The sequence below is a fragment of the Equus przewalskii genome, chromosome 13 (genome assembly GCF_037783145.1).
Source record: "Equus przewalskii isolate Varuska chromosome 13, EquPr2, whole genome shotgun sequence".
Classification (NCBI taxonomy): domain Eukaryota; kingdom Metazoa; phylum Chordata; class Mammalia; order Perissodactyla; family Equidae; genus Equus; species Equus przewalskii.
The window spans coordinates 23,578,246-23,721,779 of NC_091843.1; the positions used below are offsets into that span (position 1 = coordinate 23,578,246).

Consider the following 143,534-nt stretch of genomic DNA (forward strand, 5'->3'; position numbering starts at 1 on the left):
ACATTCTGTGGGTTTTGACAAATGTATAATGACATGTATCCACCAACTCAGTATCAAAAAGGATAGTTTTACTGCCCTAAAAATCTCATGTGCTCCACCTTTTCATCCCTCCCCCTAACTCTACGTAACCACTGATCATTTTACTGTCTCCAACTCCAGACTCAGCTGCCTAGAGGCCATCAGTACTTTCTAGCTTCTTCCACTCCCTGGAAGAATAACGCAGGGTGGGATTCAACAAAGCCAGACCCATCCCCTCCCTGAAGTGGGGCAGCTACCACCACCACCATTGGTGGGAAGGGGTTTCGTCCACTGATTTGGCCTGGTTCTATTGGCTTGTGGCTGCCTAAAAACTCATCATCTGTTTGCCTGGCTCCACAGATTTGGCAGGTGGCTGGGGGTGGAGAGATGGGACTGAGAAGCATCATCAGCACAGTCAGAGAATTCAACACAGGGAGCAGGTGATGGGATATGGTAGCAAAGAGCTATTGAGTCAGAGTCACTCAGGCTGTGATGGGCTAGCTAATGCTCATTGCACCCGCCTTTGATAAACATACCCATAGCATGCCTTTCAGAAGAGTGCCCTCCTCCCCAAATATGTAGCGCAGAACTTCTGAAACTTTAATATGCCTATGGATTTCCTGGGCATCTTGTTAAAATGCAGATTCTAATTCAGTAGGTCTGGGGCAAGGCCCGATATTCTGCATTTCTACCAAGCTCTCAGGTGATGTTAGAGTAGCAAGGATGTAGGAAACAGGAAATGAATTTATCTCGGGTGCATTGCCTGTTTTGTCATTGGTCTTGCTGCCTAATTTCCTTAAAAGCTCTGATTGTTTCTTATGCTGCAGAGAAATACTTGCACCTGGCTGAGTTCAATTCTAAGTTCCACCATTGAATAGGGATGTTTTTAACCTGTAATCTGCTCAGATGAAAGCACCTGGGATGGATAATGAGGCCAATTATTCGGTAACAAATTTAGTCTTTCAATAAATATCTGCCAAGCTCCTATGGTGTGCCAGACACTGTTCTCTTGGGACTTCTGGTCTAGCATCCGAAGGGACCAAAACTAAGCAAACAATCGAAGTAAGTTCAAGATGTGTTAAGTGCATGGAAGGATCCTAACAAAGGGCTAAGCTGGAGACTACTGAGGGGGAAGGGAGTAGTTTGGAATAAGTGGTTGTATTAGTTTCCTACTGCTGCTATAACAAATCAACACAAACTTAGTGGCTGAAAACAACACAAATGTGTTCTGTTATAGTTATAGAGGTCAAAAGTTCAAAATCAGTCTCACTGAGCTAAGGTCAAGGTGTCTTGGGGCTGCTTTCCTTCTGGAAATTTTAGGGGAAAATCTGATTCCTTGCCTTTGCCAGCTTCTAGAGGTCACCCATGTTCCTTGGCTCATGACCTCTTCCTCAAATCACACCAACCTCTGTATCTACTGTCACATCTCCCCTCTAACTCTGGTCCTCCCACCTCCCTCTTATAAGGACCCTTGTGATTATACTGGACCTACCAGGATCATCTCCAAATCTCAAGATGCTCAATCACACCTGCACAGTCTCTTTCGCCATGTAAGGGAACATAGTTACAGGTTCTGGGCATTAGGATGTGGACCTCTTTGGGGGTGGGGGTGAGTAGGCATTATTCTACCTACTGCAGGGGTCAAGGCCTCTCTGCGAAAGTAATCTTTAAGCTAAAGACTCAGCACAAGTCAAACATTGGAAGAGTAGAAGAAAGAGCTTTCTCAGTGGAAGAAACAGCAAGGGCAAAGACCCTGAGAAGGACAGAGCTCTTTGAGGCCTAGCACTGGAGAGAACCCCAGTGTGGTGGAGCACAGGAGTAGACGAGAGTGGAGCCGATGGTGGGGGCAGGCCTGTGGGCCTGTGGGCCTCTGGGCTATGGTGAGGACTTGGGATTTTACTCCAAGTGATCAGGAGTCCCTGGAAAGCTGAAGCCAGTTACTGATATGATCTGATTTGCGTCTGAAGGGGTGACCGTTACTCAGCTCCCGCCCATACTTGCCATGTAGAAATGTGCATACAGCCCTATGTGGCCAGGTCTTCTGACTTCTCAGGGGAAACTGGAAATTTTTAATGTCTATCTCCCGATTTTAAATTACTGACAATATATTGACAAATTTAAAAGCATACATATAAGTAAGATTTGGCCAAGAGCTGCCCGGCCACCATCTACGAAGTAGTTCTGCTACCTACTCGCTGCATGACCTGGGGTGAATGATGGAAACTTCTGGGCCTCAGGTTCCTGGTCTGTACAGCAGAGAGAACAATGGTGGCTACTGCAGAGGGCTGTTATGAGGATTCAGTCTATTAATGAGAGAATCCATACAAAATACTTAGTGCGGTGCCCGGAAGCATTCAATATGCACTATCCAGGTATATATGTTTTTTAATTTGAGGAGATTAGATGAAGGTTTGAAATAGATGACCTTTAAAATTGCTTCTGGCTCTGAGATTGTAAGATGATAAAAGATTTCTCATTAATCAGACCATATATTTAATAGCAGGAGACCTGACTTGTCTTCCCTCGCCTGGATTTAATTTCCTTACTCAGTGTGCATCACACAGGATATTTGTTTGGTCAGATGACACCAGGCTCCAAGACAACTATGCTTGATGGCCAAAACCATTGTGGTAAGGAACAAGGCATTCTGTTGCTGATTATACACAACATCAAGCAGTTAAAGCCCCAGCAATCAAGTGGTTAGAGATCCTGTATCTGCTCGATTTGCCCTTTTCCTCAAAAGTTGTGGAATTAACATCTCCTTGGCTCCTGAAAATTCCCATGTGGTTCCTTCATTCTTTCTACCCAATGGAGTAAAATTTGGGGAGGGGAGGGGCATGCACAGCTCGTTGCCTCTAGGCGGGTGAGCCTGAAGATTCAAGGCTTCTGCTCGAGAGGGCCTCCTCCCAGGGCCACGATAGGTATCTCCCCACCTCCAGAACCCTACTCAGAAAAGCACAGAGAAGTCAGAACAAGCCTGATCCCAGGCAGAGCTCCAGGGAGGAGTGGTTGTCCCCAGGCTCCAGAGGATGTGAATTTGAATTTGAATTTTGTCAACAAGAGCAATGCTTGCAAAGGACAATGACAAACAAATTGCATGGCTTCTTGGAATACCATCCAAGGACACTTTGGTATACAAATGCACTCATGTACACGCAGACGTTTGATTTCTTTATCAAGCTTCAGAGCCAGCTTGGAGCTGGGAAGATAGAGAGCCATCCCTGATCACCAACACACCTCTCTCTCTAATTGAAGATCCCCAACAGGAGACTGAGGTCACAATAGTAGGCTGGGAGGTCCCCAATTCTCTGAATTTCAAGTTTCAGTTTGTTTAGGATAGGTAAAATGCTCCAGCTTGGCCACTCTAGGGGAATGTGTGAGGGAAGTCCCCGGAACCGTGCAGACAGAAGTCATGGGCTCTGATGCTATTCAGGCCCTGGGCTGTCATTCTGTTGCCTCAGCCTGGCGCTCAGGGCTGTCTGTTGAGGTTCTTTGTTTGCAAGCCACCAGACTGACTCAGGCTAACTCAGGCCCAAAGAGGGCCTAATAGAAGGCTGTGGGGCTAACAGAATCAAGAGAAAGGCTGAGGCCTTGGACAGAGCCCACAGAGGCAGCTCTGGGATCCAGGGCAGAAACAGACTCACTCCCCTGGGACTCCATCTGATGAGTTTGTGCCATGGTTTTCAGTCTCTGTGTCATTCTGCTCAGGATTTAAATCCCTGAGAGATTCTTATGGTGCAGATCTGCTCTCTCCTGGCCAGTGCGTGGCCAGGACTGACAAGCCCACCAGACTGCATGCTATGGGGAAGCGGGTTTCCCCAAAGAAACATTGATGTACTGCTGCCAGAAAAAAGGGAAGAAGGCAGGCAGAAACAGCAGCTTTCTACCACAAAGACCTTCCGTGAAGAGGTTCCAGCCACCCCTGCCAGCCTGCTTCCCATGACTCCCAGCACACACTGTCCCCTCTTCTTCACTGTATTCGCCATTTCGTCCAGCGCGTGCCCCGCTCACTCTGGGACACCCTTCCTGCCTCTCTGCTTGTCCCCCAAGCCTATGTCATGTGAGCTGGACCTCTTCCTGGTCTCTGCCTGTCAGGAATCAGGATTTGTGTTGAATTGCACATGGATTAAGGAATAGGCTTTACTGGGGAAAGGGAAAACTTACAAGCTGGTGCTTCCATACTGGGCCCATTGCTTCCATTGCTGGGCCCACAGTGAGGGTCTGATTTCCAGCAGGGACCCATTAGCCCCTGCTCTTCTCCCATGTATGGGACAAAAGTGAGAAAACAGCCTTGGTAGAGAAACACACAGGCAACTTGGTGCCATTAGTTCAAACTTGGGGTACCAACCACTCATAGGAATATCTGGGGATACCAGCTGCCCCACTCTTGAACTTGGGGTCCATAGAAAGTTAGAGTCCCCCCTACTAGATGAAGGAAGCCCTCAATCCTATGGAAAGCTGAGTTTTGGTGCAGCCCCTCTGGTTGGGTGAATGGGGAGAGATCCTTGTTCTAGATAACTTATTTCGAGGCAACCCACATACCCAACTCCAAAGCCACTCTTTTTATAGTTCTTTCACTGGTCCACACTCTTAACCCTCAAACCCTACAAAATAGACATCTTTCATTTTTCTGAACTCTTTGATGAGCTGTCTTGAGAATTTGAACTCTTTTTCCTGTTTCCATCTTTACTCACCTCTGCCCAGGCTCGTACCCTTGTTTTTAGATGTCCACATCCCTGTCTCCTCTACTAGACTGCCATCTCTTAGAGGGCCTCTCCCATATGTCTCTTATCTTTGCATTCCTGTCACCACTTGGAAGCTTGGCCCAAATAAGCCCTCCATGCAATTACAGGATTTACAAATGAATGAATAGTTTCAGCTGAAAGATGGAAATCTACTCAGAAATGAAATCAAGATGGATCAACCAAAGTGGCTCCCTAGAAACCTGAGGAGGTAGCGTGGATGACAACAAAACCTGAAATAGACTAATGGGAGAAAGCTTGTATGGTGTGGGGGTGAGGGTGGTAGAGATGATGTTGGTTGAAACATTGATTCCTTCAACAAATGTTCTTGAGCATGTACTACACATCTACCACACCCATCAGGCACTGGGTAAATCTGCGGAATACACCAGTGAATAAGCCGTTTAGGGTCCCTGCCTTGATAGAGGTAACTGAATATTCTTTAATTTACTCTAAATCCTGCAAGTGAATTTTCTTTGCTTCACTAAATCCTTAATACTTTAAGATAAACTAGGCCTTCCTTAGATCCTGATTTACTGGTGCACGGCACAGATTCAGAGGGAAAACTGGACCAAAAGGTCCCTGAATTTATTAAGAATTAAAAACAAAAACACTCTCTTCTTTAATCCCCACACATTCACATTGTCACATGGAAGCTGAGTTAAGATTTGCCCTGCTCGAGCCTGTTATTATGCCAGAGACACAGCAGGGGGTGGCATTGTTTTGACAAACTTAAAAGGCTTCAAAACCCAAATGACTTTAATGTAACATGCTGTCTCTGTGCGCTGTCACTCAGAAATTGCTCCAACCATTGATGTGGTGAGAGTGAGGACGGATCAATGCTTGGGTAGGGAGAGGTCTGGGTTTCGAGTCCACGCTCCTCCTACTCACTGGCTCTGGCCTTGGAGAGAGACGGGGGAGAGAAGGCATTGCATTATTTTGAAAACGTTGGCTTAATCACAAGGAATAAACCTTAGAGGCTGTAAAGCATGGGACCTTCATTCTACAGATGTTACGAGTGAGGAAACTTCTAAGTGCTTCCCTAATGTCTTTCCTCGTTCGGCTCCCCACTCGCCTCCACTTATTCACTCACTGGATATAGGGAGCCCCAAAGGAGAGGAAGCTTCTTTTCCTACTGGGTATCTGACATATAGAAAGAAAACTGAGGCTTATATATATGTCAAATACAACTCAATTAGTTAGTTTAGAAATATTGGTTCCTGTTTGACAAATACATGTCTAAGTCGCAGCTATTTGAATGAAGACCAAGAACTACATTTGATTAAATGATTAGACTCTTTAAAAATCTAGACTTATTCCTCAAGTCCAGCATCTGCTCTTCTGGAATAGCTTTCTCTGTCCCACGCAGCCAGAATTTGGCATTTCCTGTATACACCCACCCATGTATACTTCTGGAGAAGCACTTGCTGAAGCAATTGCAGTTGTTCAGAAGCATTGTCCATTGTTTGTTAGTCCATCTCCCTGAGAACAAAGAGACTATCTTCTTTTTTCTAGATCCTTAGCACCTAGTAAGTATTCAGTAAATGTGTCACAAATGGAGGAAAATACCCAATTATTACATGCACTCTATATATGGCCATTATGACAGAAACAGATGGAAGAGAGGGGGTGGGGGTGGGGTTGTGAGAGTCAGAAGGGAACAGGAAGATAGAAAAAGAGAAAAAGAAAAAGGAAGAGACAACAAAAGAGAGGGACAGACAGTAACGCTCCAGGAGGGAGACACAAACTTAGAAGACAGATCAGTGGCTTTGAGTAGGATTCCAGGAAAACACTGATCAGATCCGTGGTCCCCAGAGCTTACTGCGGAGAGTGAATGCCTGTTATCACTTCTCTGAAGTGCTAATTAGAAGATTAGCCATTGTTCAGAGCTCTTTAGCCACTCTTTATCTTCCTCAGCTCCACTCTGAAGAGGACTGACTTCAGGGGAACTAATTTTCTGTACCGCAGCCTAAAAGCCAAAATACTACTATGAGAGCTGGATGAAACCAGATTTGGCTCCTTGAGCTGACTCACGGGGGTCTTCTTTTTCTCTCTGGTTGAAAAGCAAGGTTTTTGCATCTACTCTGATCATCAATAGAACTGGATTTCATTCTCCCTTCTCAACCACATCTGTCACAAAAAAAGAGAAATATAGAGAAAAGCAGAGGAAGAGAAAGGGAGTTTTGGCATCCCTCTCTCCCATGTGTTGGACTCTGATTGTGCGCCCAGCACCACCCTTGGCAAGTTACTTGCATTACTGATTTAATCCTCACCTTTGAAGTAGGCATTTTTGTTATTCTCACTTACAGATGAGGGAACTGAAGGTGAGAATAAATAACTTGCCCAAGGTGAGATAACTGGTGCCCATTACAGCCCACATTTGAGACCAGGATGGTCCAACTCCAGAACCCATTCCCTTCACCATGATGTTGCTGAACTACCACCCAATAGGAGGCACATGCTCACTGGTGGGTATGGCGTGATGATGATGGTGATGATGATGATGATACATGGTCGCTAAATTGTTATGACGGAGCATTTATTTTATGCTCAACACTGTACTAAGTGATTCATATACGTTGTTCTACCAAAATCTCCCAACAAACCAATGAGGCAGATTTTTTTTTAAAGATTTTATTTTTCCTTTTTCTCCCAAAGCCCCCCAGTACATAGTTGTATAGTTTTAGTTGTGGGTCCTTCTAGTTGTGGCATGTGGGACACCGCCTCAGCATGGCTTGATGAGTGGTGCCATGTCTACGCCCAGGATTCGAACCAGTGAAACCCTGGGCTGCTGAGTCAGAGCGCGCGAACTTAACCACTCGGCCACGGGGCTGGCCCCTTATGATTTATCTGTGGATGAGAAACTGAAGGCCCAGAGAGATTTGGGAACTCATCAAGGTTTCCCAGGTGGATGTGAGTGGCAGAGCTTAGAACAGAGACAAAGTATGCCTGGCTCTAAAGATGATGCTAAGGCTCGGAAGGGTTAAGCCAGAGGATTTCTTCACTGGCTGGAGTTCACTCTGATTCACAGAACCTTGCTGGAGAAAGGGATCTCCTGGGATCTTTTAGCTCACCCCTCTGCCTTTGGGTAGGTAAGTCATCATTATCTGCTTTTGACAGTTGCAATGGGGTCAGAGATTTTTAAGGGGATCATTCAAGGTCACAAAGCTTGTATAGTCAGAAATGTATTTGACATCTTCTCAAGTCTGCCTAAGATTGTTGGGTGATTAAGAGCTGTTTGCTTCCCCTCCCCGTGTTCTCTTGGCTTCTCTCCATTTCATCCCTCTACCCGCTGCCCAAAGTACCTTTGATGTTCTTGGGGTCCTGGGCCCCTTATTACTCCTGCCTTTGCTGCCTTTTTTGAATCCCTTTCTCTCACTAGAATTTATCTCTCTGTGTCCCTCCTGACCCTGTCAGGTGGCTAAAGTCAATGTGATCAATCTCATTTGCACTAAAGCATTAATGGCTTATTATAGCAATCTTTCTGGGTAAGTGCTGCATTTTAAAACACCCCATCTAAATCCTGGACCCATGCTGTACACTGCAGCATAGTGGCAGGCAGCCTGAGAGATGTTTTGGTGAGGTTTTTTTTTCTGGCTAGGCAAATCACTTGACCTACACATGAAGGCAAGTCTCCCCAGCGTTTCCCAGTTCAGAGAGGTCTTTCCTGGCAGAGCTTCAGTTGCCTTAATCTACAAAATGGGGATGGGGATTTTTGCCTGGAAAGAGGAGTTTGGGCCTGCTGCTCTCTTGCAGCATTAAGATCAGTCAAATTCCAGAAATCTAATCTGGGGAGGCAGAGGCTGTCAGGTAGCCAGCAAAATTAATGAGAAAATTGGAGTAAACACAATGTGTGTCTCATCGACTCGGGTTGGGAGAAGGTGACTTGTTGCCCGTCTGCAGAGTTGGGCTCTCTGGAGTGTGTGTGTGTGGTGTACGTGCTTCTTTGGAGGTGCTGTGTTCTCTGAGCTAATGAATTCAAAGGCACGGATGAGAGCTTAGAGAAGAATGCTTATACCTGGATAGCTTCTGGAGAACCTTTCATTTACTTGAATCACATCTTAGATCTACCCTCTGTGATCAAATTAATGAGGAGTAGCAGACACACAAAGCCCCTTGGTGTGGGATAAAAAAAGACATCATGCGCAATAGGAATGGCAAGAGGGGAAAAGCAATAAGCGATTGAAGAGCTTCTGTGATTCACTGCCTGAGCACAAGCTACACAAAGTGGGGTTTCTCCTTTTCTCTGCACAGGGAGATGCAAACATCAGGAAGGAGAGAAAGTTGCCATTTGATTGAGTCCCCTGTAATGGGGAGATTCTTATACAAAGGATGTACACAGGAGGAGCTGCCATTTCTTGATGACCCATTTGCTTTAATCGAGGAAATATTTTTATTCCTGGCTCATTCCTTTCAGGAGAAATTTGCTTGGCAGAAAACAGTACAAGATGGGTTTTGAAGACCTAATCCATGGGCTTGTGCTCAGAAAGCAGGAGGGGAGAGTCAGGGACACTGAGAGTGGTCAGATTGTCTTAATGACTCTAGGATTTCTGGTGACCTGAAAAATGAATTAAAAGGACATGAATTACCCTTTTAATCTTTATTGTAGAGGAACTATAGCATAGAGCAAGGTTGTAGACGCAATGTCTACAGGTGGAAAACGGGTAATATAAGTAAATTGGACTGTGTGTAGGATAGTCAACTGGACAAGTCCAAAGACAAACAGTACTTACCCTCAGTGTCTGGGATTAACAGGGAGCGGTGGGGACTGTGGTGAACTGTAAAGCAGTTGGACTATCAGGGATCAACCTTTGGAGAATAGTTGAAAGCACAGTCTATTGAACCAGAAAAACCTGGATTAGAATTCCAGCTCTCTCTCTTATTGGTTTTGTGAACATGGGCAAGTTATTTAACATCATAAAGTGAAAATGGGAGGTTAAAAAGCAGCATGAGAAGGATGATCCATGCATTGGTCAGTTTAGGCTAAGATATGCTGTTGTAACAAACATCCACTGTTATGGATTGAATTATGCTCCACCCCCCCCAAATCCATGTGTTGAAGTCCTAATTCCTAGTACCTCAGAGTATAACCTTGTTTGGAAGTAGGGTCATTACATATATAATTAGTTAAGATGGGGTAACTAGGGTGGGCCCTAATCAAATATGACTGGTGTTTTAATTAAAAGGGGGAACTTTGGACACAGACATGCACACCAAAAGGATGCCAGGTGAAGATGAAGGCAGAAGCCAGGGTGATGCTTCTACAAGCCAAGGAATGCCAAAGACTGGTAGTAAACCACCAGTCTAGCCGAGAGGCCTGGAACAGATTCTCCTTCACAGCCCTCAGAAGGGACCAAGCTATACTGACATCTTGATCTTGGACCTCGAACCTCCAGAACTGTGAGACAATAAATTTCTGGTGTTAAGCCCCCTAGTTTGTGGTACTTTTTTACAGCAGCCCTAGCAAACTAATACATCTGCTGAATTCCAATGGCTTAAAACAACAGTTTATTTCTTGCACATGCTGCATGCCCATTTTGAGTTGGCAGGGGGCTCTGGTATCACAGTCTTTCAGGTACCCAGGCTGATGGAATAGCCACCATTTCAACTTGAAGCATGAAGATTCACTTAGCCTGGGAAGAGGCCATGGAGAATGGCACATCAGCTCTTAAATACACTGCTCACATTTCATTGACCAAGTCAAGTCATGTGACCATGCCTAATATCAAGGGAGAAAGGAAGTATAATTATCCCATATATCTGGAAGGAGAAGAGAACCATGTGATGGGTACAAGTGATGTCTTCACTATTATTTAAGAATATCTGCATATTAAAAAATGATGGGGTAGAAATTTACTGAAAAGCATAGGTTGATGTTAGGGTGATTGGATTACTATTCTTTTAAAAATTATTATTGAGGATGTAGTTTACAACATTGTGAAATTTCCATTATACATTATTATTTGGGCATTATTTGTTCTTCTTTTTCTAATTCTGTTAAGTGTAGTTTGAGATTGCTTATTTGAGATTTTTCTTGTTTGTTAAGGTAAGCCTGTATTGCAATAAATTTCCCTCTTAGGATCACTTCTGCCACATCCCATATTTATTGCGGCTTGCCTTGTTTCCATTCACACTTGAGAAGAATGTATAATCTGCTGTTTTTGGATGGAGTGTTCTATATATATCTATTAAGTCAATCTGGTCTTGTTTTTCATTTAATACCACAATTTCCTTGTTGACTTTCTGTCTGGATGATCTATCAATTGGTGTAAGTGGAGTGTTGAGGTCCCCTACTATTATAGTGTTGTTGTTAATATCTCCTTTAGGGTTTGTTAATAGATGCTTTATGTACTTTGTTGCTCCTGTGTTGGGTGCATAAATATTTACAAGTGTTGTGTTCTTGGTGGAGTGTCCTTTTATCATTATATACTCCCCCTCTTTGTCTCTCTTTACTTGTTTTGTCTTGAAGTCTACTTTGTTTGATATAAGCATGGCAACACTTGCTTTCTTTTGTTTGCCATTAGCTTGGAGTATCCTCTTCCCTCCCTTCAGTCTGAGTCTGTGTTTGACTTTGGAGCTGAGATGTGTTTCCTGGAGGCAGCATATTGTTGGGTCTTATTTTTCAATCCATCCTGACACTCTGTGTCTTTTGATTGGAGAATTCAATCCATTTACATTTAGAATGATTATTGATATATGAGGGCCTAATACTGCCATTTTATCACTCATTTTCTAGTTCTTCTGCATTTCTTTGTTTCTCGTCCTGAGTATTTCAGACTACCAGTTCAGTTAGGTGGTTTTCTATGCTGGTTTTCTTCCTATTTATCATTAGTGTCTCTATTCTAATTATTTGTTTAGTGGTTACCATGAGGTTTGTATAAAAAATCTTGGATTACTATGCTTTTCTAAACTTTCTAAATTTTTTCACAAAGGATAAAAAACCCTTTACTTTTTAAAATAAAATAAAGGTGTATTACTTACCAAAGGTTAATAAGTGGATGGACTAGTTAGTAAGTGGATGGACCAGAAGAAATTCAACTCTAAACTTCTTACTTTTGTCTTTCTATTAAAGGAATGGGATGAGGTCACCATTATGTGTAGTGAAATTCCCTTATCCAAAAGGCTTCACAATAAGATGGATATGGACACCACCAGGTTGAGTTTCTTATTGCCTAGAAACCTGCTGATACAGCAGATAACTTTGAACAGTGAAATTTCCATTTACCATGTTTATATCCATAAGACAAACTTCCATAAGCGAGTCTGATTCAGGACATGATGGAGATAGGATGTTTCTTCAAGGGAAGATAGTCTTTGGACATGGAGGAAAAGCAGGTAGACGATATATGATGGTGTCTTAGGACAGGCTCCCCAGAAGGAGACCATGAGATGATAGTGCATTTGCATGTGATTTATTAAGGGAGTGCTCCAAGGAGAAACTGATGAGGCAGGGTGGGTAGCAGAACATGATGGGGAAGAGGCCAAGCAAAGGTGTGACTTCAGGCTCAATTCCAGCCTGAGCTCAGAGGGAACTCTGGAGTGTAAATTACCCCTTAGAGTTGGCCCTGACTTGAGGCAAGAGAGTTGGGTTTTCCTATTCCTGCCCCAGTTGGTCATTGTCTACCAGGCTTTCTGAAAATAAGGGCAGAGAAGATCCAGCAGCAACAGGGCAGGCCTCTGAAGAGAGTCACAGGTGTGAGTCCTTAGAAGCAAAGCACAGAGAAGGTGGCCAAGGACCGCAGAAATAGTAAAGGGATGTGAAGGGCTCTGGCAGTGCCCACTACAGAGAGAGACTCCCTGAACACAGAGGTTCTGGCCCTTCAGATAACTTGGGCCTCACAGACTGTGTTCAGAGCCTAAGTAAGAGCCTGGAGGAAAGAATTTTAATCAAGACAGACAGCATGGCTTGTAACCTGCTCCTTACAGGCTGTGGTGGAAGGACCCACGTGGCTTTTGGCCACAGATACCTCCATCAACTGTCACTGGGAAGGACTGACAGATGGTTTCAAGTCTACATGAATGCTTAGAGGAAATGTGCATCGTATTGCCCACGTAGAAATTTTTGACACACAGTGAGGAATGAAAAATGATAATGTTGTTGAGTGGGGTTGGTGCCCTTCTGAAGATGTGACAGTATGGGGAAATGCCTCTTGCCTCTTACTAACATCTCCACTGCTTCTGCCTGCTTCTCTCCCACACTCCTTCTTTCCTGCTATGTGCTAGAAGGCAGTAGGTCACAGTTTTCTGAGAACCGCATGAGAGGAAGCACAGGGAAGTGACTTCCAGGGGGCCAGACCTGGGTTCAAATTCTGACTCTATGACTTACCAGCTGAGTGAATTAACCTCCTTGAATCTCAAGGTCTTTACATAGAAAATAAAAAGGGAGTGATAACACCTACACCTTTTGGAACTGTATTGAATTTAGAGGGGACTGCAAACTTTTTGAGTCTCAATTTCTTCATTGAAACAATAAAGCGTGATAAAATTAATGATAAATGATGATGATGTAGATAACTCCTCCCTCTCAGGATTGATGTGGGAGTATAAGAACAGAATATGGCAGTGTGCTGTAAATAGGTTACTGTCGCTGGCCCATCTTATCTACCCTTCCAGCCCCAAGCCTCCTTCAAGGTAAGAAGAATGGATCTTTCCACTTCCACCACTACTGATCAGGTTGTTTTTCCTAAAGGTTTGGAACCCATTTGAAGTGCTGCATCTTGTGTTTTTTAATAAAAATCCTTCTCTTTTCCTTCCAGCCATCATGAGCCTATGACCACAGTTGTCTCCAGCTGAACAGACAGAAAGGCCTCCATAGGGAGACAAATACCATCAGGCCAGGCCTGCTGGGCCCAGGGGGAAAACTTTGAATGAGGAAATGTCAAGGACATTTTCTTACTCCGGGTAAATGCCCTGGACCACCCTGGACCTGTTTAATTTCTAGGCCAGAAGCACAAACAGAAACCTGCACCATATGCATTTGTTTCCTCACCTGTTTCTGCAGGAGTCTAGGTGGGGATTAATAGGCTCACTCTAAGAGGGAAAGATGCAGGAGAGCCCCTGACTCCTTTGTTTACAGGGCTTGAAAGGATGGACCTCCAACAAGTCTAATTTAATCTTGGCTCAGGTGAAACTATGTGAATTCCAGGCCAGGAAGAATAAACTGGGGTGCCATAGGATGTTAGAGATCATTTAATTCAGCTCCCTCACTCAGTGGATAAGGAACCTGAGGCTTGGGGTGGGGTGGGGCTGGTACATCCGCAGCCACATAACAGACTGCTGCCGCCTGGAAATAGGGCCAGGTTGCCTGAGTCCCGGGCCAGGCTCTGGCATTCATCTCTGTGCCGTTGTCATGATTTTTCGTCATATTTACACACCATCTGTACCTTTATTAACATGGTTTCTTTATTACTTGAATTGACTCTATTTTTTATTCCTAAATAAATTTATTTTGAAGGGAAACTGCTGTAAAGGGAAAGCAAGGATCGTTTGCCACAAATGGAAGGCAACCATAGAAATAAATGCGACAAAACGAAGCAATCCAGTTAAATTTTAGCAAAGTCGTGCTGTAAATGAAGAGACCACTCACTCTCTCTGTTAAAAGGGAAATTTGTAATGTTAAAGAGAATTAAAAGGGAATAGCTTTCTTAACATAGAGAAGTGTTTGTGGACCACCTACGATCATCTATTATATGAGGGGCTAACTTGACGAGGAAAGAAAATGGATGTGAAAGTTTCTAAGGAAGTCTAGTACTTTACATGTCCTGGGTTAGAACCCCAATGGTGCCACTTACCAGCTACAGGACCTTAATTATCCCTGAAATGGCCATGGACTGAACAGCTCCTGACCTTGAGGTAAAATCAAGGTTAAAAGCCTGGGCTGGGGAGTCAGAAAGATTTGGGTTTGCCACTCACCCTTCAAGGGGTATCCTTTTTTTACACATGAGGAAATTACAGCTCAGCCAGTGGAGTAATCCGCCCAATGTCACACTACCAAAAAATTGACATCAATTCCACAAACGTAAAATTTGGTTCTAATCCAGAAATCCCAGGGCCAGCTGCATGTCATCATGGTACTACATTTTCCTGTTTCTAATCTCCACGATAAAGGAGGGGAGAGCTTGAGAAGGACTGATACAGAGTTGGGAAGGATGCTGAGGGGTGAGGGCATGATTGCGACCCAACAAGGAAGGAGAATGTGGTCCTCGGAGACCAGAAGAGAGAGTGGAAAGTGCCCGGGGCCAGACCAGCTCTGTCTTTCACTGGTGAACCCTAGTAGTGTACCTGGGCATGTTTGCTCTCCTCTCCATGCCTCACTTTCCCCAAATGCAATAATAAGCAGCAGCATTTATTGAGTTTGCACACAGGGCACAGGGCTTTCCAATACCTTTATCTCATTTTCTCCACATGCAGCCCTGAGATTTTCATCCCTCTTGCACAGATGAGTAAGGTGAGGCTCAAAAAGTTCATTTAAACTGCCCGGGGTCACAGAGCTAGAAATGGTATAGCTGGGATTTGAGTGCCAATCTGTCTGATTACAAGTCTTTCCAGTGCAAAATATTCCTATAAGGAGTCTGCATCCAAGGTGAGTCTACAAGTGAGGAGGACGTACACGCGTGTTCTATGACTCTAGAATCAGAGCTAACTCTGTTGAACTCTTACCACATGCTTGGCACTGTGCAAGCCTAGTCCTTCCAAACGACCCTGTGAACTGGGGGCTAACAGTATCCTCTTTCTGCAGATTTGGAAACTGAGGCTCATAGACCTTAAGGAAATTGTCCAAGGTCCCTCAGCTACTAAGAAGCAAGCCTAGGCTTTAAATCCAGGTCAAACACACTCCCAAGCTCATGCTCTTAATAGAGTTTATTGTCCATCCCAGGACACTTTTGAGAGTGAATGGCGTTATTAACACTTTTGCCAGGACAGCAGGTAGAAACAGGGACGTGCAGTTACCCCAGCTCTTGACCACTGGGTTCTCCCCATCCCTCAGCACCACTGTGAATCATGATGACATGGAGAGGAAATCTACTACAGCTGGCAGTGCCACCATTTTTCTTATTACAATGAACACATATTGATTTTAGGAAGCATTTGAGGAAAGAGGTAAAGTCCTGCGGAAACGAGGCATTTGGGATTTGCTGCTTGGGATTTTGAGGAAGGGGTGAATTTAATTGCCTCTGGATTGCTCCAAGAAGTAGTCAAAGAGCAGCCAGCACCCTCTCCCCACCAACCCCCACTTTCCTCACCCTCTGACTGCAGGCACTGGGTGAAAAGGAGGAAGGGATTAAAAGAGTGTTCTAAGGAAGTGGAGATAATGACTTTAGATCTGGTATGATAAGAAGACCAAGGAATATCTTAGATCCAGAAAAGAGATTAGATCATTACCAGGCTATGGCTTGAAACCACATGTATCTCTAACTCAAGATTAGCATCGCATGGGGGCAATGCTGGCGGCTCTTCCACTGGACACTTGGAGGCATGCTGGGAGAATTTTCTGCGCCAGAATTCTCAGTATTCTACCATGAGGGCCTTATCGCTTTGGGTGAAGGTTTTGTTTCTCTAGGAGACCAGTTTTAAAGATAAACAACCATAGAATCATTTGAGTTCATTATCCATTATAAACATGGTAAAATTTATTGCATATCAGATTTCCTTTTGAATTTGATAGCTGGCTGGGATGTAGGAAAGGTAAGTTGTAATAGAGAAATGAGCAGAGAGGAAGCTTCTGGACATGGCTTTTTGCCCAAGGAGCTTACCTTAGTGTGGGGTTTTGGGCAGCCCAGAGGCACCAGAAAAGGCTTTGGGGCCTAAGTGGTACCCAGTTGAGCAAGAATGCTGGGGAAGATGGCACTAGAGGGTGAAGTCCACCATTGCAGCCTTGACCATGCCAAGCTCCAGGGAAACAATCCTACAGACAATGGCAAGGTCACAGGAGTCAAAGTGGCACAAGGCAAAGAGGCGAGGGAGTCAGGATGCTGAGCTGCTGAGGTGGATTTGCTAACGTGAGACTCCAGGAAAATTAATCATCCAATGATGCTTCATCTACCAAGCATGAAGCTTGGCTGAAAATGAAATAATCTCAGAGGTCTTTTTCAGCTACCAAATGCGATTTGAGACTGTGTCACTGAGTGAATCTTGCTGTGCCTAAGCGGGTGGCTTAGAGCTAACAGGCTCTTGACAGGAGTGCAGGCATGACCCCACCACTGATCTCTCCCCTCCACATTATCCCGTCTCCTTGCCTTAATTCTCTTGATGACTAAGGGAGTTTGTCATCCTCTCCTTGTCCCATTTCTTCTTTTCCATCTATGGACAGGGGGCAGGGAAGAAGGGCCAGCAAGAGGGGATTGTGGCTGGCCAGAGGCTTGTGGTAGGCCCTACCTCCCAGGGTCCCACTTTGAAGGGATCAGGAATTGGCTAAAAGAGAACTGAGAAGAGAAAAAGTCAAGATCCTTGACTACCAACTACAGCAAAGATAAAATCTTATCTGAAGATGGCTCAAGGACTGGCCACAAGCTCTAAAGAAACATGCTGGGCACCGTCAGCGAGGACATTTAGCTTCTCAGAGCTTCAGTTTTTTCATCTTTAATGAGGAGTCAGGGGTGGACTAATGTTTAAGGGACATCTACTCTGCCAGGAGCTGGCTAGGTGCTCTGTGCTATCTCATTTAATCCTCACGACTCTTCAAGGGAAATAGTATCTTCTTTTTACAGAGGAAGAAAGAACGGCTTAGAGAAGATAAATCATTTGCCCAAGTTTGTACAGCTCAGAAGTAGCAAAGCTGGGATGCACACCAGGTCCGTCTGACCCTAAAGCCCAAGGCTGGTCCACTACATCGTGCTGCCATTTTACAAAGGGGCCAGATTTCACTGTCCCTCTAGCTCACCCAACAGGCTCTGGTGCGGGAGGAGGTGGAAGGGGCAGACAGCCTGGGTCCAAATCTCATTGATCAGCCTGTCACTTGGGGCAAGTTACTTAATCTCTCTGAACCTTAGTTTCCTTATCTATATAATGGAGGATTAGAATAGCTCTTATTTCATAGATTGATTGTAAAGGTTAAATGAAACTAAGTGTGTAATGGGTTTACTGGCCAGTAGCAAGGGCTCCATACTTTCCAGGTATTATTATTAATATTATTCTTAAATTGTGTGCAAACCACATGCAAATAAACCTGTGGCTCCCTTGAATTCCACAGCTGAGTGGGATCTTCTGACAAATCCCTGCTGGCTTCAAGTGTCATTTGTGAAAGCTAAGAAGTCATCCCCACCCTCATCAGAAAAACCACGCTGACATCTGGGTGGTTCACAGGAGCTGTCACAATATTTCATCATTTGATCAGCCCGACTAAGCTGTGAGGTAGGGAGCACAGATGAGTCACACAGCTGGACATGGGACAAAAGGCTTTTTTTTTTAAACTCCCAAGGCCAGACCTTTTATATACTGTGTCAGAATGGAAATTAGTTCGCCTGGAGCCTTCAGGTATGTGCGTGTATGTATTTATGTACGTACATGTGGATAGATAGATGGCTATATTAATGAGGAAAGAAGAAAGAGTGAGCCTTGGACTATCCCAGCTTCAGGAAGGGATATATTCAAGTTGGGCTGCTCATCCATCCCCTCTGGAATTCTTGGGAATTTGGTTTCTGGACTTGAACTTGGAGTGACTACCCCACTCTATCTAATTCCGACCCTGGACCGTGTCTACCTGGACCAGACCAAGTCCATTCCTTCCCCTTGGCCTTTCCCCAGGAGCTGGTGTCCATCAAACCCCATTGGGAACTTGTTCAAGTGACTTCACCGTGATGTGTTCCTTTCCAAAAGCGTAGTGGATGTGGGCTGCAGCTGATCACCAGGAGTGGCTTGGCTTGGTGTTGGGCACAGGCTTTAGGAGGCGATAACAAACATGTTTGCACCTCCCAGCTGGGCTTGCCTGGCTACCCAGGTGCCGGCCTGTTGTTTCTCACCCAGCATTCTACGGTAAGGGTGTTGGCTGTGGGAGGAATAGCAGCTGCGAGCCTTCCTGTCCATTCCGTGACGCAAGAGCGGCCTCTCGTGGTCCTCTGCAGAACTACATGGACTCCTGACTCGTCTCAGTTAAGTTTCCAGGTTTTCTTCGTTCTTTCCGTTTATATTTAAAGACCTACTGTGTGCCAGCCATGTTCTAACACTGGAGACACATCAGTGAACTAAACAAAGTCCTTTCCCTAATAAGGTTTACACTTTGGTGTGTGGTAGCGGGGCAGAAAATATACATACATTTATGTGTAAATACATGTCAGATGTTCAGAAGAACCATGGAAAAATTAAGCAGAGAAGAGTGGTAGGGAGGGGGAGGAGGGTAACACTTCTCAATAAGGTGGTCAGGAAAGCCTTGCCGACAAGGTTACATGTAAGAGGGACTTGAGAGAGATGAGGGCAGGATATACAGGTGGTGAAACAGCAAGGATTAAAGGCCTTGAAGTGAGAGGGCACTTGGCCTGCTTTAGGAAAAACAAGGAAGCCAGTGTGGCTGGAACAGTCTGAGTGAGGGAAGAGCACCATCCGAGGGGAACGACATGCTGTCTGAGAGGTTGTGGGGCCAGATCATGTAAGGCACTGGGCCTCGAAATGTGGTCCCCAGCCCAGCAGCAACAGCGTCACCTGGGACTTGTGAGAAGTGCAAATAGCTCCAGATTTCCTGAGTCAGAAGCTCTGGGAGTGGGTTCCAGCAGTCTGTTTCTCAAGAAGCCCTCCAGGTGAGTCTGACACTGCTGCAGTCTGAGAACCACTGTGAGATGTGACACCTCATAGGCCATTGTGGGGACTTGGACTTTTGTTCTGAGATGAGAAGCCACTGGAAGTTTTGGGGCAGAGGAGTGACATGATCTGATTAAAAAAAAAAACAACCATGCTTTTGCCCTGGTCCTACTCGCAGAGATTCTGATTTAATTAGTCTGAGATATGGGCTTGGCATTGGAAATTCTACAACTCTCCGGGTGATTCTAATGTGCAGCCAAGAGCGAAGTCACTCTGGCTCTGGGTTGAGAATAGACTGAAGGGGGTCACGGGAGGAAGCAGGGAGCTCAGGTGTGAGGCTACTGTGTAATACAGGCGAGGAACGATGGTGGCTTAGACCAGAGTGGTAGCAGTGGAGATGATGAGACACGGTCGGATTCTGGATTTGTTTTTTAAATGCCTTTTTTTGCATATGTGAGGAAGATTGGCCCTGAGCTATCATCTGTTGCCAATCTCCCTCTTTTTTTTCTTTTCTCCCCAAGCCCCAGTACATAGTTGTATATCCTAGTTGCAAGTCATTCTAGTTCTTCTATGTGGGATGCCGCCACAGCATGGCTTGATGAGCCATGTGTAGGTCCGTGCCGAGGATCTGAACTGGTGAATCCCAGGCTGCCAAAGCAGATTGTGTGAACTTAACCACTTGGCCACAGGGCTGGCCCCAGATTCTGGATATATTTGAGGGTAGAGCTATCAAGATTTTCTGATGGATTCAATGCAGAGTGTAAGAGAAAGTGAAAAGTCAGGATGACTCCCAGGTTTTTACCCTGAGCAATCAGAAGGATGCAGTTTCCATTTGTGATGGTGGGGAAGACTGTGAGAGGGGCAGGTTTCCCCAGGGAGGGGAATCAGGAGTTCGATTTTGAACATGCTAAGTTTGCAATGTCTATTTGAGATCCACATGGACATGCTGAATAGGCTCAGGGAGATGTCCAGGCTGGGCGTCTATGTTTGGAGCCATCAGTGATAGAGGATGTTTAAAGCCATAAGGCTGGATGAGATCACCCTTGGGAGGGAGTGTAGATAAAAAGAGAAGATGGAGGGAGTCCTAGCAGCCCTCCACTGTAGGAAGGAAGTAGGAAGAGAACCAAGACCCAGTGGTGTCCCAGGAACCCAAGTGAAAAAATATTTCAAGAAGGAGGAATGGTCAACAGTCGCAAGCTGCTGGCCAGTCAAGTAAGGTGAGAACTGAGAATTGACCACTGGATTTAGTGGCATCGAGGTCACGGGGGACCACAATGACTGAGAACAAGGTCAGTGGAGGGATTGGGAGAGGGGCAAAGGCCTGTTTGTAGAATGGGAAGAGAGGAATTGTCAACACAGAGGATAAACAATTGTTTTGCAAAATTTTGCTGTAAAGGGAGGGTGTTAGAGGAGGACAGAGTCAAGAAAGGTCCTTTTTTTTTCTTAAAGTATAAGAGAAATAACATGTTTCCATCTTTGTTGGGAAAAATTTTCCAGCACAGGGAAAAAATTAGTAGATAGTTTAATAACAACAAACACTTATTAAGCACATTTTTATGCTCCTGGCACTTTGTTTAACGTTGCCCATGAATTATTTTCCTCACAGCATTTCCTCCTTGCCACAATCCTATGTTGAGGTTCTATTATTATCTCCAATTTATAGATAAAGGAGCCTGAGCTGAGAAATGAGCTAATTTTTCCAAAGGCACACAGCCCATAAGATGGGAGAGCCTCCATGCTGGAAGTGCCTCCACTCAATGCCATCCTGGTATTGACCCCTGCTCTGCAAAGCCCAGCCGTCAGGTTTCCTGCCTGGAGGCGGGGGGTGCCTTTTTTAATGCGTGAATCTTTGGTGCTCAGCTGGAAGGGATGAAATGATTCAAAACGGTACCAAAGAAAACAACAATCAATTAAAAGTAATCCTGACTACAGCACTGTTATGAAGTCTCCCAGTTGAAACTGGGAGAAGAGCTTTCAGTTATCTCACTCTTTACTCTGTCACCCCCAAAATGATGTTGCTGCTGCACAGGACGGTTTACTGCCTGGAACATCCTGGGTGCTCAGCCTGGCCGTGTTCGTCCCATGGTACCTGTCTGCAAGGCACAGTCTCATGGATTCCAGCAAACACGTTTCCTTCTTTTGTTGCCAGCCTTGATGCTCAGACGTACTCCCGACCTCTTTCTCACAGAGTGTCCCTCTCTGCACTGGGCTGCATGACCCCTCCAGCTCAGTATCTGCTGATAGACACTGCTGTAACAGTCCGTATCCTTGGAAGAAGCAAAAGGAAATAGCATCTGTACTGGGTTGAATAGTGTCCCTCCAAACTTCATGTCCACTTGGAACCTCAGAATGTGACCTTATTTGGAAATGGGTCTTTGCAAGGTGTATCTGCAAATTTACAGATGAGTCACACTGGATTAGCGTGGGCCCTGCTCCAATGACTGCTGTCCTTATAAGAAGAGAAAACAGACAGACAGGCCCTCAGGGAGAATGCCATGTGACCACAGCATCAGAGATTGGAGTAATGCAGCTACAAAACCCAGGAACTCCAAGGATTGCTGGCAACACCCAGAAGAGGCAAGGAAGGATCCTTCTACAGAGCCTTCAGAGAAAACATGGCCCTGCTGACACTTTGATTTCAGACGTCCAGCTTCCAGAACTGTGAGAGAATAAATTCCTGTTGTTTTAAACCACCACATTTGTGGTAATTTCTTATAGCAGCCCAAGGAAACTAATACAGTGCCCATTGGTCAGAACTTGGCAGTACACCTGTGAAGGATTTTGTGGTACCCCCATGTGCCATGCACATTAATTAGTGAGGCACTGCATTGAGATCAACATTGAGAATGCATTAAGGAGAGGCACAGAATGATACATCTGGGAGGATCCTTGGAGATAATGTAGTTCAGCCAAAGATGTGGAAGGTCAAGTCCAAGACGGACAAGAAGCTTGTCCAAGGTCACATGGGTATTTAATTGCAGGCGCCGTATCTGTTTGGTTCACATTGCATCCTCTGTAACCTGGAACACGGCCTGGTACCTTGCAGTTGCTCAATGAACATTTGTTGAATGAATGAATAAAAGAGTGAATGGAACCCAAATGCCTGATCTCCTGCTCAGGGTTCCTTCAGATCGTGTTCTCACGGCTCGCTAAGATTAAAACCAACACTACTTTGTTTAAACTGGCAATTCCTTTTCTCCAAATGCCCAGACAAACACCTACCAGCTATGAGTTGATTTTTGTTGTTGAAAATGTCAAAGCTTCTTGGAGATTTAGCCAGAGAAAATTTCTAATATTGAAGCATAATGCTTTCTAGGTTTTCCTTTTCCACCTATATAGGACTTTCCTTTTCTATTGGACATTCCTTTCAAATCAATGACTGAGTATCCTAAAAATAGTGCCACCTACAATTTACTAATATTATACCAACCCATTGACTCTCGTTATATTTAGCCTCAGGCCTTGGGGATAAATTCTTGATTGGTTGCTCACAAGGATAAATGCAAAATGAATAATAGCCACCATGTATCAGGTAAATATGGTGTGTCAGATATTCATTAAGCACTTTGCTACATTATCACCTATCTTCACAATAGAGATTAATGATACCTTTCAAGGTATTCATTGTACCTATGTTGTCCAATAAGGCAGCCACTAGCCCTGGAAGGAGCTCTTTTTGGAAGTCTGACATGAGGAGTGATGGGCTGATGGCCTGGTGAACACATGGAAAGGTGCTATTTTAAAATTTCCAAGAGCTTATCTCACAGATAAAGTCCCTCAAGTATGCAAAGACATGTGTCCCGAGATATTTGTTACAGAAATGTTTTTTTTTTTTTTAATTTTTTTTATTAATGTTATGATAGATTACAACCTTGTGAGATTTCAGTTGTACATTTTTGTTAGTCATGTTGTGGGTACACCACTTCCCCCTCCGTACCCTCCCCCCACCCCCCCTTTTCCCTGGTAACCACCAATCAGATCTCCTTCTCAATATACTAATTTCCACCTATGAGTGGAGTCATATAGAGTTCGTCTTTCTCTGACTGACTTATTTCGCTTAACATAATACCCTCGAGGTCCATCCACATTGTTGTGAATGGGCCAATTTCATCTTTTTTTATGGCTGAGTAGTATTCCATTGTGTATATATACCACATCTTCTTTATCCAATCATTAGTTTCTGGGCATGTAGGCTGGTTCCACGTCTTGGCTATTGTAAATAATGCTGCAATGAACATAGGGGTGCAACGGACTCTTGAGATATCTGATATCAGGTTCTTAGGATAGATACCCAGTAATGGGATGGCTGGGTCATAGGGTATTTCTATTTTTAACTTTTTGAGAAATCTCCATACTGTTTTCCATAGTGGCTGTACCAGTTTGCATTCCCACCAACAGTGTATGAGGGTTCCTCTTTCTCCACAACCTCTCCAACATTTGTCGTTCTTGGTTTTGGATGTTTTTGCCAATCTAACGGGGGTAAGGTGATATCTTAGTGTAGTTTTGATTTGCATTTCCCTGATGATTAGCGGTGATGAACATCTTTTCATGTGTCTATTGGCCATATTCATATCTTCTTTTGAGAAGTGTCTGTTCATGTCCTCTGCCCATTTTTTGATCGGGTTGTTTGTTTTTTTGTTGTTAAGCAGTGTGAGTTCTTTGTATATTATGGAGATTAACCCTTTGTCGGATAAGTGGCTTGTAAATATTTTTTCCCAATTAGTGAGCTGTTTTTTTGTTTCAATCCTGTTTTCCCTTGCCTTGAAGAAGCTCTTTAGTCTGATGAAGTCCCATTTGTTTATTCTTTCTATTGTTTCCCTCAACTGAGGAGTTACAGTGTCCGAAAAGATTCTTTTGAAACTGATGTCAAAGAGTGTACTGCCTATATTCTCTTCCAAAAGACTTATTGTCTCAGGCCTAATCTTTAGGTCTTTGATCCATTTTGAGTTTATTTTGGTGTGTGGTGAAAAAGAATGGTCAATTTTCAATCTTTTGCATGTGGCTGTCCAGTTTTCCCAGCACCATTTGTTGAAGAGACTTTCTTTTCTCCATTGTAGGCCCTCTGCTCCTTTGTCGAAGATTAGCTGTCCATAGATGTGTGGTTTTATCTCTGGGCTTTCAATTCTGCTCCATTGATCTGTGGACCTGTTTTTGTACCAGTACCATGCTGTTTTGATCACTGTAGCTTTGTAGTATGTTTTGAAATCGGGGATTGTGATTCCGCCGGCTTTGTTTTTCTTGCTCAGGATTGCTTTAGCAATTCGCGGTCTTTTGTTGCCCCATATGAATTTTAGGATTGTTTGTTCAATTTCTGTGAAAAATGTTCTTGGGATTCTGATTGGGATAGCATTGAATCTGTATATTGCTTTAGGTAGTATGGACATTTTAACTATGTTTATTCTTCCAATCCATGTGCAAGGGATGTCTTTCCATCTCTTTATGTCATCACCTATTTCTTTCAAGAAAGTCTTGTAGTTTTCATTGTATAGATCCTTCACTTCCTTGGTTAAGTTTATCCCAAGGTATTTTATTCTTTTCGTTGCGATTGTGAATGGGATAGAGTTCTTGAGTTCTTTTTCTGTTAGTTTATTGTTAGTGTATAGAAATGCTACTGATTTATGCACGTTAATTTTATACCCTGCTACTTTGCTGTAGTTGTTGATTATTTCTAATAGTTTTTCTGTGGATTCTTTGGGGTTTTCTATGTATAAGATCATGTCGTCTGCAAACAACGAGAGTTTTACTTCTTCATTACCTATTTGGATTCCTTTTATTTCTTTTTCCTGCCGAATTGCTCTGGCCAGCACCTCCAGAACTATGTTGAATAGGAGTGGTGAAAGTGGGCACCCTTGTCTTGTTCCTGTCCTCAGAGGGATGGCTTTCAGCTTTTGTCCATTGAGTATGATGTTGGCTGTGGGTCTATCATATATGGCCTTTATTATGTTGAGGTACTTTCCTTCTATACCCATTTTACTGAGGGTTTTTATCATAAATGGGTGTTGGATCTTGTCGAATGCTTTCTCTGCATCTATTGAGATGATCATGTGGTTTTTGGTTTTCATTTTGTTAATGTAGTGTATCACGTTGATTGACTTGCGGATGTTGAACCATCCCTGTGTCCCTGGTATAAATCCCACTTGATCATGGTGTATAATCTTTTTGATGTATTGCTGTAATCGGTTTGCCAAAATTTTGTTGAGGATTTTTGCATCTATGTTCATCAGTGATATCGGCCTGTAGTTCTCCTTCTTTGTGTTGTCCTTGTCAGGTTTGGGGATCAGAGTGATGTTGGCTTCATAGAATGTGTTAGGGAGTTCTCCATCTTTCTCAATTTTCTGGAACAGTTTGAGGAGAATAGGTATTAAGTCTTCTTTGAATGTTTGGTAGAATTCTCCAGAGAAGCCGTCTGGTCCTGGACTCTTGTTTTTGGGGAGGTTTTTGATTACCGTTTCTATTTCCTTACTTGTGATTGGTCTATTCAGATTCTCCATTTCTTCCTGATTCAGTTTGGGGAGATTGTAGGAGTCTAGGAATTTGTCCATTTCTTCCAGGTTGTTCAATTTGTTGGCATATAGTTTTTCATAGTATTCTCTTATGATCTCTTGTATTTCATTGGTATCTGTTGTGATTTCTCCTCTGTCATTCCTGATTTTATTAATTTGCGATTTCTCTCTTCTTTTCTTGGTGAGTCTGGCTAGGGGTTTGTCAATTTTGTTAATTCTTTCGAAGAACCAACTCTTTGTTTCATTGATCCTTTCTATTGTCTTTTTTGTTTCAATATCGTTTATTTCTGCTCTTATTTTTATTATTTCCCTCCTTCTACTGACTCTGGGCCTTGTTTGTTCTTCTTTTTCTAGTTCTGTTAGGTGTCGTTTGAGGTTGCTTACGTGAGCTTTTTCTTGTTTAGTGAGGTGAGCCTGTATTGCGATGAATTTCCCTCTTAGGACTGCTTTTGCTGCATCCCAAATGATTTGGTATGTCGTGTTCTCATTTTCATTTGTCTCCAGATAATATTTGATTTCTTCTTTAATTTCTTCAATGATCCATTGTTTGTTGAGAAGCGTGTTGTTTAGTCTCCACATTTTTGCACCTTTCTCTGCTTTTTTCTTGTAGTTGATTTCTAGTTTAATAGCGTTATGATCAGAAAAGATGCTTGATATTATTTCAACTCTCTTGTATTTATTGATGTTTGCTTTGGTTCCCAAAATATGGTCAATCCTTGAGAATGTTCCATGTGCACTTGAGAAGAATGTGTAACCTGCTGTTTTTGGATGAAGTGTTCTATATATATCTATTAAGTCCATCTGGTCTAATTTTTCATTTAATTCTATTATTTCCTTGTTGATTTTCTGTCTGGATGTTCTGTCCATTGGTGTTAATGGTGTGTTGAGGTCCCCTACTATTATTGTATTGTTGTTGATGTCTTCTTTTAGTTCTATTAAGAGTTGCTTTACAAATTTTGGTGCTCCTGTGTTGGGTGCGTATATATTTATAAGTGTTATGTCTTCTTGGTGGAGAGTCCCTTTTATCATTATATACTGTCCCTCTTTGTCTTTCTTTATCTGTTTTGCTTTGAAATCTACCTTGTCTGATATTAGTATAGCGACACCTGCTTTCTTTTGTTCATTATTAGCTTGGAGTATTGTTCTCCATCCCTTCGCTCTGAGTCTGTGTTTGTCTTTGGGGCTGAGGTGTGTTTCCTGGAGGCAGCATATTGTTGGATCTTGTTCTTTGATCCATCCTGCCACTCTGTGTCTTTTGATTGGGGAGTTCAATCCGTTTACATTTAGAGTGATTATTGAGACGTGGGGACCTACCACTACCATTTTGTGTCTTGTTTTCCGGTTTTCTTCAGTTTCCTTTGTTTCTCGTCCCATGGTTTAATCTGTTCTGATGTAGAGCTGCTACTCTCTGTTGTTGTCCTTCTACTTATCTCCTCTGCTCTTGGTTTTGTAGCCCCTTTCCTTTTTTGGATTTTTCAGGAATGAGGGTTTTCCTGAGGATTTCCTGGAGAGGAGGTTTTGTGGCAATGAACTCCCTTAATTTTTGTTTATCTGGGAAAGTTTTTATTTCTCCATCGTATTTGAAGGATATTTTCGCTGGGTAGAGAATTCTCGGCTGTAGGTTTTTGTCCTTCAGATTTTTGAATATATCATTCCACTCTCTTCTAGCCTGTAGAGTTTCTGCTGAGAAATCTGCTGATAGCCTGATGGGGGTTCCTTTGTAGGTTAGTTTCTTTTGCCTGGCTGTCCTTAATATTTTCTCCTTGTCGTTGACTTTTGCTAGCTTCACTACTATATGCCGTGGAGTTGGTCTTCTTGCATTGATAAAGTTTGGAGATCTATTGGCTTCTGTCACCTGAAGATCCATCTCCCTCACCAGATTTGGGAAGTTCTCAGCCATTATTTCTTTGAATAGGTTTTCTGCCCCTTTCTCCTTCTCTTCTCCCTCTGGTATACCTATAATCCTTACGTTGCATCTCCTAATTGTGTCTGATAATTCTCGGAGAGTTTCTTCATTTCTTTTAAGTCTTGCTTCTCTCTCCTCCTCTGCCTGCAACAATTCTATATTGCCATCTTCCAAATTGCTAATTCTTTCCTCCATATTATCGGCCCTACTGTTCAGAGCATCTAGATTTTTCTTAATCTCCTCTATTGTGTTCTTCATTTCCAGTATTTCTGTTTGGTTCTTCTTTATCGTATCAAACTCTTTTGTGACATAGCTCCTGAACTCGTTGAGTTGTCGGTCAGAATTCTCTCTTAACTCAGTGAGTATTTTAATGATGGCTGTTTTGAAGTCATCATCATTTAGGTTATATATCTCATTTTCTTTGGGATTGTTTTCTGTGTATTTGTTACTTTCTTTCTGTTCTGGAGATTTAATGTATTTTTTCATATTGCTTGATGATGTTGATTTGTGCCTCCGCATGGAGATAGAGTTTAGTTGCTCCTTTCACTTGTTTCAGCTGCTGCAGTGGGGGGAGCAGCTGTTTATACTTCACCAACCAGGAACCCTGTCCGTAGTTGCTAACTGGGCCTGGGCCCCTCTTCGTAGCCACAGTGGCCCTTTGGATTCCCTCCTCTGCCGTGGGGGCCGTCACGGGGGGCTTCAGGCTGCAGGTGCCTACTGTTGTTGCCCACCTAGATGCGCTCTCTCCTTGGGGTCTGCAACGGTGTTATGGGCTTTTCCAGCGGCCAGGGGTGGGATCACTTTTATTTGTCGCTCGGTTGCTGTCGGCACCCACCAAATCTCACTTGTCCTCTATGGGTCGCAGGAGAGCTATTGGCATCTTCTACAGTCTGTGGTTAGTACACCTAGCTATGCTGCTTTTGCCCTGGGGTCTTCCAGCCTTGTGGCTGGCGGCTGGGTGCCTTCTACTGGTGCTGTGCAGAGGCTTTCCCTAAGGCTTCTGTGAGCCTGTAGGGTTTCCCCCTAGGCTACTAAGCTGGGTCTCTGGAACTCTCTCCAGCCCCAGTCCTCTCCGAGATCTCCGGCAATCCCTAGCCTCACCGGGTGGGCAACGGCAGCTGGGGGTCGCCCCGCCCTCTGGGCTTCTCTCCGGGCCTCTGCCGGGAGCTCTGAATGCTCAGCGTGGCCCCTCTGCTACCGGCAGACAGAGAGTTTTGTCTGCTGCCTGGCGGAGCTCCGGCGCTTCCCCTCCGGGTCGCCGGACCCGCCTTTGAAAGTTCCCCCGCCCCGGTCCTCTCCGAGATCTCCGGCAATCCCTAGTCCCACGGGGCGGGCAACAGCAGCTGGGGGACGCCCCGCCCTCTGGGCTTCTGTCCGAGCCTCTGCCGGGAGCCCTGAATGCTGGGCGTGGCCCCTCTGCTAATGGCAGACAGAGAGTTTTGTCTGCTGTCCGGGCGGAGCTCCGGCGCTTCTCCACCGGGTCGCCGGACCCGCCTTTGAAAGTTCCCCCGCCCCGGTCCTCTCTGAGATCTCCGGCAATCCCTAGTCCCCCGGGGCTGGCAACGGCAGCTGGGGGTCGCCCCGCCCTCTGGGCTTCTCTCCGGGCCTCTGCCGGGAGCCCTGAGTGCTCAGCGTGGCCCCTCTGCTACCGGCAGACAGAGAGTTTTGTCTGCTGCCTGGCGGAGCTCCGGCGCTTCCCCTCCGGGTCGCCGGACCCGCCTTTGAAAGTTCCCCCGCCCCGGTCCTCTCCGAGATCTCCGGCAATCCCTAGTCCCACGGGGCGGGCAACGGCAGCTGGGAGACCTCCGTGCCCTCCGTGTCTCTCTCTGGGACCCTCCGGGCGCCCCGAGCACCATGCCGGGTCTCCCCGCCAATGGCGGGGAGAGACTCTCCCCGCGGGCTCAGGTGTGCAACTCCAAAGTTTCCCTCTGCGTTTAGGAGTAATTGCAGGGGGTTTAGGTAGGGTTCTGGTCACCTGTTTCCACCGTCGCTCCTCTGTTGTGTTCTCGCTCCTGCCCTAGATGTGTGTGGATCCTCTGGGGGCGTCCGTTGGAAGAAAGCCGCTTGCGGGTACTAGGCTGCCCATCGGGGTCGGAGAGTTTTCACCTATTTCCACATCCTCCCGGAGGAAAGTCCGTCCGCCTTCCGATGTATAGTCGCGTGGGTGTCTCAGACGTCCTGAGATGCTGTCTGGATATCCTTTGTCAAGCGATAAGTGTCCAAATAATTGTAGACTCGAAGGGCGAGAGACAAAGAGGACTACTCACGGTGCCATCTTGGAATTCCTCCCAGAAATGTTTTTAATAGCAAAAATTGGAAACACCTAAAATGCCCATCAAAAGGGGTTGATTGAAGGGCACATTCCGATAATAGAATGCTGGTTAGAAAAGAATGTTGAGTGGCCAGAAAGCCACTCAAAATGATGAGGCAGATCTATAGGTATTCTTATGGAAAAACGTCCAAGATACAGGATCTGAACGGTACGGTCTCATTTGTGTAAAATAAATACAATGATATGAAATACATAAAGGAAGGAAGCAGGGAAAGAAGGATGATATAATCTTATTTGTGTAAAATAAAGACAATTATGTAGAATATGTATAGAAAGAAAGAAAGGGAGGGAGGGAAGACATTTCTGGAAGAATGTATAAAATACTGCTAATATATGGGGAGTATAATTAGAGAGCAAGGGTGGGAAGCAAAGAAGAGATTGTGTTTTTTTAACCTAAAAACCTTCTATACTGTTCATATTTTTAAACAAAGTGCACATATTAAACTTATTTAAAAACCAGTTATTTAAAAATAATAAGAAAAATAGAGGGTATGTGATTTGTTATTAACACCCTCAGGGGCTGCAAAGAGACCGCAAAGAAACCATGCAAGCTTATTTCTGCACCGATGCTCAGAAATTAAGAAAACATTGGCTCTTAGCAGAATTTATACTGATACTTGCAAGCTCAGGTTAATAACATGCTGAGAATAGATAGACCAGGGATAGCAGCATCAAACACATTCAAAACAGTTTGGCCAAGCTGTTAGAAGAAAGATATTCCAGAGCGCAAACGTTGGACAGATGGATGGTGCAAGATGCTTCCCAAAACGTTACTGAGTCTCAAAAGGATACAGAAAAATGTAATATGCAGCATGAATTCTTAATTCATAAGGGGCCTAGCTTCTTTTTTCCTGAAGGAAACATTTATTTCCAAATTCTTTCTCCTGCTATAGTGGGCTATTATGTGAGCCATCAGATGTTAAGCTATAAAATTGCTGAATGATCTAAATATTTACGGACTGCTTTCTCTGTGCCAGGCATTATTGTCCTCACCACCACCCGATGAGGCAGTGTTTTCACAAATAGGTAAACTGATGTTCAAAGAAGTTAAGTGAGCTGTCCAAGGTCACTTGGCGAGTAGGTGGTGGAGCCGCCTTTGAGACTCCTGCCTGCTAAGCTATCTGCATCTCAGCATTCCAGAGAGCGGAGGCCCCCTTAGGCGTCAGCCTTTCCTGGAGGAGAGGAAACTGAGGGCCATGCAGGAAGAGACTTCCCCAAGGCCAGGGTCCAGGGAGTGGGACTCAGGCATGGCTTCCCAGGACGTGTTCATCTGCCCTAACCAACTTCTCCCTAGGTCTTGGACATATAACAAATGTTTCAGAAAATGTTGGACTGAATTAAATTTGGCTCCTACAGGTACAATATTGTTAGAGGCCTCTGAAAATGAGGTTCCTTTCTGAAACCTGCACTTCCCAAGCCTGGATATCCACTTCTCCGATTTTCGCACTATCCCTATGCCCCTGAGCACCGCCTGTCAATTCTATAGTTAGCGAAAGGTGCATTACTGTGGCTCCACTTATTTTAATTTCATCCGAACCAAAAATATGTGTGAAAGCACAGGTTTCGTGGTTACTTAATTTTCTTCTAACACACACTTTGAAGTCTAATGCTGATCATGTTACTCCCCTCTTTAAAAGCATTTCATTTGTTTTTGGAATGAAGACTCAATTCCTAGCCTGGGCCTCTGAGAGGAGGGGTCTGCAATCTGGCTGCTCTGACCCCGCAGCGTCATCAGGAGCCAGGCTAGTCTTTTGTCTGCTCAAATGCACCCTGGCTCTCACCTCTCACAGCTTCTGCATGGGCTTTTCCATCTGCCTAGAATGTTCTTCCCCTGAGCAACTCTTGTAGGAATCAGCTTCAAGGCCATTTCTTCGGGGAGGCCTTTCCCAAGCCCTAGGACGGGGCTTTGAGAGGCTCATCACATCTGTACTTACGCCATCCCTGTAATCTTCGCCAGCAGATGTGGGCTCCAAGAGGGCAGGGACCACGTTCCTCTTGTTTCTCATTCTGGGTATGGTCCTCAGTAGCCAGCCTGCAGGTGCTAGGTGCCCTATCTGTCGATTAAATAAATGAGAAAAGAGAGAAAATCCCATGCAACACACATAAGAGATTCCAGCAGGCGTAACACTTCTACACATCTGTGACTTCAAAGTTTAGCACTATTTTATACTCAAACATAATGTAAGCTTATAGTGATGTCCCCAAGGTATTGACAAAAGGCTCTGTTCAGTTTTCTGCCAGAGAAAGTGGTGCTGAAATTCATTTGAGCACTATTTCCATTAGAATGGTCAAATTGAAAAAACTCATCTTACAAGGGGAATATTAACTATCTGAAACAACAAAATACGTAGCAAAATATCTATTGAAGCCAGATAAACAAAGTGTTACTCTACTTTGAATTCATGTAAGCTGTATTTATGAATTTTTGTATTACAAATGGGTACATTTCATTTTCCTCCATCTTACTCAGTCCCCAGGAGGTTCACGGGCAATAAAACAAATGAATTTCTTTCTCCATTAGCCTGTCATTGCCACTTTCAAATGGCTCCTCGCCCATATACTCCAATATTTTTCTCATAATAAGTGGTAAAGCCTTCAGCCTTCTTATTTATCTTAACCACCTCCTTCGTGTTCCAGAAGAGACAAGTAGTATATTACCTTCCATCTACATCAGGGAAGGAGGTAAATCTAGGCAAAGATGCTAAATGATCTCTTCAAGTTCTCACAATTAATCAGTATTTGCCCATCCATCTACATCAATGATGCAACAAATACTTAGTGATTGCCAACTTGGTCCCAAGGTCTGTTTTGTTTGTTGGGAATAGAAAAGGAAATAAGATAGTTATAGTCCCTGTTTTCAGGTGGCTAATGTTCTAGGTGGGAGAAATAGACAATAAATAAGTAAACTAAAAATTAACATCAAGAAGTGCTATAGACTATAGACTGAATGTTTGTGTGTCCCTACCGCGCCCCCCCCCCCCCCCCCGCATTCATATGTTGAAACCCAACGCCCCAGTATTAGGAAGTGGGGCCTTTGGGGGGTGATTAGACCACAAGGGTGGAGCCCTCATGAATGGGATTAGTGCCCTTATCAATGACACCCCAGACAGCTCCCCGACTCCCTTCTGCCATGTGAGGACACAGTGAGAAGACAGACATCTGTGAACCAGGAAGCAGGTTCTCACCAGACACCAAATCTGCTGGCTCTTTGATCTTGGCCTTCTCGGCCTCTAAAACTGTGAGAAATAAATTTGTGTTGTTTAAGCCATCCAGTCTATGGTATTGTGTTACAGCAGCCTGATTGGACTAAGACAAAGGGTGGCAAACACTATGCTGAAAATAAAAGTGAGAGTTATTCTTAGAGAGTTATCTAACCCTGACTCTCACCCCAACCCTGGGTGCTACTACTGTTGTGTGGTCAAGGAGGCCTCTGAAATGGTGACAAATGACAATCTGAGTGTGAAGAAGAAGCCAGTGAAGGGAACATCTAGGAGAATCTCACTCTAGGCAAAGGGAAGAACAAGACCAAAGGTTTTGAGGCGGGGGCAAGCTTGGTGTGTTTGAGGAACAGGAAGGAGGTCAGGGTGGCTGGGACATAACGAGTGAGGCAGAGAGTGATGGGTGATGAGCTCAGACACACAGGAAGGAGCCAGATCATACAGGGCCTGGGGCCATGGTAAGGAGGAAGGATTTTCTTATCAAATTTTCTTCTAGTCATGGTAAACACTGTAGAATATAAGCAGAGGATGACATGATGTGACTTATGCTTTTGAAAGTTCATTCTGGTTTCAGTGTGGAGAATGGACAACCTGGGGACAAAAGGGGAAGCAGGGAGCTCAGGGGGGCCATCAAATAGGACAGGCAAGAAATGATAGTGTCTTGGATTAGGATGGTGTCAATGGAAGTAGAGAGTAGAGGATGGATTAGATATATGTTATTTGAAGTGAGATAGCAACTTGCTCATCTATTGGACGTGGAGAGTAAGTCAAATTGAGTCAAGGATGACACAGGTTTTTGGCTTGAGCAAATGAGTAGATGGTGGTGACATTTATTAAGAGAAGATGCTGGGGGTAGAAATGGATGTATTCTTTTGTTATCAGGGCAGGGAATCAAAAATTCTGTTTTGGACATATTAATTTTGAAATGCCTTTTAGAGATGCCTGGCCAAGTAGAGATGCCAAGCAGGGAGGTGTTAGATCCACAAGTCTGGAAGAGAGCGTTTAGAGATGGAAATATCCATTTGGGAGTCACTAACATGAAGATGGTATTTAAAACTTTGAAAGTGGGTGATGTCACCAAGGAAAAGAGTGCTGTTGGAGAAGGGGCAGCCACACCTCCCAAGCCCTCATCCCTAAATCCTACATTGACCAATGGTGATGGTCATATGCCATAGCACAACAGTTTTACCCCTTCCATTGTTTATTATTATTATTTTTTTACTTTTATTTTTTTTGAGGAAGATTAGCCCTGAGCTAACTACTGCCAATCCTCCTCTTTTTGCTGAGGAAGACTGGCCCTGAGGTAACATCCATGCCCATCTTCCTCTACTTTATATGTGGAATGCCTACCACAGCACGGCTTTTGCCAAGCGGTGCCATGTCCGTACCCGGGATCCGAACCGGTGAACCCTGGGCCGCCGAGAAGCGGAAGGTGAGAACTTAACCGCAGCACCACCTGGCCGACCCCCCATTGTTTATTTTAATGATAAACATTCACTATCTCTGCCATGAAAAGTGTTACCCTAAGGAATAAGGGGCTACAAAGATAGGTGACAAATACATGATGCCATCTCTCAAGTTGCTCACAAACTGGTAAGGAAAATGTAACTATAATATAAAAGGGAGAATATGTTAGTGCATTTCCACGGGAGTGGAGGAGTCCTCAAAAGATAAACTTGGGAAGACAGGTTGGGAGCAGATCAGGGAGGATCAAGAAATTAGATTGTTTTTCTGCTTAGACAGCAGGACACCATTGAAGATTTCTGAGTTCCATGATCAGATTAACACCTTTCCTTCCTATCCATGGCTTATTCATCCTCCCATCTCTAGCTCAAATCTCACTCCATCCACAAGGTATTTCCCACCCTCCACTACCGCTCACTTTTCGTCTTAAAGTCCTTCTGCATTTATTATCTAGTGCTACTCCATTTAGCACCTGATGACACGCTGTCTCTATCAGACGGTTTATTGTAGGAACGTCTTACTTTTTCAACTGGTCTATAAGTTTCTTCTAATCAGGATCCATGACTTAAATCCATAGTCTGGCTCATGGCTAGGGACAGAATAAACCCTCAAGCAAGGCCTGTTGCTTCAAGTGTCACTTCTTCAGGGAATTCTCTGACCTCCTATTAGACCAGGCTCCTTTGTTCTAGGCTCTTGTGGAATCATTTCCTACCATGCTTCTCGGTTTTTAACTACATACCCTATGTGTGAATATCTGAATAGGGTCTATCTTCCCACAGTTTGTAAGTTCCCAAAGAGCAGGGACCACCTCTGGTTTTGCTTGTGGTAGCATCCCTAGTTTGTATGCAACAAACATTTCTTGAAAAATGGAATGAATAGGAATGGCCTTAGGTATTTAAGGGGTCAAGGGCTTGAGTGGAGTAGCCTTAGGCATGGTCCAACTGTCTGCCTGCAGTTTCTGAAAGAGCAATGAAGTTCACACAGCAGAACTACCCCACAGAGGGAGTTCCCCTGATGAACTTCCCTTTTGCTTAGGGACAAACTATTTCCCAGAGGGTGGCTCTTCTATCACAAAGAGGCCCCTTGAAGGCTGATTTATCATCACTTGGGACACTTGAGTCCTCTCTTTTGCACAGCTGAGCAGGAGGCAAAGCGGAGTGTTCCCAACTGTCAGGAAGAATAAGCGCACTGGCAGCAGCCGTGGATCTTCCAAGCAGATGGAGCGACATATGTATATTTACATATATATTTCCTAATCAATAGGTTCCAGCGAAAACATGAAAACTCAAGAACATGATTGGAATTTAAGGGGCTCTAAAGGAGCTTAATTCCTTAAAGAAAATTAGCACAACCGTTTTTTTAGCTGCAGACAGCTTCATGAAAAAATGAATAGTCCTATTGAATGATCAAACTTTCCTCTCTAAATATGTAAATCTCTTTTTCCAAATTAGGTACTTCTAGCATTTCTTCTAAGAAATGCATTTCTGGGGCCAGCCAAAAAGAGCTTTGAAATCTTTTAACCATATTGCTGGCCCCTGCCTGTTTCTCTGTCTCCCATCACCAGCCACACAAGCCTATTTGTTCTATTTCTCCAACAGGCCAAACTTGTTGTTCCCTAGGAACTTTGTCATTGCTTGTTCCTCTGCCTGAAGTGTCCCTCCCCCTAACCTTTGAATGTCTGAATCCTCATCATTTGAGTCTCACCACAATGCCTTCTTTGGAGAGGCTTCTGACCCTGACTAAAGATACCACCTGCCAGTCACTCTCTATCTCTGTGGAGTCTCTGGATCCTGGAAGCACCTGCCACACAGCAGGTGGTGTGTAAAGATCTGTTAATATTGTGCACCAGCAGAATCCCATAACTTATCTGTCTGCTGTATGAGCCATGTGTATTGGAGACAATATACGTGATGGCTTGAAGATTTAGCCTAAGATTTATTACTTCTGATCCTTGCTTTGTTCATGCATGTGAATATCTTCAAGGAAAATGGTTTGCAATTTTATCCACTACAGAACCACATTTTGCTCCTGTAATTCATGTGAAGACGACCTTATTGCACATTACCAGTTGCCTACAACTTCCATTCTTCCCCTCTTTCTTAGTAATAGAAACCTTTGGGGCAACGTGCCCGGTTAAAAGTACGCATACTCATCCCCCCAGGCTTTCTTAGAGCTACAGCAGGTAGCCATATAACCCAGTTCCGGCTGCTGAGTAGCAGAAGTCAGGTGAGGCTTTGGGAAAGCTATTGCTTTCTTATAAAAAGGTACAAATTCAGCTGCTATGTGTCTTTTGACCTTCTACCCTCCTCTCTTCTGGAATGTAGACATGATGCTGAAGGTGAAGGAGTTGTCCTGTGTATCAGGTGCTGTCAGTACTCTACCCATAACACTTTGACATTCACCATTCCTGTATCCACCACAGGCTTCCTACTAAAAGCTCCTGTGACTCTACTCTAGCCCTGCCAGGGCTCTTGCTGGCTACAGGCTCATGCTTAGCCTGTGAGTGGCAGGTTGGAAGTGTCAGTTAGTGACCCTGGGAGCAGGCCTCAATAATGACACACGGGAGGAGATGGGAGTTGGTACATAAATATCTGAGCTCCTAGGCCTTCAGGTGGGACAACTTTGAGGCATGAACTACATAAACTGGGGGCAGAGCCCCCGAGGTCCCAGTGGGACTGAACACCAGTTGCCCACAGCAGTAAACCACGCATTAATGCACCCTGTATTGGCTTTCTTTTCCCTGTCTCACTTCTCTACTCTCCTACCCTCCTGGGATCACCTTCCAAAGAAACTACTTGCACATGAATCCTCGTCTCAGGCACTCCTGGGGGAACCCAATCCAAGACAGCTTGTGACTACGTGGATGAAAGCCACATGCTAAGGGTAGAGAGGAATCTAGAAGGAGCCTGAGTCATTGACGCCAGACTTGAGTACCTACACCAGCCTTGGACTGACTTCATCTAGACTTGTTATTGGAGAAAAAAACCTCTTACTTGGGTAAGCCACCACAGTTGGGTTTCTATGGTGTAGGGGAGCAGAATTTGCCACTCCACAATGTGTCTCTTTGGCTTATATTTAAGAAGACAAGACTCAGGAAGGAACTTTGACATTCCCTTTAACTGCCTAGTAGAATTTAAGACAGAAGACCTGTTTGAGGAAGAAGCTATCACCACAGATAACTATAGTATAGTATGAACAAGGTGTGTTAGACAGGGAGCAACCAGGCAAGGCCCCTTTGACCAAAGTCCTCTCCATGTCCCATTGTCTCTGCAAGGTGTGGCACACATTTGTTTACCAAACACTTGCTTTTCCAAATCCATGTGAACAGCCTTCCTCCCCTTTGAAGTCCCAAACCACTACCCTCCAACATCCTTTTGTCTTTAGCTGAAGATGGTATGTAAGGTGGTGGCTTTGGCCATTTTGGCAAGTTACTCAGTTTTCCTGGGTTTCTCCCATGTTACTCAGTTTTCCTGGGTTTCTCTTACAATGGCATGCAGCCAAATGCAACTATAACTGAGAGAGATCTGGAAGAATTTTTAGTTGAGTCCAAATGCAACCAGTCATCAGCTGGACATGCCTGCTAACAAAGCTGACACTCTGGCTGTATGATTACCAGCCCCTTACATGCATGGCATGTTACAGCTAGCACAGCATTTACTTACATGTTGCTATAGTTAAGCCTCATGTTAATTTTGCAAGGTATTATCAACTCCATTTTCCTGAAGTCCAGAGAGGCCAAGTCCCATTGTTACATGGCTAGTGGTGGAATTAGAACTCCAAGTCTCATGATCTTTTGCCATAGGGAGATAGGGGCTAGGTTTTCATTCTAAGGAACCTGTGGCATTTAAGTAATGAGTCATCCCTCTACCTGTTGTCTTTGCCTGTCTCCTGAGATCCTGTGTTTTTCCACGCCTGCCTTCCCCCATGACCCTTCATTCCATGGGACTGCAGACGTTTGCTTCTACTGAAGCTACTGCTCCCACCTGTCAAATCTCATCATGAACACTACATACTAATCACGTTCTCCAAGACGTGTGCTAAACCCTCCTATCTCTAGGCCTTTGCTCAAGCTCTTGCCTTTGCCAGGAAGGCTTTACTTCAGAAGTGGGAAACTGCTGCACTTGGGCCCAGCGAGGAGGGTCTAGTAACGGCATCCTCATGGCAACTGTGGGCAGGACACCCATCTCAGCCTGGCTCACAGCAACAAAACATAAAGATGCTCAGTCAACATTTGTAAAATTGAAATGGGTAGCCATGGTGGAATCCAAGTTGAAGCCAAACTTACTCCTGTTTAAAATCATTAACATCAAATTCCATCACATATAAAAATGAACATATACTCTACAGAAGATTTCAGACAAATGAAATATACTCCATCGAACATTTAATAAATTACATTCGAGTACAATTTTTTTTTAAAAAAGGACAAAATTGTAACATAAGTATTCATTAAAATGGTGAACATTTAAACATTATCTGAACAGACCAAATAATACTCATTTACTTTTATGAAATGTGTGGAGAAGCTAGGAGTTTATGTATAAGGCTGAGCATTTTCAATATTCCCGGCCTAGATGAGAAAAGACTGTGTTCTCTTACTGGTGACTCAGGAAATACGATCTACTTGTGTTAGAACTGCTGGTGTGTGGAGACAAGGGTAGCACCTATGACTGGCTGGGCTCTGGAAAAGAAGCATGCTGTGCTCCCATGCTGCTCTTGGACACAGGAGTCAAAGTCTGATCTAGGGTGCAATTACATGCAGGGCGTAGAGAGGACTGCACCAAGGGGTTCACTGAGGCTGGAGGACCAAAGGGAAAGCAGTGTCCTTTGACTTTAAAATACAAATGCTTGCTGGGCCTGACTCAAGAATTAAACTATTATAACAGATCTAGTTTGGGGGACAGCTTATCAAACTGCCTATAAATTCAAGCAGGGTATCAGCTCAAAAGATGCCTGTCTGGTTTCAGTTGGTACGGAATCTATAAAAGTGTTTACATGTCTATTTTGGATAAATTTATTTCACAAAGCTACTATTTCATTTTATAAGGACAATAAGGTTCATTAACTCACAATATAAAACAAAATTTGTAAATGAGATGACAGAACTATTTCAAATACACTTTGTTGAGTAAAGGCATTTTCACTAACTATAAAATCTAGTGAGACAAAGGGTAATTACTCCACAATTATTGTCAAAAGACTTTTAGACTGTAGTTTAAGTTCAAAAGGTTAAGGATTTTACAAAAAGATAATATGAGACTATTAATTATATATGAAAGGTATTTGATTAGACACAGAAAATATTAGTAAGTTTAGTTTTCTTCCTTTTGAAAATTAGCTTCAGAAAGTAATAGCAACTTCACTTAAATTTTGACCTACTTTAATTCCTTATCAATGGCACCATAACTTGGAATATTCAAAGTAATCCAGTTACTTTGGCCACCAAATTAAGTCACCATTATGTTTCTAAAATAATCTATCCAGGATACACTGGAGTAGCCTATACTTGTTATATAGTATTGTATTAACTTATAGATTTTTTCCAATATTTCCTATGTTTTTCCAAAGTCCTGTTTCCCAGGACTTTGCTCATTAAATACATCTACCTTAAAGTTCTAAACACTCATGTCCATTATGAGAACATGGGGGGTAAATCTATTCTCTTTAATGTGACAAGCTACATTTGAAGAAATGACCTCAAACCTGCTATATTGGGACAGGGCTGGAGGTACTATCTGAAGATATGAGCGATGTTCAGGGGGCAGACTACAGACAAGGGATTTTTAAAATTTTTAATTTCTCAAGAGAAACATTCTGGGAAGGGAAAAAGTGTTCTAAATCTAGGGTATGTTCAAGAGCCCTTGCTCTCATAGCCAAATGTATGAGAACAGTTTTTCTTAAAGAAATATAGGTCTATGAGCCAAGACAAGCTTTGGCTAAATGATTGGTAGCTTTTGTTTGGCTCTGGAGGTTTCCATGGAAACAGCCTGAGAGACAGAAAAGGGAGCATTATCATCTTTATCCGTAATGCCATCTGATAAAACTGCACACTGATTCATTCATGCTATCCAGAGCAGATGTATTACTTTTGATAAGCCTGGGCAAAGGAAGGCACGAGCTCTATCTGACCACACTTTCAATTTCTTACCTTCCTCCATTTGAAACCTTAAATAAAAATCCCGATAGAACCTCCTCTGAACATTCCCCCCAGGAAGCTCCAGTTAAAGTAATGCTTCAATAATCAGAAGCCAAATGAAGACACGTGAAGCATCAAGTGGCGCTCCACTGCCAAGTTCTTAAAATTATATGACACCAAGCATCCTGGAGCTGAAGAAATTATTCTGAAGAGTGTTTACAATTCCATTATATCAGATCTCAGCCAGGCAAGAAATATTTTCTTAAGTGTTTATTACACACAGTTAAATCAGGTGGCATCACCCATAATTTTTCTCCCTCTTTACGACTAGATTTGTAAGTGTGTGTATATGCATCTATATATCTGTATCTATATCTATATATTTAATATAGTAACACACACCACACACCGTTATCTAATCTTATTTCAGGTAGTGCTTCTCAGAAATGACACAAAAGCAGCCCTATCTCAGATTTCTATATCTGAAGTACACAAAAATAAAAACCGCAACAATAAAATATAAACAAAACAAACAAGATAAGGAGGCATGCAACCTTTAGCACCATATTTAAGACCACAGAGGGCAAGGATATTGACAGAGGTCTGAAGAGCAATCCAGCTCTGGGTTTCCCTCAGATTTGGGAATGGGATCACAAACACTGAACCCTCTTGGAGAGTCCAGTACTTTTAAAAAGGGAAAGCCTGAGAAATTCTATTAACAGAAATGTCAAAATCCATGATTTACCAGAGACAGATGATTTGACATCATTTCTTATTCTACTTATTCTCAAAGTACTGAAGACATTATTCCTTAGGAACAAACTGCTCACTTTTGGAGATCAGATGGGAAATCACTGCCAGCTCAATGAACTACATGATGCCTCAGTAAGTTAAAAACACATGATATATCCCCCAAAAGGACAAATTTACTCGTGAAAAGTAGTTTACTAATGTGCAGTTAGCTCCCTGCTATCTGTATAATACAGACAGGGGCTATACTGAGAAGATTCAACCTAGCACATACAATTGCACGCTCCACAAGGCCAAACACGTGAAAAACACCCACACCGCTATGCATCATGGCATTGGTCTGGGAACCTAAATCACGAAATAAAGTCTCAGCTTGGTCCTTACCATAAAAAGGGACTAAAAGTCTAGGGAAGGGTTTATTTAGAGATGTGCTGAAGATTTTGGTGGTTTAAAGGTGACAGGTAAGAAGTTATAGGGCTAGAAATGACTTTAGATACAGCTAATGCAAATCCCTCATCTTATTGGTGGGAACACTGAGGCTCTCATAAGTGTCAGCCCTAACCAATGGAAGAACCGTGACTGGAAGAGAAGCCATGGAACTCTTAGTGCAGTACTTTCCCCACTATGTTTACCTCTCAGGATCCTTCAAATCTTAATATGTATCATTTACTCAAGCTTGAGGAAAATGACTGAAAAATAATCAGATAGGGAAAACGCTGAAGTTTTACAAAGATTTTGGCAATAATTCATGTTCCAATGTGCTTAATATTAACAAGGGGAAAACCGCAGTCATCTTTTGGTGAAATGTTATTTCCTACACGAAACAGGTTCCTTTTCTGCGAGTTGTTTTCGTAGGTACTGGGATAGCTCACAGCTGGCAGCTCTCATACGCCCCATCTTTATAGTTAGAGTTCAATTCGGCAGATCCTATATCATCAGGCGAACTGAACTGACTGCTATCTTGAGAATCTGTATCAATACTTTTGGTCTCTGACTGAAGGTGGACAGAAACTTGAACTGCTATCTCCTGGCCTTGTTCATTCAGAGAACCGTCATCCGAATCTCCTCCTGGTGAATTACTCCGGCCCAGCTCTGGGTTAATGACATAGATACCACCTTGAGCATTCAAGGCAGGTCTCTCTTTAATTCTTTCTCCTATGTCATCAGGGTCATCCACTCGCACAGCCTCAAACATCTCCTCAACAAAGGCCCGACAGTTTAGAATAAGGGGCGGAAGAGGCACGCTTCTTGCCAGTTCTTCAATATAACGAGCAAACTCCATGGTCTTAAATTGTGTGACTTTGGCGAGCTCCAAGGTCTTGGCTGAGGTGATGATGGGGATGCGTTTTGCAATCTCAAAGGCCTTCTGAAGTTTCTCAGCCCCTTCAGTTCTGAAGAATTCATTGATAGCCTTCTCAGTCTTACGAAGATGGCTGCTCATCATGCACAGCCGTGTGACATTTAAGATGAGAGTGATTGTAAAGGCAATCAGGCAAACAATCATGTAGTAGACACTCATGTCTCCCGAGGTGAAGATAACACGCAGGGTGACAGAGTAGGAGGCACGGGTTGGAGACATGACAAAACATGTATAGAGCCCACGGTCATCAAAGGCTACGTTGGTGATATTCAGGAAGTTCTCAGAAACCAACCATTTTCCACCTGATAACCCAACAGAAATAAAAAATGACAGCATAAAGATTATTATTACTAAATACGCCAACTGCATTGTCAATATTCTGCCTCTTTGTAAGAATATGTTAACTCATCCATTATATTCTGCTATTTGTTTAAATAATGTAAGAAAGGGTACACTTTTATGACCAGAGTTGGAATTTAAATAGCCTGGAACTTAGGAAATCAAGATCTTCCTTCTTAACACTAATGATTATCATAGCTACATTTCACTTCTAGATGTAACAAGCTTTTCAGGGAGATAAGTATGTCTACATAATGTAAATGATGAATTAAAAAAATGTTTATATGTCTCTACCTATACTTTTTCATATACTAGAAGGATATGCCTCAGAAATAGAAAACAATGGGGGAACGGCCAGGTGGCGTAGCGGTTAAGTTCGTACACTCTGCTTTGGTGGCCCTAGGGTTTGCGGGTTCAGATCCTGGGCATGGACCTACACACTGCTCATCAAGCCATGCTGTGGTGGCATTCCATGTACAAAATAGAGGAAAATTGGCGTAGATGTTAGCTCAGTGACAATCTTCCTAAGCAAAAAGAGGAAGACTAGCAACAGATGTTAGCTCAGGGCCAATCTTCCTCACCAAAGGGAAAAAAAAATATAAAACAATGGTTATTTCCGGAGTAATGGTTTATGAGTAATTTTTATTTTCTTCTTTTTATTTAACTGTGTTTGTTTGCTTTTGGTAATGAATTATATAATAAGAGACAAAAGTTATTAAAAAAAACGCTACCAATTTAATGCATTTGTTCAATTACTAACTGGCTAATCTGGCATGCTTTGCATATGTTAATTTGTTTTGTTAGGAAAGGTTTGTTGATGATATCTTGATTTTCTGGCAAGAGTAACTGAAGTCTAAGCCAAAAGATATGTCTCACAGGTCAGGGTAAATGAACAGTTTGGTAAAGAGAATAAAGTTGCCCTTAAGATGCCTAGGCTTCTGTTGTAAAGTTAGAACATGTGCCTCTCTTCCATCCAGGAAGGTATCTTCATTCAGGGAACATGTATACTAAAGTATATGAGTATGAAGAGCAAAGCATCCTGACCACCCACTTTGATTTAACATCCTTTAATAATTTGGCTCTGCCCGCACAACTCTCACATTTGTGGTAAATTCTGAGTGTACTCTGTGCATTAACTATGAAAGCCATTCAAAGATGGAATGGATGGGCTAACCTGGCATGTAGATGTGAGCTCCAATGACTAGAAGTGGTATCCCAGAGGAGGCTGGGTACTGCTTGTTACGCACCACCTGAGTGCCTAATCTTCAAGCTCTTTTTCATCCCTGACATTCTATGGTTCTGGATGATTTTAGCAGCACGTCAATTAGTAAGTACTCTGGACTGTGCTCATTTTTATCATCATCAAAATCTATCTACATGCTATAGTTATATTTAAGAGCCATCACTTCACTAATGTAAAGAGGAGGAAAATATGCAGCTATGAATATAGTCATTACTCCACAAGCTTCTGTTTTATGAACTTGGAGCTAAGAAAAGGACACCCTATGAATCCCAGGTATGATGAACTATGTAGACTCTATTCATCAACCCACTGTACTAAGACCACAATCTAAACTCTCTAGCACACTTGCTGATAATAGCTCAAGATTTATGAACCTTACACTAGACTGACATGCTCTTTAAACTCTTCTCACTTGAGATTCATAAAATTTAATACAATTTTCCAGAGCTGCTACTGAAAGCATCAATGATAGATGTTAGTGGTTTTCAAAGTAAAGGCAAAATACGAAAATGAAACTGCCATTCCACTTGGCTGGTCTTATCCTCATCTAAGCTTTGTTTATGCTTACAGTCAGTCTGTCAGGATCACACTGATTGAATAATTCAAATCTCAGATGCGTTTGGTCAGGATCCTAGAACCCAAAGGAGATAAGAATCTAGTTCAGTGGGTCCAAATGCGGAACCCCAAATCATGTTGAAAATACACATTCTGGGCACAACTCTAGAGATTCTGATTCAATAAGTCTATATTCTTAAGAAGCTGATTAAAAATATTCTGTTCTGACAATTCCAACTCTTTAATTCCTAGGTGGCCAGTTGCTCAATTTGTACAAGGTTAAAATGTTTAGCATATACTTTAAAAGGAAACATCATCTGTGTCCTTTTCTGTTTTCCATTTTATTATAAATAACCAAATATCTTTTATATTCCAAGAGGTTAGACTACCTCTCTAGCAAAAAAGATAATGGGGGCCTTTTCTGAAAGTGTAGCTTGTGAGGATCTCAGAATTTAATCTTTATCCCATTGATGTTTCATGGCGATTACTTTTTGAGGTGCTTTAACACAAGCAGCCTTCAAAAAGATCCTTCACAGGGGCCGTCCTGTGGCCCGAGTGGTTGAGTTTCCACATTCTGCTTCGGCGGCCTGGGTTATTGCCAGTTCGGATGCTGGGCGCTGACATGGCACTGCTCGTTGGGCCACGTTGAGGCGGCATTCCACATGCCACAACTAGAAGGACCCACAACTAGAATATACAACTATGTACTGGGGGAATTTGGGGAGAAAAAGCAGGGGAAAAAAAAAGATTGGCAACAGTTGTTAGCTCAGGTGCCAATCTTAAAAAAAAATCCTTCTAGCAGAACACTAGCTAAGGAAATAGTATTCTGATTAAGATGTGTTCACAGGTCCACAAACAGCAAAATCAAATGAAAACCTGTCAAAAAGGAGATCTTGGTTGCATTACTATGTTTGTGTGATTTTTAAGACTGAGACACAAAAAATACAAGAGAAACTCTCCTGTTTTCAAGTAAATTAAGGTATAAATAGAAAAAAAATTGAGCTGGAAGGGCTCAAATAGCTCCTCCTCAGTGCCCTTCAAATACTCAGAGGGACTTAAAGTTTTATGCACAGATCTATAACCATTTTTAGAAACATCTTGGATTTCATCTAACATTTTTTAGTAACTCATTTCCAAGCAGAGATTTTTTTATTTATGACAAATTTACTTAAGTCTAGCCAAAATCCTTCTTGCAGGGCCACCACACTGTACTATTCACATTACAGTCCAGGGGAATGGTGCCCCTGGAGTTGTGCAGTACGCAGCCTGCACAGCTGAATGCAGCAAACTTGATGTAGTCTACCTTCAAAGAAGGAAACCAGCTCATTAAGAGGAGAGAAAATAGCTCACTGGCATCATGTGAACATCTCTTAAATTTATAATTATTCTTTATTTTTTTCTTCTTCTGGTTAAGTAATTATAATTATTTTGCTTTCTCTGATAGGTATATACTCCAAGCCTTTCAAAAGTTTTAACTATTCACCCTGGCACATCATCATTGAGATTTGTTGAATATGCCATAAAACAAAGACAGAAGCAACAGGAAATGAGTAACCTCGATTAATTATACCCTGGCATAGTTACCTCTGCCTTTGTCATCCAGTTGCTGTCCTTTTGAGTTGTACCAATGGACATCTTCATGGTGGTCGACTGTGAGAAGACACTCAATTGAAACACTAGCTCCCTCTTTGGCTATGATGACATCATCACCTGAGTGGGAACCTGCTGAGAGTTCAAAGCTTGAGGGAAATGATGCATTTAAAGAACTATGATTTGTTCCCAGTGGGGCCATTTGATTGAAGCCTACATCTTCCAAAACAAAAGCAGCTGGCACAGTAACACTCACCACTAAAGCGAATAAACAACAATGTGGCTTCATGGGAAAATGGGAGAAAATCTTGTTTAGATCTGGAGAAGTCAAAAGCTTCTATACTATAACAAGAGCACAGTGGGCAGTTTATTGCTTGGTATTGCAGTTTTCCAAAAAAGTGGCAGATCCAGGTATATTTCAAAGTCTTCAAGATTAAAAGATGTGAGTGGAGACCAACCTAAAAGAAAGCCAGACATAAAGTTTAACCAACAAAGACTCACAATGGGGTGAAGCTCTATGTTCTAGAAATGAATAGATGTGAAACTGATTAGAATAAATGGTGCAGACTTCAGGGAGTGAAGCAGAAAGACCACCACCTAAAGATCTTACACGGAGACGGTAGAAAGAGCACTGAACTGGGAAATGGCAGACCTCGGTTCTGGTCCTAGCTTTGCTCCTAACAAGCTGTACGACCTTGACAGGTCACATTCTCTCTGGGTTGGTTTTCTCATCTGTCAAATGAAGGACTGGATGAGACAATCTCTAAGGACTCTTCTAGTTCTAAAATGCTATGATTCTATTTCACTCTGACAAATTCTGTGCAACAGGGAGCAAATGAAGGCTAAAATATTTAGCTTAATGATCTTTTATTTCAACCTGCACCACTACCATCTGTTGTTATATCAATAATGTAAATCAATTGGTACATCATAATCATAACCATGGAGCTCAAATTTGAGTAATTCAAGCACAAGGTATATTAGATATAAATAATGCAGAGCTACTCGAGGTAGTTTTTTTTTTTTCTTAATAATTGATGCTTCTTTATTTTTCTCTCAATAGCCATTGAAGTTGCTAGATTATATTTGGAGAAAGATTGGACATGGTCCATCGAAGTCCCTTCATACAGAAGATTGTGGCTTTTTTTTTTTTTTGTATTTTGTCGAGGTAGTTTTTTTAATAGTAGAAAGAAAATTGCACTCTTACATATACATAAAGTTATTGATTTCTGAGGCTAAAGAACCTCCCTCCTGGGCAAGAATGTTAGACAAAAGAATTTTCCTTTAATAATTTCTTCATTATCAAGAGACAAAACACAGTATATTTAACAGTTTGTAAGAATACCAATTTCTAGCTCAAAGTCTGGAAAACTAGCTAAAGGAGGAATTAACATCTTAAATGTCTAGTTGGTAGAAATGGAAATATAAACTACAGGGAAAGATTGCCAGACAAATTTAAAAGAAGAGTAAAATACCATGAATAAAGTACAAAATAATATCCCAGTATAAGAGTCTATGTGATTTGATCATCTTCCTGATAACTTGATTCCTCTTAAATCACTGATTCTCAAAGAAAAATGTCAACTTCTATTTCTATAAAAGATGGGATGAAACACCCAGCTTTATTTCTTATGAGGGGCCCAAATAATTAATTTTGGAAATGACACTTATTCCCCTTTATTCTTACATGAAGGCTGCTTCATCATAGAACATAAAAAGCAATGGATCATCGTATTTTGTCATTAAACTCCTCAAAGTCAGAATTACAGTAAGTTGTAAATGTTATTTAATTTTCATTAGCCCTTGAAAGAATGGTTGAATGATAATAATTTTCTATATCTTTCAAATTTAAGGATGGACAATTCAGAGTAAAACAAAGGACTTCACTCTTTGCTGTTATAAGAGATTGAACACATGTTTATTTCCATTTCTTCCTAAATCCCACTAAAATGACAAAGAAACAAAGAACTTGGGCATTGGACGGGATTTTAGACATGATCTGATCTAATCCGTTCACTTCACAGTGACTTGCTCCTTTAGATTATACTATAAGTTAGTAGGGAAATCCTGGTTTCTCTTTATTAGGAGGGAGTGGTATGTGGAAAGAATGGAAATAACATTTATTAAATGACTGCCATAAGCCAGGCACTGTGCTAGGGGCTTGACATGTGTGAGCTCCCAAGTTCTTTTTCACAATAAGATACACAACAATCGGAGAATGTGATTTTTGTGCTTTATTCTAGACTAGTGATTCTCAACGGTGACAGGAAATGAGTGGCTGAAAAAGGGCTCCAGGTTTTCCCCAGGACTTCAATAAAGAGTTCCTGGGGCTTCATCCAAGTCAGCATTTTGCAAATTTCATTCATTTCTTCTACTGTCATGATTTTCTTTTTGCTATATCTGTGTACTAAATTATTATCATTTATATGTTTTCTTTAAATGAACTCATTATTTTACTTTCATATATCTATTTTAAAAGGAAAGTCTAAGTCATATCTGTGGATAAAAATACAGTTGTACCTCAGTATTCAAGGGGAATTGGTTCCAGGACCCGCTGCGGATACCAAAATCTGTGGATGCTCAAGTCCCTTAGTTGGCCTTCTGCATCCACAGGCTCCACATCCACAGATATGGAGGGACAACTGTAACTGTACACAAAAGCACAATGAAAACGAAACAATGTTATTAACTTCCAGAGATACCACCATCTGCTAAAGGTTCTGAGCTTGGGGCCTGTTCTCTGTGTAGGGAAAACAAAAATAAAAACAAACAAGACAAACCAACCACCCACAACTCCACTTTACTCTAATACCAACTCACTTCTTATCCTGGCCACCCCTTTCTCTCCACTCTTCCCATCACTGAGTTTAGAACCATTGTTTTAGACTAGAAGCATACATTTTCATCTATTCATCACTATCTAGTGAGCACCTACTACGTGCCAACCTACTGTACTACAGACACTGTCTCTGCCTTCATGGAGCTCAGTCTGGCAGAGGACATAGACACTAACTGAACACATGGAAAATATGCTAAATGCTACCCCAGGGGAAGTACAGATGCTACAGGAGCACCCAACATGTGGAGCTGACCTCATCGCAGGAAGCCTCCCTGAGGTAGGAAGGTTTGCAACAGGACCTGAGGGACAAACAGGAATTGCGAATGGGAGAGAACTATTCTAGGTAAAGAGAGGAGACAGGGAAAAAGCAGAGGGATCACTGGTTAGAAGGTGTTCAGGAAAAATGGTTACAAGTTATGGTGATGAGAAGTGGTGGCCAGAGAGTGCTGGGTCCCATTCTGGAATCTGGTGGGGAGTAGTGTGGGCCAACAGCAAAACTGAAGGTGGACTTTGGGAACTGGAGTGGGAGACTGAAGTGAGTGAAGGAGACACTTGTCCAAGATGAGGAGGTCAAAGAACTGAGAGGCTAAAGGGTAGGGTGGATCACCTGTGGGGACGGTGTTGTCTCCCTCGGATCAAGGTAGCTAGAGTAGAATACACCGGAAATAGAAAAGATGGTCTCACGCTCCTTGCTCAGAGATGCAAGAGCTTTGGGGGAATGAACAGCCTCCACTTGAGAAGCTGTGGGGCAGCAGTGTCCTGGCAGTGTTATTGCTGTGTGGAACCCCTTCTTCATGCAGTTTCCCTGAGTCTCCTCTCAAGGTCCGGCAATTCCTCCCACATGGATCCAGAGTACACCCAGAGGCAGGGTGGGTTTTCCCTGACCCCGCTAGCCCTCACCATTACACTACTCACCTGGCTCTGGTATATGCTGCTCTGTACTGCAACACAATCCACACCATCTTATCTATGAGCCCCTTAAGCACAGGGACTATATTTTTTATTGCTATACTTCATAACTAGCACATGCTCAATAAATATTTACTGATGGAGATTAGTTTAAATTTGATAGAGTATTTGATGGATCTTTGTAAAGTAAAGAATGTTACGCAAGAGCCGGCCCGGTAGAGCAGTGGTTAAGTTCACACGTTCTGCTTCTCAGCGGCCCGGGGTTTGCCGGTTCGGATCCCAGGTGCGGACATGGCACTGCTTGGCACGCCATGCTGTGGTAGGCATCCCATGTATAAAGTAGAGGAAGATGGGCACGATGTTAGCTCAGGGCCAGGCTTCCTCAGCAAAAAGAGGAGGACTGGCAGTAGTTAGCTCAGGGCTAATCTTCCTCAAAACAAAACAAAAGAATGTTATGCAACAGGGATCATAATTATTTAAGCCAACATGCATTTACTAGCACTTATATTCTGAGACAAAGAGAGCCAATGCTAATAATCTCAAAAGACCTTAGAAGGGGCTGGCCCAGTGGCATAGTGGTTAAGTTCGCATGCTCTGCTTCGGCAGCCTGGGGTTTGCTGGTTTGGATCCCGGGTGCAGACCTATGTGCTGCTTATCAAGCCATGCTGTGGCAGGCATCCCACATATAAATAGGGGAAGATTGGCATGGATGTTAGCTCAGGGCCGATCTTGCTCAGCAAAAAGAGGAGGATTGGCAGCAGATGTTAGTTCAGGGCTAATCTTGCTCAAAAAAAAAAAAGAATTTAGAGGTGCAATGCCTAAAGACACTCCTTGAACCAACCCCCAAGTCTTCACTTATTATCTTGTCCTGGAAGGAATAAAAGACTACCAAACCCAGAGTTTCCAAACCAGGTTGAATATCACAATCATCTAGAGAGCTTGTTAAAATTATAGATTCCTGGGTCCCACCCTAGACCTAGTGAATAAGAACCTCTGGGTTTGGTCCTTAGAATTTATGGTTTTTAATTATCTCCCCGGGTGATTCAGAAGCAGAGGGTCCATGGGTTAGAATCTGGAGACCACTAATATACTTTCTCATTTCCTCTACAACTGCCCTGCCTAATGGTGCTGCAGACTGAACACTTCCAACAAGAGAGAACTATCACATTCCACTCTGGATTTAGATTACCCTGATAAAGGCAGGGAGGTTCAGAGTACAGACTGGAGCCAGATTTCCTAGATTTGAATCCTGGCTCTGACTCTAACCAGCCTTGCAACTTCTACAACTGACAATCTCTCTGTGCCTCAGTCCCCTCACCTCCAAAACAGGGAAAATAACAGTACCTATTCTCATACGACTTTTGCGAGGTCTGAATGAGATAGTGTATATAAAACACAGAGTCTGGCAATAGGAATCACTGAATAAGCTCTAGTTACTCTAGTTATTATTATTGTTGACTGTTCTTTCAGATATTGTGCTAAAATCCACACTTGACAGTAAAACCATTATTTAAGATAAATGAAACATATTTACTCAGAATACCATGCAACCATTTAAAAATCTTGGAAGGGGGAAGGGGAAACACCATTACGTAATTTCAATCTTTAATTTTAAATTTCACATTTTCTTTTTCTCATTGCAAATAAATATTTTGCAATAACATGGACTAAGGAGGCATTGTAAACTGACCTTGCAGCCCAACCATGACATGTTGCATTGTTTTTATGTGTCCTGAGTTTGTGGTAGAGAACCTTTGCTGTGATCTATATAGCTTATGTTTCCCTTTTTTGAGCCCTGCCTCTATCTTCTCAGGCCCAGGAGGAAGTCAATCCACTGGGTGACTAATCAGAAGCTTTGTTTTGAGACACTGTGGGTTAGGGCCATTTGAGGAAGAGAAGGCATATAGTGGGCTGAGGCAGTCAGGTTTGGGCCACATACAGAGAGAAGCAGAAAGAAAGGACAACAGGGATGGAGAAGGCAAAGGGAGAATGGTTAAGAGAGGAGAGAGGGGATGGGGAAGAGAGGTAAGAGGAGCAGAGGGGAAGAGAAAGAGGGACTGACACAGGCTGCTCTGGTTCCTGACAGAATTCTACTTCCTGGCTCCAATACGACTTTCTGTTTTTAGAGAAATAAACATATTTATTCAATTTTATTCAGAATTAAAATCACAGAAATGAAGACTGAATGTGCAAACAAGAAAGGAAATGGAGAGATGGTTAGCTAGGAGAAAAAAGATTAAGTTCAGCAAAACTGCTTGAACTGTGGCTGTGGCTCCCAGCAATCCTCATCACGGATCTCCAACTCTTCCCCTCCTTATACACTGCAGTGTGTGACACAAGTTGCCCATGTGGCCAAGATTTGTGGTTCCTGTTCTGTTCAGACAGAGCCATTCGCCTCTACTAGAAGTTTAAAGAAACGTACAAGACAGTGTCTAGAAAAATACTATGAATACCCTTAAACTGCCCTTAGGTCAAAGGTGGCAGAAATAGCCTGGTATACTGATTTTACACCAGGAGAGCAACAGGTCCCATAACATCCTTATATGTCCAGTCAATAAAGGCAGGCTCAGCCTGGGTACTTTATACTCAGACCATGGGTATCCCAAACACAAAGGACTTCTAGTCCAAGTTATTAAGAGACACACCCATTTGCAGATAAGAGGCTGCTGAGTAGTTGAGAGGTAAAACACTGGCAAAGGTATGGGCCCAAGAAGGTGACAGCAGCAGAAAAGAGAGCGAGGGAATAAATTACCCTTTGGATTACGATACCGTTGACTTATCTCCTCATACTAAATTTCCTTTTACTTAAGTCAGCATGAATTGGTTTGTGCTACTTGCAAGAAAAACTATATCGACTATGACCATTCTACTCATTTTGGAGTAATGATTTTAAAATAGCTCAGCTAAGTCAGGGGCCCATTATGCGCAAGATGGAGTGCTGGGTACTGCAAGAGATGCTCAGGTGAATTAGGATACTGTCTCAGACACTCAGAAATTTACAAACTAGCCTAGAAGGCAGGGGCAGAAACAGCTAACCATATACAAGACAGTGTGAGAAGGACTGAACACAAGTATAATTGTGGTGGGAACACAAAAGAGAAAGAGGACTTTATGAATTTAAGGAATACCAGCCCTGGTAGTCTAGTGGTTAAGATTTGGTGCTGTCACCACCATGGCCTAGGTTTAATTTCTGGTCAGGGAACCACACTATCCTTCTGTCGCACTGTGGCAGCTGTGTGTTGCTGAGATGCTGAAAGCTATGCCGCCAGTATTTCACATACCAGCAGGGTCACCCATGGTCGACAGATTTCGGCTGAGCTTCCAGACTAGAAAGACTAGGAAGAAGGATCTGGTCACCCACTTCTGAAACAACTGGCTATGAAAACCCTATGTAGCAGTGCAGCATTGTCTGTTACAGCAGGTGAGCGGATGGCACAAAAGACCAGGCAGGGTTCCACTCTGCTGTACACAGGGTCACTAGGAGTTGGAATTGACTCGACGGCACTAACAACAAAAAAAATTTACTTGTAAGTTTGAGACTTCCCATAATAATATCATGCCTGCTCATCTCAATGCAGCAGCTGACATTTGGAGGCTAAGAAGAGTTCAAAAAGGAAAATAAAAGTGCCACCTTTCTGTAAACAGTTAAAAAGGGCTATGCTATGTTTGTGGGTGAAGCTACTGGGTAGAATTTTTTAATATCTTTCTTTAGCATTAATAAGAATAATAGAAAACTGTGATACTCAAGTTTAATCCAACTCCTTTTTCATCTTTTAGATATTGTAAAATGTAAGCTTTTCTAGGATCATCTTTTAGATATTGTAAAATGTAAGCTTTTCTAGGATCATGAATAATCAGAAATGCAGAAGATTTTACCCTATAGAACCATTCTGAATAGTGGCTACATTATTAAGAAAAAAAAAGAAAGAAAAAAGAAAAGTGTCTAAGCTGTCATTCCTAACAGATTGCCTTGTTGCTGTTCCTGCCAACTTCTGAGAAAAGAAATATTTCCATTCTGTTCCAATTCTCAACACAAGTAAATAAGGAAGTAATGTAGCTGATTTCCGTTCTCGTGGCTCAATATTAAGTTGGCTGAGGAAACTGCTGTTAGCTGAAATAGTTCTGGGATAACTCAAAGGCAGGAAAACAGTAATACCCAGATGGTAATGGTTTTAGCTCCAGTATACTGGGAGATTAATGCTTCACTCTCCATAATCAAATGTGTTCTAGGTGTATTTGCAGCTCATCCGCTCTTCTCTGCCTGCACTGTTACACCTGAAAAATGGAGAAGTCCCCCTGAGCCTGGCACACGAATGGTCAAGGTGGCATGCTGAATTGGCACGGGGGAGAAAAAGCAAAGGAAAAGCAGATTGTTAGTACTCTTCTATCATTTGCAAAGTACAAACATAAAGCTGTTCTGCTTATATCCCTATAATACTCAGATTATAGGGATCTGAAACATAAAAAGGTTAGTAATATTCAAACAGAAATTCCCACTTTTGAAAGCCATTTTCTGAAAAGTTTCTAACTGAAATAGCCCTTATGCTCCTAATAGTATCTTGGAGCCATTACATACCTCATAACCCTCAGCTCAAACTTCAACGTATTTTCTGGCACACTGAGAAACAACTTCTGTATTTGTTGGAGTTTTGCTTTAAACCAGAATTATTTGTTATACCTGTGACTTCTTTTTTGCATTTGCTGAAGCTACTGGATGTGAATGACAAAGACATTGATGTAACTTAGATTTATGATCTCCTTAACCAAATTTTTTTTTTCTGTAAAGTCTGAAACCCGCACCTCCCCCCACCCCCAACCCAGTGTCTCAAACTCAGTATAACTAAAACAGAACTCCCCACTCTCACCCTCAGATTTACTTGCCCAGCATATACATAGCTTGGAAGATAACCACACTGTCTGTTATAACCAGCATTGTCTGTTATAGCAGGTGAGCGGATTCTACAATTCTTTTTGTCATGCAAGGTCAAAGTTATAAGATCATCATGGCTCTATGGTTAGAAGCATGGACTCGAGTTAGAGTGCCTGATCCTAACCCTAGGTGAAGCTGTGAGCTCCCGAGGCCTTAGCTTTTACTTCTATTGAATAAAATTATTAACAGTAATGATCTCATAGGGTAGTTGTGAGTGCGGGGGATCAGAATTGGCCACACGAAAATATGTCTCTTGGGTCATAGCAAACACTTGTTTAACAAATATTTGCATTTCCCATCTCCATGTGAATTGCTTTCCTCCCCTCTGAAGACCCAAACCACTATCCCCAACATCCTCCTTTGTCTTTAGCTGAAGATGGTGTTTAAGGTGGTGGTTTTGGCCATCTGGAGAGTTGCTCAGTATTCCGGGGTTTCTCCCATGTGTACATGTTATTAAACTTTGTTTGATTTTCTCCTGTTATTCTGTCTCACGTCAATTTAATTCTTAGACCAGGCAGAAGGACCTGGAGAGTAGAGGAACTGTCTTCCTCCCCTACATGAGCATCAGATGAACTAATGAGGGTACATTGTAAATACATGCTGTTGTTATTATTATTCCACTTCCTAGATGTTTTTCAATTAAGTGCTACTGTCCCTACCCTAGGTCACAGTCCTGTTGCCTTACCTGGGTACTGCACTATCCTTTTAATTTCTAAATGGGTCTCCTTAACTCTGACCCCACCCCTTTAACATCCCAAACACTACTCCTCTCAGAATTGGTCCTGAACACAAACCCAAGAAAGCCAAGGTGATTTTAAAATCTATTGGTGATTTTTCACTGCCTATGGGATAAGCTTCAAATTCTAGTCTGGCATTTGTAATTTTCCAGGAACAGATTCAGGTGGCAGAACAGAAGTAGCTAGATGGATCCCAGCAGTGCCTGGATGCACAATAATTGTTTGTTGAAGAAATGAATGGATTCAGAAGTCTGGTCTTTAGTTACGCCTCTGTCACTAATTAGCTATGATCTCTAGTGGTCTTAGTTTCCTCATCCACAGGCTGTTTATCATTATCATTCCTTTCTTTGTTTAAATCCTATAATCTTCCCAGCTCCTCTGTCATGGCTCAAAGCCTTAACTATACTTGTTTCACTCTCCATTCTCTCCAAATAACTTTTCACTTTAAAACTCTGGCTCTAGTTGTTCCTTTTGTTTGAAACTTCCTGCCCCTTCCCACCAATATCTTCCTGTGGAAATTCCACCCTCTCTACAACATCCAACTCGAATTTTACCCTGCTCAAGAAGCCTTCTCACCTAAAATCTCATCTCTACTCTCTTAATTTTGGAACAATTTCTTTTGCTCTGTCAGGACCCTAGCACACTGAGAGTACTCGACTCTAAAACTTACCAGTTTTCCTCCTTTGTCAGTTATCTATCTGTTCAAAAAATGAAGCTAACAGATGACACAGTCTAAAAACTTTCTTAGTCCGTTGAACAGGAATGGATTTAACATTTTGAATTCAGATACTTATCAACTTGGTAGTCAGAAAGGTACCTGCTACAAACTGTTTATTGACTTTCCAGAGTCTCAGGCTCTGGAAACTGTTAATGGAGATATTTGAAGATATGGAAATACCACCTTTTCGATTTTAGTGGGCAAAACACTCTAGAGTAAATTTGATCTATAACTGTTTTTCTCAAACTACAATTTTAAACCACTAACATCAAATTAATCTGCAGTGCTTCTTAAAGATGCAGATTTCTTGGCCCCACTCAGACTTACTGATTTGGCATCTCTAAGGGTGAGCCCTGGGTATCTGCATTTTTACTGTGCATATAGTTTTAATGACTTACAAATCAAGCCCATATTTCTTTTGATTGTCATAATATTGTAATTTAGCGATTCTCACAGTGTGGTACAGAGTCCTCTGGGGATCCCTGAGACTTTTTCAAAACGATTGTCATAATAATGCTAGGACATTATTTGCCTTTTTCACTCTCATTCTCACACAATATGGTGCAATTTCCCAGGGGCCACATGAAGGATATCACAAAAGAATGAATGCAGAAGGAGATATGAGACTCTAGCTGTTTTCTATTAAGCCAGATATTAAAGAGATTTGCAAAAATGTAAAGTAATGCCATTCTTCTCAACTTTTTATTTATTTATTTATTTGAGGAAGATTAGCCCTAAGCTAACTACTGCCAGTCCTCCTCTTTTTGCTGAGGAAGCCTGGCCCTGAGCTAACATCCGTGCCCATCTTCCACAGCATGGTGTGCCGAGCGGTGCCATGTCCACACCTGGGATCCCAACCGGCGAACCCTGGGCCGCAGAGAAGCGGAATGTGCGAACTTAACCACTGCGCCACCAGGCCGGCCCCAAATTTTTTGTTTTAGAAAATATTCTTCATAGAAATCCTATGTATGTTAACACGTAATGAGTTTATCATTTTAAGTAAATTAATAACTTTTCTAAAGTTCTGTTTTGATATGGTAAATATTGATAGCTATAACACAAACACAACTCTTTGACGTTCTCAATAAGTTTTAAAAGTGTAAAGGGATCCTAAGACCCCAAAATTTGAGAGCTGCAGCTGTATTTATTATTAGCAGCATTTTAAAGATAAGATTAGGACACAGTTAAGTGGCTTACCAAGATTCCATAGTTAAACCCCAAATTCTATGCACTTTCCATTACAAGAGAAAATAGAGGAAATTACCTCTTTTATACTTATACAGCTTTCTGGAATAGGCATTTTTAAGAAGCTCCCAGGTGACACTGATGCCCCTAAATTTAGAGAACCACCATCAAAAGCAAAGGAAACTATCTGAAGTGTTTTAGGAAGTGACAATTATTATACATAGACATTAAAGATGATAATTCTGAAGGCATTAAATGGAGTTGGAAGACTTGGATTCTCAAAAGGACAAGTCCCTACACCTCTCTGGGACTCAGTTTTTCACATCCGTACAATGCTCATATCTCTGACGCCTTTTTGGCTGTCAGTCTGGGTTTCAGGCACTCCCACTGCTCAAGGACAACTGAAGATATGCATCTTCCTGATAAGGGGTCAGGAGTTATCTTAAAGGCATAAATTAGAGAATGTCACTCTTCTGCACAGAAACTTTCCATCGTTTTCTATTGCTCTCCAAATAAAAGTCAAACTCCTTGTCCTGGCTTACAGACCCTACAAGATCTGGCCTGTTTAAGTCTGGCCTCATCTTCCTCTTTTTGCTGCAGCCACAGCGGCCTTTTTTTCTTTTCCTTCACTTTGCTTAGTTTGTTCCCACTACAAAGCCTTTGCACTTGCTATTCCTTCTGCCTCGAATGCAATCTCCAGATCTTCACACTGCTTCCTCCCTCTCTTCGTTCCGTCACATTATCCTGTTTAATTTTCTTCAGAGCACTCACTACCATCTTAGGCAACGGTTGTTTGTTGACTTGTTTCTGGTCGGCCTTGCTCACCAGAATGTCAACTACTTGGGAGCTGGGCCACAGGCGGCTTGTAAACCACTGTGTCCCAGGCGCCTAGGGTTGCGCCGGGTAGGTACTTGGCGCTCAGTAAACGGACGATGGCCGAGCTCCTGCAGCCCAGGCCAGGCTTTAAAAAGGGCTGCGGACATTCCAGCTTTCTTCACGTCGGACCCCGACCCACCGGCTCGAAGCTATGCCTCGGCACCCCCAGTACCTCCCTCGCAGCGACCCCGACCAAGCCCTCACTCACCAGACCGGCAGCGGGGTCCTTCCTGCCGGAGCGGCGGCTTGACCCGGAAGTGCTCTGGGGCAGGCGAGGCGGCCTCCTCACTGAAGGAGTACTTCCGGGACAGTAGGAGCGGCTCGGCGGCGGCGGCGGCGGCGGCGGTGGTGGTGAGAGGGCAGGCCGGCTGCGTGCGGGACTTCCCGGGAGGAGGCGGCGGGGCGCGGGCTCCCGGGGTCGGCCCCGGCAGCCCAAGTCTCTGGGGACGGGGAGGAGGTGGCCTGGGGCTGAGGCGCCGGCCCGCGCGACTGGACGCGGAGCCTGTGACAGCGCTCTGGTTGCTGGAGCGCTACGTTTGCGTGAGGAGTTGTCGTTGTCAGCATCGGAGAATTTAGGAGCGCATGTTCACCCCGGAGCGCGGGTTTGGGGCCTGCGCTTGTGTGCGGAAAGAAGCGAGAGCGCGTGCTTGTCTTGAGACGGCCGTATTAGTAACGATAGTCATGACACAGACGCCCAGTAGCTCACGTCCTTACTGACAGCTGCTGTTCCCTAGGGGAGGTTCTGTGCCAGGCTCTGCTCCAAGCCCCCCGTCTGGATCGCGTCGTTGAATCTGTGTAGGAACCCCGTCACGTAGGCATCACCAGCCCCGTCTCACAGGCGAGGACACGGAGACGCAGATGGTGAACTCGCTTCCTCGCAGTTGCTGTAGCACGGAGGTGGAAGAAAGTCAGCCTAACTCCAGAGCCCGTGCTCTGAGCTTCTAAGCTAAACTGCCTTCCGTTTTGGTGCTGTGGCTGGAAGTTTCCAAAGAAAATAGGGAGAAGTGTATATGTGTATTTGTGTGTGTGTGAGTGTATGCATTTTTATTTTAAACTTGTGACTCAGTCATTCAGTTTTACTTCTAATGTTCTAGTTCTTGGAGTCTTTCTCCTCCAATTATGAAAATAACACACACTGCATACTTGGCAAACTTACAAAGACATTAAATAGTGCAATTCCATTTACCTGATATTTATCCCTTTTTTTTCCTTTCCTGCTAGATTATTAATCCATTGAGAACAGGGATGGTACAGCCATTCTAATAACGAAAGTGATGATAATGATGGCAATGATAATATAAACAGGGACCACTACAAAAAACTCTTCCCACCATCAGACATTCTAGATGCTCATTAGATCTTTGTTGCATGAATGAAAGGTTAGAGATAAGCAGTCTTTCATATTTTGGAGTATGTCCTTACTCCACATATAACTCCATGTTATATGTATGTTATATATGCTATATATAGTATGCTATATATAAAGTATTATATATGCTATATATAGTATGCTATATATAAAGTATATATATTATGTATTATAACTTGGAGAGAGCATAAGTGAAGAGTGAAATGATAGTGCAAAGAAGTACATATCTATTCAACTGCACAAAACATTGATTGAACTTTGTGCAAGAACTGTGTAGTCTTTTTCTGTTACACAGGACCTTGGAGTAAGTGGGACAGAAATTCTCTTAAATTAATTCTCAGCCTCCAGAGCTTGGTACAGAGTGGACACTCAAAAAATGTTTGCAAGTGAATAAATGAGTATTTCAGAGTTGGTTTGTATGTTTTTGGGTAGTTGTATTTGGGGTTTTCTTCCTGTGTGTTTTGGGAATATATAATGTATGTATATCCTATACCCATATGATCTAGGCTCTATGCTGTTGTGTAAGTCTACCTTTCTAGCTTTATACCTCCCTTCCCTTCTTCTCCCTGCCATATTAATTACTCCTGGTATCTGTCCATATTCCATGCTGTTAAACTTCAGGCCTTTAAGCTTTCCCCTGTGTTGTTTCACACCTTGAATTCTGTCATTGGCATCTCCATCTATCAAAATCCTAAGTGCCCTTTAAGGCAGGTATTGCAAGCATAAATGCCTACAGGTGGTAATCAGGTAACATAAATGAGTCAAATGGATTTGGGTGGAATTGTGGGGAATTAGAGAGCACTACCCAGCCTAAAAAGGCCCAGCAACTATTTGGTGCAAGCTAGTTATTACCAAGTGAAATGTGGGCCCAGTGTTGCCAGATCTTTCAATTTTACAAGGGAAGTTGGAAATCTATATTGTATTTGTATATGAAGTCTGATTTTTAAATGTTAGCAATTAATATAAAAAAAGTTTAAACACTGTGCAGGCCAAATAAAAACATCTGTAGGCTAGATTTGGCACTCAATTTCCCAGTTTGTGGCCACTGTTCTATGCTTATTTCAGATACTTTGTGCATGAATCATATTCCCTTATTTTAGCAGATTTCTCCTTCCTCTCTGTTCTTTTGGCATTTTGTGTATACCTCGATTATAGTGCTGCTTCCAAGCTGCCTTAGTTGTTAACATGTCCGTCTTTCCTAGTACATTAGAAATGTTTTGATAACATGGATTGGATCTGATTCTGCACTTCGTACTTATCAATATGTCTATATGGTTAGACATACCTAAGGTCTTGGTGTGTGTGTATGTGTGTATGTGTGAGATATGTTTATTTTTCCTTTAGTAATATTTGATTATCCTGGAAACCAGCATCTGCTTTTTGTAAAAAAAGAAAAAAACCAGTAGTATCTTGGCTTTAATTGCCAGAGAGCTGTACTTCTGGAAGGAATTAAATTGGTTCACGTTACTATTCAAAAGCTGCTCTAATGTAAATCCTATCTGATGGCTCAAATTTCATAATCTTCTCCCTGAGAAATTGAGGTAGGAATGATTAATAACAGTCAATAAAAGGAAAAATTGATAAATTGGACTTCATTGAAATTAAAAACTTTTGCTCTGTGAAAGACCCTATGAAGAGCATGAAAAGATAAGCTGCAGACTAGGATAAAACATTTGCAAACCCCATATCTGACAAAGGACTTGAATCTCGAATACATAAAGAGCTCTCAAAACTCAACAGTAAAAAAAAATCCAATTAGAAAGTGAGCAAAAGACATAAATAGATATTTCACTGAAGAGGATATACAAATGACAAATGAGCACATGAAAAGATGTTCTATATTATTAGCCATTAGAGAAGTGCAACTTTAAGCCACAGTGAGATTATCATTACATACCTATCAGAATGGCTCAGATAAAAAATAATAACACGACCTAATGATGGAGAGAATGCAGAGAAACTTGATCACTCATATGTTACTGGTAGTAATGTAAAGTGGTACAGCTACTCTGGGAAGGGGTATGACAGTCCTATAAAACTAAACAAGTACTTAACATATGACCCAGCGATTGCAGTCTTGGTCATTTATTCTAGAGGAATGAAAGCTTATGTTCCCACAAAAACTGTACATGAATGTTCATAGCTGTTTTATTCATAATAGCTCCAAACTGGACACAGCCCAGATATCCTTCAACACCCAAATGGTTAAGCAAACTGAGGTATGTCTGTACCAAGGAATACTATTCAGCAATAGAAAGAAAGAAACTACTGGTGTACACAACTTGTATGGATCTTGTGGGACTTATGCTGAGTAAAAAAGTTGATCTCAAAAGGTTACATACTGTATGATTCCGTTTATATAACATCTTGAAACGACAACGTTACAGAGATGGAGAACAGATCAGTGGTTGCTGTGGGCTGGAAGGAGGGTGGGACTTGGCTAAAAAAGAATAACGCTAAGGATCCTTGTGATTGAACTGTTCTGTATCCTGTGTGTGGTGATGGTCGCATGAATATATACATGTGATAAAGTTTCGTAGAGCTAAATACACACGAGTACATGTAAAACTGGTGAAATCTCAATAAGGTCAGTGGATTGTTCCTACAGTTTCCTAGTTGTGATATTAAACTATAGTTATACAAATTGTTACCACTGGGGGAAGCTGGGTGAAGGGTATATAGGATCTCTTTCTATTATTTCTTATACCTGCATGTGAATCTATAATCTCAAAATAAAAAGTTTAAGCAAAGAACTTATACCAAAAAAGCCTATATAATTAAATTTTTTCTTGGGCTTTTATTTTACCAGGTGATGATCTAATCATGTCGGATGAAGATGATATTGAGACTCCAGTGTTAACTGAAGCAACCTCCATCCTTGAAGATGGGAACTGTGAGCCAGCCAAGAATCCTGAGTCTGTTGACCAAAGTGCCAAACCAGAGAGTAAATCAGAACCTGTAGCTTCCACTCGGAAAAGACCAGAGTCCAAACCTTCCAGTGACCTTGAGACTTCGGAAGTTCTCCCTGTTCAGGCATCACAGGCTGCAGGCAAAGTAGAGTATCTATTGAAACATTGAGATTAAAAAATGTTAGGGTTAAAAGGAATTTAGAATCAATACCAATTTAGGATTGTACCTATTTCTTTTCTTAGTTCTATAAATGCCTTTATAAGTAGTTGCCTTTGCTGTGTGGTGCTTAAATGTGGGTAACTTACATCTGTTGGTCAAGCAATGCATTTCTTTAGCCAAATAATATGTATTTGTTACCTATACTTTTTGCTAATAATTAGATACCTTGTTATACACTTATTTTCCTCTAATTTTTCCATTTTCCTTTGCCTTTTGTTTTTCTGCCAACTGGGAAAAATAGGAGACAGTTTCTAAAGATGTGCCCCAGAGCGGATGGGGCTATTGGGGCAGCTGGGGCAAGTCCTTACTCTCCTCAGCCTCAGCTACAGTAGCTACAGTAGGTAAGGTCATCAGTTATTTTATTAATGTTTGTGTGTATTTTGCTACAGATCTATGTTAAACATGACTGTGTTAATAACTCCTCTTCCGTATGTACTCAGAGACTTTGCAGTGTGAGCGTGCGTCAGCAGTGCTGGCTGACCTGCGCTGTCGCTGGGTAGCAGCAGGTCCTCATTAGAAGGTTGCTGTCTAGGAATTGTTCAGATGAAATTGTTTTTTGGTGATAATAAGATTTTTTTTCTCTTTTTGGTACGTATACACTCCCAAAGATGAGTTGTGTATGGTCAAAATAATATGTGTTGTGGTCATAATGATTTTAAAAATCTATGGGTTTGCTTTTTGGTTTGTTTCTTCAGTTTTGGTGACTAATAGCAAATAATATTCAAATATAAAAATGTTACCATTTTTCTCATTAGGACAAGGTATTTCCAATGTCATTGAGAAGGCAGAGACTTCCCTTGGAATCCCTAGTCCCAGTGAAATTTCTACTGAAGTCCAATATGCAACAGGTCAGTATATTAAACATTAAAACCTAGAATTATGGATTGAAATGGAACAGTTGAGCTTTTTTTTAGTAGCTATTTATTGAGTGTCTGATATGCAAGACATCATGGGACTTGTGAGAAAGGGAATTTGGAATCTTTGACAGAGGGCAGTGTCCTTTAATCAGTCACATGTCTCTTCACTTCGCTGTCCTCATCTGTGAAATGGGATGGTATTTTATATTCTAAAGGGCTGTTATAAGCATTAAATAAATAAGGCCGTGAATGTAGAATGTAAAAATTGTGTAACAGTGTGTTTGGCATAATTGAATGAGAACCCAATGAGAGTTAACTGAATTTGAATCTATCATGGCATGAAAAAATTTTTAATCTGTTAGTTTTGGGGGGGTGTATTTTTTTGTGTTTGGATTTTTATGAAGGTGAAGTTTAATTCTGGAGGCTCACCTGATCACTTAAAGTCATAAAGGGCAGAGTTATAACCAGGCATCAAGAGGGCTTGGGACCAGAAAATAGAAAGCTTTTCTGGGCCTGAGTTTGCTTTCTCCATCTCTAAGGGCATTTGTTGTTTCCTACTCTTATTCTTTTTGCTCATCTGTATCATTTTTCTTGAAGCACACTGACTTTCTCTGTGTATCATTCCCTGCTCCAGCTTTATATTGAGTCCTGTTATAAGCCCATCAGAGACTTAACTGGCATCAGTTATTTCCACTTCTAAATTGCGAGGAGAGAGAATTGGATCAGCCTAAACTTGGGTCACATGTCAATGGGTCAGCTATGGCCGGGAGACAACATCACATTATGCAAACATGACTGCAAAGGAATATGTGTAGGAGTTGGGGGCACTGTTCTTAGTGATAGCTGCACCAGACTGCTTTGGCTGCCAGTAACAGAATATGTGATTAAAAGTGAGTTTATTTTTCTCATTTACGAGAACTCCAAAAGTAGGCTGTTCTAGAGTTAGTTTAATGGCTCATTGAGATCTGAGTGCTGCCTTGGCTTCTCGAGTTTTTTTTGTTGTCTCTTTGTGGTTGCCACATAGTACCACAGCTCCAAATATAGTGTTCTCATACTGCTGTGCTCAAAGTCAGGAATTAAATGGATGTGAAGTGTCATTTCTCCTCATGTATCCCTCTCCCTCTAAAGAGAGGGAAATTTTCCCCAACAGCACCAACATATTTCTCAAATTCCATTGGCTAGAACAAGATCTTATATTAATACTGTGGCAGCAAGAGATAGTGGGAGAGTGGGTTAGGCATTATCATAAACCTTCGTATCAGAAGGTGGGCTTAGCAGGCAGGGAAAAGGGGATTAGAAGTGGCCTTGGATAGGTAAACAGCAGTGTCTTCCACAAGACCTAAAAGACATCTACCACACAAGCCATGTTTTAAAGTCATTGAAAAACTGGAGTGAATCCTGGAAAGAGTGAGCTAGATAGTGAAATATCTAGAATTAATGTCTTATGAGAGAAAGTTGAAGGCATCATCAATTTTGAATCTGGACATCTGGGGAAGGAAGATTGGGAGAGTATGTTGGTTCTTTTCATATCTCTGAAGACTACCATGGAGAACAGGGCTTAGGTTTATTCTTTGTGGCTCATGAGAAGAGAACTAGTACCACTCTGAAAGTTGTGTGGACTTAGATGTTGGTTTAATAAAGAGTTTTTAAAGGGTTATAAGAGTTAATAAAGAGAACTTTCCAAAATTAGAATGGAAAGCCTTATGATAATAAACTCCTTCCATCTTTTAAAGTTCCTAAGGAGGGAAGTTAATTCCTCTGCCAAGGATGTTATAGTTGGATATGTCTTTTCAGAACTTTGGGGTCAGCAGAGGCCACCAATGGAAATTGTTCCATTATCTTCTAGGGATGGGGCAGGGGTGGAGTGTTTGATCCAAAGACTGTGTTTGAATATGCTTGATAATGACAGGAAAGACCGGTAATAGAGGGAATAAGAATAAATAAATGGACTAAGATTCAGACTGATACTACACAGAAGTATTTGTTGAAGGTTTACCCTTCAAGTGCTGTACTTTTGTTCTTTTATGCTTATAAATCCCATGGTCCTTTATCCTTTGTAAAATTGGGGAGAAATGCCAAATGAATGCATTAGTAGATTGAGGAATACAGCATGTTTTATGCTTATGTTTGCATCAAATACTCATTTCCTTTTTCGTGTAGTTAAGCATTGTCTGTGGCTTCAGATATCAAAGATATTGTAGTAAGATTATTTTTCTAAACTCAATCCAACAGCTTAATTCATTCAACAAAAATTTATTGAGTGCCTTCTCAATACCAGGCACTATTCTAAGTGATGGAGAGAGATCTGTAAACAAACCCCTAAAGTCTATCTCAATGATAAAGTGAAATGAAGAAAAATAAGGTGAGAGGAAAGAGTGTGTGTCATGGGCAAAACCCAGTGCTTGATGTTGCGAGAAATTGGAAATGGGTTAGACATAGAACCTTTCCTCTATTTTGGATCTAATGGATGAACCCATCATTGGAAGAACTAACGAGAGCACAAATCAGGTGAAGTCAAATGTGTGGTTGAGCTTCACGCAAAGGGCTGTGAGAACTTTGAGCAATTCATGTTTTCATGAAGGAAGATATTTGAGTTAGATCTAGAGAATGGATATGGTTTTGACAGATGCAGAAGCTGGCACAGGGATTTTGAGGTTAAGGGAGAAAAACAGCATGAATAAAAAACAGCAAAAGGGTATGATGGTGTTTGGGGAACAGAGAAGCCCAGGATTTGTGTAGGGGTGGAGGGAAAGATAAGCCTGAAAAGTGGGTTACGTGTCAGAAATTTTTGTTTTTCAGAGCAAAAATCGCTTTTTCTTTTCTTCTGATTTTGAAAATAATAATGCTAATTATAAGAAAAATTAGTCAAAAAATAGAAAGCTATAAACAAGTGAAAAATCTTCTAATTCCATCCAGAAATAACATTTTGGCATATATCATTCCAGATGTTTTTGTGCATATGAACATAGATATTTAGAAAACTAATCATACTTTGTATTTTTTTATAACTTTCCTTTGTTTAAAACGTTTCACATTCTATGTCAGTAACATGCCTACATCATCATTTTTAATGGCTATAGGGAATTTCATTTATGTAGGTGTATTTTAAATATAGAATTAGTCACTTTTTAAAAAGCATCATTGGGGCCGGCCCAGTGGCGCAGCGGTTAAGTTCGCATGTTCCACTTCTTGGCGGCCTGGGGTTCACTGGTTCAGATCCCGGGTGCAGACATGGCACCGCTTGGCAAAAGCCATGCTGTGGTAGGCATCCCACGTATAAAAGAGAGGAAGGTGGGCATGGATGTTGGCTCAGGGCCAGTCTTCCTCAGTAAAAAGAGGAGGATTGGCAGTAGTTAGCTCAGGGCTAATCTCCCTCCAAAAAAAAAAAAAGCATCATGAGCAACGCTACACTTAACATTCTTATACTTGTGTCTGTGCAAGTATTTCTTAATAGGAAACCCTAGACATGTAATTGCTGAGTTATAGGGTACTCACAGATGAAATTTGGATACAGTTTGCCAGATTACTGTTAAGCCCTAGTGCATGGTTGTATAGCTTAGTTGTAAGTCATTCTGGTTCTTATATGGGAGCCTCTGCCACAGCGTGGCAGCTGACAGACAGGTGGTGTGGTTCCACAGCTGGGAAGTGCACCTGGCTGCCAAAATAGTCAGCACCAAACTTTAACCAGTAGGCCATCAGGCCTGGCTGTAAACAGCATTCTTTGAAGCAAGAAAAGGGAAGACTTTTCTCTCATTTCTACTCCATGAATGTTAAAAAGTAGGGGTGAGAGTCTTTTATATTTATCCACATAATTAACATTTCTTTTTTTTCCTGGGGAAGATTTACCCTGAGCTAACGTCTGCTGCCAATCTTCTTTTTGTACGTGAGCTGCCACCACAGTATGGCCACTCACAAACGAGTGGTGTAGATCCGCCCCCAGGAACTGAACCTGGGCTGCTGAAGCAGAGGGCACCACACTTAACCACTGGGCTACTAAGGCTGGCCTCGTAATTACCATTTCTGATGTTCACCATTCTTTTGTATAGATCCAAGTTTTCAGCTGATAACATTTTCCTTCAGCTTTAAGAATTTTCTTTAATACTTCTTGTTAGTGCAGGTCTGCTGACAGTGAATTCTCTCAGAGTTTGTTTGTTTGAAAATGTTTTGGCCCCGGCCCTGTGGCCAAATGGTTAAGTTCATGCACTCTGCTGCAGCGGCCCACACTTTCGCTGGTTCGGATCCTGGGGGCCAACATGGCACCACTCGTCAGGCCCCTTTGAGGGGGCGTCCCATATGCCACAACTAGAAGGACCTGCAACTAAAATATATATAACTATGTACCAGGGGAGAAAAAGGAAAAATAAAATCTTTTTTTAAAAAAAAAAAAAGAAGAAAATGTTTTTATTTTCATTTTTTTTTTTTTTAAAGATTTTATTTTTTCATTTTTCTCCCCAAAGCCCCCCCGGTACATAGTTGTATATTCTTCGTTGTGGGTCCTTCTAGTTGTGGCATGTGGGACGCTGTCTCAGCGTGGCTTGATGAGCAGTGCCATGTCCACGCCCAGGATTCGAACTAACGAAACACTGGGCCGCCTGCAGCGGAGCGCGCGAACTTAACCACTCGGCCACGGGGCCAGCCCCTTATTTTCATTTTTGAGGATGTTTTCTTTGATATAGATTTCTAGGATGACAATTTACTACTCCTTTTAATCACTTTAAAAGTGTCATTCTATTGTGTTTGGCTTTCATTCTTTCTCTTGGGAAGTTAGTTAGGTTCTTGTCATTGTTTCCTCTGTATATAATGTTTTTTTTCCCTGGCTGCTTTTACAGCTTCTCATTATCGCTGCCCGTCAGCAGTTTTGGTTATGATGTAGTTTTCTTTGTGTTTATTCTGCTGGAGATTCATTGGACTTTGTGGATTCGAGATTTAATCAAATTTGGAAAATGTTCAGCTATTCTTTCTTCATGTAATTTTTCTGCCCTCCGCTTTTTTCTCCTGGTATTCTGGTTACATGTGTCTTAGATAGTTGGTTATTGTCCCACAGTCACTGAGGTTTAGTTCATTTTTTTAAGCCATTTTTCTCTGTGCTTCAATTTGAATAGTTTTTATTGTTGTGTCTTCAGATTCACTTATCTTTTCTTCTGCTTTGCCTAATGCTGTTAAGTCCATCCAATGACTTTAAATTTTAGATACAAAATTTTTTAATTCTAGAAATTCCGTTGTTTCTTTTTTATACCTTCCATTTCTCACCTCTTTATGTAAATATTTTAGTGTCCATGTCTGTCAGTTCTATCATCTCTTGTCATTTGAGTCTGTTTCTATTGACCAATTTTTCTGGGTTGTAAATCACATTTTTCGTTTCTTTGATTGGACGCTGGACATTAGGAATCTTATGTTGTTGAGTGGATTTTGTTGTCTTATTTTAAAAGGCATGAGCTTTGTTTGGCAGGCAGTTAAGATAGTATTTGTAGCTTAGATTGATCCTTTTAAGGCCTGTTTTTAAGCTTTTTTAGGGTGAATCTAAAGTAGGCTTTACTCTGAAGTGCTAGTTTAGACCTCTGACTCTTCTGAAAGCTCTGCCTAATTCCCAGGTATTTAACTAGGTCTCTCTATTAGATTGGTTGGAAGTCAAATGTCTCTCAGCCTAGCAGGAACTTTGGCATTATTTAGTTTACCGCTCCATGGTAGTTCTTTGCCCATAAGTCTCTCGATTGTGAATTCTCCCGAAGCATGACCAGCTTTGTGTTCAGCCAGAGACTCAAGGGCTTTCCTATGTAGACTCCTGGAACTCTTTACCTACATAGTTCCCTCCTCTCCAGTACTTTGACCTGCAAATTCCAGGTCCTTCAACCTTCCTGGACTCTAGTCTCTGTCTCTTCCACTCAGTGAGACTGCCATGTTCTGTTTGGGTTTCTCCTCTCTGTGATGTGGTCTGGAAAGCCAAACCAATCAGGGTTTCCTTCATTTGTTTCTCTTTTATCCTGGACCATAGTCCTGTACTGTTTGTTGTCCAATATCTGAAGAAAATTGTTTCTTGTATTTTGTCCAGTTTTCTAGGTGCTATGGTAAAAAGGCAAGTCTGATACCAGTTAATCCACCATAGCTGGAAGTGAAAGTCTTCCCTATAATAGTTAGATTATTGATCTCCTATGAGATTTCAAAGGTAGTAAAGTGGAACAGATTTTTTTCTTCATGAAATTTACCCATCTTTGTAATGCATGTCTGATTCCTGTGAATAAACATAATTTTCTAGGATAAAATTTAAAATAGACTGGATTTTAAAAAGTCAGGTTTGTTGAGTTATTTATATACACTAAAGTTTACTCTTTTTAGGTATACAGTTTTACCTGCTTTGATAAACATACAGTCCTTTTTACACTCTATAATCACAGTCTATTATGATGATAACAGATGGAGTATATTTCCTTTAACTGTGTAGACAATCAAGATATAAGAATATTTTCATTACCCCAAAAAAGTACCCTTGTGCCCTTTTGTGGTCACTTCCCACCACCTGCTCTCAGCTCTTGGCAACCACTGATCTGTTTTCTGACTCTATAGTTCTACTTTGTTTAGAAGATCATATAAATGTAATCATACAGTATATATCTGTTGTTATATATAATAGTAGTTTAAAAGACTGGATTTTATTTTTGAAGTGAATTGAAAATGAAAACAAAGCTATCTATCTTAGCTTTCGTTTTAAATTAGGCAGATAGTTTAAAATAAGACAAAAAGGGCTAAGGCCTTGTGTGTGGGAAGTAGGGTCTAATTTTTAGAAACTCACATAGCTGCTAATAAAGCAAAACTATTTATGGACCGTCCCTTCATATTTGCACATACTCTCCCTCCTGTAGGAGAGACACATGCCAAAGAGAATGAAACCTCCTCCCCAATGACTGGGCCCTTTGGTGTATTCTCAACCATCTCTACTGCTGTTCAGAGCACAGTGAGTAAAAAGTGCAAGGTCACCTGCTCCCTTCCATGATTATAATGGATTTTTGTCTCTTTCTCACTCTTTTCCTTGAAAAGCCATGGGGACTGATTGCTTTTATGGGAGTCCAAATCACTGAAGATCACTCACTTTGATCTTGGGGTGGAGGGAGAGCCATTTGACTTTAAAGAAGTAGAGGAGGGAGTAGGAAATGAGGAGTAACAGAGAGGCAGTGTATGTAATATTTTACAGGCTAGGAAGATTTAGTTTGGTGGCCCTAGAAAACTTCTGTGCTTTACAAAAATATTTTTCTCATAATTGTATCTTTTAGGCACAGGGCAAATGTGATCTTATGATAGATACTTGTAAAACTATAGATGATTAGAAACATTTTTAAAAAGATTATATAGGAAGCTTAATATCTTTCCTACATGAGGATAGACAGCTAGTACTTTTTAACTTGTTACTGAAGTATAACATATATACAGAAAAGTGAAATCGCAAGTGTTCACAGTTTGAATTTTCACAGTGAACACATTCAGACTAGGAAACAAGATTATGGTACATCAGATGTCTCCCCTGTGCCCTCTCCCAGTTATCTGTGCCTCCCTCTCTTGCCCACCAAGATAACCACAGTCTTGACTTCTACCATCATAGATTAATTTTGCCTACTTTTAGACTTTATGTAAATGAAATCATACTGTATGTACTCTTTTGTTTCTGGCTTCTTTCACTCAACATTATGGTTGCATGATTTATCCACAGTGTAGTTTGCGTACTGTATTCCAATTTCTTTACTGTATTCCATTGTGTGACTGTGTCGTATTTATTCACTCCACAGTTGATGAGTATTGGGGTAATTTCCAGTTTTTAGCTTTTACAAATAGTGCTACTATGAGCCTTCTTGTATGTGTCTTTTGATGAAGCTCTGTACACATTTCTGTTGAGTGTGTGACTGGGTGTAGAGTTGCTGGGTCATAGAGTCTTCATATGTTCAGCTGTAGTAGATGCAAACAGTTTTCCAAAGTGGTTATACCTGTTTACATTCCCACGAGCCGTGTATGATTGTTTCCCTTGCTCCACATTCTTGCCAGTGCTTCATATGGTTAGCCACTACTTTATATATTCAAAACATGTAGGTGTCTTTTTCCAATATAACTGTAATAAGGTTGCATGTGTTTCTTAGGGAAAGAGTGTTATCAGTGGAGGTTTGGATGCCTTAGAATTCATTGGGAAAAAGACAATGGATGTAATAGCAGAAGGGGATCCTGGATTTAAAAGAACTAAGGGTCTGATGAACCGGAGTTCTACACTGTCTCAGGTACTGTTTGTTTTTACCTGTTTACTTCCTGTTTCTGTTTTGATCTGTACTTTTGTCTATGGTAACTTGAGACTATGTTAGTATTTCCTTTTGAAGAATTTTCAATAATTTATTTATTAAGGCCTTTTTGAGGGTGGGCAGTGAGAGCTCTAAAGTTTAGAAAACGTCCCAGTTCTTTTTTTCCTCCTCTTTCCTTTCTGCAGAAGCCTCTTGTCAGTGCAGTACAAGATGCCAAGCCCTTCCAGAATTGTTTATTAGAGTAATGTTTAAACTGCTTTTGGAGAAAGACTTGCTTCCTTGGGTGTTGTTTACCCTGTCTAGGATCATATTATGTGTGATTGTCCTCCCCACCCTGCTCCCGGCAGCCTCTGAGCCTATCAGATTTGAATCGCAATGCCAGGAATGACAGGGCAGTGCTCTCTACTCTTACCCTTCTCAGCTTTGCTTCCTCACCTCAAAACTGACTCTTGAGCTCTCATTACTTGCTGCAGTGTAATGTCTCCGTCTCTATTTCAGGTTTTAAGAGAGGCGAAGGAGAAAGAAGAGCTATGGACCTCCAATGAGGTTACCATGGAAACGGACAAGAAAACTCATTATGGGCTACTCTTTGATGAATTTCAAGGCCTTTCACATCTAGAAGCTCTGGAGATGCTTTCCCGAGAAAGTGAAATAAAGGTAATTCCAAAGCAGAAATTTCGGTTGGAATAGTCTCCAAGCATAGGAATGCTGTGTAGTTTCGTTTCTTTTTGTACAGTTGGAAGATGACATGTATTTCAGATGGAGACTTGAGACTGTTCAAAAATAGTACACCAAAATGAACAAAAAACTAATGTTGAACTGATTGCTAGAAATGGAGTGAGTCAAGTGTTATTTCCCTAAGTAAACAAAAAAGACAGATTGACAGAGGTCTTAATGGCTCATCTGTTATTTTTCCTTCACCTTGTCTTTTTTTGCCTCCAGTGTCTTTGGCTTAAGCTGCCAATTTGGATACAGTTATTTGTTAGTTTTTTTTAAAATTAATTAATTAATTAATTATTTTTTGTGGGACGATCAGCCCTGAGCTAGCATCTGCTGCCAATCCTCCTCTTTTTTGCTAAGGAAGACTGGCCGTGAGCTAACATCCGTGCCCATCTTCCGCTACTTTATATGTGGGACACCTGCCACAGGATGGCATGAGGAGCGGAGCCATGTCCGCACCCGGGATCCGAACCAGCAAACCCTGGGCCACTGAAGCGGAACATGTGAACTTAACCACTGCACCACCAGGTGGCCCCTCTGTTAGCTCTTAATTGATTCAAGACTATTTCATTTTCCCCTAATTTCTAAGGTGTTGTTAAGCACTAATAATTTCCAGACATTTCTGGCTTGTATTATTTTTGGAAGTACAAATTCTCCCCACCTTTCTGTAATGACCAGCCTCTTGTGTTAGTTGTTAAGGAATAGCTTGTGTTGGCTAGTGAGCTCATAATTTTGATTTTGATTTGATCTATAGCCTCTTCTCCATTTGAGAATGTTTTTCTTTTTCTTTATATCCATTCAGGTGAAATCTATCCTTAATTCTCTAAGTGGAGAAGAATTAGAAACTCTAAAACAAGAATTGGAGCAACTCAAAGAAGCATTTTCCCTAGCAGAATTCTGTGAGGAAGAGGAAGAAGAGAAAAAAGGTAATATGGAAATCTAGTATCTGAGAGGAGAGGATGTAGTGTGTTTGTACGTTGTGCCTTGCTCTTCAAATGAATTATTTTCTCTCCAGTTACCCTAGCCTGATTTTACATTTTTTGTTGAGAATTTTTATGCAGAATTCTCTGCAGTCTTTCACCATGTGCATGTCTTCTTCTCCAGCCCCTCTTCCCTCCAACTCTTTGTGGCTTCTCCAAGTCTAATCTTGCAATTCACATCTCTGCCTGCTTTTTCAGTTAGAGAGCTGCCTTTGTCAATTCCTGCCTCAGTCTGGCTGGTCATCCTATGAGCTTTTATATCCCTGGATACTGCTCCCATGCCTCTCTGACTCCTGTGACCCCTGACCTCCTCTTGACTTGAGGCTTGCAGGGTGGCAGTTATCCAAAATGTGGGTGATAGTTAGTGTTTTTCATTTTTAAAATTTTCTTATGCCATATTTTAATATCTACATCCCTCAGAAAATGTAAGTGTAGTAGCTACTAATTTTTGCAAAGCAATCAGGAAATGAGGTGGTTTACATAAAGCATAATTTCTGGGCAATTGAATTTTAAGCTTTAAAAGTTGTTTTATTTAACATTTTACCTGTAAATTTCTAATATATATTGCAAGCTAACTGGCTTTTTTTTTTTTAGTAAAATCTAATGATTACAGTTTTGCCTTTTCTGATGAAGCAAAAAGTTATAAACATTAAAAGTGAATAGAAAAATTTCCTCAGAAACCGTCAAGACATATAGGGTCTGTCATCTATGTGATAGATTAAATCAGTGGTTTGAAAAGTGTGGTCTGCAGATCTTTGGGTCTCTAAGACCTCTTTAGGGAGTTCATGAGTCAAAACTCTTTGCATAATAATACCAAGATGTAATTTGCTTTTTAAAAATTTTATTTATTTTTTGACATTTGCACTAATAGTGCAAAAGCAGTGGTGGGTTAAATTACTGGTGCCTTAGCATGAATCAAGACAGTGGCACCAAACTGTATTAATATTGTATTTTCACTGCCATGCACTCACAGTAAAAATAAATAAATAAATAAAATGCCAATTTTGTTTAGCCTTGTCCTAACAAAGCAGTAACAGTTATTAATTTTATTAAATCTTGACCCTTGAGTATACTTCTTTTCATATTCTGTGTGATGCATACTGAAGTTGTCTCAAGGAAAAGCACTTGTATTGTTAGAGTTGTAAGCTGAACTACCTGTTTTTTTCATTGAACCTTTTTTATTTTAAGAGATTCCAATCACACAGTCTATTCAGAATAGGATATTTGGTAATATTTTCTTGAAAAAGAATTAAGTGAGCTTTCACTTCAAGGAGAGCAACTGATAGTATTCATACTAATAAAATTCAAACTAAGCAAAAGTTAGAATTTTGCAAAAGTTGTATTTGCTACTGTGCTTGACAGCTTCCCAGTGCTTACAGATTTTTCTGGTGAAATTGGTGGTGATACTAACAAATTTCATCTTTTTGGGATATTTTATAGTGAAATGTGTCAGCATTTGGAAGATCTGCATAACTCAGAGAACCAGTATTTTTCGAATAACTAATGCATGACATTACAAAATCATGCCTGGGCAAAAGATAGACTAACGTATTTTAATTTAATGTAACTGAGTTCAAAATTTCATGATGTGTTTTCAGGTTCCATGTTGCAACTAATCTTTAAGAAATAACCATTTGTTGAGTTTTGGTGTACTATGAAAGAATATCCACAATTATCTGAAAAGGCTTTTAAAGTACTTTTCCCTTTTCCAGCTACATATTTTTATGAGCTTGGAATTTCTTCATGTACTTAAACAAAGCAACATATCACAACAATGTGAATGTAAAAACAGGTAAAAGATTCCAGCTGTCTTTAAGCTAGATGTTAAAGAGATTTGCAAAGATATAAAACAGTGGCACTCATCTCACTAACATTTTTCTTTTTTGAAATATACTTGTATTATAATAAATATAGCTTTTTAAAAAAAGTATGTTATTTATGTTAACAAGTAGTGGGTTTATTGTTATTTATTTTTTTTTTTAAAGATTTTTATTTTTTCCTTTTTCTCCCCAAAGCCCCCCGGTACATAGTTGTGTATTCTTCGTTGTGGGTTCTTCTAGTTGTGGCATGTGGGACGCTGCCTCAGCGTGGTCTGATGAGCAGTGCCATGTCCGCGCCCAGGATTCGAACTAACGAAACACTGGGCCGCCTGCAGCGGAGTGCGCGAACTTAACCACTCGGCCACGGGGCCAGCCCCGGTTTATTGTTATTTTTAATAATAAATACTTCAAACATTTCACTTTTAATTTTTAATATGAAAAATGTTGATAGATATGTAGCTAACACTGAAAAAGACTCTCGGGTTCTCAAAACCTTCCAAGAGTGTAAAGGGGTCCTGAGACCAAAATGTTTGAGAACTGTTAGGTTAAGTTATCCTAAACCAGTGTACTTTTAGCAATGTCTCTCATTGCTTTTTAGAATTGTGCATCTTTATTTTCTTCTGAACATTTATCTGCCTGTTTTTTAGTTCTCTTCACTATCATTGAGCTTGCTTCTGGCTTCCCCAGATCTCATTTTCTATTTCTTATCTGCTTTGGTGGAAACCCAGATAATTAGTCTTATTCAAGACTAGTGTATTAAATGCAGAGCACTGTCTGAGTAAGAGTCTTAGGGTCTTTCTTATGAGAGAAGGACATCAAGTTGAATGTATAGATTCTGTACTGAGAGGGACTTTTTCTTTTTAGTTTCCATTTGTGTTTTGCCCTGTGTTCTAGGAAGTCAAACTGGCTGGTTATAGAACATCTTGCCAAATGACATCTTACTCTATATAAAGAGTCCTGTTGTGAATTGGTTCTTGAATATAAGTTCTTAAAGCTGTCTTGAGGTATTGAGAAGGCAGTATAGCATGGTGGATGAAAGGATGGGTTTTGGAGTTAGACCTAGGTTCAAAATCAAGATCAGCTGTTTACTAAGCCATGTGATCTTGGGAAGTTACTTCACACTGAGCTGTTTCCTCAACTGTAAGAAGAGGATGCTAATTCCTCTCAGGTTGTTATAAGGACTAAATGAAGTATTATACTTATTGTGTGACACATAGTAAGCACTCAATAAATGGTGGCTATTATTTTCATTATTAGGATGATGTAAGTGGGTAAAGGTCTGCCTTTTAAAAGTCTCACTTAGCAGGAAACTCATAAATTAATTTTGATTTGCTTAGGTTGCTCCATTCTTCCTAACCAAGCCCTGGTGTGACAATCCCCAGTTATTTATAAACTTAATTTAAGTTATTTGTACATAGTGCCATTAACAGTATTTGTTCAATTTAGTCAACATCTGGCTTTGCATAGTAATCAGAAATCCTGGTCTTTAAATACCGTTCAGAGGACTCGAGGGATTTTCTAAACAGATGGATTTATGTCTATGATATTTTTCTCCCCTACCTGTTTGCCAGAGATCAGGACTCTGCAAAAATAGCACTGGAGTGGTGCATGCCGCCCTTCCCAACAGCTCTCCCCAGTGATTTTGGTTGAGAATGTAACACTGGCATTGGTATTTAATTATACCTCAATGAAGTTGTTTAAAAAAGTGCTGGTAGCAGAGGGGAGGGAAATCCACAGAACCTGGTTCTGGTGATGTTAGTCATCTTCATTTTCTATCAGCATCTTTAACCCTTGCCCCTCTATCTTGAGCACCTGATACCTTCACTTCGGAAGGAGATTTCCTGCCAGGGGAGATGCCAGCCTCTCTCTTAAGTTTCCCCATAGCACTAGCCCTGCCTCCTTTCCATTCTTACATGCTTTTATTTTAATGCAACAACTACTTTCTATACTCAGGTCTGTGGGGAGTACATGACAGGGATCTCTAACATTTTTGATCAACTCTTAGCAGTAAAAGTTTTTTGAGCACTTAGACCTACCACATGTATATTTGGATGTTTATAGACTTTACAAATGTACTACTATAATAATATTTACATTCTAAAGTATACCCTAAAGTGGAATTTTTTAAAGAATGAGATAGGTGTCTATATATAAAAGTTTCATTTTTTCCCCTGCATTCTACTGGATTATTTTCTGAACCCCTTGGGGTGTACGCATCCCAGTATGGATTCAGATTCATCCTTTCCACCCAAATAATTTAAAGCTTAGCTTGGAAAACAAAATGCCTGCCTAAGAGTCAGGTTTTATAGGTCTCAGTTGTATCATTTAGTGAGATAAGCTTTTCCAAACCCATATTATACCTGGGATCACTAAACCATTTGAATTCTCTGCCTTGAATGTGAAGACAGAAGGACAAAAGGATAGCAGATGGAGAGAGGAGTACCAAGATAGAGTTTTTTCCCTAAGGATTTTAGAGAGAAAGCAGGTATGAAGGAGTAATAATTTGCCCTGGTAAACCATGAAGTGGTGACTAAGAAATACTCATATAGCTCATAAGCACTAAAAGATTTCTGTGGACAAGAGTTCTCTCTGCATTCTATGCTGTAGAGAAGCCTTGGCTGGTCTTCAAAGGGGAGATTGGATAGGATTTAGATGAGTGGAGAGGAAAAGAGAGCATTTCCTGCCATTTGTTTGGATGTGTTGGTTGTTTTTTGATCTTGATCCACCTGTTTGTCTATTTCTCAAGTATAGATATGTATTCTGTGTTTCCCCATCATCTCTTACCATTCCAACAGCTTCTTTACCATCCTTCCAACATTCTGGAATCCCTTTTTCTCTTCTTTTCTTCTTATCCACAGTTATTTCTTACCTGGATCCTGAATTATTGCCTCAGCCTCCCGCCCCACTTCTTATTCCCCTTTTAATCCATCCCCTACCCAGGGGCCAAAGTGATCTTTCTGAAATTTAAATTGGACATATCTGTCTGTGTTTAAAATCATTCAGTGGCACCTCATTCCCTTAATAAAAAGTTTGAATTCCTTACCATGGTTTATAAGGCTCTTTATTACCTGGATTCTACTTACCTTGCTAGCTTCCTCCTACCCCTCTTCTCCCTCTTACTTTAGGACACTCCCAACCATATGAAACTTCTTGCCAAGCCTTTTTTTACCTCTGGGTCTTTGTGCTTGTTTTCTCTGCCTGAAAGTCTTCCCGTTCTCCTAACTTGTACTGATTTTTTATGTTCCAACTTAAATTCCACTTTTTTTGGAAGCACATGCATAGTATCTGTTTAATACTCTGCCTTCACCAGTTCTCCATTTATACTTCTGGGATGTAATACAAAGAGCACAGGATTTGGACTAGGGGTGGGAAGGCCTAATTTGCTCTGAGATCTTGGGGAAATAAATTAACCTGTTCAAGCCCTAGTTTCTTCATCTCTGAAATGGGATAATGATACTGTTTTTATAAGCCCATTGAAAGAATTCCTCGATATAATATACATAAAAGAATTCTGTAAGCACTTAGGCACCATGCTCATATAAATTGCTGCTGCTGTTATTACTACTACCATTCCTCGCCTCTCCCTTCTCCCCCTTCTCCCCTTCATGATCCTCACCAGTCTTTCTGCAGTGTTTTACATGGAACTCGTTTTTTTTAGGGGATGAAGACTTTACCAAAGAGATAACAGAGTTATTTTCCCAGCTGAATGTCTCCTCCAAACCAGAGAAACTTGCCAGGGTAAGTTATTATTTCTTGGTGATTTTCATTTTTTTAATTGTTTGGATTTAGTGGATAAAGAATGTAAGATTGTAGATTCTTTCCATGTCACCAAGAGGGGTGTCACCAAGATTGAGGGTATATTCTGTATTCTGCACCTTTTGCCTGCCTCTTACTTTTGCATGTTAGCATGCTGAATTCACATCTGCCCCCTGCAACACATCTGCCCACCTTACCTGTTTTTATTTGGAATGCTTTGCCTGTCTGAAAGCTTAAATTAGACCACAGTTGAGGTCAGTTAAAGTTGACAGTGCTCACCAGCTTTTGTGATACCAATTGGCCAGCCTCTATTGATATCTCACTGTTTTCAGGGCTCTGAGTGATTCAGAGATGATGGGATGTGGCCCTTGCCCTTAGGAAGCTGGAGGTTACCATTTCTCAGAGCCCAGTGACCCAGAAATGACAGTTTAGCCTGTGGAAATGAGAGAGTCCCATGGCCTAGGCCTTGGTCTTTGGTGGTGCTGCTAGAGCTCTCTTCACACACGTAGAACATGGAGGATCTTTAATCAAAGCTCAGAGTGGATAGGGACGGTCTTTTTCTAGATCAGTACCCATAGCATATATGCCAGTGCCAGCTCATGAGACACTCTTCACTGGGTCCTGGGCTGTCTGCTGCCTCTTCATCCTCTTCTCTTAATCTCGAGAAACATTTCAGGACCAGTTAGCAGCAGGTGCACATTACTTCCTGGCCCTCGAGAGCTGATAGTCATTGTATCGTCACCACAGTCACCTTCTCCCACATATCCCAGGGTACAGAATATGATGTTTGATTTGTTATCTCACTCTCCCATGTCCAGTGAAAATGCTGCGTTCTCTAAGAAAGCTTTTCAGGCCACCGTCTAGCAGCTCATCTACCTTATCTCAACTGTTGCGCTTTACTACAGCACTTTCTAGCTTGTATCATAGTGGGGTTTTGGGGGGAAATAATATCAAACTTAGAGAAAAGTTGCAAGAATAGTACAAATAACGTTGAGACTTAAGATCTAGAATGGTTAAGGCTCAGGGCCAGATTGTTCCCAAGGATTTATATGGGAGACTGTGTGATGTAGGGGAAAAAGCAATGAAGCAGGAGTCTGAGAATGCAGTTCTGATTCTTATTCTGACACTCACATATGATGTGGGCAAATCCTGTTCCTTCTCCAGGCTTCAGTTTTTTTTAACTGGAAAAAAAATAAGTTGTTAGAGAAGCTAAGCTCAAAGGTCTGCTTTAATACCTATGTCTCCGGATCTCACCAGTGGGAAGTTCCCGATGGTATTATAAGGGTGGGGGGTGGGTAACATTGATAATTTTGGAAAGGGATGATAAATTACCTTGAATTGGCACAGTAGTGCATAATGCCTTAATGTATTTATTACAAGAGAGATCATTTTGGGTATGCACTATGCCTACTAAAAGTCTCCTTCAAGCATGTTAAATTTATGGTATCAATTTTCTTTTTCTTTTATTTGGCCTTATCTTTCTCCAGTTTTTTTTAAAAAAAAAATCTCAGATAAATCAATCCCTAGTTTTTCTCTCATTTTATTTCTTCAAAGAAACTGCAGAGAATTTCCCATACTGTTTGGACTATTAGTCAACTGTTATGATTCTTTCCAGCCTCATCTCTCAATATTCTCTTCTATAAAAATCTCACCACTCCAACCTCATCTTCTCTCATATTTCTCTGTCCTCTGTATCCTTTCCAAATTGGCCTTCATTCTGTTCCTCAAATATACCAAACTGCTTACAACTCACTTTGTCTAAATATTTGTATGGCTGGCTCCTTTTAAACTTCAGATTTTAGCTCAAATAAGGTCAGAGATCCTTCCTGACCACTCAAACCAAATTTGCTTTCTGTCCACCCAGTCCACACTCGCCATCACTCCAGTTTATTTTCTTCATGAATGTTTTGTTTGCTTGTTGTCGTTCCACACTAGAATAAAGAGCAGGGTCATGGTTTGTATTAGTCACCACTGTATCCTCAGCACCTAGGACAGTATGAGGTACCTATTTGCATAATAATAATAATACACAAATGAATTGATAAATGCCTGCACCCTGTGCTGTGGTCTTGCTAGTTATCTCACAGTTTTCTTAGCACACTTTGCGTTTTCCTGCTTGGAAGCCTTTATATAGTTAATTCTTTTTGTTTTTGTGAATTTGAGAGGTTTATGTGTAAGTACTAGGAAGATTATAGGTCAGAACCAGATTGCTCCTGAGGGTTTTTGTGGGAGGCATGGTGTTAAGGGGAAGAACCTTGAAATGAATGTCTGGGTACGTAAGTTCTGCTCTAGCTCATTCATGTTGTAGCTTTGGGTATAGCCTCACCTACTGATCCTTAAAGGCCCAACCCCAATGCTACATCTGTGATAAAACCTATGATTCTTTCAGTTGGAATGACTCTCAAGTTCTTCTCTGGATTCCTATTGCCTGGTTATGGCTCTGAACACATTCTCTTTATATAAAGTTACTTAAGTGGATGCCTTCATTTAATGACAGTAAATATTTCCTGAGAAAACAGTTCATTGCAAATGACAGAAACTCAAGTTAGACTGGCTTAAGGAAAAAAGGAAAATTCATTAGCTCAAGAAACTAGGGAATCAAGGGGCAAGACTGGCTTTAGTGATGGCTTTCTACCCAGGACCTGACCTTTTCAGCTCTTGACTCTACTTGCTTCTGTTTTGGCTTCTTTCCTAGGGAAACTTTTACACAGGGGGGTCAGATGACTCCTGGCAGCTTCAGAGTGGCTTTTTCTCTCCAACAGAAAGAGGGCTTCCCTTGCCCAGTAATTTTATCAGATGTCCTAAGGCTGATGGCCATTGACCTGGCTTGGATCACCTTTCTATCCATGAACCAATCACTGTATGGACAGGGGGATTAATGTTCTTAGTAGCTAAACCTGAGTTGTTTGCCAATCCTTGAAGCCAGAGGATGGAACCAACCCCACCCAAAACTCATGAACTGAGAAAAATCTAGAATCTACTACCAAAAGAAAGGAGATATGGATGCTGGCCAGATAAAAACACAAGATATTCTCTACAGTGTGCCAGGCACTTGGTATGCAAATCCAAATAAGATACTGTACAGCTATCCTATAATAATGTAGTTTATTTAGGAGGTAGACACAGTGTTTTTCAGTGTGTTTGGTAAATACTAAGTTGAATGGGTGGTCAGGAGACTGGACATACAGGGAAGGGTTGTTTAGGTGCCCAGTCTCCTGGAAAGCCTTTTTTAATTTTTTTGAGGAGGATTAGCCCTGAGCTAACTACTGCCAATCCTCCTCTTTTTTCTGAGGAAGACTGGCCCTGAGTTAACATCCATGCCCATCTTCCCCTACTTTATATGCGGGACACCCACCACAGCATGGCATGCCAAGTGGTGCCATCTCTGCACCTGCGATCCGAACCGGTAAACCCTGGGCCGCAGAGAAGCGGAACGTGCACGCTTAACCACTGTGCCACCGAGCCGACTCCTGGAAAGCCTTTGAAAGTTACCTGGAGGAGATGATGTCTGGGTGGAGGATTGAAAGAAAATTAAGACCTACCCTGGCTAAAAAAAATAAGAGGGGCATTCTAGCCTAAGGGAATAGCATAAGCAAAGAACAGGTACATTACAGGTCATTACTACCAGATCATAAAGTAGAATGTGGGTAAGAGACAAAGCTGGAGAAGTAGGTAGGATCTAGGTCGTGGGAACTTCCTAGATTCAAGGGAAGAAGCATGATCTAGGTGATGAAGAGCTATGGAAGGGAAGAAGAATGATCAGCTCTGAGCTTAGATCACTGGTAGCTTTATGGAAGATGGATTTAAGATTAGCCAGATCAGAAGCAGAGACCAATCAGAGTGCTATTGGCGTAAAGTAGATCTGAACTCAAGTAGTGATAATAGAGCGGAAGAGGAGGAGCAGATTGGAGCAATATGTAGGGTGAAATCAGACCACTTTGGTGATTGATTAGACAGGGAAGAATCTAGGATGGCTGTCATGTTTTGCCTCAAGTGACTGGTGTATGGTAGCTCCTCTGAAGTCCTGGAGGATAAAAGAGGATGAAAAATTTGGGGGTAGGGAGAGAAAGATGATTAATTCAAATTTTGTATGTGTATGTGAGATGCCTATAGAATATCTGGATGCATATGTCCAGCAGGCAGTTGGAACATGTTTTCAGGAGAGGTCATGCTCGGAAATAAGGATCTAGAAGTCTGTGGCAGTTAGGAAATAGTTAAAATCACTGAAACAGGATGGATGGAGAGGAGAGGGAGTAGGTGAGACAAGTAGAGAGTCAAGGCTAGAACTGCAGATAATACTGGTGTCTAAGGGGCCGGCAAAGGAGGATCAATACATAACAAGAGACTGAGGAAGAATGCTTGTAAGAGTAGGGGGAGAAACAAAAGATAGTTGTATTACAAAAGTCAAAGAAAACTAGAAGTAACCCAAAGGTTCATCATCAGGAGAATGGATAAATTGTGGTATATATATAAAATGAAATACTACATAGCAGTAAATGAGAATGAACTATGGATACATGCAACAACATGGATAAATCTAACAGACATTATGTTGTGCATAAGAAGCCAGACACAAATTAGATCGTACTTATGACTCCATTTATATGCATTTTAAGCACAGGTAAAATTAATTTATTGTGAGACAGAAGAGTGGTTACCTTTGGGCAGGGTGGTGGGGACTCAGTTTGATCAGTATTGACTAGGAAGGGGTATGGTGGACCTTCTGAGGTGATAGGAATGTTCTGTATCTTGCTCTGGGTTGCAGTTACATAGGCATATACACGTCAGCATTTCTTGAGTTATGCTCTGAAGACTTGTGCACTTTACTGTATGTAAGTTATACTTCAGTTTTTAAAAAAGCCAGAGGATTAGAGAATTCCAGAAGGAGTGAGTTGGATGGTAGTGTTAAGTGTTATAGAGAGAAGTATTAAAATAAGTACTGGAAAGCTAGATCGTATGTTCAGGTGAGAAGAAGAGCACTGACTTCCATGATGCCAACATGTTCCTGGTAGGTGCGCAGTAATCTTCTTGAGTTGAATTGAATTATTGATATACAATAATCTTCTTCTTATTTAGGCAAGAAATACAGCCTACGAGTGGATCAGGACATCTCTGTCCAAGCCATTAGAAGAGAAGGAAGAAGGAGAAAAACGGTTGGAAGCAGAAAAAACTGCGCATATCAATAAAAATTCAATAGAGGTAACCAAAGCAACTAAGGCTTTTTTTTTCTCTTTTAAGATTTGAGATGTGGGTATTGTAATCAGGGGCCTAACCATATTCTATTTTGTTGCACTGCTATCTGTAATTTCCACCTTGTGATCCAAGATTGCAGCATCTTAGTTCCAGAGTATAGGATGAAAGAAGGAGTAAAGAAAAAGAGACAAAGGGTCCGTGTGTGGTGTCACAGGGAAGATTCCCAGAACCTGCCATAAGACAATCTTTATGTAAATTTTTTGGCCGAAAGTTACTCACGTGGTTACACCTGATTTCAGGGGAGCCTCTGTTTTTGCAGCTATGAGCCCAGCTGTAAAATTACATCACTACTATGAAAGAAGAGGAGGTTTGTTGAAGAGCAGCTGTTAGTCTCTGCTGTTTTCAAGATATTGAATTTCAAGATATTGAATCCTTCAGTACGAGGGGAGCAAGGTGGTGTGATTTCCTCTGGAATGAAAAACCGACAACATGCTTTGTTTTGATTTTCCGTCCAGGATATCCATGCATTTGCAATCCGGAGCCTAGCAGAACTAACTGCCTACTCAATTGAACTGTTTCACAAAACAGCAGCTCTGGTTCTGCACGGCAGGAAGCAGGAAGTGACAGCTGTAGAAAGGAGCAGAACCCTTTCCCAGTAAGTATGAGTATGAGTATCCCTCTAAACGATGCAAATTGCTGAAAGAGTTTTCTTGGCTTATTTCCAAAGTTGTAGAAACTTTTCTCTTAGCAACATGCTATTCACATTGCACTATTCACATATTAGAGGTTTGTTCATTTTGGGTTTTAGTTAATAAGTAGCCGGGGTGTTGTTTCTTTTCATTACCCTTTTTTATTAACCGACTCATACTCTGAAAACTAGTTCTTCTCAGATTATTGGTCTCTATTAATAGGCATAGAGTTTTGCATAAATAAAAACAGAAAATAGTTCCGTTTTCAATTCTTAATAGTTATTAATTATTGAGTGCTGATTATATGCCAGGCACCATGCTAAGGGATTTACACTTGCCATTTCTAATTTTTACAACAACCCTAAAGGTAAGTGATTATTCCAGCGTTAAAAATGAGGAAACCCAGACTCAAGAGAAGTTAGGCAATCTGTCCAAGTTGTGCTGATTGAGATTTAAACCCAGGTCTGGCTAAGTCCCAACACCCGCTGCACCCCCGCCCCTTTTTTCTTTTTACCATGTTGCTGATTTTGAACAAAAAATTCAAAAATAATAGGATGTGGGTAGTCAGGGAAAAAAATACTTCTAAATAAATCTTCTAATTAAATAATTAAAATTTTCATTGGAAAAAAAATATGTGTGAGTGTCCAGTGTGTTAGGATTGGGAGGGGCCCTTATTTTCTAGACCTCTTCTTCATAGGGCTTCACTGACCCTCTACAACATCCCACAGAGGGGCCTGTTTTGTCTTGAACGTCTTTAGGATGAGGGACTCACAACCCCAAACCAGCCTGTTCTGTGGAAAAGTGGCTATTTCCACTGCTTGGAATGCTTTTTCAGTCTTGGCCCACTCTCTCACTGAGTTCAGGACTCCGCTCAAATACCACCTTCTCAGAGAGGCCTTTATTCACCACCCCGTCTAAAATAGTACCTTCTGCTATTCTCTAATCCTTCACTTTATTTTCTTAGCTCATATCACCAACTGGTGCAAATGTATGTATGTTATGTGTTTATATTTATATATCTGTATGTATATACATATATACATACATGTACAGTATACAGTCATGTACCACATGATGTTTCATGCAGTGACGGATTGCATGTTCGACAATGGTCTCCTAATATTAGTACCATACAGCCTAGGTGTATAGTAGGCTATGCCATCTAGGTTTGTGTAAGTATACTCCATGATGTTTCCACAGTGACATATCGCCTAAGGACATATGACTCAGAACATATCCTTGTCATTAAGTGATGCATGACTGTATAATGTGCGTGTGTGTGTGTGGAAACATATACACACATCCATCCATATAAATATGTGGTCTCTGAGGCTGTCCTACTTTGGGCACAACTTGAGAAGGCAGGGTTCTTCAGAAAAGACAAAAGTGCTGGGAAAAGTAGAGGACAGCAGGAAAAGAGGAAGACCAAATTTGAAATGGGTTGACTCCATAAAGGAAGCCATAGGCATGAGTACAGGAGCTGAGTAGGGCTGTTGAGGGTAGGACGTTGTGGACAGTCACCCGTTCATAGGGTCACCAGGAGTCATAACTGACTTGACAGCACATAATGACACTTCCTTAATTAGCAAATAAGAATCCATGAAAATTGGGACTTTGCTTGTTTGCTGATATATCCTCAGTGCTTAGAACAGTACCTGGCTCATAGAAGGCTTTTGGTAAATATTTGTTGAATGAATGATTGAATAAATATTTATTTTAGTTATACTTCTAAATGGAATGTAGAATCTTTTGAGTACTATCTTGTCTCTGTAAAATGTAGTTTAGGGGCTGGTCCAGTGGCGTAGTGGTTAAGTTTGCATGCTCCGCTTCGGTGGCCCAGGGTTCGCCAGTTTGGATCCCAGGTGTGGACCTAGCACCACTCAGTAAACCATGCTGTGGCAGGTGTCCCACATATAAAATAGAGAAAGATGGGCACAGATACTACCTCGGGGCCAATCTTCCTCAGCAAAAAGAGGAAGGTTACCAGTGGATGTTAGCTCAGGGCTAATCTTCCTCAAAAAAAATAAACAAAAGTATTTTAGTTATTTCCTTTGTTTAACTCGAAGTATAGTACTTTCTAGAGGATTTTGTAGAAAAGTATTTTTCCAAGGACTGAACCTCCTCTTCCTGTAACATGAAGGCCTGCTCAAGTGGATCCCCAAATACATTAGTAGCTGATTTAGGCATAATTACTCCCTTTGAAAAGCTTTCTTCTTTCACATTTGGTACCAGGAGTAGTTTGTTTTCTTCTCACAGTTGTTAAATATAGCTTATTGGAAAATAAAAGGAACCTTCCTGACTTTCCTCCCTTCTTTTCTAGGATGACAGTTATGTTGTGTAAAGAGCTGTCCTCTCTGTCTAAAGAGTTCACCACCTGTCTAACAACTGCCGGGGTAAGAATTCGTGTCTCCTCTTGGGCTAATGTCTGTTTTTTTTTTTTTTTGAAACAGCTTTATTAAGATATGGTTTACATACCATAAAATTTGCCCTGTCAAGTGTATAATTAAATGGTTTTAGGTTATTTACAGAGTTGTGCAGCCATCACTGTAATCTAATTTTAGACCATTTCCATTATCCCCCAGAAAACCTCATACCATTAGCTGTCAGTCCCCTTTCCCTTCCCGTCCACACTCTCCTAGCTCTAAGCAACACTGCTCTACGTTCTTCTATGGATTTCCCTTTTCTGAAACTTAATATAAATGGGATCATACAACATGTGGTATTTTGTGTCTGGTTTCTTTCACTTTGTGTAATTGTTTTGAGGTTCATCCACATTGTAGCATGTATCAGTATTTCTTTGTACTATCAGATAATACTCTATGCATTTCTGTGTGAATTTTAGGATCAGCTTGACTATGTCTAACTGACTTGCAACTCATTTTTATTCTCCCCTTTTTGAAATCCGCAGTATATTTTGTGCTGCCCTCTGAGACCTGCACAGGAAATGTGGACCTTGATAAAATAAAAACCCAAAGTTTGACTTTAGTTTTAAGGAGCAGTGCCTTACTTACACTATGGCAATGCTCATATTTTGCAGTTACCAGCCAGAAGGAGAGATGTAGTTAAAACTAAAGTTTTTTTGTTTTTAAGGAATTGTAGAAGTTTATTGAAGTTGTGTGAACTATGGAAGATGATTCAGAAATCAGTAATCATGAATTAGGATAAAATCAAGGGCATTTTAAAATGAGCAAATAAAAATGACTTTGTAGTAAACCAAGCTCATAGATGCACAGAGATACACAGGTCGGTCCTTGCCAGGGGTGGGGGATGAAGGTGAGCAAAATGGGTGAAGGGGGTCAGTTAGAATCTTCCAGTTAAGAAATAAATAAGTCATGGGGATGTAATGTACAGCATGGTGACTATAGTTAATAATACTGTATGGAATATTTGAAAGTTGCTAAGAGAGTAGATCTTAAAAGTTCTCATTACAAGAAAAAAATTTTTGTAACTGGTGCTGGATGTTAACTAGACCTATTGTGATGATCATTTTCAACATATACAGATATCGAATCATTATGTTGTACACCTGACACTAGTATGGTATTGTATGTCAATTATACCTCAATTAAAAAAAATCTCTTTGTAGTAAGTATATAAGTGTCAGTGTGGCAGCAAAATTATTTGGGCCCTTAAATTTATTTTAGTTAAGAGCCTGGCCCAAACTAATTTTTCGTACTTTGAGTTTAGATTATTCCTGTAAGGGATAATCCTTGATGCAGCTTCTCTTTTTCCCTTAGTATTTTCTTTAATAGCGCTTCTGGGTTTCCTGAAGTTAATCTTCTGAGGCCAAATATTTCCAGGTATTTCATAAAGATACTTTAACCCAGCAAGTCAACTATAAGGTGCTAACACATGCAAGTAATAAATTTGCATTGTTTATTTCCTTGTTTTCCGAACAGTCCATCTTAAAAACCATTGAGTATTTTGAGCACATGTTCCTTGTCCGCATCTTTTGTTTTAAAATTGTTCTAAAGTTTTCTGGTCAAATGTCCTATTTCTACTGCCTCTTCCAAAATGAAAATACTTTTTAAAGTCAGTAAAAAACTACAAAGGAGTCCACTCAATTTGGATAACACAGAAAGATATAAAGAAGGAAGTTTAAAGCACTTACAGAGATGACACTTTGCTGTCTCTCAGTCCAGGCTTTTTCTATGCTTATATTTATGTATGGGGTGTGTGTTTGTTTCAAAGTGGGATCATACTCTGCTTATTGTTTTTTTAATCTGCTGTGCTCACTTAACACTGTAACTTTTTTTCTAGGTCAAAGAAAAGGCAGATGTCCTTAATCCATTAATCACTGCAGTGTTTCTAGAGGTTAGTAGTAATTAGTTTTAAGTCTCTGACTTCTAGGACACTACATATTAATTAACTCTTCTTAAGTCTTTATGTTTTAGCTTTTTTGTTTTTTCACCAGATTGGTAGTTTAGCCATTTTGATGTAGATATGACCAAAATGGTGTGTTTGATGCATATTCCCTGTTCACTAATTACAAAGCATAAACTTGAAGCTGTCAGGTAAAGTGGAAAGGAAGCAGTGGGCTGTCATTACTTAGTACTACCCCTTGGCAGTTAATGGACAATTCTCAGTAATGAAACACCTTCTGGAAACAGCTGGTAAACATGAAAGGCTGAAAATTACAAACAGGTAAGCACCTCATCTTAAAGGTCTAGGGTTTATGTGGAAGAGATTTGTTACAAAACAAAACGAAACATTTTGTCACTGTCTTGCCATGAAGTTTGCTTTGTTTTGTCAAAGAGGTAACTGTTTACATAATCACCATAAGTTGGTTCGATTTAAGGAGGTAGATGGTTTAAATCCATGGAAAGGGGGAGTACAAGAAGATCCCATGATCTATTAGATTGCCTCCATGTTTGATGCTTTCTGGATTCCATGTTTTAAGAACTCTTACCTTGCAAATTAATTGTGCAAACACTTTAGACATTTGGTGATCTGTTTAAATTATATTTATGTAAGTCTGGTGGCAGAAAATATATTTTAGGGGCTGGCCCCGTGGCCGAGTGGTTAAGTTCGCGCACTCCGCTGCAGGTGACCCAGTGTTTCGTTGGTTTGAATCCTGGGTGCGGACATGGCACTGCTCATCAAACCACGCTGAGGCAGCATCCCACATGCCACAACTAGAAGGACCCACAACTAAGAATATACAACTGTGTACTGGGGGGCTTTGGGGAGAAAAACGAAAAAAAAAAAAAGAAAATATATTTTATAATTGATTAGGTTTTAAATATGAATTGAAAACAATTTTTAACTACTGACTGTTAACGTCTTTACTTTTAAGTTCTTTTAAAGTTACCACCAAGGAAAAGCCTTTAATTCCTTAACTACACAATTTTCTTTGAATAGCCAGGAAAATTCTTCTGACCACTTAAACAATTAAAAAAAATAAGTTTGTGATTTAGTAGATGGCAGAGTGGTATAACTGAAAGAAATTTGTAAACCAGGAGCCCAGTCCTGTTCTGGATCTTCCCTGATTTGCTGTGTGGCCCTGGACTAGGCATTTATCTTTCTAGGAATCTCTTTATCTTTATGTGCCAAATAAGAGATTTAACTAGATGATCTCTGAGGTCTCTTTGGCTAGAAAATTCAATATCAAATGTCATACTAAAGTTTAAATAGGAGTACTTGCCATTGATAAATCCAAAAAAGATAAACTCACTTGATATGGGTTCCCCATTGCTATTTTGAGTTGGTTGTGCTTGCTTACAGATTGGAAACACTCTTGTCCTTGAAATTCTACATTTTTCTCTTAATGTATGAACTCTCTGTTGTTGCTCTTCTGGAAAGTCATAACTTGTCAGATATAAATGAAGTCTGACAAACTCTGAGCGTGATGATTCCACAACACTTCTCATAAATACGTCTGTTGTACCAATAGAAATATATTTATACTGTATCATCTTTGAAAGCAGTATTCCTTGTTTATGTTCGTGAGCACTTATCTTGTGTTCACTAATTGCGTTGAATCCGTGGAATAACTTTCACAATGGATTGGAAATCCCATTGGTGTAGGATTCATAACCCCTGAAATCCTCTTTGAGTAATTGACTAAAATGCTGTGGCAGAATCTACACATTCAATCAAAGAATAAGTAAGTTTTGAATGCCGAATTTGAGGAGAATGGCAAAGAACAGTTATTATTTCTGATGGGCAAATTGGATGAAAATACTGACATTCTTTTTTGGTGCTGTTGTATCATCTTAAGAACTAGACCATTCTTTCCCTTATAAGTTTACTGAAATGGTTAAGTCTGTGCTCTTATTTGCCAGGCTGAAAATTCTAGTTAGATTATAAAAATTAATCTGTTTTTTTTTGTTGTCTTATAGTATATTTTCTCTTTTAAGTCATTGTAATATTTTCTTTTTCCTGTTTTCTCAATCCTGACAGGCATCAAACAGTGCTTCCTATATCCAGGATGCCTTTCAGCTACTCTTACCTGTGCTGGAGATTTCTCTCATTGAGAACAGGACTGAATTACCAGAGGCATGAGCTGCAGGTTCAGAGACCTTTGTCAGAACATTGAAGATGCCACCTGAGACTTGTGATGGCCAAGAAATGCCACTTTCTTCTGGGTACCCTTGCAGAAGTGAGGGAAAGGGTTATTTTACAGGCAGGAGAGCAGGTTTAAAGGAAGTTTGTTGCCTTCACTGCTTGGCTAATGTATTCAGGTCCTCACACTGTTCTTCCCAGTTGTTATAATTAATAAATTATTTGAAAAGAAACTTTTATAGAAAGATCAAGAATAATAGCTCTAGATAGAGGTTAGTGGGACACTCAGGCAAATATATTGGTCTTTCTTTGACATGATGCAAAACACTACAGGTTTGTCATGGATATGAGTTTGCAGCCCATATAATTGATTGTTAAGCAAGAGAAAAAGAACTTCGGTATTCTAGAATTCACATGCTTGATCTATTAATGCCATGTACTTTCTCCTTTCTATAGTAAAATTTATGGCTTTATAAACTCTGTAATGATTACCCTTTATTATGTGAATTCTTAAAATTGGTTAGAAAGTTTCCTCTGCTCTTTAATTCTCAGTAGATATTTGGAATTGAGGAGAAACTTAAGAATTTACTTGTAGCCATGTGAATTAACCATAGCCGAGTGCCCTTTGGCCTGAAGTCACTCTTCTACCCCAAGGTGACTAGCTTCAAGTTGTAGTTGACCCTCATTCAACTGGATTCAAGACCAATAAGTGCAATTTGGAGAGTTTTATGTGTGCAGATATTCTGAGTCTCTTCAGGATGTTTTTCATGCCTAACCTATGTGTAGGATAAATTCTGTAATAGCCAACTCTAGAGGAGTGTTGAAGCTCTTTTAGTAATGGTGTTTCTGTTTGAATATTGTTGAAGTGGACTGTAGAGTCCCATAGAAATGATGTTCATTTGTAATAGGATTTAACCTACAAGACACAATATATTTTTCCTCATACTTTTTTCTTTGTTTTGTTTTAATTATTCTTTAGCATGTTTATAAACATAACTTTTATTCTTCAGATCTTAAGTCGTCTTTTGCTCTCTTCAGCAATTTAAGAGACTAATAGGGTTATCATCTTCCTAAAAGCTATTTTGGTATCCACTCTTTTTTAGAAGGTTCGCCAATTTTGTGGTTTTTAATGATTCAGGTAACTTTTGTGAACTCTTCCACTCATATTCTAAAATCTTTAAATAAAATGTAATAATCATGTCAATTGATCCTTTCATTTACTTTTCTAAACATGAGCCCCAGTATCTTTCTCAGACCAAGGAAATAGGAAAACGAAGCTATAACATACATTGATATCAAGACTATTTCTGTGTAATCTCCTTATTTGGGGCAGGGGGCAGTTTGTAAGTAAGGAGGAAAATAAATAGATTTGTGCTAAAAAGGTATACCAACAGCACTAAAATGTTACTGTGCTTATATTCTCTTCTAATATCAGAAAAATTTTTGAATATTTCTTTTTATAGATAAATTTCACCCTTCTCAACGTGAGTAATTCTGAAATTTCAGAAAAACAGTTGCCTTCTGGTTAGTAAAGCTGGTGTCTCCAGTCCTTATTTGTTGCCTCAAGCTCCGTTGCTGTGTCTGGACCTGGATCCCGTGAGCAGGGTATTCCTTGAGCAAGGTTTAGGAACTGGTCACACTGCCTGCTGTTCAGCCTCTTGTACAGTGGCAGTTTGCAGCTTTTCCTCTTTGATCTAGAAACACATCTATGGTTTTTCTTTCAAGAAGAAGGATGTAAATGGGGGGACAGAACGGTGACTGTTTTTATGCACCTATCCAGATTGCAGCCCTGAATTTGAACACTTATAGCTTAGAACCTTACAAAAGGTGAATGTGACTCACTGCCTCTTTTCTTTCTCTCTCATCACTGTCATCAGCTCCCCTTACCCAGCTAAATGTTTTTTTACTGGATTGAAGAGACCACCAATGAAGCGATGAAAGAACCAATTAATTCTGAGTAACACTTGCCTACCTTCCACCTAGAATATAATGAAAAAGAATGAACGTTCCTTGATTCAGTAGACATAGAGAAATAAGAGCATAAACATTCATTGAATAGGTAAATTCAGGGGACACTTTGAAACCTGTTGGATTATGGTGATGGTTTTGGATGGTGAGTGCTTCATTATTCCTTTTGGAGTGGGTACGTGATGTAATTTCTTGATACCTACTCTTTTGGTGCTGTTTCCTTTGAATTTTCTGGTGGGTTAAGATTTACTGTTATGTCCTAATATGTGCTACCCCTCTTCTCAATTCACTTGACACCCCGATAGATAAAATGTTCAGTTATTACCGGGGTAAATCCTTCTCTTCCTACTATTTGGATCTTTAAAGGCTGTGATTAAAAGAGATTTCATTAATTTAGTCTAAAAGAAATAGAAACTTGCGTGGACTATTTCTTATTTTCTTTTCCTTTAAGCAATACCTTGGAAATGTGTTAAGGATAAGTTATCTTTTCCTTACTTGCTTTCGATAGAATTTTTTTGAAAAGCATAGATACCTAGATGACAGGCCTCTGAAATATGAAATTGGAATTCATGTAGGTGGCATTTCCACAAATCTAAAATCAGTGCTGATGCACAAATGTGAATTTTCCAGTCCTGCAATCAGGAAATAAGATCTTTTGGGTTCCTAATCCTTAATGATGCCCCTGTCTTTTGTACTTGTTTTTACGTAAAGACCTATTTGAAGGAGAGGTATTTTATAAGTAGGTGCTATTGATGTCATCATTTGAGAAGTAGACATTTTTCTGTATTTTTAGATATATTCTGAATATTAAAAATGAGACTTTTCTCAGGTTGGAAAAACTTAGAATAAAACTGTACCCACCATGGGTACTTGACAAACATGTTTCACAAATGTCAAAGATTTGAAATCTATTATGTCTTAACAACATCACGGTGTTCATTTTCATAAAAGACTTAAAATGCAGAATTCGAGAAGTAAGGCAGTTGTAAAAATAACAAACCTCTTAATTAACATATCATCAAGGCCTCTGGCTAATATATGAGAATTTTGAAAACTTGCCCACTGGTGTCACTTTCCAACCGCACCGTGATGCTCCTCGAGGACTGGTTCACTCGTTCCTCTCTGCTTTACTTGTGGCCCTTTTAATTACATCCTTGCTTATTATTACGTCATCTGGCCAAATCTCAAAGTCTCTTCATGTCTATTGCTTCCCCTATTAACTCTTCAGGAAAAATTTTTTAAAAATCAGAAGATTTTCTGAACTAATTTGTCTTTTGAGCTAAAGGCATAGGAAGGCTGCAGTGATTGATCACTTCACCCTGGCACATCAATGTTGAATTTTCCGAACATTTAAGTTTCTACTTTTATAAGGGGCAGATACAGAGACTACAAATTGAATGAAATTATCATCTGTTTCTGTTGGTCAGCTCCACATTTGTCTCCTTCTGTACACACGGGCAACTGCTTATACTCTTAAGCTAGTTCTAAAGAGGAAGTCGTTTTCCCAACTTGACTGTGAATGCACACATATGCTTAATTTCCTAAAGCACGTTTTTAAGTTGGAATTGGGATAGTTTTTCACAGAGTTTTTACCAGCCAGTCTCACCTGGGTAACTGGTGCGATGATCTTAGCAATTTCACCCAAGCCTGTTTAAGCCTGAACTGTCTACGTAATAATTGTTGCTGTGTATGTCAGAATTGAAGAACTTCTCTTAAGTGTTTGGTACAACTGGATCTTCCTTTGCTTCTCGCATGCATGTCATTGGGAATGATAAGAACTGCATAGTTAGGTTGTGTGTTCAAGCAAAATTTCAAAGTAAGAATCGAATATCCTTGTGCATTTACAGCATTCAGTAAATCAGCAAACACTTAAGTCCCTTTTTTCTGTATTTGTCTTGCTAACCATTGAGTTCCCAGTTTCTAGCATAGGGTCTGGCACATGGTGGGAAATATTTGTTGCATGACTGAAAGAAAGAAGGAAGGAAAAATAGGAGAGAGGGAAGGAAAAAGGAAGGAAAGGAAAAAAAGAAAAAGGGTGGCCTAGTGCTTTGCTACTAGTGGAGAACATAGAACTGGAAGGGACTCTCGTGCATATAAGGTTGAAACCCCTCATTTCACAGCTAGGGACATTGAGGCCTCATAAGAGGAAGTGACTGTGTTACACCAGAGCTTCACTGGGGTTCTGTACACGTTTACCAAGAGGCTGCTCCCAGCCATTGGGCTAAGGGCTGGGGCAACAAAATGCAGAATGTGTGGCCTCTGTCCTGTAAGAGCTCACACTGGTGCCACTGTCTGAGCAATTTCTGCATTGTAGCTGCAAAGCCCTCTGAGAAAGGAAGTGAGGCAGCTGCTCTGTTGTAGTGGATTGTGGGGGAGTTGGATGGACTTCAGTCTGGTTGTGATTGTTGGGGCAGGTTGGCATTGCAGATGCATGTTTTCAGATGTATCCCTCAAAACTCAATGCTACTTTTGTCTCTGTGGTTTGTATCTTAAGATGCCAATTTCTGCTATGTAGAACTACAGAATGATCTATTGCTCATCAACCACCAATACTTAAATTAACATGTGTGGAGCAACTTGAATATCAGACACTGTAGAATACACTTTCTTTGCAAATCCTCACAACTGCTCTGCAAGGCAGGGCAATGACAAGCCCAGTTTATGTGCCAGCAGTTTAGGAGCAAAGACAGACTCAAAATTGAACCTCAGCTCCCTCATTTTCCAGCCCCATGATCATAAGCAAATGACTTAATCCCTTAAATTGCAATTTTATCATCTGTAAAATTGATCTTATAATGGCACTTGTATTATAAAGTCATTGATAAAATTAAATAACATAATCTGTGTAAAGTGCTTACAATAGTGCCTGCCTTATAGCAAATGAGCTAATTTAGTGAACACTGCATGGCAGGCACTATTCTAAGCACTTTGCATGTTCTGAATATTTTGCATGTATAAATTTAATCCTCATCTTGAGATAGGAATTATTAGCATGCCCATGTGCAGATGGAAAATCTGAGGCACAGAGAAGTTGAATAACTTGCCTAAGGTCACATACCCAACAAGTGCTAGAGTCAGGATTCAAACCCAAACCCAGGCAGCTTGGTACCAGAGTTCCTGTTTTTAACCATTACGTTACACTCCCACCATGAGCTGTCAGTAAAGAAACCTTAACAACTATTAGCTATTTTATTATGATGATTATGAAACAGATCAGGAAGTTAGGCGACTTGCTTGAGATTTCACAAGTATAAATGGCAGAGGCCCTGCAGTGTGAGCCCGGGTTGTCTGGCTCATGTTTGGTGTATTTTATTTCTTTTAGAGGAAAGACTTGGAAGTGCCTGTCTAGTGATTAATACCTGTAGGGGAGCTTCTGGGCAGATTACCCAAAGCCACTAGGAGTTGGCATAGAAAGGACAGTGTGGTGACAAGTCATGTTTACAACAGTAGGAACAAAGATCTCGGTGAAGTAAGCATCTGTATCAATTAGTGATCAAAAAGGAGAGAGGAGTACATAAATGTTCATAGCAGCTTTATTTGTAATAGCCCCAAACTGGAAACTACAAAGATGTCCTTCAATGGCTGAAGGTTAAACAAGTTGTGTTACATCCATACCATGGATTACTACTTAGCAATAAAAGGAAACAAACTATTGATACATGCAAGAACTTGGATGACTCTCAAGGAAATTATGCTGAGACAATCCAAACCCCAAAAGTTACATACTGTATAATTTCATTTATATAACATTGAAATGACAAAATTATAGAAATGGAGAACAGATTAATAGTTGCCAGGGGTTAGGAATAGGGATGGGGGAGGAGGTAGGAAGGTATGGTTTTAAAAGGGCAACAGGAGGGATCCTTGTGGTGATGAAGTATCTTGGCTGTGGTGGTGGCTACATGGATCTACTCGTGTGATAAAGTGTGCAGAACTAAATGCACACACACACGAGTACAAGGAAAACAGAGGAATCTTAATGAGGTAGGTGGATTGTATTGATGTCAATACCCTGGCTGTGAAAGTTACTTTAGATTTGTAAGATGTTACCATTGGAGGAAATTAGGTAAAGGATACACAGGATCTCTGTTTCTTATAATTGCATGTATGAAAAGTTGACATAAGTGGAACCATTTTGGTTTTTATTTTATTTTTTAAAATTTATTTTTTATTGCAGTAAATTGGACTATAACATTATATAACTTTCAGGTGTACATTGTAATGTATTTCAAATTCTGTGTAGATTACATCATGTTCACCACCCAAAAACTAATTACAATCCATCACCACACGCATGTGCCTAATCACCTCTTTTGCCCTTCTCCCTCCCTCCTTCCCCTCTGGTAACCAGCAATCCAATCTCTGTTGTTATGTGTTTTGTTTGTCATTGTTTTTATCTTCTACTTATGAGTGAGATCATATAGTATTTGACTTTCTCCTTCTGACTTATTTCACTTAGCATAATACTCTCAAGGTCCATCCATATTGTCACGAATGGCCAGATTTCATAATTTCTTATGGCTGAGTAGTATTCCATTGTGTATATATACCACATCTTCATTATCCATTCGTCCCTTGATGGGCACCTAGGTTGCTTCCAAGTCCTGGCTATTGTGAATAATGCTGAAAAGAACATAGGGGTGCATGCATCTTTATGCATTTGTGTTTTCAAATTCTTTGGATAAATACCCAGCAGTGGAATAGCTAGATCATATGGTAGATCTATTCTTAATTTTCTGAGGATACTCCATACTGCTTTCCGTAGTGGCTGCATCAGTTTGCACTCCCACCAGCAGTGTACAAGGGTTCCCTTCTCTCCACATCCTCTCCAACACTTGTTGTTTCCTGTCTTGTTAATTATAGCCATTCTGATCGGAGTGAGGTGATAGCTCATTGTAGTTTTGATTTGCATTTCCCTGATAGCTAATGATGTTGAACATCTTTTCATGTGCCTGTTGGCTATCTGTGTATCTTCTTTGGAGAAATCTCTGTTCAGATCTTTTGCCCATTTTTTAATAGGGTTGTTTGTTTTTTTGTTATTAAGACATACGAGTTCTTGTATGTTTTGGACATTAACCCCTTATCTGATATATGGTTTGCAAATATCTTCTCCCAATTGTTAGGTTGTCTTTTCGTTTTGTTGATGGTTTCCTTTGCTGTGCAGAAGCTTTGTAATTTGATGTAGTCCCATTTGTTCATTTTTTCTTTTGTTTCCCTTGCCTGGTCAGACATGGTACTTGAAAATATGCTAAAAGACCGATGTCAGAGTGTACTGCCTATGTTTTCTTCTAGAAGTCTCATGGTTTCGGGTCTTACATTCAAGTCTTTAATCCATTTTGAGTGGATTTTTGTGCATGGTGTAAGGGAATGGTCTACTTTCATTCTTTTGCATGTGGCTGTCCAGTTTTCCCAAAACCGTTTATTGAAGAGACTCTCCTTTCTCCATTGTATGCTCTTGCCTCTCTTGTCGAATACTAGCTGTCCATAAATGTGTGGGTTTATTTCTTGGCTCTTGATTCTATTCCATTGATCTGTGTGTCTGTTTCTGTGCCAGTACCATGCTGTTTTGGTTAGTATGGCTTTGTAGTATATTTTGAACTCCGGGAGTGTGATACCTCCAGCTTTGTTCTTTTTCCTCAGGATTCCTTTGGTTATTCGGGGTCTTTGTTGTTCCATATAAATTTTAGAATTCCTTGTTCTATTTCTGTGAAAAATGTTGTTGGAACTTTGATATGGATTGCATTGAATCTGTAGATTGCTTTAGGAAGTATGGACATTTTGACTATGTGAATTCTTCCAATCCAAGAGCACAGAATATCTTTCCATTTCTTTATGTCTTCTTCAATTTCTTTCAACAAAGTTTTATAATTTTTGGTGTAAAGATCTTTTACCTCTTTGGTAAGTTTATTCCTAGGTATTTTATTCGTTTTGTTGCAATTGTAAATGGGATTGTATTCTTAATTTCTCTTTCTGCTATTTCATTGTTAGTGTATAGAAACACAACCGATTTTGGTATGTTGATTTTGTATCCTGTATTGACTGTATTCATTTATTGTTTCTAAAAGTTTTTTAGTGGATTCTTTAGGGCTTTCTATATATAAAATCATGTTGTCTACAAATAGTGACAGTTTCACGTCTTCTTTTCCAATTTGGATCCCTTTTATTTCTTTTTCTTCCCTGATTGCTCTGGTTAGGACTTCCAATACTATGTTAAATAAGAGTGTTGACAGTGGGCATCCTTGTCTGGTTCCTCTTCTTAGAGGGATAGCTTTCAGTTTTTCTCCATTGAGAATGATATTAGCTGTGGGTTTGTCATATACGGCCTTTATGATGTTGCAGTATTTTCCTCCTATACCCATTTTATTTAGAGTTTTTTTAATCATAAATGGATGCTGTATCTTGTCAAATGCTTTCTCTGTATCTATTGAGATGATCATGTGATTTTTACTCTTCATTTTGTTAATGTGGTGTATCATGTTGATAGATTTGCGGATGTTGAACCATCCCTGCATCCCTGGAATAAAACCCACTTGATCATAGTGTATGATCTTTTTAATGTATTGTTGCATTCGATTTGTGAGTATTTTGTTGAGGATTTCTGCATCGCTGTTCATCAGTGATATTGGCCTGTAATTTTCTCTTTTTGTGTTGTCCTTGTCTGATTTTGGTATCAGGATAACATTAGCTTCATAGAATGAGTTAGGAAGCCTCCCCTCCTCTTCAAGTTTTTGGAAGAGTTTGAGAAGGATAGGTATTAAGTCTTCTTTGAATGTTTGGTAGGATTCAGCAGGGAAGCCATCTGGTCCGGGACTTTTATTTTTGGGGAGGGTTTTGATTACTGTTTCGATCTCCTTACTGGTGATTGGTCTATTCAAATTCTCTACTTCTTCTTGGTCCAGGTTTGGAAGAATGTATGATTCTAAGAATTTATCTATTTCTTCTAGGTTATCCAATTTGTTGGTGTATAGCTTTTCATAGTATTATCTTATAATCTTCTGTATTTCTGAGGTGTCCGTTGTAATTTCTCCTCTTTCATTTCTGATTTTATTTATTTGAGCCTTCTCTCTTTTTTTCTTGGTGAGCCTAGCTAAAGGTTTGTCAATTTTGTTTATCTTTCCAAAGAACCAGCTCTTGGTTTCATTAATTTTTTCTGTTTTTTTTTTAGTCTTTATTTCATTTATTTCTGCTCTGATTTTTATTTCCTTCCTTCTGCTGATTTTGGGCTTTGTTCTTCTTTTTCCAGTTCCTTTAGATGCACTGTTAGATTGTTTATTTGGGGTTTTTCTTGTTTGTTGAAGTAGGTCTGAATTGCTATAAACTTCCCTCTTAGAACCGCTTTTGTTGTATCCCATAGATTTTGGCATGTCATATGTTCATTTTCATTTGTCTCCAGGTATTTTTGATTTCTCCTTCGATTTCTTCATTGACCCAGTCATTCTTCAGTAGCATTTTGATTAATCTCCACATTTTTTTGGCTTTTCTGATTTTCTTCCTGTAGTTGATTTCTAGTTTCATACCTTTGTCATCGGAAAAGATGCATGGTATTATTTCAGTCTTCTTAAATTTATTGAGACTTGTTTTTTGGCCTAATATGTGATCGATCCTGGAGAATGTTCCATGTACATTTGAAAAGAATGTGTATTGTGCAGTTTTTGGATGGAATGTTCTCAATATATCTACTAAGTCCATCTGGTCTAATGTGTCATTAAGGCCAGTGTCTCCTTATTGATGTGTTGCATAATCTATCCATTGGTGTAAGTGGAGTGTTAAAGTTCCCTACTATTATTGTGTTACTGTCTATTTCTCCTTTTTTGTCTGTTAATAATTGCTTTATATATTTAGGTGCTCCTCTGTTGGGTGCATGGATATTTGCGAGTGTTATATCCTCTTGTTGGATTGTTCCCTTTATCATTATGTAGTGACCTTCTTTGTCTCTTGTTACAGTTTTAGTTTCAAAGTCTATTTTGTCTGATATAAGTATTTCTATGTCCTCTTTCTTTGCCGTTTGCATGGAGTATCTTTTGCTGTCCTTTCACTTTCAGTTTGTGAGTATCTTTAAGTCTGAAGTGTGTCTCTTGTATGCAGTGTATATATGGGTCTTGTTTCTTTATCCAGTCCGCCACCCTATGCCTTTTGATTGGAGCATTTAGTCCATTGACATTTAAAGTAGCTATTGATAAATATGTATTTATTGCCATTTTGTTCCTTTTTTTAAATGGGTGTTTTAGTAGTTCTTCTCTCTTCCTTTCTTTTTCTCTTGCTCTCTTCCCTTGTGGTTTGATGGCTTTCTTTAGTAATATGTTTGATTTCTTTCCTCTTACTTATTTGTTTACTTATTATAGGTTTCTGGTTTGTGATTACCGTGAGGTTCCTGTCTAATATTCTATGTATATAGCAGTCTATATTGAGTTGATAGTCTCTTTAGCTTGACCTCTTTCTAAAAGCTCTACTCTTTTACTCCCCTCCTCCCACATTTTATGTTTTTGAGATCATATCTAATCTCTTGTTTTGTGTGTGTCTATCCATTACCTTCTTATCATTGAAATAGGTAATTTTAGTACCTTTGTCTTTTAAACTTATGTTATCTTTATAGGTGGTTGATCTACCTTTACTATATTTTTACCTTTACCAGTGATTTTGTTGCCTTTTTTTTTTTTCGATAATTTTCTTATCCCTATTTGTGGTCATCTCTTTCCTACTTAAATAAGTCCCTTCAGCATTTCTTATAGAACTGATTTCTTGGTGATAAACTCCTTTAATTTTTGCTTGTCTGGGAAACTCTTTATTTCTCCTTCCATTCTGAATTATAACCTTACTGGATACAGTGTTCTTGGCTGTAGGTTTTTTCCTTTCAGCACTTACATATGTCATGCCATTCTCTTCTAGCCTGTAGGGTTTTAGCCTAGAAGTCCGCCAATAGCCTTATGGGCTTTCTTTTGTATGTCACTTGTTGCTTTTCTCTTACTGCTTTTGGGATTCTCTCTTTATCTTTAATTTTGGACATTTTAATTATAATGTGTCTTGTTGTGGGCCTCTTCGGGCTTATCTTGTTTGGAGCTCTCTGTGCTTCCTGTACTTGTATGTCTGTTTCCTTCCTTAGGTTAGAAAAGTTTTCAGCTATTATTTCTTCAAATAGATTCTCTGACCCTTTGTCTCTCTCTTCTCCTTCTGGGACACTTGTAATACGAATGTTAGTGTGCTTGATGTTCTCCCAGAGTTCCATTAGACTGTTCTCATTCTTTTTAATTCTTTTTGCTTTTATCTGTTCAGCTTGGGTGATTTCCTCTAGTCTTTCTTCCAGCTTGCTGATCTGTTCTTCTGTATCATATACTCTGCTATTGAGTCCCTCTAGTGAATTTTTCATTTCCATTATTGTATTCTTCATTTTTGGTTGGTTCTTTTTTATATTTTTCAATTCTTTGTTGACAATCTCACTGTGTTCAGCCAGTCTTCTCCCAATATCAGTGAGCATCTTTATGAGTTTTTGTTTGAACTCTTTGTCAGGGAGATTGCTTATTTCTGTTTCATTTACTTCTTTTCTGGGGTTTTGTCCTGTTCCCTTAATTGAAATGTATTCCTTTGTATCGTCATTATGCCTCTTTCTCCATGCTTTTATCTATGTATTAGGTGAGTTGGCTATGTCTCCTGATTTTGGAGGAGTGGCCCTATGTAAGAGACGCCTTTTGAGGCCCAGCAGTGTGGTTCCCTCTCATCACCAGTCCAAATGATCCAGGAGTGACCCTTTTGTGGCCTACTTGTGTCCTTCTGTTGTGGCACGGTTGCTCGTACTGCAGGTACCCAGGGAGTCTAGTCTTTCCCTCCCTGGCCAGCTGTTTGTAAATCTGGTTTGGGGAGCCTGAGCACCATTGGCTACAAGGTCTAATAGCACACTGTGGTTGCAGTTTCCCTGTTAATTGGGTAGGTACCCAGTGTAGCTGGTTGCTAGGCTCAGGGGCTTACAGTTGCTGTAGGCCTCAGGCCTGCAAGGCTGTTGTCAGCTCTCTTAGGATTGCAGCTGAGTGGGGCTGGCCCTAGGCACCCAAGTGTTTCAGGCGTTGGAAGGTGGGTGGGGCTGATCCTTTTTATGGTTATTTGTGGAGCACAGGTCTTCTGCTGCTGATAAGCCCCACCCCCCACAGGTCCACACGCACTGTCAACACAGTGCTGGTCCATGCATACTTCCTGACTCCCTGGAGTGTACCCCGTGGCCCCACTGCAGAGGCCCCCACCTCTCCACCAATGCCCCCCCACAGTTTACCTGGTCCTCACACAGGCCGTGCCCCATAGAGGTGGACACATTCACCTGCCTGTAGAAGATCAAGGCACCCAGTCCATGCAGGCTGAAAAGTAGCCTGAGGGCTTGCTGTTGGATGGGGCTGGTCCCTAGGGTGGGCTGCCTACCCTGGTTGAACTGGATTAAATCTGCACTCTAGTGGGTGTGGCAGACCCCAGGGCTAACAGGCCAGTGGAAGAACTTCAGTGGTGTCTGCCAGGGTCTATGTCAGCACGCCTGTACTAGATCACAATAATGGCTGCTGCCAATGTCTCAGTCTCCCGAGAGGTCTCTCCTTTCACTGAAATGCACCCAGAGCCTACCAGGTGAGTCACTTTTCACCAAAGGACCGTGAAGCCTTCTTTCTGGTGATTTTAGGTTGCTGAGATGGGTGAGTTTGTGCATGGGCCCTTTAAGACCCAGGTCTTTTTGGCTTTCTTCTGATAGCTTTTCTGGGAGTATCCCTACTGCAGTTAATAGTGAGTGAAGCCAGAGTAAGACCCTCGTCTCAGTTGTGCTGAATCTGAAGGATGCTTGTAGCAGTAATGGCTCCCGCTCAGGACCTCACTCCTCCAGGGAGGGCTGCATACCTTAGGGTGGCTCCTGCGCAGCCAGCTGTGAAGCTCTGCTGCTTGTAAAGGTGGCTTTTTTTCTCTCCAGAAGGAATTTCTGCCTCTTCCGCCTCAGGAATATCGCTTGTTGTGGGGGTTCTTTTTATCCAGTTTTCAGTTTTCTTTCCAGGGTAATTTTTCCAAAAATTGTTGTAACCTGGTTGTGTTCCTGGGAGGAGGTGAGTTCAGAGTCTGCCTATGCTGCCATCTTGATGAGATCTCTGGAGCCATTTTAAAATAGAGCTGGAGCAGCCATTTCAGAGGAAGCGCCTGCACATTTTACTCCTTGAAACTGTGGACTATTTGAACTGGCTGGACCTTTAGACTGAACCAAACCAACATTGTCTTCCAAACAACTGTTAGTAAAGCTAACAGGAAAGCAGACATTCTGACCACAAAGACTGATGATTATGGACTCTCTTTCCAAAGGTAGAATTGGTAACCAGCCATGTACAGCTAAAGAATAGCCTAGCTTATTAACACCTACATAAGATTATTTTTCCTCTTCTCCTTCTTTTCATGTAATTACACTTCTCCTTTTCCCATAAAAACCTTCCTCTTTTACTCTATAACTGGGACACTATTGGGTTTCTACCTGAATCTTTGCTCCCTGAATTGCAATTCTTTGATCTCAAATAAAGTTTGCCTCTTAAACTGGTTTCTGTTTTTGTAGGTTGACACTTGTGAATCTGCAATTATCTCAATAACTATTTCAATTACAAAAAAAAAAAAAATGGAAGGAGGAGAGCTTTGGGCCAAGGGAACCAAAGAGTCAAGAAACGTTGCTCACTTCCTGGATTTAACAAAAACCTACGGGTCCTCTCTCCCATGTGAACGTCCCTATCATAGGCACTTGGAAGCAGGAATGGTGGCAAGTGTGGCTCTGTCTCTTCTTAATAAGCAGGTACTTTGGTAGCAGGTTTCAAAGTGGGGTGAGAGGAGTGCAGAAGGGATTTGAGAAGCTTTCCTGTGTGATTCTGATCCATCATTCTTCAATGAATCCACCAACTTAGTGGAAAAGATGTTTATGGAATTCTGTTTCCAGCATCATTAAAGTCATATTCTGTATAAAACAGGTGAAAGAAGCATTACAAATTAAACGAAATCCATTTATAATGAAAGGTTTTGACAGCAGCTATCCAGGACAGCTTGGTTCTAATTCTGGGTCAGCCCCTAACTCACAGGATCATTAGGGAGACACTTTCAATCTATTAATCTTAATAATCATAATAGCTAATATTAACTGAGTGGTTACTGTGTGCCAGGCTATTGTGCTGAAGGTTTTAAATACATTATCCTATTTATCTTCACAGTAGCCCCACGAATCTGGAACTGTTCTTATTAGCTACGGATGAGGACACTCATGACCTGCAGAGTTTAAGACATTTGCCTGAGGTCACACAGTGTGAGGTGGTGGCACTGATTCACTCCCTGCTCTGCCTGTGTTCATAACCACTTCACTAACTCTTTCTTGGTTCTCAACCATGAAAAGAGGAGATTTGGCAAAGGGGTTTGTGTTCTCCATGGCTCGAATGGATGCTGAGCCAGTTAGCTAATTCCAACCTGAACTTAACAGGGGGCAGTCAAGAAACAATTTAAGAACTACCAGTCTTGCCCTACAGGGAAGAAGATAAGCCTGGGCAGGTTGAAGGAGTGAGAGGGTGATGGAATGATTTTTCACCCTTCAATGGGATGTGACTTACTTAGGACTTCTGTTAGATCCTGATTGAATGTGAAAAATGAGCCCTTTCTCTCTAAAGTTAGGGTCTCTAAAGAGTCCTGTTGGTTGAATGCATATGATTTCCTGTCTCTTTTGATTACCTAAAATACAGGCAGTGGGAAGATAAAATATTTGTGTGTTGGCTCATTCAAGTTCACATAAAGCAGACCAGGAAAAGCAGCTGGTAGAAAGGAAATCAGGCCAAGATGCACTAAAAGCCAAGGTGCAAGAGAGATACCAAGATCTGATGTGAGAGAGAGGAGAGAGCATACTGCTACACAGTAGCAGAAACAAAGACAAAAATACTGCTGAGGTGTTTTCTTCTGCATCCCATAGCTCCTCAGGTTTAAGGAGACTTTTGGGTGGTTCTTGGTTCTCCTATATCTTCATTGGCATGACTTAACAAGAGGGCCACTCACATGGAATTGGGGTGAGGGAACACTGCCACCTATAGTAGTTCCATCAGCTGTGAGTGGCCATTTAAAATCCCCTCAGGCATACAGTCCTTTCTTTGCTGGCTTCCCTTGAAGAGGCAGAACAGCAAAATCTTTAAGAGCAAGAGTGAGCTTTGCAGCCAGACAGCCTCAGTTCGCATCCCGGCTCCACCTCTTACTGGCTGCATGACCTGGTGAGTTGTTCAACCTCTCTGCACTTCAGTTTCATGATCTGTAAAATGGGGGTGGCACATGTGCCCAGCCATAGTAATCACTCCATAAACATGAGCTCTGAGGGTTATGATGCTAAGATGTCAGAGGATATCATGAGACCCAAAAAGCTTCTTGATGTTCCTCAAGCCAGATTTGTGTCTGTCTTTGTGATGAGGCTCTGGGACCTCCTGGAGCCTGAGAGTGGAGAATGTGGGTTTCTCTCCTTAGTACTTTGGCTTTTCTTTTTGAGTCTCAGTTTCCTCACCTGTAAAATGTGAATAATAATGTCTGCCTCTGTTTGCCTCCTGACATCTTGTGCATCTCTTAAGATAGTGTATATGTTAGCACATTAAGGAGAATAGGCACCAAAAGGCCTAGAATGTTAAAAGATGTTCTTGAGTAAATGATTACCATTCTGAGACTGTTTCCTCAGCTGTGGAATGTGAGTAGTAATACCTACCTCCCAGAGTGAGGATTAAGGTGATAGAGTCCTGGGAACACAATACCAGTCCAAAATCTTCTGCCCCCTCCTTGCTGTCCCCTTGTGGTCATGTTTCCTGGTTAAGGAATCCTCAATTTCTGGTTTGTGAGTGTGAGAGTGCCTCAGAGGGGCGTGGAGTGTGGTCTCAGGGTGAAGTAAACCTATGACCAATCTTTGTTCTAGCCACTCCAGCCAGTTTGAACCTGCCAGATTCTGCTTATTTCCTTCATCCTGGAATCAAAGCTGCGGGTTGGACTTCAGTTCCCCACCTCACCCCCATCCGCTTTGTGAATAATGAGTTTTGCTTAGAGATTTAACCTAGAGAATGGGGGCAGGAAGGGACCTGGGATCTTCCATGAGCATTTGGAGGCCAAATGATATTCCTCTGAACCCTGGGCTTCTCTTAAGGCTCATTTTTGCTGCATCCCAACAGAACATGTGCTTGCTCACATTTCTATTCCCAAATGCCCGTAATACATCAGTTCTTGCGTGGACAAATCATCAATACAGTAAAAATAGCTGACTTCTGGTCAGTGCTTGTCGATGCAGGCAAAGTCAGATGGTGTAACCACCTTCCATTTGGAAAGAACTTCCACATAGTTCCACCCCCATTTTTAGGTGGGGCACCTGAGGTCTGGAGGAGTCAAGAGGAGTGTCCAAAGTCACTCAGCTTTAGGTGGCTCTGCTGAAATGTGCTCCCTGTGGGTTTTTTTTTAGGCCCTCAGCTTCCTCGAGACACTGGAATCTCGCATAGTCTGATGAAACCCTCGTCCTAGTGGATCAAGCAAGCACCTCTCAGCGGATGGAAGAGTATTTCAAGGTGTGAGGGCTTTCCTAATCCCCTCCCAACCCCCAGGCGGGCTCCACCTTCTCCATCAGGCGAGATGCTGACCCTGTCGTGACAGTCTTGGTTGTGGTTGGAGGGCAGCAGGAGCTACTGCTCTGGAGGGGCTCCCCACTTGTGCAGTCACCTGATTTCCTGCAGTGCAGTGTTAAGTTCACAGGCCCTAGGGTCAAATCGATCTGGGTTCAAATTATGCCTAAGCTACTTCCAGTGGTGTTACCTTGGGCAACGTACCCTCTAAGCCCAAATTCCTCTGCTGTGAAATGGCATAAAATGAGCACATTCCTTATAGGGACGTTTTGGACTTATCCAGGCTGGCTACTTAATTTTCAGGTTCCAGTACAAAACAGAAATATGGAGTTCCTTGTGCAAAGAAGCAAAAATAAAGCTTTTTACCGTCTTCCACAGTCCTTCTCTTGGCCTGTCATGGTGTTTTTTATTTGCTATTGAAAGTTGTACTCCCTCAGGCACAGGTGAGCCCCCACCCCAAGACTAAGTGAACTGGGCCGTGCGAGAGCCGAGGCTCCAACCCCCAGCACGTTTCATTGTCCCATCTGACTTTGCTTATGCAAGCTAAATTCAAAGATAAAATTATTAAGCTTTTCAAGATGGTGACCACAGAGCATTGAACTCTAAAGTGTAGGCCCTTCTGAGCGTGGGCCTTCTGTGATTGTACCAGTTGCACCCCTGTGAAGCTGGACTGAATGTGCTTGTAAGCCTTTAGCATCGTCTCTGGCCCAGAGTAAGGGCTCAGTGACTGGTCAGTAGAGAGAGGCCCGGCTTTGTTCACAGGTCAACTTAGGAATCCCATAGCTCAAGCCTTCACTTGAACTCTGCATCTGCAGCCTGGCTCAAGGGAGGGTCAGGAAAGGTGTTATAATCACCTTCGTGCAAATGGAGAAACTAAGGCTGGAGAGGAGCTGGAGCTTGGCTATGTTCACCCTGGAGTTAGTGATAGAGGCAGAAGCAAACAGTGATCTCTAGACTCTCAGTCAGTGCCAAGCATCTCAAGTTCAGTGCCCACTCTGGGCCTCCTTAGGTCACCTGGGGATTGTGAGTGGCAGCAGCTCCTGTCAGGAAACCAACCCCTCCCCAGGCCCTTACATAGCTTTCCAAACCCTGCTCACTGCCAGCCTCCTCAAGAAAGACTTCCCTACCCAGGACCTCCCCATGGAAGTTTTTCTTCTATATGTACATTTGCCCAAAAGTCAATCATATGGAATATAGTTTTATTTCTTGTGCTTTTTATGTTACCAAACATTATGAGCATATTTCTGGCTTATTAAATATTTTTTAACCTTATTTATAATATCTCCATAAAATCCCATTTTCAGGAAGCTCCATAATTTATTTGACCAATCCCCCTTTGGTAGACACTCAGGTTGTTTCCGATTATCTTTCAGTTACTGAAAGGCAATGTATCAGCTTCTAAACTGGGGATAATCATAGTATATGGCTCATAGGTTATTGTGAGAATTAAATAAGTTAATATGAAAATAACACTTAGGAAATGAAACAAGTACTACACATGTGTTAGCTAATATTATTCTGTCAGCTCTGTTATTTTGGTAATGCTAGAGGTGATACCATGTTACACACATCTTTGAACATGTAAGTGATTCTAAGGTGCATTACTGGGTCTGAGGGGAGAGCATGTTCAAGGCTGGCACCGAATGTGTCCGTAGTGTATGGAGGGTGTGCCTGAAGCTCACAAAGATCAAGGGTGGGGGCGGAGAGGAACAGGATGGCGTTGAGCCCCAGGCTTCGGCTGGAAACATTTGTTATGATTTCACTGTGATGCCTGAGGACATTTGGACAACCAGTTTGTCCACTTAAGGGCTGAAAGCAGGAAGAGAAGAGAGTACAAAACCTTAAAGAGGGCCCCAGAAAGCCTCTGCTAGGCCAGCACAGACAGAGCAGTTTGCCCTCCAGCTCCAGAACCGTGAGTGGATACTTTTCTCTGTTCTTGTTCTTAGTTCCTGCTACAACTAAGGAGTTCAGGTCTTCCACAAAAGGGAGTTGCAATGAAATCGGATTGGGACCATTGAGTCTTAAATAGCCAGGGATCTGCATATTAGGCTGTCACTTCAGGTCAGGACTGGGCAGAGGAGCAGGGAGCATTAATAGCTAGCTGCCTTTGTGGTCCCCTGTCCCCTAGCATCTCCTCTGCCAACTGTCTTCCATCATGAAGTTGTGACTTTCTAACATAAAAGTAATTTGTCTTTAGGATGCCTTCCATACAACACAAATACTCAGGGGAGATAAGTATTTCACAGAATGATAGAATCATGGAATTTCAGAGCTGAAGGGGAACAAATTCTATTCAGTATTCTTCCAGAGCAGAAATCCTCAAACATTTGAGTCAGAATTCTACATTAGAATCACGTGGGGGCTTCTTAAAATGGTGGCCTCCTGGGCCCAGACTCGGAGTCTGATTCAGTAGGTCTTGTGGGTCCCCAGAATATGCCCCTTTAAGAATCCTCCCCGGGTCATTCATGCTGATGCAGGTGGGCTATGCTTTGAGAAAGCCTGTTGTATAATAGCCATAGCAGGTTGGTTGCCTCTACTGTTGAGGAGCTCACTGCTTCAGGAGGCAGCCTATTCCATTTCAGAACAGCTCTGACTTTACGAAAGTTCTTCCTTATGTGCAGCTGGAATCTGCCTCGGTATGAATTCCACCCGCTGGTCCTGATTCTATCCACCATGGCTATGCAGAGGAAGTTCAATTCCTCCAGCCTCCAATAGGCAGAGGGACTTGAGAATTATGCAACCGTGAGAATTACGCAACCTTTCAAAGGTGCGTTGGAAGGGAGCACCTACGTCTCTGAGTTGGCTGGGCCTTTAGAAACTCATTTCCCTTCTCTCTGGGGTGGATGCCTCCTTCCAAATCCAGGAGAGTGGTCCCCAAATCAGAGGGCAGAATCCCTGGGGAAGAGGAAAGGAGTCCTTGGGCAAGTGAAGGGTCTGTGAAAACTGGTTCCTATGATCAGAGGATGGCAGGGGGCTGAGCAGATGCCTGGCCAGACATCGTGGTGGTGAGTTCCAGGACCTGGATTCCAGCCCCCGTTCTACCTCTAACCCTCCAACAGATTCTGAGCAAGTCCCTGCCCCCTTGGGCCTCAGTTTTCACCTCTACACAACCATCCTTTCTGGTCTTCCCATTCTGAAATCCCATTTTTAAAGCCTGGCTCTCTCTGACCTGCCTCCTCTTTGCTTCTCTGGCAAGTTTTCTGGAGAGGGTGGCAGGAGAGGAGGTGTCCATGTTCTTAGGAAAAAATCCTGAGCCCAAGGCTGAGGAGGAGCACAGTTGCTCACCCAGCAGAGCAGCTCTTGTTGCAGTGGGGCGGGGCGGGAGTCATGAAGAGTGGCGGGTAGGCCTCACAGTCCTCACCTCTGCTCTGAAGCAAGGTGGCTAGGACTGAACCCGTGACGCCTGTGCTCCCCAGGCTGGAGGCACCCTCCCTGTGACGGGCTCTGTCTGAGAGGGGAGCCCTTCAGGTTTGTGGGCTCTTTGAGGCCAAGGCCTTGCTGAGGGAGACAGAGAACAGGACTACAAGGAGGGCCTGTGGATTGTCAAAGGTCCTTATTCTGCAGCCCATCCTGGGTCTCCACCTTACTCGTCTCCTTCTTTTGTCAGGACATATCTCAGATTTGAGGCAAAGGAAACTCTGTGAGCACTGACTCCCTGTGGGTTCTTGGAAAATTTTTCTCAGCGACCTGGGCATCCATTTCCTCATCTGTCTAAAGGGCTAACAATGTCCATAAACACAGTCTGTAAACTGTAACATGCCTGGAAGACGCAGCTGCTGTTATTCTGTTTGTTCTCAGGTTAGTGTTCACAGAAGTAAGAAATCTCAGTCAAGATGGATTCTGTCCTAAAGTGTGAGTTCCTGAGTTCCTGCTTACATGGGACGTTTTTCTGTATCTTGGGCAAGTCTTCAGGGGGCTGTGACTTGGGGAATGGTGGAAAAAGGGGCCAGCTCAGCAGGGAACTCTCCCCAGAGTCACCAGAGGTCTTGATTAGGATTTACAGGAAAAAAAAAATAGTCTTTAGGAAATCTGAAGCCACAGACCAAAAATACTGGGGTCAGAGGTCATGCCATGAGCAGAAATGGCCACTCACTTACTTCTGTGAGTTGTTAAAGTTTGAATGGACGAGCTCATGTGTGCCATTTGCACATACATTGTACACGGACACTCAGTTATCATTACATACACCAGGCACACATGCATCCCTTCTCACAGCCCACAGGTGCCCAAAAGGCTGACCCCAGCCTGCGCAGGCCATGGCAGAGGCTCCAGGTCTTTCCTGGGGAAGGGCTTACCTATGGGGCCACCAATTAATGTTGATGGGGGAGCTGGGATGTTTCCCTCATCAATTGTCATGCCCCGCTTGGTTGGGAAAGGACCCTGGATGGGAGGAAGCATTCCCAGATTCTAGCTCCACTATGATACCACTTTCCTTGTATGTTTTTAGAGATGCCGCTTTCCTTCTCTGGATCTCCATTTCCCTCTCTGTAAAATGGGTCCACAATCTCTTCCCTATCCACTTCTGAAAATGGCAGTAGGGCTCAAAGGGAATAACACATGTGAAGGTGCTTTGAGAAAGCTGAAAAAATTGTACACGTGCAGGCAGGAGGCAGGGGAGGGGAGGAGATGGTTTGGGGGGAAGCAGACCCTGAGGCTCTCAGGTCACTGTCAAGCCAGCCTCTCACCTGAGTGTGTTGTCTCTTTACCACCTCCTCCAGGGTTTGGCAAAGATGATGACAAAGAGAAGGAGCAGCAGAAAGAGAAGGGGAAGCTGCAGAGTAAGCCATGTGAGGAGCAGCAGAAGAAGGTGGAGCAGATGGTGAGGCTGTGGTACCCCTCTACCCCTGGAAGAAATGAGGCTTGCCTGAGGCACAGCCACCAGCTCATATGGAGACTCTCTCTGGGGTGACTATGCTGTCCAGGGTTGAGCTGCTCCTGGCAGGCAGATGTCAGGTCCTCGGATGAGGAGGAACTTTCTCCACTCAGGGATAACAGGACCTAGGGATGAAGCTGCTGGCCAACTGTGAATGGCTTCAGTAGTTTGTGAATGGACAAATCAGTATTAAATGGCCATATGAGTGGATCAAAACCCACCTATATAAATTGCTAAGTAGGACTGAGAGGTCCGGGAAAAGGGCCTGTGGGCTTCAGAGGGCTGTGGTGATTTAGAGGACGCTGTTCTTGTCCTAGACTGAGGAGCTCTTCTCCCAATTCCTCTCCAGCCTCACCTTAGCTGGTCAGGGGAACGGTTCCAGCTCCATCTAAGAGTCATTTGTCTAAGTCTTATGTCTAAGCAGCAGCATTCCCAAATAACGTCTCTTTTTCCCCTGGAAATTTACTTTCAGCACAAACTTCTCTTTGAAGCTTGTGAAGAAGCAGGTTAACTGATATCGCTGCCTTCTGCCTCCGGCAGCTCTTGGAGAAGTTGTAAAGTAGGAAAAGTTAGATGCCACCCCATCATTTTTCTCTGGTTGCTTCTCCCTCCTCTCTCCTCCCCTGTAGCCTCTCAGTGCCCAGGGACTCTCTTCTTCCTTCCACCCTTACCATGCTCTCTGGAAACAATCTGATAGCAGCCATTCATAGTTTAAGGTCAGAGACTTCTGGAAGCTGGTATCAAAATTTGGAGTAAAACTGCATCTCTCTCTTGCAGCGTCCTCTGCTGGTCTTTTCTGCCCTAACTTGTATTTTTTCCCTATCACTGCTCCTCAGTGCACCTCCCCATAAGGACTCATCTTGTTTGGTGCCCTGTGCATATTCCACACCTAGCTGAGGATCTGGAGGAGAAGGGAGACCCCTGAAGGCAGGAGCGGCTCCAGACACTGTGGGAGAACCTGGCCCAGCCCCAGGAGCCCACATTGACCTCACGTCTCTCCAGCAGGAGGACAAAGGCAGCGAGAGTGACAGCAGCAGCAGCGAAGAGGAGCCGGCACAAGTTCCAAAAAGAGGCACCAGACTGTGGTCTTGGACTCGCAGCATGCCAAGAGCACCAGGGAAACCGAGTCCTGAAGTGGGAAGGGACTTGTCAGAGGTCATGTTGAGAGAGCAGAGCGGGATTGGTCCCCAGAGCTGCTAAATCCCAGGGCAGAAATGACCTCATTGGGGAGGCTCTCACGGAAGGCTGGGTGTCACCCCAGGGTGGCCAGAGGGAGTGCCCAGTGTCAGACAGGTGTCAGAGCAGGGCCAGACCTCAGACAAGGGTCTCTTGACTCCTAGCACAGTGCTCCCTCCACTGCCCTAAGCAGCCTGAGTTCCCAGCCTTGAGCTGGGCTTTATGGAGGAGACAAGGGGAGAAGGTGCCACCTCCATCTCCAGAAGGGAGCCCGGGTCTCTCTGGAGAAGCCTCTATTCCTGCAAAGCAGAGCTGTAGAATTCTGTGCGGGAAGGGAGGGATTGGCGTGGGCTGTGGGGAGATGGAAAGTTCTCTGGCTGCATCCTGAAAAATCTATGGGAGAGGGCCAGAGGCAGGGAGGGAGGAGGGCGTTGCACCTGGAGTGGAGAGGGAAATGAAACAGCAGGGAATGGCGATTGAACTCTGGAGAAATTCAGGGTCTGAAGAAGCCGAGTCTGAGGGGAGAGCTTGGGACCCCCATGACCTCCCTAGGGACTCCCACGTGCTCTGGCCATGCAGCCCCTGCCACTTCCCTCTCCCTCGTCTCTTTGGCAAGGTCTGACTTTTCTTCTCCTTGTCACACAGAACCAGGAGATGATCACCAAGAAAAAGAAGAAGAAATGCTTCAATTAACCGCAGGAGCAGCTGATATGGGAGCCTGGAGCAGGAGCACAGGAGAGATTGGAGAAAGGGCAGTCAGGGGAGAGGGAGTGAAGGAGGAATGTTACAGAATGAAACTGTCCACGTACGCTAGTCTAGCCTTTTGTGTTATCATTTCATTTAGGTTATTATTATTATTTTTTTGGTGAGGAAGATTGACCCTGAGCTAACATCTGTGCCCATGTTCCTCTGTTTTGTATGTGGGATGTCGCCACAGCATGGCTTGACAAGTGGTGTGTAGGTCTGCACCTGGGATTCAAACCTGCAAACCCTGGGCTGCTGAGGTGGAGCCTGCGAACTTAACTGCTGCACCACTGGGCCGGCCCCCCATTTAGGTCATTTTTGACACAAGTGTCCTAGCAACAACACAACCCTCATATTTTTTGAGCACCTGCTATCTCACAGTCATGGTGCTCAGAGCTCTTCTCAATCAGTCAGTGTAATCCCTCAGACAACCCATTAGGTCTGTAGGATCATCCTTCTAAACTAGAAAACAGGTCTGGAGCACTTAAGAGACTTGCCCAAAGTCAGCACGGCAGTGGGGGTGGGTGGTGGGGAGGAGAGCGTCAACCCTGAGTATTTGACCATATTACCCATCCACACGTGAAGCACAAGAAAGCCCCGAGCCCATCACGTGAAGGCTCACTGTGTCTCCCTCAGGGCCCTCCCAGCCCCCACCGACCTAACACAAAGAAGCTACAACTAGATCAGAGCATCATGGGACTAACTCAGCTTGACCAGAATCCTGTGGCATACGCAGGGAGGAGAGTGGGGTGGAAGGACGCTTGCAGGCCCCAGGGGCAGGAGAGGAGCTTGGTTCCCAGCCCTGCCAAAGAGCCAATGGGAGACCTCCAGCACATCTCTTACTGCCTTGCGGCTTAGTTTTTGCACCTGTAGCTTCAGAAATAAAAACGACGGAAGTAAAACTGTTTCGGTTTCCAGGGCTTTTGGCGCCATCTTCTGGTCAGTCATGACCACTGCAGCTTTTTTGCAGTGTTGCCATCCACCTTGGACATCAGGTAATTTTGAGGCTTCTAGGAAACTTCTGGTGGCTGTGGGGGTTGAGGCTGGGGTGGGGCAGAACCAGAGCTGACCAGGGAATTGCTGTGGTCTCTGGGTCGCATGGCTGTCTGCTGCTAGTGGCTGGATGGAGACTCAGGGAGGCAGCCAGTGGAGGAGAAGCCCCAAATGTGAGAGTAGGACAGGACTAGGAAACCATGGAGTCTAGCCCCACCAAAGTACGGAAGGGGAAACTGAGGCCTGGGGGGAAGGAGGGACTTGCTCCAGGCCACACACATAGCTTCCAGCTGTCCTGACACTCAAATCCGCTGGCCTCCCCTTGGCCTAACTGCCTCCCCTTTCTCCAAGTTTTCCATCCCAGCTGGTCACATGTCTCCACCCTCCTGAGACAGAGCCAGCACACTGCTCTGTCCACTTGCTGCAGTGACACCCCACCTTCTCCTGGTCCCAGTTCCTGCCCTGCCCAGGGGGCGTGGTCCCTCCACCTCTCCAGGCCAGGCTTCCCTGGAGGAACGGGGATGTGAAAAGAAAAGGGAGGTGGAGACCTGTATTTTCCTCCAGCTCTGCCTCTCTTCTAGCCTAGCCTCGGTTTCCCCATCCGATACACAACCAACCAGCCCCACAAGATGACTGAGAAGATTAAATGGATAGTTGGTGTGAAAGCGCATTGCGAATTCTTGGGCCCTCTATTAAAGTATTAAATTTCCAGGTATCTGGGTCCTCCCCAAGCCACATAGTCATCCCAGGTGCTAATTGAGACCCATTAGCCCACAGACCATGGGACCTCAGAAGAGGGAGATGCGTGGAGAGCTGCAGTAGTTCGATAGGCGTCAGTGAGGGGGCAGTACTTCATCTTCCAGCCCTGACTGGGGAGGACCTGAGGTGGCCATCCTTCTAATCTTCTGGCTTCAGAATCTGGGGCCTCCAGCAGAGACTAGGGTTGAACTCCCTCCTCCTTCCAAGATCCTACTCATTTCGGGAAGATGAGTGAGTCCAAGTCCAAGAGAGTATCTTGGAGGCACTCCCATTGATCCAGAATCCAGCCTTTAAAAGCCCAGGAGCTGTAACGGGAGGGGCAGAGTTGGCCTAGTGTCTTCCCTTCCCCTGTCTGGACACAACATCCATGGCCTCTAGTTTAAATGAGTGAGGCCCAGAGAAGCAGCTTGAGGAAGAGGCTGAAACCTTTCCCTGTTTGGGTCTTGAGCTCCCAGTGTAGTCTTGATTCTGTTTGACCTTCAGAGTGTTGAGAAACAGGAGGCAAGAAGGGATGGTGGAGGTCATCCAGAGCAGCCCTGCCTTTCTTGTGTGCTTCCAAAGGTGGGGAGATCACTACCTTTCCTGGGAAGCCCAGATCCTCCTAAGACAGCTCTAACTCTTTGAAAAGTCCAACTCACCGTTTCCAGAGGGTGGTTCTGGGACCACTTGCATCACAGTCACTGGGGTGACTTGCTGAATCAGACCATCTGGGACGGGCCTGGGACTCTGCGTCTACAGCAACCTCTGCAGGTGAGGCACCCTGAACTTTGGGAACCATTTGTCCCCCTCTGTTGCATCGGGAATGACAGCCCCTGACTCTCAACCCCTGCCTTGGAGACAGTTCTACCAGCTGTTGCTGACAGCATGTGGTTTTCTGTTTCTCAATATTCTCCTTTGTCACTTTCCATGTTCTTTCTTTTTCCTGGTCTCCATGCCTGTTTTGTAAATACAACATTATAGAATTTGGGGGCTAGAAGTGTTCTTAACAGAACACCTTATCTGACTCTTCATCTTACAGATGGGATATTTGAGACTGAGAGAGGGGAATATCTTGCCCCAGGTCACACGGTTGTCCCATGGGAGCTAATAGGAGACTCGATCCCACGCCTCCTAATGAGTGTTCTTTCCACCGTGCAGTCCTGTCCTGCTTCAAAGCTGCATTGTAGGGTGAATGCCCAGCCCAGACCCCTACTTAGATGAAACCATCATGGTGTGGTCACATGACTCTCCCTGGCCCAAACTGATTGCACTAGGAGTGGTCATCTGACCTTTGAGTTGGGCCAGTCAGATTTTCTCTTCAAAGAGAGTTGTCGCTGAGGGTCACTGATGCTTTTGAGCCCTGGGGCTAAGAGGTCAAGCAGACTCTAGGGTTGGGGTGGTGATTTGTGTACCGTGTATGCTGAGGACCAGGCAGAGAAAGACAACCTGCGAACAGAAACACGCCAGATGTGCGAGATTGTACAATGAGAGAGAGAGAGAGACTGAGGGTGAAAGAGGTTGGAGTAAAGATCAGAAAGAGATAAAGACACACACACAGAAAACACACACACATACATATAAGGAGATGGAGAGAGACGGAAAGATACAAACAGAGAGAGACAGAGGGAGAGACTGGAATAGGGATTAGAGAAAGAGAGAGAAATAGAGATGGAGAGAGATGTTTAGAGAGACAGAGATAATGAACGAGGAAAAGTCAGAGACATGGAGCAGAGCCCCTGCCCTGCTACTCAGTATTTTTCTAGTTTTTCCCAAGGCTCTGCTGTCCTCCCCACCCTTGCCTTCTCTGAGATATCCCTGAATCTACCGCCAACCACCTTTACACTTGAGCGAGCCTCAGTGGGTTTCTGCCTCTTGGAAAGACACGATTCTCAACCAACCCGGCCCTGGAGGGGGCTTTGGGGAGGGGGTGGGGGGCTCAAAGATCTGCCCGTCAGCAAATGTTGCAAGCTGGAGAAGCAAACACTCCATTCTGCTCAACAGACCGCCTGTCACCTCTCGTTACCTCTGGGACCTGGAGATGACTCTATTCCCCTGCAGATGTCCACAGGGCTGCCAGCTCCCGGGGGTTGGCTGGTTTCTTGTTGCCAGCAGTCTTCCTGGGAGCAGACTCCCCACTCTTCTGGTGCTGAGTTAATGAGGCTCAGGCTGTGCTCATTGGCACCTCCAGGCCTGTGTTCCCTTGATGCTCTTCCCTTCCCGGGACTTCCCCTGCCATCCTCTCTGCTCAGGCCAAGCCCCTCTCACCTTTCCTTTCCCTCAGGAAGCCTTCCTAATGACCAACCCTGCAGTGCACACAAATCCTTCCCTTCCCAAACTTTCTTAGTACTTATTGTCTCTCTTTTGTCCTTTAGTGCAGATTGCTCCATAATTATGTCACCTAAAGGGCTATTATACTAAGTTATAAGCCCATCAAGCTTACCATGTGAGCGGAAAAGGAAATCACTAGATTTGTATTGTTTCAGATAATAAGTGCTGTTCATAACATACAATGTTATTTGGCTGCTGTGAATCTTCCAGCTGCTGTTCTAAGCACTCATCGAATAACTCATTTGATCCTCACCATGTGTACACAACAGGAACCCAGGGCACGGAAAAGTTAATTCACGCACTAAAGATCATGTCTCTAGTCAGTGACAGAGAGCAAGGGAGATATCATGGCAGATTCCTCCCAAGTCCTACTTTGTTGGCCAGTGCCTTAAAGTCCACCCATGGACTTTTGTCCTTTTATCTTAAGGCTATAATTCCTATAAAATACAGATTTTTGGGGGCAGAAGGAGCGCTGAGGAAGAATGAAATGAAGGGAAGATTTCACAGACCATGATAAATTACCTCTTTGACAGCCAGAACAGCCGAATAACCTGCATGCTCCCAAATTCTGAGTGCATCCTATGGGATACTAGTTCCTTGGGATGTTAAATAGATTTTACTAAAAGAAAAAATGTCAATTAGGTGACAACATGGATGGAGCTTGAGGGTATTATGCTGGGTGAAATAAGGCAGAGGGAGAAAGGCAAATACCATATGATCTCACTCATAAGTAGAAGATAAAAATGACAAAAAAAAAAAAAACCCAAAAACACATAGCGTTGGAGATTGGACTGGTGGTTACCATTGGGGAAGGGGGAAGGGGGGAGGGCAAAAGGGGTGATTAGGGTCACATGTGAGGGGTTGCACTATAATTAGTGTTCGGGTGGTGAACATGATGTAATGTATACAGAATTCGAAATGATGTACATCCGAAAAAAATAAAAATTAAAAAAAAAAAAAGTGTGAGAAGCACTAGGTTAAACTGTTGTCTTTGCAGCATGACTTCTCGGAGCCATGACAGAGCTGGGGGCATGCGGGTCTATAAGAAGGGGAGAGACGTGCTGTATTCATAGAACACATTTGGCCACGCGCTCTCTGATTACAGCTCACCTCCCAAAACTAGACTTTCATGGACCCTTCTTTGAGAAACGCTGCCTGAACCCACTGGATCACCACGTCACCTCTGCCCACAGTCGCCCAGTGTTTTTAGTGTTTCCTGTGGACACGACTGGCTGCCCTACATTTGCATTTGGTGGCCTTGCCTGCCGAGTGGTTTCTCAGGTAGCCAAGAAGGACTGACTCAAACTACCCACATTCTTCTTCTGCCAAGACTTCAGGACGTCCTGTCACCAACCGGCAGCATTTATAGGATCAGAACCATGACCAATGGCCCTTCCTGTCCTTGCTTGACCTCACTCATTCACTCAGTCACTTATTCTTTTAGAAAATGTTTTTAGTCCCTCCAAGGTGCTAGAGCCTGGAGGGGCCCCTGGGGGAATCAACACCTGCCCGTGGCCTGGGGTCTGTTTGGGTGAGTAAGGTGGACACCACGGACAGGGAAGGGACAATGGATGGTGGGACTGCAGAGAAGGGAGAGCTCACTTCCAGCTGCGGGATGGGGGGAGGGGATATTCTGCGAAGCCACCTAGGGAAGGTCCTCTCAGAGCTGGGCCTGGAAGGGTGACAAGAGGTGACAGGTGCAGCTTGTGGCCACCAGTGGGCAGAACTGTTGGGGGCAGCAGCAGGTCAGCCCCTGGCAGGTGCCTTGACCCCCTATGGCCCCCTCTGGCTGTGGAGAGTGGTGGAGCCGGCAGCAGCTGCTGAGATGGGGGCTCCTTGACCATCAGGATCCCAGGTGGGAGGCGCCCTCCTGAGTGCTCCTCCTCCATGACTAACCCTCAGCAAACCTGGGAGCCAGGAAGCATTTGTGTCTGGGACTCCAGGGGGCAGGGGCTGTGTTTGTCTTGTTCTCACATACCCCCAACACCTGCAGAAGGACCCACAGACTTCGCTGAGTGAATGGATGCTCACTCCCGCCCCCGAGCCCCTTTCACCCCACTGTGCTTTCTGTTTATTCAGGGCCTTGTTCTGGCACCTCCCCATGAATTGACTGAAGAGTGAGCCACCCCAGAAACGGTTTTATTTTCACATGGAGCTCTTGAAGAGCAAAAAGTCTTGAAGGTTTGCAAGCGAGTTTTCACAGAATCAAAAGAGTCTCGGAACGTCAGAGTCGAAGGAGCACTGGGCAGGCACACTGGTGTCCAGAATGGTGGCAGGTCCGGCACTGGGACAGACAAACGGCCAGGCCCGGAGGGAGCCTTCTATGTAAATATTTCTAAGTAACATCATAAATGATATGTCAACAGTGTATGAGAAAGCACACAGGTTCCGGAGTTCAGCCTGCTTCAGGTCCGAGTTCCGCTCCGCACTGTGTGAGCTTGGCTCGGATTTACTCGAGCCTTTGATTCCTTCTCCGCAGATTGATATCATCTATCTAAGGAGATTACTGTATTAAGTGCGATGAGGCTTGTGAAAGTCCTTAGCATGTTAACCAGCTGCTGTCACACAAGGAAACGACCCCCGCATGGCTTTTCGGACCCTGGGCCCTTTGACCACAGCCTCTCACGGGGTTTTAGTTCCCTGCTTGCTTGCAGGCTTTTTTTTTTTATGTTGCTCCGAAACCTGCTGCTCCGTAACACTGTCCCCTCCGCACACTGGGTTTTAATATTTCCCCCTGAGCCTTTCTCTTCAGTGTGGCAGCCTTTCTGATAACCTTACATGCATCGTGTGGGCAATCTGAGAGTTGGTTTCCACATCTGTAAGAAGGCCCTACTATTTGTTCTTGCCCCATAGGGAGGTTTCGAGGATAAAAGTGAGGATGTGTATATGTGCATATAATGTGCACGTGCATAATACATGTAATACAGCCACTCGCATTTCACAGCACGGTGCCTGGCACACGTGTGGTTAAATGGCTGGTGTTTCTGACCCCGTTGCCCTGTTCCACACCAAGTTCATGTTGTTTCTCACTGGGGGTTTAGAGGAGGCTTTACTGTCTGCAAAATGGAGACCCCATCAGTCTCCAGGGTGCAGGGAGGCTGTGAGTCTAGCCAGGATATCGGAACCCAGTTGCGGGGAGGAATGAAGGGCCTGGGAGGGCCCCGGGGAATGGAAGGGCTGCTGCTCTGGGCACAACCAGGATTCTCCCCCCATTCCCCCTGGCTTCTCAGAAAGGACCAGCCTGTTGTGGTGGCTACTGTGGTTCCAAAGCTGGGATGCTCTCTCCCCCCTTTTTCTTGTCGGGATGGGTTACAGAGCTCATGGGTGACGAGCTCCTGCTGGGGTTGAGTGTTGGGCTCACTTGTTCTGCACATCCAGCCCCTGGGCATCCTGGCCATTGCTTGAGGGAGGGGCCTGAGGGAGTTGCACTTGCTCCTCCTCTTCCCCCGTCACCTCTCCCCATCCCCACCCTCACTCCAGCCTCTCATTCTTGAGAAAGAGCCCACGAAGGGGAGAGCACCCCACTGTTCTGACCGCTCCTTCTCACATCAGCACTGGCATCACAGTTTCCAAAGCACCCTCTCCCCCAGCCATGAGGCATGCCAGGCAGGACTCTCGGCCGTAGTTCGTGGGTGGAGAAATGGAGACAGAAGCCGAAGGATGTGCACTTCTGGTAGGGTCAGAACTAGAACTCCACCCTGGCGTTCTTTGCACGATGCCGATGACTCCAGTTTGGAGCGGCATAAGAATCCCCTGGGAGGTTGCTAAAACGCAGATTCAACACCATCATCCCCAGAGAACAGATGCAGAGCAACTTCAGTGGGGCCAGAGCATGTGTTTTTGGCAAACACTCAGGGGTGCTGGTACACACCAGAGCTTGAGGAACCCTGAGCACCTCACATTCCAAATCCCTGGGTGTGATGTGGTGGGAGGAGAGGTCCATGGGGAAAGGTGACCTTTATTGAGTCCTCAGCTATGTCGGGTACTTTACACGGATTATTGCCCTAGAAGGAGACACTATTATCCCCATTTCATAGATGAGAAAACTGAGGCCTGAGGAGGTTAAACAGTTTATCCAAAGTCTCAGTGCTGAATACAATAGCTGGGATTTGAACTCAGATCTCATAATTTCAAAGTGCAAATCTCTTCCACTCAAATCATTCCAATGAAGTCATCCCCACCCCACCCTACCCCCATGTCTCAGGCTCCCACCCGGTCTTTTCCTGCTGGGGTGAAAGGTCTGTTCAGGTCCCCCAGCCAGTGGCAAGTGTCTTTTCTTGCAGAGCTCCTTTCCTGCCAGCAGGTGGCAGTGCTGGACCAAGGATGTGGGCACGGGGCGGGCAAAGCTAATTGGAGGACTATAATCTTTTGTTTCCCTCAGCCGCTTTCACAGCCTCTTTCCCTCCCACATTCTAGCCTTCGGAGGCTGTTAGATTTGCATTTGCTGAGCTGGCGCTGTTTGTTACCTCACCGTCTTCCAGGTTGGGATGTCCCAGGAATCCCAGATTCCCTAAAGCCATCATCCTCAGTGACCAAGATTTGAGAGCCAGCTACAGCTGCAATTTACGTTTACCAAATATATGCTTGGCCCCCTTAGGTGCTTTCCATGCGTTACTTTGTTTAATCCTCCATACTCCCAAAAAACCTTTCTGCATTAGGTGTTGTCATTCGCCCATTTGTTCAGAAGAGGAAATTGGAGCTCCCAGAGCTTAAGTCATTCGGTGGAGCTCAAGGAGCTGGTTAAATGGCAGAGCCAGGCTTGGACCCAGAAGTTTTGGGCCTCAGAGCTGTGCACATAACCATTATGCTCTCATTTATATGGATGGGGAAACTGATGCCTGGAGAAGGAAGGGATTTACTCCTGGGAATTAGTGGCAGTGCTGGGACGCAAATCCAGGCCTTCTCATCATTCTGGGCCTTCTCTGACCTTTATCCTCAGGGGGCTGTGGATGAGGGCCTGGCAGCTGGGAGTCCCACCCCCCACCCTTTCCAGGCACAGGATAATTGGTGGATGCTGTGCTGAGAGCCAGGCTGAGGTGGCTGAGAGTGTGACATCATGGGGCAGGGACCTAGTCAGTCCTGTCACCATGGGTCCCCAGCTCCCAGCATGGTCTGGCACAGAGTCGGCGCTCTGTTAATGTTAATGGAGGGAATGGACGTTCCTCCTCTTTGACTATCTTCTCAGGCCCTCTTCCCTGGCCGCTCAGCCAGAGGGTGTTCCACATCCTTGGGGACCTCTAGCCCTGCCGGGGACACCCACTTGGTTTCTTAGCACAGACTGTCTCCTTGTTCTTCAACTTTCCAGATCCGTCCTTTACGTGTCCCGCCTCACTCCAGATGGAAAGACCCTCGGGGACACTCTCTTATGCTCTTGTGTGTGTGCCTCACAGTGTCTAGCACAAGGTTTGATGTAAAATGAACTCTACATGGAAAGCATGGTCCACTGCTCCAACCCAGCAGGACGTAGTCGTTGTTGCAAAAGAGGAAATAACCCAAAGGAAGGAGATAAAGTCACCTCAAAGATAATAGGCTTCTTTTTTTCAATGATGTTTTAATGGAATTTTCCCCTTTCTCTTTTTATTATGCAAAAAATACATATTCATTCTACAAACATAAAACATACAGAGAGGCAAAAACATTTTAATTCACTGGGAATACCACATCATGAGCATGAGCCTGTCAACAACTCCATTAACAACGATAACAGCGACAGCCACCTCCGTGTGTTGACGGCCTGTTCCGTACTAGCAGCTTTGCGTAATATTTTCTAGAACTTTATTGAGAAGTAATTTATATACCATAAAATCTGCCCATTTTAATTAATAAATCACTTTCATGCTGAGATTTTGAGTAAATTTACCGAGTTCTGCAGCCATCAGCACAGTCCAGTTTTAGAATATTTCCATCACCTCAGTAAAATCCCTCAGGTCCAGTTACAATTATTCCCCATTCCCGACCCTCAGCCCCAGGCAACCGCTGATCTGTTTGCTGTCTTCACAGTTTTACCTTTTCTGGACATTTCATATAAACGGAACAGCACACAGGTGGCCTTTTGTGTTTAATTCGTACACTGATGATGTTAGATGCAGTTTCTGCTTTACGGATGAGGAAGCTGAGGCTTCCTGAAGGTCAGTAACTCGCTGGACGTAGCCATGCAAGTAGTGAGTGGAGCAGCCTGGATTCAGCTGACCCACTGTCCTCCACCACTTTGTCATTGTGACACAGGTTTTCATGTCCTGGCCTCTGCAGCTACATGTTCATATATTTTATTTTTCTCCCAAAGGGATTGTACGTACTGTATGAATTTTTTTGCCGCTTTCTTTTTCACTTAATGATAGATTGTGAACATGTTTCCATGTGAATAAGCACACATCTACAATAGCCCCAGTAGGTTTTCGACAAGTGCGGGGCAGCAGTTAAGTCTCTGGAGCCTCGCTGGCTGGTTTCAATACCAGTTCTGCCCCTTATTAGCCATGTGACTTAACTGCTCCGTGCCTCAGTTTCCTGGTTTGTGAAAGGAGATGGTTGTGCCGGTCGACCTCATCAGGCTGCTGTGAGAACTAACTGGGCTGATATGGACAGAGCACCTGGTGCCGAGGCACAGCTCAGGCAAGGCCAGCGTGTTTGTGCAGTTGTTGGACCAATGAATGAACCCCCACTTTCTCACACTGATTTCAGCCTGGAAGCTGGCATCGAGGAGGGGGCGTCTCCACACTTGACTGACCCCCGGAGAAGGTCACTCTGTCTCCCTGTGGTGTCCTCCACAGCTGGAGTCTAGGCCGTCTCTCCGTGGATTAGTGGAGGAAGGGCCTGAGGAGGTCGCGATTGACAGCCTTTTTCTAGCTGGAAGTCCCTTCCTGGGGAGTTCAGGAACTGAGAAGGGAAAAGTATTGGGACCAGCTCCACACTGGATCCTGGGATCCTGGAAGAGGACCCCAGGGCTCATGGAACTAGGCAGGGGCCAGCAACCTGTCCCAGCCCACTTGGGTCCAGGCAGTGTCTTCTTGAGGCTCCAATCTGGCTTCTGCTTCCTGGTACCAGGAGCCAGAAGGCTGTTCCAGCACCATCAGTCAGCCCGCAATGAGTGAAATGGAGGCCACATGTTGGTTTGCAGATTGTGGGTGGGAGGACAGGATGTGGTGGGAAGTAGCTCACCAGCTCCAGGGGTGGGGGTGGTGTTTGTCTGTGTTCCCTGGTGATTTGGCAACAGAGGCTGCCGGGCACTCACATGGGGTTGGCAGCCTTTGAAAAACTCTGTGGGGGCCCCAGCCCTTTCCTTCTGTTGGCTCAGAGGTGGGCCCACCCCCTTTGCCCTCTGGTCAGTGAGGTCAGCAAGGCCAGAGCCAGGACACCAGGCATATTCTGGGGGGGGGGGCATGGAGATGAGGACAGGTGTGAAAGGAGGTAAGCCCTGACCGTGGGCATGAGGTGAGGGACCGGGAAATGGGCAAGGGGTGTGAGCCCAGGAGGGAAGTTCAGGCTGCTGTGGGTGGAGCTCAAGCACAGGGACTCGGAGGAGAGACCTGGGCAGCCTGTAGGTGCCTATGGCAGTGCATGGAAAGTGATATAAACAGTCTAAAGAGTTCACGAGGAGACCTAGGTTTCTGGCTTCTCTTGGAAAACTAGAAGTTCAGCAGCACAGCCTACATTTTTGCAAGGCAGTACTCCGACTGGGGTGCACAGTGTCTGCTCCCTTTGGATGGGGCATGCACTCTCTGGTCTGATATAGTCCTCACTCCTCTCCATCATCGTCCAGCCCAGAAGCCCAGTGCAATAGCCATTTATCCACCTACACTGGGCCAGTTGCATTCTATTGAGTGTGTGACCTTTGGCCTGGGGACGCTGTGCTCAGAACCTGGCTCCCTATTTAGGGTGGTCAGGAGACTCAGGAGCCGGTGACTCCAAGCTGAGACCCAAAGGCCCAGACTGTCCTGTGAAGAGGGCTCCAGGCAGAGGGTACAGCAAATGCAAAGGGCCTGAGGCAGGAAAGGGCTTCCTGTGCTCTGAGACCTCCTGGAATGGAGTTCCCAAGACAGACTACACAGCAGGAAGAGAAGAGAGAAACTTTTGGAACAAGGTTAGAAAGATATTCCAGCCAGGACAGAGATGGAGAAACAAAGAATAGTCCACTGTGGATACGCACCAGAGGCAAGAGCTCTCAGGGTGAATAGGATGGGCTGCCAGAGGGCTCCCAAGGTGTCTCTGTGCCAAGGATGACCTGGTCCTCAGGGATGGGTGGAAATTGCTGGGTGATTCTTACACCTGTTTCTGACCATCACGGAAATTTCTGCCCTCCCTTCTCCAAGGAGCTCCCAGTAAACTGTCCCCACTCAGTAGTGTCTGAGCCTCCTCACCAGTTCTGGTCTGGGTCCAGGGTGGGAGGGTGGCGTGGTCTCCTTGTCTGGGACCTGACATCAGGGCCAGGGCTCGGCTGCCCCTCACGCTTGGGTCTTGGACGGCAGGTCCTGCACAGCCAACACTTGTGCAGCCTGACAGCCCTCAGGAGCTCACCCACGCAGTAAGTGAGAGGATTCAGGGCTTTGGGGCTTGGGGGTAGGGGGAAATGGAGCACTGAGGAACTGCCCTTTGGGGTCCCTTTTGGACTCACAGAAAGGGAAGAGAAGGCTTCTCAGTTACCCCTACGTCTGTGTGGCTCCCTCCCCTGGGCCCGGAAGAGGCAGCTGGACTCAGTCCTGCTGGCCAAGGAGCAGGGTCCTGAGCTGGCCAGGGGCCTCGCTGCAGGGGGACTTGCTCTCCCTGGGGCTGTGCTGACCTTTGGAAGCTTCTCAGGGCCTCAGGGAACACAGGAGCCTCTCTGTTCTGTTTTAAAGACATTTAATTCTATCTCATTATGAAAAAAATGCGTGTTCCTTACAGAAACTACGGACAAGAACACAGAGAAAAATTATTACTACCAAGGTAATGCTATGAATCTTTTAGTGCATGTGCCTCTGGGTGTCATCTCTGCAGCGGGTCACTCACACGTGTGACATGGATGGTGGGGCTGTGGAAGGTGAGGGACACTCTAGAGTTGGATGACCTGGGTTCAAAACCTTGTTCTGATGCTTGTTAGCTGCACGGGCTTCAGGGAGCTCCTTGATTTCCTTGTGCCTCAGTTTCCCGATCTGTGACATGAGGATAATGGCATCGGCTTCCTCGTGGGATGATACAGGCCACACCATTTTTTGTTTCCACTTTGCTCCTGTAGTTGGTTTGAATTTTAGTCCACAAGTCTGGGCATAAGAGGCAAATTAGCTCTTTAAAGCATATATTTTCTTGCTCTGCTTTTCTATGTTGCCTCACTGAGGGGCTCTCCATGTCCCTCCCTGGGGTCTCCCTAGAACTGGCCTGGAAATAGCGGCGGTCGTGTCTCAGGGCCTTCACATGTGCATGACGTGGGCTTATTGCCAAACGTGTGGGGGTCCTTGACGGTGGGCCTGCTGCAGGTTCTGTGCCTGGTGGGCAAGGGGCTTTTTGTCTAGACGGAGCAGGGCAGGACTGGAACTTGGGTAGAGTCCCTGAGGCACGCTGCTGCCGTTCCCCTGGAGCCACCATCTGCCTGTGCTGCAGTTAAGGGATGGCGTGGACGGGGAAGGGAGGAGAGGGCAAAGGGACAGGAGGGGGCAAGGAGACAGTTCCTGCAAGCCTGTCTCCCTCCTCTCTCTTCTCTCATCTCTTTCTCTCCCCATCAACAACTTCTTCCATTCCTCGGCAAATTCCCCCAGGGAATTTAGAATTTAGAACCAAAACCCAGAAGAGAGGTTGCTTTGCAACAGAAATTTCCCCTGAGGCCACTGAGCACAGTCTTGGCTGGTGTGGGAGAGGAAAACATGCAGGAAGAACAAAATACAATAGTTCCCATTCTCCCGATTCTTCTACGCAGTGCCAGTGAAACTCAACGAATGTCTCAACTTATTATTTCAGTATACAGTGACTCTTTTTTTAATGTCACTAAGAATTGTTTTACAGGGTAACCTTTATTAGCTGCAAGAGATCCCAACATGTGGATATTTCCAATTTTCCCAATGAACATTCTTATACTTAAGGAACATTCTTATACCTAAAATGTGGATGGATCTTTGATGTTATCTTAGATTTCCTAGCAGTGGGATTACTGGGTCAAAGGGTCTGGCTTTTTTTTTTTTTTTTAAATGTATTTTCTTTCTTTTTTGCTGTAGTAAGAACAGATTCTATGAGACTTACCCTCTTAACAAATTTTAAGTGTACGTACAGTGTTGTTAACTGTAGGTATGATGTGCACAGCAGCTCTCTAGAACTTATTCACTTGGCGTACCTGAAACTTGACACCTATTGAGCAGCACCACCCATGACCCCTCACTCCTGCCCCTCCCCTGGCTTGTTGTTAAGGGATTTGGTCTTTTCTGTCCTCTAGACTGTTGTGCGAATTGCAGGTCAATGAGCAATAAACGATTCCTAAGTTCTTTTCATGGAGAAGAGGGGACTTTTGACCAGCTCCAGGGCCTTCACCAGCTTGGCTCTGGGGATGCAGTGGCTTCATTCTGGGAGGTGTCCTGAAAGCTTCGTGAAGCCCAGCAGTACCATCCCCCTGGTCATAGACCCCAGTGGAATGTGCCTTCTTCCCCGGCTGGCTTCCCCCACAGCAGTCCCTGGAGCTCACGTCACCTGGGCCCAGTGATGGGGGACAGATACACATTAGGTCCTTAGGAAGCAGATGTTGCTGGTACAGCCCTGGGTGGCCTCCTGGTGAGGGGAAAGGCTCTTGAAGGGTGTATGTTTGTGTATAGGAGCCCATGTGCATGCATTGCACCGCAGGCCTGCCTACAGAGGCTGACAGGGGATGAGTGACAGGCATTGAATTGACAAAGTCCTCTGGGACATGGTAGCATGGGTATTGTGGAATGGGTAGCACTTGCAAGAGGCAGAGCCAGAGTTGGGCACAAGAGGGAAGAAGTCTGAAGGGCAGGGGCTGGATGGAGGGGTCCAGGCTGTTGGACTTCAGCAAGTCTGATGCCATAGGCAGCATCCTCCACGTGGCTCTGTGTTCACTGGCAGTGCAGCTCAGTTGGAGGCAGCAGTGTCTGCTTCACGGCAGGGAAAGCATCTGTTACGCTGGTGCTGTGAGTTCTGACCGCCGGTTTGGGGCATTTTGAGGAGGGGAGAGGCTCTTTGAACAATAGATGCTCGTTCTCTCCTTCCTAGAATTAAGTGCCTCTTTCCCTTCCAAACTTTTTTTCTTTGTAGTTACTTCCAAATGCTCATTTTCAAATTGGTAAAGGTCTATGATGGAATTTTCGTTTGTCTGTGACAAACTGAGAGGAAAAAAAGAAAGACTGTGAAGCAAATTTTGAATGAGGCTAGGTTTGTTTAATTTTAAGGACTGTCCTTTATTCTGAGGCAATGACCTTCCCTTTGAAGTGTTAAAATGTTCTGTCTTTTATGGAATGATTATGAAAGTAAATGGCATTTTCTTTCACTCTCTTCACTTGGCAATTTAAAAAGCTGGAAGTTCTGTGTGGACACCTTTCCCTGAACACCCCACCCACCCTTTTTTTGTGTGTGTAAGTTTCTCTAGTTAATGAAAACCCAAAAATTTAGGGTCCACTGAGTGAGCCTGGCCCGTGGCTTAAGTTCTCATCGTATTGGTTTTTACCCAACAAACTCATCATTCAACAAATCTTGAGAGCCGATTCTGTGCCATGCCTTGTACAGGAGCTATGATGTGGGCCTGGCCGGTGGTGAGATGGGTCACACTGGGCCAAACTTCCCAAGGCCTTGACCTTCCTGTGGGAGGCTGACAATGGCCTTTCCAAAGATATGCATGTCAAACCTCTGGAACCTATGAATGGACCTTATTTTGCAAACACTGGGATCAAGGTAAGGATTTGGAGAGGAGGTGTTTATCTTGAATTATCTGGTGGGCCCTAAATACAATCACATCTATCCTTATAAGAGACAGACAGAGGGAGTTTTGAGACAGACCCACAGAAGAGGAAGAGGCTTTGTGACGATGGAGGCCGTGACTGGAGTGATGTGGCCTCAGGCCCAGGAATGCCCGCAGCCACCAGAAGCTGGAGGAGGCTAAGAACAGGTTCTCCCCGAGAGCTTCTAGAGGGAGTGTGGCCCTGTCAACACCTTGATTTTGGACCTCTGGCCTCCAGAATTGTGAAAGAATAAATTCCTGTTGTTTTCAGCCACCAAGTTTGTGGTAAATTGTTATAGCAGGAAACTAATACTCCTCCCTCAAGTCAATGAGAGTGGCTAAGCCAGAGTGAACTGCTGGTGGTCCTGAAATGCTCAGGACCAATGATATTGCTTATCAATACAAGTCCTGTGTGATGAGATTCAGGTGGTCCACCCTTGCTGGGAATCCCCCAAACCTTTTTGCCAAGGCCTGGACCCTCCCTTCGAGGCCTTGCCTCCTGCTCCACGTGGATTCTACCTCTGCCCACGGTGAGTAACGTCAGAGTGTCAGGTGTGAAATTTACTCCAAACACAGGTGTGTGCCATAGTTATTTTATTTCTCTAAAACAAGTTGAATCTGCTGCGAGATTTCATTGTTCTGGATGGTGGGGACTCAATTTCAGTCATCCCTGGGGCTCTTCCTTGTCCCCCAGCATGGAAATGGCCTGAGGTCTTGTGCACTTGGTGGGTGGCTGGACCCTTGTGCCCTCACAGTCACAGCTGATTCCCTCCTTATCTAGGCAACCTTCAAGGATGGTGGCTCTGCATCTTCTGTGCCATGCTGGCCCATGGGGGTCACATCCAGTGACAGGGCACAGCCTCTCAAGATGTGCCACAGGCATCTTTTGGATTTGCTAGCTCTTCCCAGCCCAGACTGGGACAGGAGGCACCACAGACCACTGTTCTTCATCCACTCAGCCCTGGAGGACATTTTCTATTGCTTCCTCCTCTGACCCTTTCTGCTTCTTAAACTCCCAACTCAACTCTCTCCCTCCCTCTTTCTCTGTAGCAATCCAGAGCAATCCCCCTATTATGGGCTGCATGTGTCCCCCTAAAACCTGTAAGTTGAAGCCCTAACCCCCAGTATGACTGTACGTGGAGATGGGGCTTTAAGGACCTCATTTAAGGTTAAATGAGGTCTTGGGTGGGGGGCCTAATAGAGTCCTTATCAGAAGAGGAAGAGACACCAGGGATTCATAGGCACAGAGAAGAGGCCAAGTAAGGACACAGGGAGAAGGCGGCTGTCTGCAAGTCTGGGGGAGAGGTCTCACCAGAAAGCAGCCCTGAGGGCACCTTGACCTTGGCCTTCCAGCCTCCAGAACTGTGAGAAAATAAATTTCGGTTGTTTAAGCTGCTCAATCTGTGGTATTTTGTTATGCAACCCTGTCAGATGAATACACTGCCTCAGTGAGGTTAGGTTTCTCCAGAATAGAAGCCACAGGAGGAGTCATTATTCCCATGGCCTCCTTGCTCTCTCCCTTTGTCCAGAAATACCCAAGGCCCTGAGGAAAGGGAGCATGTGGAGAGGCCCTCTGCTGGGGGTGCTCTGGGATGGGGAAACACCTGTAGCCTACCTACCTCTAGGGCACCAAGGGCATCACTACACAGCGAATTAATTATCCTACCATCTTAGTGCTGGTCTGTTTGCAAACACACGGCTATCCTGGGGCTGACTGCATGCTGTCCAACATGGTCCTGTAAGGACATGGAGTGCTCAGAGCCTCCAGCTCTGGGTGGAGCTCTCCAAGACTGACGTGAGTGAGCAGGAGAGGCACCTGTGAGGATAAAACCCCAGAGGTGAGAAGGAAGCAGGTGCAGAATTGTACATGTGAGTGTTTCCCAAAATACATCTCATAGGGTCATAGGTGGTACATCAAACAGCTCTGTGGTGTCAGATCAGGGAAATGTTGGGTTAAGTTGAGTTAAACACTTGTTTTCATGCTTTAGGTCTTCACAGAATCCTTAATATGCTAATGTCCACAGTGAATCTCTAAGGGCGAGTCCTCATATGCTGCATTTCCCAAACCTACGGGGTCACTGAACTGTCTTTTCTTTGAGTTGCTTGTAGCATCAGTGTTGGGTGGACCCCATTTTGGAAACTGCTGATATTCAATGGAGAATTATGAAATGTGAGATCCGGAAAGGACTCTTGAGATTAGATAGTCTGAAGCCCTTGGATTTAAATTTGGGGAAACTGAGGCCCAGGGAGGTGAAGGGACTTGCCAGGGTCATCTGGTTGATAGTGGAAAAGCTGGGGCTGGGACCCAGCTCTCCTTCTTCCGGGCCTGCTGCTTTACTTCCGTATCCCCTTCTGCCCCCATGCTGATTGACATGGGCGGCACCTTCCTGGAAAATGCTGGCTCCAGGGGACTCAGGCAGGCACCCAGCCTCCACCCGACTTCCGCTCAGGGGCAGTGCTGTCTTTGGTGCTTAATTTTGACGGTGAGTGGCCTCAGAGGGTACTCAGCATCTTGCCTATGTTTTTTTTAAAGGACGAAAACATTTTGCGTTTGATAAATCAAATCGAAATCTATTTTACTCAGCACATTTCCTGGTAAGATTGAAGGCCTCAGGGAAATTTAATCCCGTGTTTCTGATTCATCTTCATTTGGACTCATCTATTTTCGTTCTCTGCATTATTTCTCTGGCCCCAGCCCTCAGAGCTTTCCTCTAATCTCTCTTCCCTCAGAAAGAAGGCATTCTATTTGGACAGATGGAAAGGTTCCCTACCCGCAGCTGTCATGTCTCTCTCACTCCCCTACCCCCCAAAAAACCCCTGGAAATTGTTAAGTGCCTTTCAAAATGGAGAGTGTATGTTACAGGGCTGCAGAGAATCAGAAGAGTGTTTAGGACAAAAGAGAATGGAAATGATTAATGGCCCAAAAAATCAGGCCTGGGAAGACCTAGAATGATTCAGCCTAAAAGATGGTCAGGAGGTGATTTAATAATCTTGACAGAAGAGCAATTAAAGTATGGGGACCAGTTCCTCCAGGAACAGAACAGGAGGGAAGGGCCTGGAGCTGTGGCATGAAGGAATTAGGTTAGACATACGGAAGGATTTCTTGATTGAGATGGTCTTTAACACGTTAGGGTGGATATGAAGGATTTACAGAGAGGCCCATGGGGCAGTGGGAAGATCACAGTCTTGAAGGTAGAGGTACTGCTGCTGTTGAGGTATGCAACCTTGCCTAAGATACTGACCTTGAGATGCTGTGTCTCTATCTGAAACAGTGGAGGTGGTATACCCACCTCACAGCACCGTCAGGAGGATTGGACAATATATGCCGTGTTCTTGGCCGACATGAGGGGCTTAAAACTGGTAGTGCTTAATCTGATGTTGATCCTGATGATTACAATGAGTGATCAACAAGCACTAGGTCCCATTCTCTCACCTTTACAGGCTCACTGGTGGTGAAGCCCTATGCCTGTGAATTATCCAATAACCAAGGAAGATCAATGGCTACCTAAGGTGCTTGAAAGAGTAGTGCTCCTCAGGAACTCCTGGGCATGGAATATAATTTTTTCCCTCTTGGTGACGATATGGTTTCACTCACGCTGAAATTATTTCAAAGACTGGGAGAGCCTAACATCTCGAAATATTCCCTCACATGGAATCATTACATGCACAGATTATTTGGGTAAATTCTTCCTGAACGGTGATGTGGGGATGTTGACGTAGTACAAAAAGGCGCTCCTACAGCTAAAATGAAGTTTCTCAGGTCAGGGAAGATCCTAGCTTTGGTGGAGAAAGTCATGAATAGCTTAGGGTCCCCCACTAGGGGCTTTGGGGGGCATCTGAGAGATGCTGAATTGGTTTTTGCATGACCACTTTGCTTTGGCTTCAGTTTCTGATTTATTTTAGCAAGTACCGAGAAATTCTCAGTGGGTGTCAATGTGTGGAGTCTCTTCCTGCCAATACACAGCCCACCTGAAAAATGCTGTCCCAATTAGCTAGAGAGGGCAGTATAAGGTAAGGGCCAGTATGGACTGAATTAGAGAAAGGTAAGATCAGGACAGCCAGAATAATCATGGCCAGCTTCCCGAAGGAGTGGGACTTGTCTAAACATTACAAGGAGTGATAGCTCTTGGAGAGCCAGAGGTGATGGGCCAGAGGCTGGCCATTCAGGTGGGGAGACAGCCTAGACCAAGGTTTGCAGCTAGTAGTCAGGAATGAGCATGTGGGTGCCATATAGGAGAGGAGTAAGAAATGAGGCCGGGCCCAAGGCTGGCGGCAGATTACTGAGTCTCTGGAGTCATTCCATGTGGCATTTGAACTTGACGTCCGGGTAATGAGGAAGTAGAGGAGGGTTTTTGACAAGGCAACAACATGACAAAATGGGCATGACTATCTGTGGCAAACTGGAGATTTCAGTCCTGAGTAGAGAATCTTCCAAACCTAGAGAAGAAAAGTAGGGGCAAAATTCAATTATAAAAATAATTTATGTTCATGGTTTAACATTAAAAAATACAGAAAGGTATAAGAACTCAAAGGTATTATAAATCATTTATTGCCTTGGGTGTATATTCCTGGAAGGCAGAGCTGAGGGCAACACAAAAATGGTAAACCCATGGAGTAAATATTAGAACCAGGGCTAAACATTTCAGTGTCCCTCTTTCTACCTTAAAAACTAAACAAATCAACCCTCAGAGACTCCACTCAGTTGTGTCTGGACTTGTAACATTGAAGATTTTTTCCTTTGGCTGAAAAGTTCCTGCATCCTGATCAATATTTACTTAGAAACAACAGGAACAAGTCTCATCAGGCATTTTATACCTTATCAGAGTCTTCCAATGAATAAGTAATGTAGTTCCAATTGCTTTCTCCTCCACCCACAACCCAGTCAAAACTAATTGCCCTCCCTTCTACATTCCCACAGGTCCACTTATCAATTCTACAAACATTTATTGAGTACCTACTATTTACTGAGTACCAGGCATTTTCCTAGACATTGAGTAGAGAGTGACGCCCAGGACACCCCTGTCCTCGCCTATCAGAATCCACAGCACTATACATGGTAGTGGGTGCTCTCTGCTTACCCACAGGCCAGTGGCTCCTCAAAGTGGAAAGCACGATTTGCTCATTTCTGTAACTTTGTCTTTAGCATAGCATCTCGCACAATTGTCATATTGATACCCAGTACTTGAAGAGTTCAAGAGGAAAAGGTTCCAGAAAGTGTGGCTGAATGGGCTGAAGATAGTTTGGCTTCACTCATGATTTCCTCAATCTCACATCTCAGCCCATAGTCCCTCTGAATGTTCCAGAATAATGTGGAATTTTCTTGCTCATCGACTAGCGCTGGGCACAACAGTGTGGGGAGGGGCATGGAAGTGAAGAGAAGAGTTTCCAGGGAAGAAAAAGCCATCACATTGAATGCAAGGTGTGGACTCCTGTTTTCTCCAGCCCAGGAGCTGTCTCAGAAAGTGTCTGGGGACTCAGACGTGGCTTAGAGTGGCATTTTGCCAAGTATTACATTTGATCTAAGATAAGCTAAGGCAATTCATTTGTTCTGAAGGTGTTGATGGCTGCTCTGATTTCCAGGGGAAGTTCTCTACACTCATGACAGTTTGACTCCTTCCCTCTGACTGCTCCCTCCTCCATCAAAGCATCGTAAACTTCCAGAGCTAGAGGGAACTTTGGACGTCAGAAAGGCTACCCCTTTTATTTAGCTGATCAGGGTAACAGGGTTTAGAGAGGCGAAGTTACTTGCTTGAGGTCACATAGAAAATTGACGTTTTGATTCCTAGTCCACTAATTTGTCATCTCCATAAACAGTTTACATACTTTTAAGTTACTTTTTGCAACAGAGTCCTTTTTTCAAATCAATCATATGAGGGATACATAGATACACATGCGTGTACATATACACACACACCTGCATGCACTCACCTACAGGTAAGCGTGGAGTGGCTTTGATTAAAGTAGGGGTGATGGACAGCTCTACCATTCTGGTTTTCCTCCTACCCCCTTTGGAGCACCTCCAAAGAACCATAGCATGGTGGGGACCCACTTGGATAACCATTATACTCTCCCCTATTGTATCCTAACTCTGACCCTGAAAATTTTTTCTCAAGAAATCTAATAGATTTCTGGCCATAATCATTCTAAAATGTGATCATATGCTAGACTTGCTCCATTTTGTCTCTAACGTAACTCAGAAATCTGGTGTGGGGGAGAAATTACAGATAGCCAGGAAGATGTCTAATACAGTTTGGGAACCAAGAGGACGATGGGAAAAACTGTCATCCTCCAGCCTAGCTGAAGGATGAAGATAACTTGATCAGCATCTCTGCATCCACCCACTGCTTTTCAGCAGGAATACAATCTAGTTTCCTTCCTACATGTTTTGCGTTTTTACACTCAGATTTATGAAACCTAGAATCATCAAGCGCATTTTAACATAACAAGATTTCTCCCCAAAGGTAAACACCAAACACTACTATTTCTACCACTTGTTAGGGATAAGGAAGATGGAGGAAGACACAAGGCGCCTGCAGTGATGAAAGCTTTTAGAGCATCTTTCCCCTGAGTGTGGGACACAGAACTATTTATTGGATGGTTGCATCTCTGGACAGACTCCTTTATCATTCATAGACTGAGGCGGAAATTTCATCTCTACTTTGCAATTCCCTAGATCTTGTTTAACCTGACAAAGATGGCGGCTCCCCTTGACTTCAGACATTCAACTTTTTAGTCTTTTAAAAAGAAAATTGCTAATAGATGATTATTGATATAATAGAATCAGAGAGAGGGAGTAAGATGCTCTTCAGAAGACAGTGTTTATGCCCTCCCAGGCTCCAACCCTTTGCTATCAAGCTAAGAGATGGATCCATCTTGCTTTTCAATCTTCCCCTGGGTTTGGTATCTGAAGGATTTTTCTGCTTATAAAAGATATTTATATGTTTAAAGGGAATGTCGCTTTACCTAAAAAGCAAAAACCACTGGGGCATAAGCATAGCAAAGCTCTTCAGTCTGAAAAGGAGAGCTGTCAGTGCTATCCAAGGCATTTTTGCATTTAGATTTCCCCTTGTCCTTGAGATAATTCTCAGATAGTCCCAAGAATTTTCAGGCAATCACTTTTAAAAAGTAGAAAACAATCACCTTTTAAATACCCAGAACCCCAATCTAAGGCAAGAATGGTTAATTACTGCCAGAGATTTCCCCCTAAGATCTCTGCTCTACTTTTTTCTTTTTTTTTGCGGAGTTTTTCTTTAAGGTATATGTTTTTTGTTGGTGAGCAAGGTTGGCCCTGAGCTAACATCTGTGCCCCTCTTCCTCTATTTCATATATGGGACACTGTCACAGCATGGCTTGATGCCCAGGATCCGAACTAGCGAACCCTAGGCTGCTGAAGTGGAACTCTGCTCTACTTTAAGGGCAATTTTCTTCTAACGTATGATACATGCTTGTTGTTCTAATCTTATGACCAAACAAAGAAAAAATATTTCTGCGAATGCTCCTTGAATTACAAGTGAGTTTTTAATTTTATTTTCTGAATGACAAAAAGAGAATATTTTATTATGACCAAGGAAACTCTAGTAACAGCCAATTCTGCTCTATTTAGCATCATTAGAACTTATGTGCAATGAATAATTAAATAGTAACATCCTGAAGATCAGTTCATTCAATTCCGAGTATTCAGGAGTCGTGTTTCTTCCCCCTGCTATAGCCCTGCAACCTCTGTTCATCTCCCTTACTCATGCTGGGAGGCTCAGTTCTGTTCAGCCCACTGCAGCAGTCCACCTGGGCATCCAGGACTTTGCAGTTCTGCCGGAACAGGTCACTGGTGTGGATAGGACCTCTGGACATACTGAGTCGCTCATTAGGGAGCTTGTGATCTCTGTCCACGTATTCTGGCTGAGCAGTCACTTTCCTGACAGTTGGTAAATTCTGTCACCTTCCTTGTGTGACTGTTGAAGTAGCTGGTATCACTCTGACTGTCCACAGACTTCTGCACTGGGGTCAACATATCTCTGAGTTCTTTATATTGCGGCAGAAGAAAGTCCAGTTCTTGGTCCAACCTTCTGTGATGGAGTTTCATTTTCCCTACATGCCTTTCTGAAGTGGGTCCCTTTTCTCCATTCTCATTCTTGTCATGGACGTGGTAGCTGAGGCAGGAAGTGCGATCCTGAGAAAGCGATCCTCAGAGAGTCCTGCTTCCAAGGTTGACCCTTGGCTGGTGTGAGGACACTTGGATTTGGGGAGGTTCCCATCCTGATTCCATCACTGTGCCTAAACTGTTTGTACAAATGACGTGGTTTATGCTGCACACTTGCTTTCTTTCTGGGACTCTGGAATTTTGGTATGTGCCGAATGTAGGTAGAGTGCACCGACATGAGCAGCCCCCAATAAAAATCTTGGGTGCTGAGTCTCTAATGAGTTCCCCTGATAGACATCACTTCACACGTGTTGTCACAATTTGATACTGCAGGAATTGAGTACATGCTATGTGACTCCACTGGAAGAGGACTCTTGTAAGCTTGCTCCCAGGTTCCTCTGGACTCCACCCCAGGTGAATTTTTTCTTTGCCCATTTTGCTTTGAATCCCATAATAAATTTCACTGTAATAAATTTTAGCAGGGAGCACAACTATGCGCAGAGTCTTGTGAGTCATTGGATGATCAAACCTGAGGGTGATCTTGGGGCTCCCCCATCCCTGACATGCTGCTCCATTAGCTCAGGGCTCTAGGTTCTGCAGCTGGGCATCTGTCCCAAGACTGCAGGTGCTCTCACGGTGCAGAAGTATGAGGTTTATTGTGGGTAGCGCAGCAGCAGCACTGTCCTCATTTCACTTCTCTTTTGATTGAGGTGTGATTTACATAAATGAGATCTTCAGATCTCCTTGTTTAACTTTTGGGAAGTATTTCTACAAAAAAGTTAGCCCCTCCTGGGGAGGAGTTGATGATGCTGATGTTCTAAAGCTAAATCCTGGGGCCAGTAGCTGGAGCTACAGTAGAGGCTGCTAGGAGGTGTGTTTGCCACAGGTTGGGAGAATCCAGGTGATGGTTAATTTCGTGTGTCAACTTGACTGAACCATGGAATGCCAAGATAATTGGGCAGACAGTCTGAGTGTATCTTTGAGGGTGTTTCTGGATGGGAATAACATTGGAATTGGTGGACGAGTGATGCAGATTGGCCTCCCTAAGGTAGATGGGCCTCATCCAATCAGTTGAGGGCCTGAATGGAACAAAAGGCTGACCGTCCTTCTGCCTGACTGCCTTGAGCCAGCACATGCGTCTTATTTGCCTTCAGACATGAACAGAAACATAGCTCTTCCTGGTTCTCTAGGCTCCTGGTCTTTGGACTCAGACTTACACTGTTGGCTCTGCTGGGTCTCAAGTTTGCCCACTCGCCCTGCAGATCCTGGCACTTTCAGCCTCGATAATCATGTGAGCCAACTCCTTATACAAATCTCTTTTAAATATATATATATATATATATATATATATATATATATATATATATCACACACACACACACACACATACACGTATGTGTATGCAGGAGATGTGGCCGCTGTCTTTGCAGGGTCAAAGTGAGTCCGTCCACAGGAGCACCAGTGCCTCCAAAATTAAATCTGCTCCTGACTCCAAATTCTCAGCCACAGCTGTTGTTTCCATTCTAGATTCCACAGTACAGATCAATTTCCTATGAGTAAGATGAGCATTTTTTCTTTCTTCCTTTACTGTGTGTCTCTATTCCCTTCCTTAGAGCTTGTTTCTTTTTTATTTTCTTTTATTTCCTCTCTTTGGATTCTTATGTATATTTATGAGTTTCAGTTTGCCCACTGTTTCCAAGTGTCTTTATGCCTAAGATTATGATTCTTGGCCCTGTATTATTTCCTCTTTATTATTTTTCCTCCTTTCCTTTTAACAGGAACCCACAGACCCTTCTCTGTAGCCACAGTCTGCCCTTATTTATTTTCTGCAAACACAGGCACAAAACTTCAGCTGTCTTTGGTGAAGACACGTTGGGAGACAATGTGCTCCTGAGTGTTGTGCAATGGGAAGTATGTTCTAAAGAAAGACATTTGAGGTGGAAAGGTGTACACAGTGGTGTAGAGATGGGAGTACAGCTCACACATTATGGCAATGCCACCTTCTGGGAAGGCTCAAGCTTGCCCTCTGTCTGCTTCTCCCTGAGTCTTCTCCCTGTGTTTTCCCTTCCAGACATTTGGTTGTACTTTCTTTTGGTTCTCAAACTGTAGAGTGATTGGTGTTTTTAACAAGATCCCAGGTAATCCTGGAGTGCCTGGTCCAAGGACCATACATACTACGTGACCTCCCTGGCCCCCATCCTTTTATAAACAAGTCTAGTCAGTGAACAGCATGAGAAAGCAGGGAAGGGGTCACGTGTAGCATCTAAACCTTGAATTTTGGGAAATTAGAGCGGTTACTCTGGGTTTCTTTTGGTTTTGAGGAATCAGCTGAACAATGTATATAGTGTTCCTATGATCTTAGGTGGATTTATTCATTCATTCCAGCTACTGTCTCCCAAGAACCAGGACTGAAGCAAAGACCTAGAAGGCCTTTCTCTGAGACAGTTGCTGGGTTAGAGAGGAGGACAATGTGAACCCTAATTTAATCCTGCTCTGGGTGACAAGAGACAAAACAAATAGACACCCAAAGTAGTTAAACAGCAATTAAACGCTCTCTGTTAATATGACCAGATGAGAAGACATATGAAACTGATGAAAAATGAAATAGGAATCCCACGAAGAGAGAATATTATGAACTGTGTTGTGGCAAGGGAGTAGGGATGGAGAGAAGCCAACTTTTTCAATGTTGCTGATTTGATGTGGGAGATTTTTAATGGAGAGATGTCAAACTGCCTCTGGAATCAAAGTGAATGAGTCACAAATTTCATGCACCCAGGGCGCATTGGGGCTACCCTCTGTGGCATTTGCTTTGTCAGGAATTCCACTACTGGAAATCCTTGGCAGAAAAAAATGCATCATCTTGTGAAGACTTTAAACAGTTGGCTTAAGAAAAAAAGAATGTAGCTAAGAGAAAGTTTTAATAATAACAATGGATCTTGATGTTTCCTGGGATGACCAAGCCAGAGGGCGGAAAGGGACTTCAGAGTCCATCATTCAACTTTTCAGGCTTGAGTTTGCAAGGATATCACCCTGTAGTGATCTGTCCAACAGAAGTAGGAGGTGAGCCACAAATTCAAGCCACAGATTTTCAATTTTCTGGTATGTGAGCCATAAGCCAGAAATGTGAGACACAAATTTTCAATTTTCTGGTAGCCACATTAAAGAAAGAAAAAGGAAACAGGAGAAGTTAATTAAAAATATATTTTATTTAACTCAAATATAGCAAAACTATTATCATCTCAACATATAATCGAAGTAAAAATTATTAATGAGATATTTTATATTATCTTTTTGATACTCAGTCTTTGAAGCCCTGTGCTTTTTCATACGGACAGCACATCTCAATTCAGACTCACCACATTTCAAGCGCTCAATAGCCACATGCGGCTGCTGGTTAATGGATTAGCACAATTCTATAGCCTATTTGCATCTTCTGAGTTGCTTTGGCCATAAAGGCAATCCTGGCACAATTCATGATTCAATCAACCATGGTCCTTATTTGTATGGTAAATGGAGATATGACTTACAGCACACATTTCTGCTTTTTGTATGAATACAGGACTCTATTTAAATAGTTTAATATAAGCATCAATGGGTATTGCTATAATATTTTAATGTTGCTATAATACATAATTTAAAACAAGAATTGTAGAAATACAAATGCCTTTCAACAAATATTCAATCATTGTCTCTTAGTGC

At 42.8% G+C, this 143,534-nt stretch overlaps 3 protein-coding genes across 11 annotated transcripts; 2 read left to right on the forward strand and 1 right to left on the reverse strand.

Moving 5' to 3' along the window:
• Positions 1 to 39,280: 39,280 nt before the first annotated feature.
• On the reverse strand, positions 39,281 to 59,673 carry MFAP3 (microfibril associated protein 3). 5 transcript variants are annotated; one of them, XM_070569162.1, is made up of 5 exons: positions 59,289 to 59,380; positions 49,407 to 49,534; positions 46,881 to 47,344; positions 45,310 to 45,372; positions 39,281 to 43,461 (listed from the first exon to the last, which is right to left on the reverse strand). In XM_070569162.1, the coding sequence occupies exon 5, from the start codon at positions 43,376 to 43,378 to the stop codon at positions 42,668 to 42,670; it is 711 nt and encodes a 236-aa protein (XP_070425263.1). In that variant the 5' UTR covers positions 43,379 to 43,461; positions 45,310 to 45,372; positions 46,881 to 47,344; positions 49,407 to 49,534; positions 59,289 to 59,380; the 3' UTR covers positions 39,281 to 42,667. The 5 variants fall into 5 exon arrangements, with proteins under 5 accessions (XP_070425263.1, XP_008507309.1, XP_008507310.1 ...); XM_008509087.2 differs by lacking the exon at positions 45,310 to 45,372 and having other exon boundaries at positions 59,289 to 59,430; XM_008509088.2 differs by lacking the exon at positions 49,407 to 49,534 and having other exon boundaries at positions 59,289 to 59,402.
• Positions 59,121 to 93,574, forward strand: FAM114A2 (family with sequence similarity 114 member A2). 3 transcript variants are annotated; one of them, XM_070569158.1, is made up of 14 exons: positions 59,121 to 59,431; positions 63,259 to 63,503; positions 63,820 to 63,919; positions 64,334 to 64,426; positions 71,293 to 71,384; positions 72,556 to 72,690; positions 73,207 to 73,365; positions 74,231 to 74,354; positions 79,887 to 79,966; positions 85,061 to 85,183; positions 85,693 to 85,832; positions 88,187 to 88,259; positions 90,127 to 90,180; positions 92,269 to 93,574. In XM_070569158.1, the coding sequence occupies exons 2-14, from the start codon at positions 63,273 to 63,275 to the stop codon at positions 92,368 to 92,370; spliced, it is 1,506 nt and encodes a 501-aa protein (XP_070425259.1). In that variant the 5' UTR covers positions 59,121 to 59,431; positions 63,259 to 63,272; the 3' UTR covers positions 92,371 to 93,574. The 3 variants fall into 3 exon arrangements, with proteins under 3 accessions (XP_070425259.1, XP_070425260.1, XP_008507314.1); XM_070569159.1 differs by having other exon boundaries at positions 59,368 to 59,428; XM_008509092.2 differs by lacking the exon at positions 59,121 to 59,431 and adding an exon at positions 62,615 to 62,668.
• A 17,143-nt stretch (positions 93,575 to 110,717) lies between these two features.
• Positions 110,718 to 116,642, forward strand: LOC103549681 (splicing regulatory glutamine/lysine-rich protein 1-like). 3 transcript variants are annotated; one of them, XM_008518182.2, is made up of 5 exons: positions 110,718 to 110,856; positions 112,743 to 112,796; positions 113,663 to 113,763; positions 114,820 to 114,972; positions 115,639 to 116,642. In XM_008518182.2, the coding sequence occupies exons 2-5, from the start codon at positions 112,778 to 112,780 to the stop codon at positions 115,684 to 115,686; spliced, it is 321 nt and encodes a 106-aa protein (XP_008516404.1). In that variant the 5' UTR covers positions 110,718 to 110,856; positions 112,743 to 112,777; the 3' UTR covers positions 115,687 to 116,642. The 3 variants fall into 3 exon arrangements, with proteins under 3 accessions (XP_008516404.1, XP_008516406.1, XP_070425264.1); XM_008518184.2 differs by having other exon boundaries at positions 114,823 to 114,972; XM_070569163.1 differs by lacking the exon at positions 110,718 to 110,856 and adding an exon at positions 111,811 to 111,949.
• Positions 116,643 to 143,534: the final 26,892 nt, after the last annotated feature.

What these genes read in the sequence shown, in the direction of transcription:
- MFAP3 (XM_070569160.1), bottom strand. Translation starts at nt 47,175, where the DNA reads ATGAAGCCACATTGTTGTTTATTCGCTTTAGTGGTGAGTGTTACTGTG. An exon ending in ACTGGATGACAAAGGCAGAG is followed by an intron (nt 43,462 to 46,880) that starts GTAACTATGCCA and finishes TTGGGTTATCAG; the next exon opens with GTGGAAAATGGTTGGTTTCT.
- FAM114A2 (XM_070569158.1), top strand. Translation starts at nt 63,273, where the DNA reads ATGTCGGATGAAGATGATATTGAGACTCCAGTGTTAACTGAAGCAACC. An exon ending in AGCTACAGTAGCTACAGTAG is followed by an intron (nt 63,920 to 64,333) that starts GTAAGGTCATCA and finishes TTTTCTCATTAG; the next exon opens with GACAAGGTATTTCCAATGTC. An exon ending in AGAGGAAGAAGAGAAAAAAG is followed by an intron (nt 74,355 to 79,886) that starts GTAATATGGAAA and finishes CGTTTTTTTTAG; the next exon opens with GGGATGAAGACTTTACCAAA.
- LOC103549681 (XM_008518182.2), top strand. An exon ending in AGAAGAAGGTGGAGCAGATG is followed by an intron (nt 113,764 to 114,819) that starts GTGAGGCTGTGG and finishes ACGTCTCTCCAG; the next exon opens with CAGGAGGACAAAGGCAGCGA. An exon ending in TGGGAAGGGACTTGTCAGAG is followed by an intron (nt 114,973 to 115,638) that starts GTCATGTTGAGA and finishes CTTGTCACACAG; the next exon opens with AACCAGGAGATGATCACCAA.